Here is a 144,179-nt window from a genome sequence, read left to right as displayed (position 1 = left end):
TTTCCATACCAGAGACAGATGGCAAATGTTAGCCGATAATTCAATTGACAAGTATCGCAGTGTGTGTGATTTGCTTAATTTTCTGTGCCTGGCATATTTCAAACATGAAATCGAAACATGTTGATTGTATTTTTTCCAGTATTCCCAGGGGCAAAACAAAACTATCCTAATTTAGTTGAGGCCACTTTTAACCTTTCTATTTCAGATCACAGCAGGAAATAAGAGCTGAGCTTTTCTACCCTTTTGGCATAATGGAAATCGTGAAACCATTTCAATCTCATTTTTATCAGTTAGATTGGTAACCTCTATTAACTTTTCCAGTTTTCTGTAATCTATGCTTCTAGTCCATCCTACCCACCCTTCATAAAGGGGCTACACAACCTCGGGGCATGTACCTGGAAGCAAATAAAGGTGTTTGCCTGCTCAAAGTGAGTGGTGATGAAGGACTGAAGGGTGTTGCTGAGAAGTCACTTTGCATTCTCTGGGGCCTGAGCTTCCCTACCACCAGATATCCATTTTTTTTTTTTAAATATATGAAACTTATTGTCAAATTGGTTTTCATACAACACCCAGTGCTCATCCCAAAAGATGCCTTCTTCAATACCCATCCCAGATATCCAAATTAATGTGACTGTATTTTAATATGGATGAAGACATGGCTGCCATTAGACAACACAAACTCACCTGAGCCAAAGAGCTTAATCTAATTCCTAAATCTTTCCCCATGCGGGTTTTGGCGGTTTTTGACTCTAGAGTTTGGCAGTGGTTTTGTTTTCCAATCTCTATGCTACGTCCTTGCTACTCAAAGTATGGACCAAGAACTAGAAGCTTTGGCACCACTCAGGAGCTCGTTAAAATGCAGGCAGGATCTGGGGTCTCAATCAAGACTAATAAATCAGAATCTGTGTTTTTAACGTTTATTTATTATTGAGAGACAGAGCGTGAGCATGGGAGGGTCAGACAGAGGAAGAGAAACAGAATCCAAAGCAAGTTCCAGGCTCTGAGCTGTCAGCACAGAGCCCGACGCAGGCCTCAAACTCATAAACCGAGAAATCATGACCTGAGCCGAAGTCGGTCAGTCAACCAACTGAGCCACCCAGGCACCCCAATCAGAACCTGTTTTTAAACAGATCTTCAGGTGATTCTGTGTTCATTATAATCTGAGGACTACTAGGCCAACAAACCTGTGTGCAAAGCTTACAAAGCACTTGTGAATAACACAACATTAGCTGAAAATACAACTGTGGCTGAAACATGAGTTAACATAAGAGCAAACTGTCAAATTAAAGTGACTCACACAGGTAATCCATCCATCAGTCAGTAAAAGACTAAATTTAGCATTTTGGGCTTAGGAACAAATATTCTGTTATAAATTTGAATAATTCTGTTTTGGTCTTTACTTAGCTAAGACTCAATAAGCAACATCTAGTTTCTACCTTCCTTTATACAATGTAGCCTGAGAGATAAGGGTTGGGCTGGTTATAAAACACATTATACCAGGGGCGCCTGGGTGGCTCAGTCGGTTAAGTGTCTGACTTCGGCTCAGGTCATGATCTCACAGTTCGTGAGTTCGAGCCCCGCGTCGGGCTCTGTGCTGACAGCTCAGAGCCTGGAGCCTGCTTCACATTCTGTGTCTCCCTCTCTCTCTTCCCCTTCCCTGCTCATGCTCTGTCTCTGTCTCAAAAATAAATAAACATTAAAAAAAAATAAAGGATGAAACACATTATACCCAATGGAGTACTACGTGGCAATGAGAAAGAATGAAATATGGCCCTTTGTAGCAACGTGGATGGAACTGGAGAGTGTGATGCTAAGTGAAATAAGCCATACAGAAAAAGACAGATGTCATATGTTTTCACTCTTATGTGGATCCTGAGAAACTTAACAGAAAACCATGGGGGAGGGGAAGGAAAAAAAAAAGAGGTTAGAGTGGGAGAGAGAGCCAAAGCATAAGAGACTCTTAAAAACTGAGAACAAACTGAGGGTTGATGGGGGGTGGGAGGGAGGGGAGGGTAGGTGATGGGTATTGAGGAGGGCACCTTTTGGGATGAGCACTGGGTGTTGTATGGAAACCAATTTGACAATAAATTTCATATATTAAAAAAAAACGCATTATACCTATTCCCATCAGCCAAGAACCACTGAGGGCCTACTGTGTTCAAGACATTATGCTTGGCTCTGTGGTACTCCAGCTGCACAAAGCTCCTGAATTGCAAGGGGGGGGGGGGCCTAACCAATACTTGAAATCAGCAGCATCTACCCAACACCAAAGACCTGATCCAAAACTGAAAACTGAATTAAAAAGTATAGTTATCTTGCCTGTCCTTAAGAAATCATCTAGACGGTGGGAAATATTCCAATACTGATTATCTAGATTAAAAATAAATAAAAATAAAAACCAAAATAAAAAAAAAAGACAGCATCCAACTGCTCCAATATGAAGTGTAACCTAGCAAAAACTTAAACAAACAAAAAAAAGAACAGCTATTCTCTATTAAGACATGCTTGAGCACTACTTGAGTAATAAATTTATTTATTCCTTCTCTTTATAAGGGGCATTGTGGATGAACGTACTGAAATTATTGTTGTTCATTATTCAGTAAAATGGAGGAGCAAGAAGTACAACAATTATGTTAAAATGTAAACACTTGCTTATAAATTTGTTACATTTTGTTCATTCTTTTAACAAACAACCATGACATATTAAGTTCCTTCTTTATCAATCACTAGATATATAATTGTGTAAGCCTGGGTTCCCCAAAAGAAAAGTCTGCATCCATAGCTTATATTTCACTCTAGGATTGGGATGTGCACTGCTGAATTGAGGAAGGAGAGAAAAGGGTTTGAAGAGAAGAGAGAAAATAAACAAGGAGCCATTTCTAAGTTGCTCTGTCATCAAGTGCAAGACATTACTTGGTCTGGTGGGACCATCTTCCAAGCTCTCATAAGAAATTCTGCATTGCAGGACTGTCCTCTCAGCCTTTTATCCAATTGCTCCCATCCTCCAATAGTCAAACTTTTGTTCCGTGCACACTAGCCTCCCCATACCTCCAGGTTACACACATGAGGAGAGAGCAACCCCTGACCCCTGCATCTCTTCATTCCACGGCAACATGGGACCCCTAGCAGAAAGACAGGTGCTGTCAGTCTGTGCCTGCTCAAAGCTGGGTAATGCCCACACAGACCGGGTCACTGTGGCTACAGCTATAGCTCAAATGGGAATTCCTTTCCTTATCCTTCCATTCATACTCCAGGCTGTGTTGTCAGCATGGGATACAAAGATTAAAAGGCACAGTTCCTGCCCTAAAAGAACTGCAATGTAATAGGGAAACAAACAGAAAAAAATACTAATGTTACAGGGTGTCTAGTACCAAAGTGGGAAATATATACAAATAAAAGAAATCTCTAAGTCTGTCTGCTGGAATCAAGATATTTACTGCACAAAAATGTAATGGAGTAAAGATTCACCATACACAGTGTCTGGAGTGAAACTCTTTAGTCTGAATTTGTGAGATGGACTGTGGCATGTGCAGGGCAAATGGGAGCTTCATATATGTTAAGGGGAGGGTGGGTGATAAGGCTAGGCAGGTTCACGCAGACCAGATTATCATTGACATTTTATGTCCTATGAAGGTGAAATTTATGCTAAAGGGAGAGCCGTTTAAAAAAAATAATTGAGCAGGAATAGAGTTGATGAAATGTACATGTTAGAAAGATGATTCTTAACTGAAGTGTGAAGCATAGACTAGGAATGAAACCAGAATTTAAGTAGACCAGAAAAAAAAAAGGACTAATAAAAGTCTCGAGCATCTATTCTCTCTGCTTTACATGATTGTTGAAAGGTTTAAATGAGACCAAAGATGTGGATGCCAGAGGTAAGTATAAAACATCAGGGGGCGCCTGGGTGGCTCAGTCGGTTGGGCGGCTGACTTCGGCTCAGGTCATGATCTCGGGGTCCATGAGTTCGAGCCCCGCATCAGGCTCTGTGCTGACAGCTCAGAGCCTGGAGCCTGTTTCAGATTCTGTGTTTCCCTCTCTCTGACCCTCCTCTGTTCATGCTCTGTCTCTCCCTGTCTCAAAAATTAAAAAAAAAAAAAAAAGAAAAAAAATTTAGACAAAAGTGATAGGAAATAACAACATGGTTACAATGTTGCTTTTGTTTCTGTTGTCCTTTTTCCAAAGAGGATCTATACCTGCTGGTCCCTCACTTCCAGAGATTCCGACCAAACACTGAGGTGGGCCATATTTTGAAAGAGCTCCCCCAATGGACTCTGATAAACACAGATGTATTTCTTTGAAGATAAGACATTTATTACAAACCCCGACAGGGCAAACTCAACTTTGGATTTTTCTTCTCAGAATCAACTAATGATTTCTCCTAGCGATCATCTGATGTGCAGTCATCTACTTATTACCGATGTAGGGTGAGATCCTTGAAGTCCAACACGTGAGGTCACCATAAGCCTGGATGCACTCGGCCCAGGGTTCAACAAGAAAAGATGACACAAGGTTCACTTGCAAAACATGCCTCTTTCCTCTGGAGTCCAGTTAGAAGTATTCTGCCCAAGTTTTTCAGCAGTTGTGGCATAAAATCTTTTAGGTCTGCTTAGGGATAATGTCATTTTCCTCAAACCAGATGGATTCTATTCCTGAGAGACATGTATAATTTTATTTTCGTCAAAGGTCTAGAGGAATCAAGAAAATGGCAGGGTAACAGCAATTAGTGTTCCCATTTCCACTCAGGTATGTTCATACATCTAAGAGGAATCAGAGGCACATTGTGCTAGCAGTCCTGATGGACTTCTACCTGACTTGATTTCACTGGACTGTTTTTTTTAATTCAGGGACTCCATTTTGATTTTCCACCCTTCTCTGGATAGGCTCCCATAGGTTTAGAGCTTAAACAAAAAAGCATCAGTTTCCAAATGGAAACTTGGCAATTCAAACTTAAGTGAGGCAAAATGTAGAGATAAACAAGCATTTAAAAATTTTTTTTCTAAAGATTCAAAATAAGGGGTATATTGAAATCTATAGGATCTCGGTCAATTTCAGCAAAGATATGCATAAATGAAACACCAGAAAATGCACATTTCACAAACATAGGATAACATATGGTGCAGCTCCATAATAATTTCAAGTCTTTTGTTTTAATAAATCTTCATCAAATTCTGCATATCTCTTGGGAAGGTAGAGATTTATACAGAGCTCTGGGCTGGGCAGAACCTCTCTAACAAGAAATCAGTAGAAAGGTATTAGCTGAGGGTGATTTACACACCCATTTGATACATAAAAGTAACTTCCACATCTCTGACAATCATGCCCATTTGCAAAAGCCACTATTAGTCAAGAACAAATGAAAATTTTGGTTAAAATGGTTCTGAAATACACCTACCTTTATATTCCTATTTCTTATCTACTTTTACAACAAATTTCAACTAAACAAGAAAACTCGGGAGTAATCAGAAGCTGAAAGAGAGATATTGTTGGGTGACAGGAAAATACTAGCCTGGAAGTTAGACTATCTAGTCTTGGTTGTTCCAGTCTTGGTTGCCTAGAAGACACAAGTTGTGGCTGTACTGGAGAGTTGTCATGTCTAGGCAATCTTCACAGGTAAAAATTTCCACCTATAGGCAGAGAAACATTAAATCTCTCTCTCTCTCTTTTTTTTTTTTTTTACACTTTCTCTACATCAAACTTAATTTTGATCTTAACCTCTTCTCTCATTGGACTGGTGGGAGGCAATCTCAGACAATCCTTAGTTACACCTAAGCTATGCCACAGCTCAGGGATCAGTAACAGCAGTTCCAAGAAATGTGTTATTGGTTGGCTGTCGCGTTCTGAGAAATTATCCCTGTTGTATAAGCCATTCAGTTCTGAGCATCTCATATTGTGACCTACTCCTGAAACACAGTTTTTTTGTTTGTGTTTTGTTGCAAAGTTGCTTGGGTTCTCACCCCCTCCGCAGTCTCCCTGAGGCTCTGGGCTCTCCTTAAGTCCCCACAGCTTCACACACTGTTCTCTTCAGCCTGTGAAAATCTTCTTCAAAGTTGATATGCACAAACTGCAAGTTTAATTTCTTGGAATTGCTTAGATTTTGCTCTTGAATTTCCATGTTGGTAAAAAAGGAAAAATCATGTTAAACTCATTAAGAGTAATTCAGTTTTCTCCATTCTGTATCTATTGACTAAAATGTTCATTCAGGGGTGCCTGGGTGGCTCAGTCAGTTAAGCATCTGACTTCAGCTCAGGTCATGATCTCACAGTCTGTGAGTTTGAGACCCACGTTGGGCTCTGTGCTGACAGCTCCAAGCCTGGAGCCTGCTTCCAATTCTACGTCTCCTTCTCTCTCTGCCTGTCTCCCGCTTGCACTCTGTCTCTGTCTCAGAAATAAGTAAACATTAAAAAAAATTAATTAAAATGTTCATTCAAAGTTCAAATTTCCTGTCAGGGCCATTTTTATTTTCTCAAGGACTGTCTTCTGCCTTTTTCTTCTCAATGTAGCAGTAAGAGATTTATCTATAACCTGGCATTTTGTGGGGAGCTCACTTTCCTATGTGCTGCCCCCCTGAGTTCTTGCCGACCTTCTCTGAGACATTTCAAACCCTGCCTGGTCACTAGGCATCTAATGCTAGTGTCCACTCAGGTGTGGCTGGTCCCATCTCATCATCTGAGCATCTGCTGGCACCAGCTGTTAAAACCCACAGCACCTGCCAAAACCTGCAGAACTGAGGTTCCCAAATTTGGCTTCTCTGTGTCAACTCTAGGCTTCCACCAAGCCACTAATTTCCTGTTAGTTTCCACAACCCCTTGGAGGTTTAGGCATTCTGGCTGTGTTCTTCACATCTTGCTGGAAAGTACAGAGCTCTGTGAAGCTGCTTTCAGGTCCACGCATTTAGGCACCTTCTTGAACCAGAACCAGATTCCCATAAAGGAAAACATTTCTGGAAGGATGTTAAAAATATTCTCCCTGGTAGAGTAATATCTGAAAATATCACCCAGCCATATACTTAACTTATTTGAACCTCAGTCTCCTCCTTTATACGAGGAGAAGCTTGTATACATCTACTCTGAACTCTCTTCCATTTCTAATATCCTCTATTCATAAGTTCTGTGCCCAGGTGGGGCCTAGGAGGAAGTCCAACAAATGGATATGTCAGGAAAAGGCCCACATGGAAACAGACAGCAGGTGGAAACAGAGAATAGCAATTGGTGTTAGGAACAATGAAAACTAACAAAAGTTACCGTAGAAATGTTGGCAGGGAAGGTATCAGGTAAAATACACGTAGATACTACCTTGAAACCTACTAAGATTAACTGCTGGATCAAGAGGGCATGTTAGGTGGTAGCAAGAGCTCAAAAACCAGACCAGCGTTTAGATAAATGATGTAAGTAGCTGGGGAAGCAGGAGAAATGGAGAATAGACAGGCAGGGTGCCCGTCTTACAAAGAATAGTGTAAGTGACAGGTCACAACGTCAGGAGTTAGATATAGTAAACAAGACAGAAGTAAAGCTTTCAAAACCAGGACACATGATCAGAGCTGGAGTAAAACAGCAAGAGTAACCAGAATCTGAATCCCAAAAGGTTAGGTTAAATCTCCTTAAATCCCTCCTGCTTAGGAATTAGTTCAAAAGACTTTGACAGACTGCCATCAGGAAGCAAGGTCAAGTACCACAGCTGTGAGAACAAGCTTACAGAGTCTGGAAAAGAAGCAGAATAAGACTTAATTTGAAATATGTTTAGGGGATTCCATTATGAACTCCAATACAAGAGATTTTAAAGACCTGTGGCCTTTTTAAAACTGAGAAATATCGGCCAAGGCATCTAAGAGACTGTATTGTTTTATATCACAATTATAATCCACATATGTGTAGAATAAACAGTATAAATTTCTGTTTTAAAAATGTACTCCTCTGCATTGCATTTTTACTTTATAATCTTTTAAAATTACAATTTAACACACATACAGAAGAGCGCATAAATCACGAGTGAATTATTGCAACGGGAACACACCTATGTAATCCTTACCCAGATCAAGAACAGCACATGTTCAGCAAATCAGAAGCTCTCCTCATGCATTATCCTAATGATCTTAAATGTGGTTTTGAAAGTGTTTTGGGAAAGACACTTGTTCCCTTTAAGAATCAGAAGGAAATGTGAAAATGCTTGAAGAGTGCAGAAATCAGTGAAGAAACTAACTGAAGGACCATTCCAGATGAACTGTTATATCAAATCCAACTTTCCAAAGGTAAATAGCTGGAGGCAGAGTGATTTGAGGTGGAAGGATGGTAATCTCTTAATAGGAAAGCGCCATGCAGTCATACTTTCTCTGCAGAACAAAGAAACAAGGGTGTTATTGAGAAACGGACTTAGGTTTGTTAAAAATGTCTACTGTAAACTTTAGAACCACCATTAAAAAAATTGTTAAAGAAGTATAACTGACACCCTAAGAGAGAACAGACATAAGATAAAATCATATAAAATGTTTAACTAAAACCAGAGAAGTGGGGGGAGGGGGGCAACAGAAACAAACAATAGATACAATGAAGACAAAACAGTTATGGTAGATATTAATTCAACTGTATCAAAAACCTCTTCAAATGTAAATACTCAAAACACACCAATTAAAAGAGACAGACTGAATTTTTTAAAAAGATCAATATGTTATCAATAAGAAATCTATTCTCTTATAATGACTCACGTACATTAAATGAAAAATGTTGGAGAAAGATTCACCACGCAAACACTACCAAAAGCTGAGTGATTGCTAAGCAGACTTTAGAACAAGGAAAATCATCATAGATTAAAAAAAGGGTATTATATGATAAACAGGTCAATTCTCCAAGCAGACATAACAAACATAAGTGGGCATCTTTGTAACGATAGACTCCCAAAATAAATAATAGAAGTGAAAAATAGAAAAATTCACTAGTATAGTTGGAGACTTCAACACCACTGTATCAATCAGTATTTGATAGGTCAATTAGGCAAGAAATGAGTGTAGTCTGTAAGACCAAGAGGGAAAAAAAAGATCTGTACCTAGTATAAAAGCATTATTCCAGTTGATAAACTTGGTTCCCATGGAGGTATGGATTAGCAATTCTGAAAAAACTATACACATACACTTGAATTCAACAACGAAGCAAATGGATGCCAGATGGAATCCGATTAATCAGTGTTGGAGTTGGGATTACAGATAAACAAGGGGAAAAGGCAAGAATAATCCACATGTTAATGATTTGGAGATTGAGACATCAATACAAACTTATATTTAGTTTCATATAGATACAGATGACTACATATAAAGATATTTATAGATTGTGCCTATATACCAGTTAGTATATATACATATATATTTCCTTTCCCTGTCAACTAAGAGGACCTAAAAACGATGACTCCCTGGTAGCAACAAGAACACCTAGAATTCAGATCTTGATTTCTTTTTTTTTCTTTAAAAGTTTAATTTTTGAGAGACAGAGAGTGTGAGTAGGGCAGACAGAGAGGGAGACAAAAAATCTGAAACAGGCTCCAGGCTCTGTGCTATCAGCACAGAGCCCAATGCGGGGCTTGAACCCATGAACCACAAGATCATGACCTGAGCCGAAGTCAGAAGCTTAACTGACTGAGCCACCCACGCACCCCTCCAGATCTTGCTTTCTAATGCCATCTCCAAAGAAAATAAACCAAGACTCTTTAGAGAAGGACTTGATTCTAGCACTGGAGCAGAAAATATACAAAATGAGCCTGGAGCATCTTGTAGTGCCAAAATGTAAAGTAGTATTGAATTAAACACATGCATGTGAGCATGCACACACGCGTGCAGATACAGTGATAGGAATTATGTCAAAGGGACACAAGAGCCAACAGAAAGAGTGCTCAATTGCTAAAGCAGAATAATTTGAGCATCAAAGTACTAAATAATAAAGCAGTATTGGATTCTGACATAAAATATAAGTACCCATCAACCCATACTGAATGATTGAATATATAAATAAATGGAGGACAACAGACAAATCTTCCATGCCAGAATTATGTCCACATAATTTATGCACATACATATAATTCTTTACAAAGATGAAGCATAGGGGCGCCTGGGTGGCTCAGTTGGTTAAGCATCTGACTTCGGCTCAGGTCATGATCTCACGGTTCGTGAGTTCGAGCCCCACGTCGGGCTCTGTGCTGACCACTCAGAGCCTGGAGCCTGCTTCAGATTCTGTGTCTCCCTCTCTCTGCCCCTCCCCTGCTCACGCTCTGTCTCTGTCTCTCAATAATCAATAAATGTTAAAAAAATTTTTTTAATTAAAAAAAGAAAAAGATGAAGCATAACTTTCCATTACTTCAGTGGGGGCTTTGTACAGTGAGTGCTTCCTAAGAGTACAGTATAGAAAAGGGTGAGGGGAGAACAACTTTACAGTGGAGACACTTGTTACAAAATGGAACCTCATGCAGGATTGATCAAGGTTAACCTCAGCAGGCTAAGCTACATAGATAGTATGTCCCCTTGATATGATGTGATGAGAATGGCACATTACCTCTGTGATTATTCCTCCCCAAAACTCATAATGCCAATCTAATCATGAAAAAAACATCAAATTCCAACTAAGGGACCTTCTAAAAACCATCTGACTACTTCTCAAAACCCAAGGTTATCAAAACTAAGGAAAATTTGAAAAGTATGACAGCCAAGAAGAGCCTGAGGAGAAATGACAATTAAATAGAATATGGTTTTCTGGATGGGTTCCTGGAATAGAAAATTAGGTAAAAACTGAGGAAATCTGAATAAAATATGGATTCCAGATAATAATAATGTATCAACACTGGTTCATTAATTGTAATAAATGTACCATATGAACGTAAGATATAAATATAAAGCAAAGTGGCTGTGGAACATACAGGAACTGTCTATACTATTATCACAATTTTTCTGCAACTCTAGACTATCTGAAAATAAAAAGTTTAAACAACTTTAAGCCTCTTTCTTCAGTGATAAAGAAAAGCATCCTCAGACTTTAAAATGAAAATCCCAACTCCACTCCTTCTACCCATCAAGATTTGAGCAAATCTCACCATTTAATCTTAGCCTGAACACGAGGTTACAGACTTCAAAAGATTGTTGCAAAGTCCATGTCGTGGGTGCTGAGGATGAAGCAAGTTGATGTACCCTGTGTGGCTTATATGACAATAGGACTACATGGTAATTGGGATCCCATGCCTAAATCATTGACTGCCATGGTGTGGGTGCTTCAAACATGTTAGCTAGAGGAAAAACAAATACATGTATTCACAGCATCATTCCAATAACCCAGGGAAAAAAAATAAATTCATTCCTAACAAATAGCAACCAGCCCCTCTGTCATAAACCTAGAAATTAATCTTAATGTGTAATGAAGTAGACTACAGATCTTAAAGGGAAAAAAAAGTGTGTGTGTGTGTGTGTGTGTGTGTGTGTGTGTGTGTGTATTTGTGCTACTTAAAGAGTAAACCTAATAGGTGGTCAACATTAATTAAACTATTAGTTTAGTAGAGAGAGTCAGTTAATGGAGTCAGTTAGTTGCTATAGTATTGTCATTAAAATTAATTGACAAGACTCTGTAGAGGATGTTGTCAGCATCCTGTTTTGGCAGCCATCAGCGTTGGTTCTACTCCTGGACATAGCTGGAGCCCCACCTGTTCTTAACAAATAGGTACAAGAAAGAATTTAAATGCTTCTGACCCATAGGCCAGTATTTTTCTGCACATATTTGGCTAATCATCGGCAAGGAAGCTGGAGGCCCTAAAACTTTCACAGAAAGGAAAATTTAAAATTTCCACTTAAATATGATAAAGAGAAAGCAAGACATGGATTAAAAAAGTATCTCAATTATATCTTCATTCGATTTTTGTTTAATTGTAGCTCTAGGGACACCAAGGTGGCTCAGTCAGTGAAGAGCCTGACTTTGGCTCAGGTTATGATCTCATGGTTCATGGGTTTGAACTCCATATCAGGCTCTGTGCTGATAGCTCAGAGCCTAGAGCCTGCTTCAAATTCTATGTCTCCCTATCTTTACAGTCTCCCTCTCTCTCTGCCCTCCTCCTCTTGTGCTCTCTCTCTTAAAAATAAACAAACATTAAAAACTCTACTGTAGGTGACAGGTAATGATTTGTTAATCAAAAAGACTTAAAGTCCTTACAAGTATTTTCTATTCTTGTAGGTGTTCTAAAAATTGTTCATTTTTAAAAAATGAAACTACGGTGTTTTTATTTTGTTTATTTTGGTTTTTTGTGTTATTTATTTGTTTGTTTGTTTGTTTGTTTAGACCAGCAGCTAATAACTGATTTAATCCAGCTAACCAGCAGACATGACTTACTAACTTATACAAAATTATTACTTTTCTTGGATCAAAAAATTTGAAGTAAAAGCATTATAGAACTTGTAAATATAGATGGCTACCATACACCATAATATATATTTTAAATCCAATGTCTGACACACATAGGAACACAATATTATTGAATTAATTTGTGTCATTTGTAGATTTGCACCTTTTATTAAATTTTACAAGTACATAAACCTCTTGTGAAAAAGAAAAAAGATAAAACCATATCCTGCGTGAGGATATGGTTTTCTCAGTTTGCACGTATCAAGTAATGGCAAATACTACACTATACAGTCTATGTGCTGTCATGCGAATACACTCTCTGAACAGGAGCCACAAACAGGTCTCTAGGGGCTGAGCAGGGAAACGTGTGTCAAGCAGCAAGGATACCAGGCAAAAGGGCACACACACATACATACATCCTCATTGGTGTCATGGGCTATAAATGTAAATTAAACTTCAGTAGAGACAAATGTATAAATAGAGGGCACATAATCATAAATTCCTATTATTCCAAAAGACAGTCTCTTCAGCAAGTGATGCTGCGAAAACTAGACAGCAACATGCAGAAGAATGAACCTGGACCACTTTCTTACACCAGACACAAAAATAAACTCAAAATGGATGAAAGACCTAAATGTAAGACAGGAAGCCATCAAAATCCTCGAGGAGAAAGCTGGCAAAAACCTCTTTGATCTTGGCCGCAGCAACTTCTTATTCAACATGTCTCTGGAGGCAAGGAAAACAAAAGCAAAAATTAACTTTGAGACCTCATCAAAATAAAAAGCTTCCACACAGCAAAGAAAACAATCAGCAAAACTAAAAGGCAACTGACAGAATGGGAGAAGATATTTGCAAATGACATATCAGGTAAAGGGTCAGTATCCAAAATCTATAAAGAACTTATCAAACTCAACACCCAAGAAACAAATAATCCAGTGAAGAAATGGGCAAAAGATATGAATAGACATTTCTCCAAGGAAGACACCCAGATGGCCAAATGACACATGAAAAAATGCTCAACATCACTCATCATCAGGGAAATACAAATCAAAACCACAATGAGATACCACCTTACACCTGTCAGAATGGCTAACATTAACAACTCAGGCAATGACAGATGTTGGCGAGGATGCGGAGAAAGAGGATCTCTTTTGCATTGTTGGTGGCAATGCAAGCTGGTGCAGCCACTCTGGAAAACAGTATGGAGGTTCCTCAAAAAACTAAAAATAGAACTAACTATGACCCAGGAATTGCACTATTAGGCATTTATCCAAGGGATATAGGTGTGCTGTTCCGAAGGGACACATGCACCCCCATGTTTATAGCAGCACTATTAACAATAGCCAAAGTATGGAAAGAGCCCAAATGTCCATCGATAGATGAATGGATAAAGAGATAAAGAAGATGTGGTGTGTGTGTGTGTGTGTGTGTGTGTGTGTGTGTGTGTGTGTGTAATGGAGTATTACTTGGCAATAAAAAAGAATGAAATCTTGCCATTTGCAGCTACGTGCATGGAACTGGAGGGTATCATGCTAAGCGAAATTAGTCAAAGACATCATATGAAAAATCATATTTCACTCATATGAAGACTTTAAGAGACAAAACAGATGAACATAAGGGAAGGGAAACAAAAATAATATAAAAACAGGGAGGGAGACAAAACAGAAGAGACTCATAAATATGGAGAACTGAGGGTTGCTGGAGGGGTTGTGGGAGGGGGGATAGGATAAATGGGTAAGGGGCACTAAGGAATCTACTCCTGAAATCATTGTTGCACTATATGCTAACTAATTTAGATATAAATTTTAAAAAGTAAAAAGTTAATAAAAAAATCTACAAAAATGTTGAAACAGTATAATAAATACCCATAAGCTATTCAAAAATAAATAAATAAATAAATAAATAAATAAATAAATAAATAAAGCTGCTTATATGAGAAGAAAAAAAAAGTTCCTATTACTCCAAAAAGAGGAGAGCTTGAGGTGGCATTGCTGGACTCTATGCACAACGTAAATACTTTGGCGGGGGGGGGGGGGGGGTGCAGGGGCAGGGAGGGAGCTCTGCATTTCTAATGCTCCACATCCGTGGTTTTCAAAATGTGGTCCACCATTGCTCTGTTCCTACCCCTACCATGAACCAGCAACATCATTATCAACTGGAAACTTGTAAGAAATGCAAATTCTTGGACACGTTCCAAATCTATTGATTTGATTTCCCTTGAGACTTCCTATTTGACCCATGGAATATTTAGAACTATGGCTTTTTTAATTTCCAGATGTTTAGGGTTTTCCTGTTATCTTTCTGGTATAGATTTCCAATTTGATTCCATTATTGTAAAAGAGCATTTAAAAAAAAATATTTCACTTCTTTAACTTTATTAAGGCTTTTTTTTAATGGCCCAGGACATGGTCTATCTTGGTAAAATGTTCCATGAGTACTTGAAAAGAATGTGCATTCTGATTTTATTGGATAGCATGTGCTATAAATGCTAATTAGATCCTGTTGTTGAGTGTTGAGCTCTTCTAGATCCCTGATTTTCTGTCAAATGTTTCTACCAGTGATTGACATAGGGATATTGAAGTCCTCAACTATAATTGTAGATTTGTGTATTTTTCCTTTGTTCTGTCATTTTGGCTTCATGAATTTTAAAATTCTGTTGTTTGGTATTCATATTTAAAATTATTGTATCCTCTTATTAAACTGAACTTTTGTTATTACTTGATGTCCCTCTTTATCCCAATAATTTTCTCTGCTCTGAAATCTACTTTGCAGTACATTATATGGTCATTCTAGTTTTCTTTTGACTAGTGTTTGCATTGTGTATCTTTTTCCATTCTTTTATGTTCAACCTGCCTACATCATTGCATTCGAAGTCAGTTTCTTAAAATTATAACTGGGTCATGCTCAAAACAAAAACAAAAACAATTTTACCAATCTCTGCCCTCTCCCGTCTGCTACTGAGTCCATCCAGTGAATTTTTATTTCATGTATTATATTTTCAGTTTTAAAATTCCCACCTTAGAAGTGAACATTTGCCACCCCCCCCGCGCCCCCCCCCCCGCCCCAGTTTCAGCCATGTCTTCAGATAACAATCCCAGGTAGCCTCTGGAGTGAACCTTATGAAATATCATTAATCTAAACCATTCCTGGATTCCTGACTTGGAATCTGTGAGAGAATAAATGTTTATTGTTTTAAGGCACTAAGCTTTGGTGGAACTTGACATGTATAAATAGATAATAAATACACCCTTTATGCTGTCTATGCCAGAGTTTATGGAGACAGATATATTCACACAGGAAGACAACAGGAACTATTTCATTGTACCACTTTCATCAAATGGATTAGTCTTGAGGAATAGTATCCCCAAATTGTACGCAAATAATATCAACATCAACCTAAAGTTTTTGTCTTTTTTTTGACAGAAGTCTACAACCCCAACATATCTGTTAGAAATTAGGTATATGCTAAGAACTTAAATTCCTTTCTGCCATGAACAGATACTTTTATCTGTTTCAGGTCCCTGTCCACTTGGAAAATTACCAAACTATTTCAACAAAGAAACAAATCACAAATAGCCGAAGCTCTTTTCAGACTGAGCTTTTAACCCCAAATCATCAATGGACACCTGAGACTGAAAACAGGAGGACTTAGTTGACTGGACAGTTACAATAACACAGCCATATCACAAATAATTACTGTTGCTCTTCTATCACAGCCCACCTGTCCATGCAGAGAAAATTAATAACAAAATGGCCAAATGTGCAGGCTAAAAAAAAAAAAAAAATCTGTTTTGAGAAACCTCTGAGGAATCTGGAAATCAGGATTTCTAGTTTGAAGTGTCTGAAAGCACCTGTTCCTTGTATAAACCATCCAGATGTAAGATGATGTTATAGTTTATCCTGGGACTAAAAAGATAATATCTGATCATTCTATGTCTATGAAGTCTTGGTTATGCTTCTGTCATTCAAAGTCATACAAAGAAAATATAATTTGTGTGTATCCATGCGCTGCTTAGACAGATGGAAGCACAGCAGGTAGTAAATACTGACATTCTCTTCCATGAATACCTTCAAAAGAAAGGGCAAAGATAAGGTACTAAGAAAAGTGGATGCAGATTAGGCAGAACATCTGTTTAAATAGGATAACAGAGGAAATATTCATTGTTTTTTCATGTAGAATTTTCACTTCTAAGTTATCAATGAGCATCTGGTTAATTCTCCATTCCTTGCAGCCTACCACATTAGCTTTCTGATTAAAATTAATAGCTTGATAAAGTACAATTAGCCACAAGGAATAATTTGTGCCTTCCCTTTTTTTTTTATTAGAAATCGCTAATCTTGTAGGCATAATGGAATCTTGTCTTTAGAGATGGCCTAACTCAGTTTGAGAAACAAAGGCATTTTAAGAAAAGCAATCTTTGAAATATCAAGCTATTCTTATAAATTCTTAATGGCAAATTAAAATTTCCATGGACTGAGTCCTAATTTTTTATAAACTCTACTTCTGGTTTACAAAAGAGGAGACTATTGGGGCATCTGTTAAGCATCCAACTTTGGCTCAGGTCATGATTTTGCGGTTTGTGGGTTTGAGCCCCATGTTGTATTCTGTTCAGACAGCTCGGAGCCTAGAGCCCGCTTCAGCTTCTGTCTTCCTCTCTCTCTAACCCTCCCCCACTCATTCTCTCTCTCTCTTTCTCTCTCTCTCTCTCAAAAATAAAACATTAAAAATTTTTCATTAAAAAAAACAGAAGAGGAGACTATTTTTTTTACGAAATAAAGAAACCAACATGATTTTATCTTAGTTTATACCCTGCTTCATCTCCTATGCAATATTTCTCTTCCTTCCTCATTTCACCTCCCTAGCATTCATGACACAAAACAATCTTGTTTCTTTCACCTTTATTACGTTCCTTCTTTTCTTCACATGCAACCTCCTCCATTTAAGCACTTTCTTGCATATAGCAGTTCCACAGATTCTGAGTTAGCTATTTCATGTGTGGCCCAGACCCAGGCTTACTTTATTCACATATCTTATGATTTTCATTGTATTCTGGACATTGTATATAAAAGCACAGTGATAACAGAACATTTTGTTTTGTTCCTTCTCTATGTCTGAAGGCTATGGCAGAAGGCTGAGCATTCATTCCCATCACTAAACACTTGAGTTTGGGGAAGGGATGCAGTTTTAATCAGTCTGAGCTCACCCCATTAGCCCAACCTCCAACTTCCTGCAACAATATCAAAAATCAATCCTTTTGATCTTGACAGTATTTGAAATGGAAGTGGGATTGGGCCACATTTTTAGATAGTTTTGGTTCATCATTTAATCCAAATCAAAAAGAGTTATAGAATCTAAATAATGTGAGAATGTGCACATTTCTGTAAAAAAAAAAAAAAAATTATCTGCCTTCTAGACTTTCCTCCACACATTCTTGGCAAAAATTGAGGTGGGAGGAGGGTATAGCAAAGGAATCCAATGTTTAGAATGAGTCTGATTATGTACAGATTCCAGTGTATTCCACTACACTATTGTTTAAAGTCTCACCTGGTTTTTCCTCATCCCTGCAAAATTTTATGTAATGTCAGATCATCTGGAGATACCCAAACCAGGCACCTTCTCCACTCATGTCTAAGAGACTGCTTGCTCGCTTGCTCTCTCTCTCACACACACAGGAATTCAGTTCATCAAGCCTTCCTTGTTTACTTCATAGCCTGATTGAAAAGCACAATTTCTGTGTTATTTGTTTTGTTTCTTGTTTCATCTGGTATTGAAAAGCCACTCCTTCCAGAGATGCTCATTCATCAACTCATGGACCTTAATTTGAGAAATCTGCTAGGAAATGGCCTGGCACCATGGGCCACTTCTAGGGAAATCTGCTTTAGAGTCATAACTAGGAGTTTTATAATCCCTATAATAAGCCTGAGGCATGCAGATAAGCCAAGTAACAAAAATGTTCTCATCCCATAAAGATATTAGAATTATCAGCCACTAAAATCTTTTATAAAACATTTCCTCTTTATTTGGGTAGACTTTACCTTCAGTTTTATTATTACTTATCCAGAGCCCAGCCCTCTTTGATTTCAAATATTAAGGGGTGCCTGAGTGGCACAATCAGTTAAGCATCCAACTTCGGCTCAGGTCATGATCTCGCAGTTCTGAGCTCGAGCCCTGCATCAGGCTCACAGCCTGGAGCCTGCTTCAGACTCTGTGTCTCCCTCTCTCTCTTCTCCTTCTCCCACTCACACTCTGTCTCTCTCTCTCTCAAAAATAGTAAAATAACATTTTTTAAAAATTAATAAAAAGGCTTGTCTTCAAAAAGTGCACATTAATGACGTCTATTTTCCCTCTCAAAGTTAAATGGAGACTTTAAAAATTAATAAATTCTGTCTCTAATATATTCAATAAGGAGTAGGCATTGGGGCACTTAGTATTTACTCAGTAAATATTTTTAATGAATGAATGCTTTGTTACTCTGGCTTCTCCCATTTGTCTTTTTTTCTCTTTCCTTACTTACCAGTATCATCTCTCCAAATCCTAGCCAGAATAATCTTCTTATTCATTTCAACTTTCTATTAAAAAAAACCTTTAATAGCTCCCCTCCACACACTGAATTAAGTTGGATTCTCAATTCGACCATTAAGGTTTTCCAGAACAAACTTACTTCTTTGCACATATCTTGCATTCCAATCAAACTAAGAGTAGTCTCTGGGTTTTCTGAACATGTTCTTTGCTTTTCCATCTCTGCTTGATTATGTGTGCTCCAGATGAAATTCTCTTTTTTCTCACTGCACTCTATACCTATCAAAATCCTTCAGTACCCATCCCAAATGCCACCATCACCTTGACATGCAGCCTGATCCATGAAGTTGGACAGGATTCTTTTCTCCTTAATCTTCCCGCAGCATGTGTCTGTACCTCTCTAAAATATTTGCTTACCTCTGTATCATAGTAGTAAATTGTTTCTGAAACTAGTGTAAGATCCTTGAGAGCAGGGGCTATGCTAACTTGTATCTACATCCCACATCACTATATTCCCACCAGTAACAATCACACTGCATCATGCCTACTATGTTTTATACAAATGTTGCTTTAAAATATGAGAATTTTAGGGGCGCCTGGGTGGCTCAGTTGGTTAAGCAGCCGACTTCAGCTCAGGTCATGACCTCACGGTTTGTGAGTTCAAGCCCCGCATCAGGCTCTGTGCTGACAGCTCAGAGCCTGGAGCCTGCTTTGGATTCTGTATCTCCCTCTCTCTCTGTCCCTCCCCTGCTCGTGCTCTGTCTCTCTCTCAAAAATAAAAAAAATAAACATTAAAAAAATTTTTTTAATAAAATAAAATAAAATATGAGAATTTTATACATGGAAAGGTATAGGTCACCATGAACTTCTGTATTCCCACCTAGTTCATTTCACAGACAAAATACATGAGGCTCCAGAAAGTGTAATGAATCAATTAAATTTCATCAAATTTAAACAAAATCAAATATAGACTACTAAAATGATTCTTAAATGATTTCATGTTGGATAAGACTAAGCATGGTGGATAAGACTAAGCATGACTAATATGCCCCACAAATTTTGATTGTTTTCCATGCAATAAATTTACCATAGCAGAATGTTCCACTTTAATTTTACTCTGAATTAAATACTAGTCCTAACAGAGCCAATCAAGACTAATCTTTATTCATTTTAATGGGTCGAGTGGGGTAAAAATGCAGTTTATAGAGCATTGATGTGGCTAAGACAGTTCAGGACATGCATTATTACCCAATGATGCATCCTGCAGTAATAAGAACTTTTATATATTCTTATTCTAGGCCTTTTGAACAGTATTAAAAACACTAATCAATTCATTAAAATTAATGCAAAATTTTAATTCTGAACATATTGTGTAATATTTTGACCTGTGTAACAGCTGCTTCCTTACAAGCAATCAGATGGTATTGTTAATACCATGAAACTTTGCATTAACATGCCTATGTGTGCACGGTTCCTTTAAAAGGCACAGCAGTGCTTCTGTGCTGGGTCCTCAAGAGAAATCCAATGTGTGAAAAGGACTGGAGGAATGGTAAGTAGCCATAAACAAAAGGGTGTGTGTGTGTGTGTGTGTGTGTGTGTGTGTGTGTGTGTGTGTATGACATATGTATATGTCTCACCTGTGACATATGAATCCATATAAGCTTGCTTCAGAAGTAGAAAGCATGGGGTGCCTGGGTAGCTCAGTCGTTTAAGCGTCTGACTTCGGCTCAGGTCATGATGTCATGATGTCATGGTTTGTGGGTTCAAGCCCCACATCAGGCTCTGTGCTGACAGCTCAGAGCCTGGAGCCTGCTTCTCTGATTCTGTGTGTGTCTCTCTCTCTGCCCCTCTCCCGCTTGTGCTCTGTCTCTTTCTCTCTCTCAAATATTAAAAAAAAAAAAGTAGAAAGCCCTATGAACAAACATATAAATGATTCACCTTCCACTCTATTTTGTATTCAGTTTCAGCTGCTCTAAAGCTGTTCTTTAATTTTATAGAGCAGACTGGAATTCATCAGAGACAACGAAGGCCAGCACTGAAAAAAGTCAATACCCCTCTAGGTACCTGTTCCCTTGTCACCTCCAACTTCTCCTGTGTGCCACTACACTGTCCTTCTAACAAGTAGAGTAGCATGTGAGGCATGTGTTTACATGTGTATCTGAGAGCAGATGTTGCCTCGTGGAATCAGAGAAGTTTGGACTAATTTGTTTGCCTATGAAGTCAAAGTAAATCTCTAGCCTCAAACTTACAAGCAGTTACTCATATGGAATCACAATCAACCTTCTGGAGCCTGGGTAGAAACTTCTTTTAAACCAGGGCTCTCAATATAAGGGAAAGCTTGAAATATATATAAATATCTGTATTGTTGTTAGCCTGGCAATTATGGATGGGTACACACATAATTAGTGTTCAGAAAGAATTCTGAGAAAAATAAGAAGTTACATTTAGTCCTGGTAAATAACCAATATTTATTTGTTCCCCAAATAGAAAAAAAAAAATTCAACACTGATTTTTCATGTTCAGGGAAATTTTTAACTATCCATTATTTGACTTTACAAATATTGTTTGGTATGGTGTAAATTAAAAGATCAATAGTTAGAACACACACAGCTCCACGGACATGGCCACACTTAATGATGGGAAGGAGGAGCAGTGAACAATGGACCTGGGCTTGCACATCAAGTAACACTGGAAAAAAGCCAGGGAGTTTGTCCTGGAAGTCAAATAAAGAACATTCTTCAATTTAAATACTGCCAAGGAGAGGCCAATTGTATTATTACAGTTGAAATATATATTGACCATTGGATATAACACTGAAGTCTTCAGAAGCCTTAACATGAGAAATCTGAGTGGAGTGAACTGAGAAACTATAGGAAAGTGAGGCACGGCAAGCAGAGTAGGGGATCAGGGCAGGAGCTGAAGAGATACACAGAATTAAGAAAGGGCCTGGTTAAGAAGCAAGATATTCAAGTATGACTGTGTGGTGTATTAGTCATCTATTGTTGCATAGCAAATTATCTCAAAGTTTAGTAGCTTAAAGCAATACATTTATTCCCACACTGTTTCTATGAGATAGGAAACTGGGAGCAGTTTATCTGGGTAGTTATCTGGGTAGTTCTGGCTCAGAGGTTGCAGTAAAAATGTTGGCTGTGATTACAGTCATCTGAAGGTTTGACTGGTACAGAGGATCTGCTTCCAGCTTACACGCACTGCTGTTGACCAGACGTATGAGTTCCTTACTGGGTGACATATGGTAAGAATGACAGCAAGCTTCCTCCAGAGTGAATGAGGAAAGAGACAGAAAGAAACCTCAGTGTCCTTTATAACCTAATTTTAGAACTAACATATCATCACTTGGGCTACTGATCATACAAACTCTTGTACAATGTAGAAAGAGACTACACTAAGGTCTGAATACCAGGAGACAAGAATCAAAGGGGGATCATCTTAGAGGCTACCTATCACAAAAAATGAATAAGTGCATTTTGGCAGGGGGCGGGGAGGGGGGTGAGGATTCAGGAAAAAAAGGGAATGAATAAGTGCAGGATTAAAGTCCTTGAATGAGAAAGAATGTCATCTAGCACATAAGTGGAAGGATCAGTCTTACATACAGCAGGCAGCCAATGAAAGTGTAGCCATCTTAACAGGGAAGAGAAAAAATACATTAGATGAGGTAGTTCCTTATGACTCCTTTTATCTTATTGGTGACATCAACAAGTTCAAGTTAATAGTGAGAAGAAAAATTTGAGTAATGGTGTGAAATAGCCACTTCAAAAAGCAGGGAAGTTGAAAACAGAATTGACTAGAAAAAAGTAACAGGATTTAAGGAGCAGTATGGGAAGGGAAAAACAATCTAGTAAATGAAACATAATGGAAACACCTATCCCCTCTTCCAACCTCCATGGAACACAAGATACAGAAAGAAAAAAGGAAAGAAAGGAAAGAAAGGAAAGAGAAAGGAAAGAAAGGAAAGAGAAAGGAAAGAAAGGAAAGAAAGGAAAGAAAGGAAAGAAAGGAAAGAAAGGAAAGAAAGGAAAGAGGAAAGAAAGAAAGAAAGAAAGAAAGAAAGAAAGAAAGAAAAGAAAGAAAGAAAGAAAGAAAGAAAGAAAGAAAGAAAGAAACAGCCCCCAAACAGGATAGCAGAGAATCAAGGTCCTTAAGCATAGCAAAGTTTCAATTAGGATAAGAAAACCCATGAAGTATTCATACCACAGACTGAGGGTCTAAAGTATCTTACTGATGGGTTCCAGGTGACTCTGTGGACTAAAGGAAGCGTGGAGGATTAGATCAGACTGGAGATAAACAGAGTAATAGTTCAGATTGGAGTCTTGGACTGCTGAGGTAATAGAAACTACAATGATGAAATCAAACATGATGACCCCTTAAGGTTAGCTAGAAAGTCAAATTATAACCTTTCGTGGGATTAGGCAATTTACAGAAGTGAGGCAGAGAAGTAGACAGCATATCCCAATGAAGAATAAAGTACTGTGGCACTCTTATATCTTACTAAGAATAGTACTGAGCCTGTAAAGTGTAATCAACATGCTCAGTAATTCTGAATGTATATCGGAAACTTGGTTAACAATTTAGTCTCATATATAGACTAAATATGTACCTACATGTTGTTTTTTTTTTTTTAATTCATTGAAACTCTCTGGATTTATCATTGGACCTTCATTTGATGATGGAACTTCCCTACTTTGTAATTTGTGAAGTAGGAGAACTCAGTAGAAACCAACCTGATATGTCTTTGGTCAGATTTCCTCTAAGAAATAGAAAACAAGGAAAAACAAACCTCAATTGTGTTAAAGATCTAAAAGGATGGAAATATGATTAACTTTTCATGCATTAAAATGGAATTTTCAGGGTGCCTAGCTGGCTCAGTCGGTAGAGCAACAGACTCTTGATTTCGGGTCAGGTCATGATCTCACAATTCGTGAATTCCAGCCCCACATCGGGCTCCGTGCTGATAGTGCTTGGGATTCTCTCTCTGCCCCTCCCCCACTTGTGCTCTCACTCTTTCTCTCTCTCAAAATAAATAAAAATAAACTTATTAACAAAATTTATTTATTAAATTTTATTAATTTATTAAAAATTTCAAGAAGTAACATCAGAGCATAAAACCAAGTGTGGAGGCCTTCTAAGTGTGGGTCCCCACATGACTAGACAGGTCACACACCCAGAAGTTGGCCCTATCTGAGCTTCTTGTAAGAGTCAAGGTCTTAAAACTTAAGATTGAGGAACTGCTCCAAATTGAAGGTGAAAGAGACCGACATCTAAGTGCAATGCATTATTCTGCACCATATCCTTTTTCCAGAAAAGACATTATTAAGACTAATGGCAAAATTTGAAAAAAACATTTGAGAATGTGATGGTAGCAATGTATCAATGTTAAATTCCTCATTTTTATGACTGTATTTTAGTTCTATAGAAAAATGTCCTTGTTTGTAGGAAATACACGTTCAAGCATTTGGAAGTGATAGCAATTTGCTCTCAAATGGTTTGGAGAAAAAGGAAGTTCTTTAAACTATACTTGCAACTCTTCTATAAATTTGAGATTATTCCAAAAAGTGATGCGATTTTTGGATAAAGTGCTCTGTGGACCCATCCCTAAGTCTGACTTCCCACTGGACCCACATGAAAAAAAAACAAAAACAAAACAAAACACAACCAATTAGGTCATACATGATCATGAAGTTGCTGCAAACCCTTTTGTAAAATTACCAAAAGTCTTCATATAAGAAAAGCATAGATCCGATGACAAAGAAACACTATAGTCTCATTTCCCAGCTGCTTCAATGTCTAGGTTCAAAAGTCTCTGAAATCATACCACATCCTCACAAAGTGAATGTTTCATTGCAAGGCTGTCATACCTTCCTTCACAACCCATACCTCAAAAACAGCAATTTAGTTAAACCTTCTGGGCTCACTGTAGCAAATGTTATGGGGTTTACTGAGTATCTGACAGAGTCAAGGCCAATAAGACCAAACCATTGTTTGGGACACCATGCCCCTCATTCTTTCGGTTGCTAATTTTCGCTCACTCTCTTTCTCTCATTTTCTCTCTCTCTCACTTTCTCTCTCTCTCTCTCACACACACACACACACACACACACACACACACACCATAAGAGAACAAAATGACAATAAAAGTGAAATCAGAGAGAGTATAATCCAGACATGATGACAGAGACTTCTTTGTTCCCTGTTCTTCCACTATTAAATACCATTATAATCCCTGGAAATAAAGCCAGAGGTGATTAAAGGAGAACTCTGAAAGGTGGTTAGAGGAAGACAAACTTGTTTGCCAGGACTAAAGGAACAACACAGCGAAAGGTATTCTTAAGACACCCTACACCCTACTTACAATCCAGCAGGAAAAAGCAACCAGGCCTGCTGTTTCCCGGTCACAGACCTAGCAACAGAAGGCAGCCCAGGTAGGCTTGTTCCTCTTCTGGGATCAAATGGGAGTCTCTGGACAACACCTGGAGAGCGTGCATCACTGGCGATGAACTTCCTTTTGTCCACAGACCCTTTTCCAACTAAGAGATAGCGAGGTGGCACAGCCTAGGGAAGTTCCTTCTGCCCTCCTCAGGCAACACCAGCAGGAAACAACAGAGTATAAAAACACAGGGTATAGACTCTGAATATTAAACTCTTATTGGAAACACACCCCATAAAAGTTAGCCAAGACATGCATGCTAAACCTTAAACAGGGTGACTGCCTGCTAAAGTAGAAGATTTAAATAAAACCTAGAGTGTCCTAATGTAATAGGCAAAGTGTCCAGGATATAGATTAAAAACTCATCATACCACGAATCAGGAAAATCACAACTTGACACAGAAAAGACAATCAACTGACGCCAAGGCCAAGATAATTCAGATGTCAGAATGATGTGCCCAGAATTATAAAGCAGCTATCATAAAAAATGCTTCAACAATCAATCATAAATTCTCTTGAAGCAAATTTAAAAAACAGCAAATCTCAGTGAAAAAACAAATAGGAAGAAACAAAAGGAAATTATACAACTAAAAAATAAAATAACAAATTTTTTAAAAACACAGGGAATGGACTAAGTAGTAGAGATGACAGAGGGTAGAATCCATAATCTGAAGATACATCAAAAAAATAGACCCAATCATAACAGAGAGAAAATGGGAGGGTGGGGAGGGGGAGTACAGCCTCAGAAACCTGTAGGACAGTAACATTTGGAAATATCCAGTATGTGTATCATTGGAATCCCAGAAGGGGCTACAGGGTAGGGCTGAAAGAACATATGAATAAATAAGCTTTGATACCTCATCCCTCTATTTCCAGGAAATAATTGGCTTAAAAACAATCAAGTCTCCTTAACTCCTATAAACATCCAAGAAACAGAGAGATCTGGGTTGGTTTCGTTTCTTGGTTCTGCACTAGCTCATGGCGTGATTATTAGGTAAGTCACCTTATAACCATGGCTTATGAGATTTCCACTTTTTCATGTTTAAAATGAGAGGGGGGTTAAGGGAGACAATCCCTAGGGTACCATCTAACCCTCCGAATCAATGGTAGTTTTTCATTTTGTCAATAGTTTCCAGAGCCCTGAAGGGTATATGTCCCTGAATCCTTCCTATTCAGTTCTTGGCTTCCCTTTGTCTATAGACTCAGAGCTGATAAAATGTTAGGTCTCTAAGATCTGGGTTACATCTGGACTATTTCAAATCCATACCTATCAACATCTTGACATTTGTAATCAGCAGTTAAGCATTCCCATAACCTCATGAATGTGGGGTAGAGGGGCACAAAAAACTGCCAGATGCCTACTGGGGAGTTTTGTGCATATAATGTCAGGACTCACTTACATTAGATTTGCTAGAAAACTATAGAAAATCACTTAGCCTCTCCCTGCTTCATTTAAACACTGACGAATAGGACAACATTGGGAAGCATTCTAGGTCCTTGGTTAAATGAAAATCCACTTGGCACTGAAGACCATTATTATCCCATTTGTGAAGCCCTTCATCTCTCTGTCTGTAAGAGAGCTTCTGCCTGCACTGGATTTCAGCATGTCTACAAGCTGCCAATGCCCTGCATTAAGTATTTCCTGTCATCTGTGCTTGTTAGAGATTAGTTTGCAGACATTTTGCAAAAAGCATGCATAATACATACTACTGAATACAATATTTATCATAAAACAGCTCCAGTGATTGAAAAGCATTACCCAACAGCATCCTCCATTGTGTGACTTGCCTTTCCATCAATGTACCCTAAGTAGGCAGTATGACCCTAACTGTTGAGTTATATCTAGTCTAACTCCAAAGCCAAGACTGGAATTGGCTCAATTTCACAAGAGCATCATGGTGTTGTCTGAACATATTTGTATGGTATGTGCTAAGGAAAAACTGAGGATGCCATATAATTTATTTTTCCCCATCAAAGAATACCCTGCTGCCCATTTCAATTGAAAGTCAACTCCTTTCTTATGGTCATGAGTTAGAATTAGGGGAAGAGATATACTTAGTTACAAGGAACATTAAGCAGCACCTCATTTTCCTTTTCCTAATATACATGCTCCTGGATAATAAGATTTTGAACAAATTACTCTCTTTATTTCATGAGTGCCATGAATTCTGGCAGGGTTTACTCTGACAGCTATTTTAACAGCACCGTTAACTCTAAACTCTGTCAGACCAAGCTTGTCTCCCCTCTACTAATGACATTCTTGCCAAGAGTCAAAGTAGGTTTTAGCAGGAGGGGAGGAGATGCTGGAACCAAACCAGCCATGGAAGCTGGAGGGACCTCACATAAAAGATGGAGTTATCTGCTGGCCAGTGTTCCTCACCTCTCTCCACTCTCCCACAGGAAAGACATTTCAGGCCTGTGTGTCAACAAGCAAATGCCTCTTTTCTTGTTCTGCTCAACACACAAAATGGCAAGTATATACTAATCCTTTTATGGACTTGGACTTATAGTCATAATTTTTTTGAGTTTTTTAGTGTAGGGCATTCAGTTCTTTCCTGTGTTACCTCTCTGTTGAGGCCAGCAGGTAACAGGAACAGCATCATATTGGAGAAATATTCTGAATCCCAAATGGAAAATAAAACTTCAAGATAGATTAGAAAGAAGGCATGAGGCAGTTAACAGTGGAGAAGCAGGATGAACACCTCAGGAGTGAATGCAAGACAAAACTCTCCTTCCTAAAACATGAGTAGAAAGTGACTCTAAGAAAAAAGGGAGGAAGAGCCTTGGAATGTATCTGTTTTTCCTCAAAAGTGTTTTGTAAACTGCCTGTGCCCCTCCCCAGACTATAAACAACATTTATGAGAATATTTCTACATCAGTTCACAGATACCTACTTCATCTTGTTTGACATTTGGATAACAGTAAGAATTCCTTCCCCCATAACTTATTGAATCACCTGTTTAGGGGCATTTAGGCTATTTTTAGTCTTCACTGTTATAAACAATCCTACACATAATTACTTAGTTCCTCAAAATTAATGTGTAAATAACAGAAGTAAAACTGACCGGTGGAAGGATTTGCACATAGTGCCAAAAACATTGCATACTTACGACTGGTCCTGAAAAAAAAAAAAATGTGTATACAGAGTGTTTACCTCCCAACATCTATGTCAACACTGAGCATTAATAATTTTTAATTTTTAGTCTTAATCTTTAATTTTAAAACATAAGATACTTTTAAAACACTTCATAATTTAATATTTCTTTGATAATAAAGAGTAAACATTTTACCCCATGTTTCTTGGTCAGTAGCATTTTTGTGTGTGGATGTATGAGATACTTTTTTTCTAACCAATTTTTCCATTAAGGTATTAATATTTTTCTTAGTGATTTACAAGCATTTTTACTTACTAAGGATAGTAATGTTACTTATACAGTAATTTTTTCCAATTTGTCAATTATCTTTTTAATCTTGTTATGATGATTTTGCCATGCAGGCTTTAAAAAATTATATAGTAAGATCTTGCAATCTATTCTTTGATGGTTTCTGATTTTTGGCCTTCTCCAACTAAAATTATAGATAGCCCTTAACCTTCCCATGCTTAATTTTCACAAGGTGGGGGTGTCTATATTACAGTGCTCTTCTCAAACTGTCCTACCAATGATGAACACCAACATTCAGACATTCAATGTTTATGACAATTATTTTTCCAAATTAACTAATGTAGGCAATTGTCAAAATCCTTGACCAAAAAGTAACGTATTAATTTGACTGAAATAGAATTAAATTTATATATTAACATAGGGAGAATTGGTATTTTTAAAACATTTTTTACGTTTATTTATTTATATTGAGAGAGAAAGTGCAAGTCAAGGAGAAACAGAGAGAGAGAGAGAAGAGAGACAAAATCCCAAGCAGGCCTGCACTGCCAGTGCAGAGCCTGACGTGGGGCTTGAACCCATGAGCTGTGAGATCATGAACTAAGCCGAAGTCAGACACTTAACTGACTCCTCCACCCAAGCATCCCCCATCTTTTTTTAAACATTTTCCTTTTTTTAAGTTTATTTATTTATTTTGAGAGAGAAAGTGCAAGTCAGGGAGGGGCAGAGAGAGAGAATCCCAAGTAGGCTCCACAGGGAGAATTGGTATTTTTAAAAGTACTGGCCTTCCCATCTGGAAATACAGTACTTTTCTTAATCGGTTCATTTCTTCTTTCAGCACTAGTGGTAGCCAGCCTCCAACATGGTCTCTGGTGATACTTATCTCCTGTTGTTAGTGCAGTCCTCTTCTACATTTTATCTGGGTTGTTCTGAGCGATTCCAGAATTCCAGATTCGAGTAGAAGTCACAGTATAGAATTCCAAAAACTTTGTTCCTACTGTCTCTTGGATTACTCACTCTGGAGGGAGCCAGTCACCATGTTGTGATGACACTCCAGTAGCTCTTAGAAGAGAGGTCCGGTTAATGAGGAACTGTGGCCTCCTGTTGACAGTCAATACCAACTTGCTAGCCATGTAAGTGAGCCATCTTGGAATCCAATCCTTTAACCCCAGTCAAGCCTTTAGAAAACTATGACCCTAGCCAACATCTTAACTGCAACCTCTCAAGAAATCCCAAGCCAGAAACATCCAACTGAGCTTCTCCCAAACCCCTGACCCTCAGAAACTGTGTTAGATAATTAATGATTGTTACAGAATTAGTTGTTAAAATTTGGTGTAATTTTTTATAACAGTTATAGACAGCTAGAATGGTCCTTTAGTTTTATAGTTTCTTCATAATGTCTCCTATCTATTTTAGTAAATTCATCCCTTGGCATTTGACTGTTGTTGTTTACAATATCCTGAAGAGATAAAATGTATCTGTCATGTCATTTACAAAAATCACTCTAATATACATTTCAGATACTATATTTGTTGTAATGCTAATAGAGATTTCAGATAGTCTATTGAGGACAGAGGAGCTGGGTCACCTCAATGTCATGAGGATAAACAGTGAAGACATAGAACACTCTATTATAGATTCTTAGTAGTGTCCACCATTTTAATAAAGGTAGATAATGGAATGAATAAGCTCAAATCAAAAGGAATGAACAAAGTATATTCACTGCAACATCTTTCTCAATCCCCAGTTCACTTTTTTCCTGCCACTATGCCACATTCCATATAAAGCAGCTGGGGCATTTGCTGAAAGAGTTGAGAACTGCAAACCTAGAAAGAGAGGGTTTCCCATGGGGTCTTATCCAGTGTTTTGTTTTAACTTCCTCACAATAGGTTCTTTAAAGTTTTATTTATTTAAATAATCTCTACACCCCACATGGGCCTCAACTGAACTCATGACCCAGAGATCAAGAGTCACATGCTCTTCCAACTGAGCCAGCCAGGTGCCCCAACTTCAAGACAGTTTTCTAATGTCTAAAAAATACATAACACCCGTTCATTAGCATCAAAAGGTCCTGCCACAAGACCAGGCATTCCTGGCATCTTGGTGACAAGGGTAGAATACAGAACTGACTATATGGGCTTTTCCCAATATCCTAAGCAATCCTAAGATCCTTGCTCAGACAAGTCTGTCACAGAAGAAAATTCTAGAAGCACGCTGTATCTGTCAGAGTGTCCAGTCAGGAGACAGAAACTACATGAGCAATTTGCCAAGAAAAAAAAAAAAAAATTAAAGAACTATTATCCAGTGAAAAGAGACTATTAAAGGGGGTAAAGAGAACTCTAAACAATAGCAAATATAGGGAACTACAACCTCTAGGGCTGAGAGAAAATACTCAAGATAGAAACAAACTGGGAAAGAGCCTCCCTCCCCAGGGCTGAGATTCAGATCTCATTGAAGAGGGTAAGGCTGTGGCCCATTGGTTTAGGAAGACTGAGGTGTCAATGGTGGAGGTTAGCAAGGAGGGAAGGGCTGCTGGGGTACTCCCTGGGAAGCCACCCACTGCGGTGGTGGTGGTGGTAGTGACATTCGTTGGGAAGCTGCCACCATTACGGGAGTAATGCCCTGCTATAGGAGTAAGAAAAACACTAGAATCAAGAAAAACTGGGTCCTCTTGCAGTGGTCCTCCAGCGCCCTCTACTGGCAAGGGCTAGCTAGCATTATTCCAGCCGGCAACGGAGAAAGTTTCTACTCCTCAATTATAGAAATATGAAGGACAAAGAAAAGTGGATTTGGTACATACATACAATGGAACATTATTCAGCCATAAAAAGAATGAAATCTTGCCATTTGCAAAAACGTGAAGCTAGAGAATATTATGCTAATTGAAATAAGTTAGAGAAAGACAAATACCGTATGATTTCATTCATATGTGGAATTTAACAAAACAAATGAGCAAAGAGAAAAAAAGAGAGGCAAAACAAGAAACAGACTCTTAACTGTAGAGAATTGATGGTTACCAGAAAAGGGGGGTGGGGGGGAATGGGTGGATGAGTGAAATAAGTGACAGGGATTAAGAAGTGTACTTACTTGCTGTGATGAGTACTAGGTCATGTGTGGAAGTGTTCAATCATTGTATTGTACACCTGAAACTAATATTACACTGTATGTTAATTAAGTTTAACTTAAAAACTTTTTAAAAAGTGGATCTGGAACTGTGAGGCCATAAGTTGATGACTGGTATACACTCTAAAGCACAATAAAATACAGAATGTTAAGGATCATTAAAATTTTTTTTAGAAAAGAAGAGAAATCATAGTGTAGCTGGCTTCAGATTCCACCTTAAAACCGGAAATTCAATACAGCTCATCCAAACTCTCCATCATAATCCTCCTCCAAGAGCCTTCTCTACACTAGTATTTTCTCTTTATGGACAAGGTATCTAGTAAGTCAAAGAATGTTCACAGTATATTTCCTTTTCCAGCCGTCACTCACGTTCTCTGACTGAGAGAGAGGCAATGAAGTTCAGGATTCCTGCGAGACCACAATTCTCTGAAAATAAAGACTCTCCTGAAATACCAAATTATTTTTATCACAATTTCTATTTTCCTTTCATCTCATTTCATTATGTGAAATTAAATACATCAGCATGGATGCAATAAAAAGAGAAATAATAATGAATTTCTGACCCATGGGGAGCAACCATGAGCCCATCACCTTCATTTTGCAGTTATTATCATGCAGGGGGGGAAAAAAAACAGCAATCTCTACTCTTGCTTGGAAAAAGCACTCAAGATATATATTGCACCTGGAGGATATAAGTCTATGATCAGACCTGCTTTGGGCAACAAATTCTTGCTTCTTTCTTACTTCTGTTGGCGTCTTCAGCATAATAAGCAATTTAATCAGCTCAGCTTCATGAGAATGCTTCAGATATTTGCATTTTAGCACTACTTGTCTTCCTTTTTCCTTATTAAAATTGGCATCTACCATGTTATGACACAAACTGCAGAGCCAAGCACCCTGGGCCAATGACAGCACAAATACAGCTGTTTGCTCTACATCCTAAGCTTTGGTCTCTGCCACTTGTCCTTGAGACCTGCATTTTTCCAGATATAGAAAATCGATGCTGCCTCTGCCCTACCCAAAACAAATCTGCAGAGAGATGTATTTTATTATTGTTAATAAAACTGCTTAAATAAGAGTTCTTCAGCAAAAAAAATATCTCTCTTGCATGTTAAAGCACTGACAAGGCAGGGAAAAGGTGAGAACATTACAAATAATTGCAGCAGTGATGTGACACTTGCAGAATTTATGTTACTATGTTTGTACACTGTATTCTACAGACAGTGAGAAAGTGTGCATATCAATAAATTAGATACTAGGTTGGAAGCACCACTAAAAAAAAAAACATCAGGTTGCAGTATATTTGCAAAATGAAATCAAACAATCAAAGGGGCTTAGTTTTCAAGCAGCCATCTCCCTTAGCAACTAGCTTCTAGATATATCAATTCAGAATTACTATTAAAGTGCTAACTTACTGATTTTTTTAAATCTCATATGTAAAGTGTGGGAGAGACCTCCTTGTGTTCATAAAATCCATTTTCCCACACAGTCCACCTTGCGTCAATGGGTGGCCATTGAATAATTCTCATTAAAGGAATGGTGGGGGGGTGATTTATATCACTTTCCTGACAAAGCTTTTTGGAAATGGGTGTGGCTCTTTACCACTCTATTTCTCCTTCCATCAGCCGAATGCAAAAGAGACAATGGTCATAGGACCTGAAGAACCAGAGAACTGGAAGGAGCCTGGGTCCCTGAGTCACAAGAAGGTCAGACTCTCACTGACCAAACCTATTATATTTTCTTCATGAGTCAGACAAACTTTTATTGGGTTTGAGCCATTATAGATTTTGAGGTCTCTGAGTATTATATATTTCTTTATATATTACCAAAAGAGAAGAATCATTTTTAGGTCAATTAAAATGTCTGGGAATCTGATCTCTTCTCAAATGATATTTTATCCTAGTCATCTATTCTTTCTAGCCCTAATTTTATCCACCAAGAGTGTAAATTTATTAGACATGCCCACAGAAACATCTTCAAAAACACTTAACGTGCAGTTTTTAAAGTATGGCCAAAAAGTTGTTTTATCAATCAATATTGCATGTTTTGAGGCAGTCTGGGGATGCACCAGATGACAGAGAATTTTTATTACATTTGGGCTTTTGGCATGTGCCAGCACTTTCCCACTGACATTTATCCAAAGTGACCAGTGACCTACAAAGCCACCAAAATATCCGTCAAAGCAACTGAATCATGTTCCAAATCACAAACACTTTATGGCAACATGAATGATGCTTTTCAAAACTCAGTATTTTCCATATTGTGTTTCATGCTCAATACATATTTATTGAATTTAATTGGTCAGATAGGGAAAGACATCCATTTCTCTCAACTTAGATTCGATTGACTAAAATCATCATTCCAAATATGCTTTGTAGTTTTGATAATGGATTTCACATTCTTTTCTATACCTAAGGCCACTTAACTTGGTTTTCAAGGTATAGGTATAGGTAATTACCTTATAGCTTTCCTAGTGTCAAATCCAATGACTTTTCTCTAACCTCATTCCCTCTTTTTTATTTGCTTTAATTTTGTTTTTGAACCTGCAGAACACCTCTTTCCAAAATTATATTTCCTCCTGGTTGTAGCAATTCTATGTAATAGTAGCACACCTCCCACTACATCTACTTATTTTTCTCTTTTGGTCACTGTTCCTCTTTCTTTTCTTACAGGCTTTTCTGTGAAGCTATTTTTCTCTCTCCCACTCTTTAATCCATGGGCTGATGATGCCCAAATTTTTGTATCTAGTTATGCCAATTTTCCTGAGATCTCAAATGCCTGTTGTCAATCACTTAACGCACATTTTCCTCACCTTCTCTTCCATTTCTACATGCCAACATCTTTTCTTCCTCAATATGGATATCTATTTCATTATATACCTGTTCGTATTAGTCTGTGACATCAAATTCTGCTAGTTTTGAAGCCTTTGAATAATCACTGAATTAGCTGCATTCATTTTCCATTTAATTTTTTGCCAAGTCTTTTCAGTGTTCCCTGCAAAGTACCTATTGAATTCTCCTTTTATTGCTGTGAGCAGCATCTTTACAGATGCTCAATCCTCAAGTGTGGGCTTGATAATCTTATCTGAAGTGACTATAACTCCACAGGTCCTCCAGCCCCAACTCAAAACAGAGGTTACCAGTGGTTCTCAAATCTGGCTACATGTTGAAATCCCTGGGGAGCTCTTAAGAACAGACCAATGTCAGGGCTGAGCACTAGCATTTTTATTTCTCCCAGATGATTATAATATAAAGACAAAACTAAGAACCACTGAAGTATTCCATTTCTAGGCTATGTTAATTCTAGGGGGTTTTAAATTTTCTGTGGATGTAGTATATCAGATTCATTCTTTCATTATATTTGCTAAGTAACTATTGTTGATATATTTAAAAAAAACTATTGATTTCCACATACTGATTTATAGGTACAAATCCTTTTGAATTTTTTTCATCTCTAAGAGACTTTAAGTGATAATTGTGGGCTTTCCAAAGAAATAAATCATATTTATTAGTTCCCTATTGCTCCTATAACAAGCTACAATAAACTTAGTGGCTTATAGTGGCACAAATTTTATTATTCTGGAGATCAGAAGTCTAGCATGGGTCAGCAGGGCTATATTCCTTCCTGAGGCTCTAGAGAAGAACTTGTTTCCATGACTTTTCGTGATTCTAGAGGTCACCTATATTCCTTTGCCCATGGCCCTTCCTCCATCTTCAAATCCAGCAGCTTAGCCTCTTCCTTCTTCTCTGACCTCTGCTTCCATCCTTCCATCTTTTCTCCACTCTAATGTTTCCTTCTCATAAGGACCCTTGTGATTACTTGGGCCTACCTGGGTAACTCAGGATAATCTCTGTATCTCATGATCCTTAACTTAATCCCACCTGCAAAGTCCCTTTGGCCATTTAAGGTAATATATTCACAGGTTCCTGGGATAGGATGTGGATTTCTTGGAGAGAGGGATGTCATTATTCTTCCTACCATATCATCTTAAGACATATTGCCTACTCTGATTATATTTTTATACCCCTCCTTTCTCTTGGCTTTGTCAGTCCTTCCCCCCTTACTGTTGATAGTAATGACAGAGATAGAGATAGAGATAGAGAAAGAGATAGAGATAGAGGAAGGAAAGGAAAGGAAAGGAAAGGAGAAAGATTGATTTATGTATAGGTATATATTCAGCTTTTCCCTCTTTTTACAGTTTATAGTAATGATATAGATTCCCATATTGTTTGTAGGTTATTGTTTATCCATGAACATAGCCATTTTTATCTGGTCCTACTATTTGCTAAAAATATTGTTAGGTTGAGTGGGGAACTTAGAATAGTGTCCTCTCTCTTGGGGGGACACCTTCCTCATTTCCAGAGTTCCCACTTTTGGAGTTAAGATTATTCAAAGATCCCAGGCCCTCTGCATAGGTTAGTATCATCGATCTTTGCCCAGCTGAATCAGAAGAGGAGTTCAAAAGCAGAATGCTGCTTCACCCCAGTCATGTGACTGGGCACCTCAATCTTCTTCCCAGTCCAATAGGCCACAGCCTTACCCTCTCCAATGATATCTGAATCTCAACCTTAGGGAGCGAGGCTGTCTCAGGAAAAGGAAAGATGGCATGCATTACTAATAGTATGAAACTGGGCTTCTAAGGATGGGTTTCTTATTTCTCTCGAGGCAGGCTCACACTCTGATCATCCTCAGTTTTACTAAAGGACTCTTTGTTTAGGACTTTTAGGACAAGTTCACTAATATTTAGAAATTTCTTACCCCTGTTTAGATTTTTAAAAATAGAAGTCTATGAAGGAGTCAAATGATTAACATCTAGATGCTCATACTCCTTCTCAAGCACAAGTTCTCATTTTCTGTACTCTGAGTAAAGTCTGTTTCTTGCTAGACCACTTTCTAGACTTGTACGATGAGCAACTGAGAGAATAGACCAGACAGACTGAAAAGGGGGTAGGAGATGGGGGGAAAAAATGGGAGGAGAGAAATCAGCAGAGGTGATCTTACAAAGTGCCACATAGGATGTGTTATTCATCCATTTATTTGCTTGTCAAATAATCTATTGAGCATCTTCAATATGTTAGGCACTCTTCCAGGTCACGAGGACATAGCAGTAAACAAACCCATCAGGTTTCCTTTCTCTAGCTTACATCCCAGTTGGTGACGAGATAGTCAATAAATAAGCAAACATATAAACAATATTAACTTCAGTGTGGTAAATTCTAACAAGGAAATAAGCAAGATACTAATATGGAAATGATGAGGCACGGGGCAGGTGAGGCAGTCAATGAGGTCCTCTCGGAAAAAAGCAACATTTCAACTGCTGCCTAAAGGATTAAATAGAGCTCCCCTTTGAAAATCCAGGGAAGGGGTATTCTGTCCAGGGGACATGAACCCTAAGACCAGATATAATTTGCCTCATCTGAGGCAAATGGAATGCCTCAGCACAGAAGGATGGGGGGAATATGTAGGAGAATCTAGTAATCCACAGGGTGAGGTTGGAGACAAAGGCAGGAGTCAGATGGTATACAAGCTCAAACTCATGTGGTCCAATCTTGGAGTAGTAGCTCAGTCTAGGAGCCAGAAACAATTAAGAATTAATTCAGTACTGAATGGGTTTTTTTTTTCCCCCTCGGAAAAGTCTAGTTCGTCCATTTGTAATCTGAATCTCTCTAACCCCCTCTATTATCTTATTAGTCTTTAGTCCTACTGTTAACCTTCTCTTTCCGGCATCATGTATCCTGTTCTCTCATGGGATCAATCTAGTTAACATATAAACATATGTTCCAGTGAACTATAAACAAAGAAAAGCCAAGGACTAGGTGGCTTTTCAGTGAATTCTACCAAATACATTAAAAAAGATTTATTGCACTCCTCAAACTCTCCCCCAAAATTAAAGAGGCCAGCATTACTCTAATACTTTAGCCAGATAAGGGCACTAGAAGAGAGGAAAGCTAAAGGCCAATATCACTGATGAATAGAGACACAGAAATTTTCAACAAAATACTAGCAATCCAAATTTAATAGCACATTAAAAGAATCATACACCATGATCAAATGGGATTTATCCCTCCTAGATGAAAGGATGGTTCAATATATGTGAATCCACAAATTTGATATACCACATTCACAGAATAAAAGACAAAAATCGTATGATTACCTCAATAGATTCAGAGAAGCATTTACCAAATTTCAACATACCTTCATGATATAAACTTTCAAGAATTTGGACACAGAAGGAACAAACCTCTACAGAATAAATGTCACATATGACAAGCCCACAGCTAACATCATACTCAACAGTGAAAAGTTGAAAGTTTTCCCCTCTAAGATCAGAAGACAAGATTGTCCACTCTCACTACTCCTATTAAATAGAGTACTAGAAGTCCTAGCCAGAGCAATCAGGAAAGAAAAAGAAATAAAAAGCATTCAAATTAGAAACAAAGATGTAAAACTGTCTGACGACATGATCATTTATATAGAAAATCCCAGTCGCCAACAAAAAACTGTTTAGACATAATAAACTAATTCAGTACAGTTTGAGGACATAAAGTCAATATATAAAAATCAGGTCATTTTCTACACACTAAAAATGAACTGTCTGAAAAGGAAATATGTAAAAACAATCACAATCCCACTTATAAGAATATCAAAAGCAATAAAATTCTCAAATAAATTTAACCAAAGAAAGTCAAAGATCTACACACCAACAACTGTAGGGCATTAATGAAACAAACTGAAGAAAACACAAATCAATGGAAAGATAGCTTTTGTTTATGGATCAGAAAGTTAATATTGTTAAAATGTCTGTACTACTAAAGCCATCTATATTCAATTCAATCCCCATCAAAATTCCAATGGCATTTTTCACAGATTTAGATTACAAAATTCATATGGAATAAAAACAAACATAACCAAAGCAATCTCAAGAAAGAACAAAGCTGGAGGCATCACACTTCCTGATTCAAACTACATTACAAAACTTTAATAATCAAAATAGGATGGTACTGGGGCACCTGGGTGGCGCAGTCGGTTAAGCGTCCGACTTCAGCCAGGTCACGATCTCGCGGTCCGTGAGTTCGAGCCCCGCGTCAGGCTCTGGGCTGATGGCTCAGAGCCTGGAGCCTGCTTCCGATTCTGTGTCTCCCTCTCTCTCTGCCCCTCCCCCGTTCATGCTCTGTCTCTCTCTGTCCCAAAAATAAATAAACGTTGAAAAAAAAAATTCAAAATAGGATGGTACTAGCATAAAAACAGACATGTAAACCAATAGATCAGCATCAAGAGCCCAGAAATAAACCACACACATACAGTCAATTAACATTTGACAGGGGAACCAGGAATATTCAGTGGGGAAAGGATAGTCTCTTCAATAAATGGTGACGAAAAAACTGGATATTCCCATGCAAAAGATGGAAATTGGACCTCTATCTTATACCACTCATAAAAATCAACTGAAAATAGATTAAGGACTTAAATATAAGACCTGAATCCATTGATATTCTTGGGAAAAACAGAAGAGAAAAAGCTACATGACATTGGTCTTGGCAATGATTTTTTGGGTATGACATCAAAAATACAAGCAACAAAAGCAAAAATCAACAAGTGGGACTACATCAAACTAAAACACTTCTGCAAAGCAAAAGAATCAACAAAATGAAAAGGCAACCTATGAAATGGGAAAACATATTTGCAAACTATCTACCTGATAAGGGATTAATATCCAAAATATATGAGAGACTCACATAACTCAATAGCAAGAGAAAAAAATCCAATTAAAAAATGGGCAGACTTGAATAGATATTTCTCCAAAGATGACATACAAATGACCAGCAGGTACATGAAAATATGTTCAACACAAAGTCATCAGGTAAATGCAAATCAAAAAACCAATAAACTATCACCAAACCTGTTAGAATGGCTGTAATCAAAAAAATAAGAGATAGAAAATGCTAGCAAGGCTGTGGAAAAAAGGAAACCCTGGTGCACTATTGGGCAGTAGGGAATGTAAATTGGTATAGTCACACAGAAAAAAAAAAAACAGTAGGGATTTCTTTTCTTTTCTTTTTAATATATGAAATTTATTGTCAAATTGGATTCCATACAACACCCAGTGCTCATCCCAAAAGATGCCCTCTTCAATGCCCATCACCTACCCTCCCCTCCCTCCCACCCCCCATCAACCCTCAGTTTGTTCTCAGATTTTAAGAGTCTCTTATGCTTTGGTTCTCTCCCACTCTAACCTCTTTTTTTTTTTTCCTTTCCCTCCCCCATGGGTTTCTGTTAAGTTTCTCAGGATCCACATAAGAGTGAAAACATATGGTATCTGTCTTTCTCTGTATGGCTTATTTCACTTAACATCACACTCTCCAGTTCCATCCATGTTGCTACAAGGGGATTTTTTTTTTTTTCATTAAAAATAGAACTACCAAATGATCCAGCAATTTCACTTCTGGATACATTTCCAAGGAAAATGAAATCATTATCTTAAAGAGGTATCTGCACCCCAGGTTCACTGCAGCATTGTTTACATTAACCAAAACATGGAAACAAAACTAAGTACCTGTTGATAGATGAATGGACAAAGACGTAAGACATAAATACAGATATATCATGGAACAGTATTCAGTCATGAAAAAAGAAAATCCTGCTATTAGAAACGACATGGATAGACTTTGAGGTCATAATGCTAAGTGGAAATAAGACTGAAAAAAGGCAAATACTGTATGATCTCATTTATATGTGGAATCTAGAAAACCTGAACTCACAGAAGCAGAGAGTAGAATGGTGATTTCCAGATGATAAGAAATGGGGAAAAGGGAGCAATGTTGGTCAAATGGTATAAATTTTTCATTATAAGATGAGTAACTTCTGGGTGCAGCATGGCTACTACAATTAATGACACTTTATTATATACTCGTGAGTTGCCATGAGCATAGAGCTTTAGTGTTGCCACCATAACAACAACAAAATGGTAATTACGTGTGGTGAAGGATAAGCTAACTAACCTTACTGTAGTAAACGTTTCACAATATATACAGATATATCATTGCCTACAGTTTAAACTTGTACAGTGTTCTATGTCAATTATACCTCAGTAAAGCTGAGGTGAGGAGAAGAACTAAAAAAACATTTCTGGGGAAAGACAGTCAAGAAATGAAGTGCAGTTAGAGAGGATTGCGGGATCAAGGGCATGTTATGATGTTGGCACTAACTTGTTCATATGCTCACTGACTTGATCCCATTACAGAGGGGGATGCATAAAGCAGGAAAGAGGGGCTGAGTTAACTATAGGACGGAATTCTTCTAAGAAGATAGAGAGGATTGGAGAAATTCAGATTACAAATGGAGAAGCTAGGCTTTCCAGAGAAAGTGTAGCACTGACTTCTTAATTGTTTCTGACTGCTAGATTGAGATACTACTCCAAGGCTGGACCAAATCACTTTGAGTTTACATTTGAATCACATACTGGTTTTTAGTTGCTACATCCATTATTGGCAAATGCCCTTCAGAGTTAGTGAATTTGTAGCTATTTCTTAATTTTATTGTGGAGAGAGATTACAGTTTTATTCTTTACTGTTTCAGGCTGAAGATAGGAGAAAAGAAAAAAACGCCACCCGTTCTCAATAATATTTACACAGAAATTCTTTACAATTTTAAAGTAAGACCAATGGCACTATTATTTAGTTTTATGGTTTTCTCCAGAAACTCAGTTTTAAGCATCTATATCATACTGGCATCATGGATTATGAATTTTAAAACTAAAAATTCTCTCTCTCCCTCTCTTCATCTCCTTCTCCCTGCCCTGACTTCCCCACCCCAACACCACCACCAACCCCCCCCCCCGCCCCCTGACACCTCTCTGTCTCCCTTCCTCAAAGACAACACAGTTTAAATACTATTGGCTTGAAAACCAGAGAGCATTTTCCTCCTCTCAGTGTTTTCTCTAAGGGTATCCTAGGAAGATGCTTAATTAGAAAATATAGCGATTTAAATGTTTAATTCTTTTAACTAGGTCCAAAACAACATGACTATATTGCTGTAATTTATTTTTTACCAACATTTTCAAGCTAATTTTCTAATTAGTAGGACTGAGTTGAGATATTATCGACTAATTAATGAAATTAACTTATTATTTTCATAATAATATCATATAATCATCAATCACACTTGAATATGGGTTAAGAATTTTATGCTGGTTTATTAACAGGCAGTGTAGGATGCTTTGTTGTACCATATAAAAGCCCAAAGAACAAAGATGGCTTCTGTGCATGTGTATTAAAAAGCCTGACTTTTTAATCCAGACAAATGGACTCCATCTTCTTCTCAGAACTGTTCCTTAAAATTCAAGGGATAATTCATACCTCTCTCATATCATTTATCCAAATTCAACCTCAGAATATAGGAGAAATAACAAAGTGTAAAATTAATAAACCCAGGTTTATATCCTAGCTCTGCTTCCTAAGAGATTGGAACCATGGATAAATCAATTCTCAATTATCCCTAAGAATACCTGCCCCACCAAATTATTGTAAGAACTAAATGTGAAAATGTTTGTAAAAGCATTTTAAACCATCAAGTCATACAAAAATATATTGTCTATTTATCATGTCTTTATCATCGTCATCATTTGGACACATCCCAGAACTTGAGCCCTCATGTAAAATCATTAAAAATAATGCCTTATATAATGATTATTTATGTATATATTTATACAACTCCAGATAGCAAGCAGCTTGATATTAAGTTAAAACCAGGTCTTATTTTTATTCTCTCCCATACACACATTCCCATAAATGTGTGTTGAAATGTTTATTAAGTGTTTTATAAGCTTGTTCCCACATTTTTAAAATGTTTCCTATCCACACAGCCCTCAATTTTAAAGTAACTCACACTTACAGAGCTCTTACTTCCAGCTAGAAACTGTCCTGAGCATTTTAGATGCAAAACCTCACTTAATCATCCTAACAGCTCTACAAGGTATGGTACTGTGGTAATCTCTTCCTTTAAAATGAGACTTTGCTATGGTAGACAATTTCAAATTCTGTAAACATTGTGCTTACCTTAAGACACTAGAAAGACAAATGGATCAGCTGGTGGTCCCAGTCTTGGGGAATGTGTCAGGAGAAGAGATCTGTATCACATCTTTGACATCAATTACAGTTAACACAGGAAACTTCAACTTCCTTGCCTAGCAGATTTTGGGTGTTTTCACTAAGAAAAAGCTGAGCCATTGGTTTGTCAATTTAGATAATTTTAAAGACGAGAGGATAATTCGTGTCAACTTCACTCCAAAAGCAGCATGATAGGGATACAGGTTTCCACCAACACAAGCTTTGGAAAACATGCCCCATAGGGGCATAGTTTGTACCTCTCACAGGGCCTAAGACAGTGTAAACAACATGGGCTCTCAATGCCTAATGAATGTAAATGAATCAAGATTGCTAAGTTAGATGTAATAACAGCAGAAAAGTCAAAGCAAAAAATGACAAGCAGGTTATTGGAGAAATAAAGAAGATAGAAGGCAAATTGCCTTTCATTTCAGAAGTAACAAGTGTGGTAAGTTGACATGGGGTACACTCTGGGAATGTGCTTAATGACAGATAATTTGAGTTATTTCAAAACTTGCCAAGACAAGAGAAAGATGAGACAGCACTCAGAATAAATGTGAACAAAAAAATGTGAACAAAAAAGTCTCTATTTGATCAAACCACGAGCTTTGTTAAATGGGAAAACTGGGTGAAAATACCTCTCAGTTTTAAAATATTCATCAAATGTAAAACATTAATAGTTTACAGCATTTGGCCTCTCACCTTTGCTAAATCATTCCTTCTGTGAGAAGGTGGGACTACCATAAGTGGGGGGAGAAAAACATGGGATTTTAAGTCAGACCAAGTTCACATGGGATCACTCCTACTCTGACCTTGAATAATTTACTAATCCTCTCTCGTGGTGCTTCTCAAATTGTAGCGGAGTTATAAGAACCATGTAGGATGCTTGTTAACATAATGGATTCCCAGGTACAACTCACAGAGATTAGTGATTAATAAGTATACGGTAAGGTCCTGGAACCTGATTTTTAGTAGGCACCCCAAGATATTCTAATAATGATGGTGGCTGGTGATTCTCACTTAAATAGTGCTCTAGGCATCAATAATTTCTTATCTCCGTGGAAGAAATGATAATACCCACTGGACCAGGGGTTTTATTGTTTTTTTTTGGGGGGGGGGGTGGACAGATTACCGAGATAACCAATGTGAAATCCTATAGTTCAGTGTTGGCACTTTGGAGGTGCCACATAAATGTTATCAGGAGTACCCCAAAGGTACATAGGTGTCATCTAACAAATCCATCCTCACTGCTTCTGCTGCCCCCAAGCATTAAAGCTTTCCTGACAGTCCATACCGTTGCTGCCATCAGCAGGAAACGCATCAGAAAATTATCTAAATGAGTGAACCAAATTTCAATGTCTTAAACATATCTGAAGAGGCAATTCATGAAGAAAAATGTACAGAATTGCACCTAAAACCTGCTGTCCTAAACCCAGTTACATACAAATGCTCAAACTCACCTACACCTCAGTGTCTAGTCAAAATAACAGTTATTTTGGCTTCAGTTATTTTAAGTAGGGAGAATTTAATACTGTTTCTCCAAAGTGTTGGAATGACTGCAGGAAAAATTAAGAGAATAGTTTTTTCAGTTATCAATAATGACAGAAGCCTCTCTTTTCTAATAGGATTGGAGGAGTGAACGGGAAAATTATGTTACTCAAAGCCCGTAATTGCTGTGTCATTGATGTTGGAAGCATCCACTGTTGTTGTTGGAACAACAGTTCTGCTACTTGGTAGAACGCTAAGATACCACCCCTCTACCGATACTGCTGAAGTCCACAGACACACTCCACCGTTGCCCACCATCACCGATTCTGCCGCAGCCTGAGCCCATAAGAGCTATGCTGCTGAAGCACTGAGGTGTCTGCTCCTGCTGCCATATTGCCCTACCACAGCCACAGCAGGCAGACACGATGCTGCTGACATTGCTGGACTGTCTGCTGCCACTGCACTTCACGGAACCCTCTACCCAAGCAGGACCTCAGGAGCTCATTCTTCTTCCGAGGAATCACCAACACAGGAGTATCTGCTTCTTTTTTCCTGTATCTTCCTTTTTCCTACTTTCCAATATCCCTTTAGTGTCCCCCACTGGAAGAACCTAACCAGAAGTCAGCTGGCCAGGAATTCTGAGAACTGTGGTTTGTAGGCTTTTAACCTCTCCTGATAAAGAGGAAAGCACAGAAGGGACAGAATGTTGCTGAGATCCAACAAGACATCAGAACAACCTGCCATGTATCTCTTACCGGATAGGAAATAAGTCCATTTGTGAGAACTGTCCAGGTATCAAATGATCACAAGACTCTCTTTTTCTTTCTTTAGCTGACCAGAGGAAGAATAATAGAAAATCTTAGGAATAAGGCCAATACATTTGGGATTTTGCAGTGTGAGTTCATCAGAATTTAGGTTTTAGAGATTTTACCATGACGGTGAATATTTTTTAGTTAGAGTTTTCCAGCATAGCACATGGTGGTTACTTCCTTGAGAACTCACTATCTGCAACCTATCAAATTAGTTCAGCCCAGGAAATTTCCTTCTCCCCTGAACTCTTACCATACCTATTTAGCATCTAAAATACACTATTTGGGAAATATGTGCTATGCAAATATATGCCTTCTGGAAAACTAGATCCCATGTTTTATGACTTTTTAAGATCTAATACCCAACAAAGGTCCTTAAACATGGTAGTCATGTGATAAATGTTTGAAAGAATGATATTACAAAACAAATACAACTTAACTAAGGAATTTAAATAAAGAAAAAATTGGAATATTTGCTTTTCTGCTACATTTTCCTATTCCCCTCTCCTTTCTGAACTATGTGCAGTATATAAAAGATATAATATTTCACCCCTAAATACCTGAGCATGTATCTCCCATGAACAAGTACATTCTCCTAGATAACCACGAGGTCATTACAAAGTCAAAAAATTTAATATGGACTCAATAACATTATATAAAAATTCCATACTCAGGGCTCCTGGGTGGCTCAGTCGGTTAAGTGTCCAACTTCGGCTCAAGTCATGATTTCCTGGTTCGTGGGTTTGAGCCCTGCATTGGGCTCTGTGATGACAGCTCAGAGCCTGGAGCCTGCTTTAGATTCTGTGTCTCCCTCTCTCTCTCTGCTCATCTCCTGCTCATGCTCTCTCTCTCAAAAATTAACATTAAAAAAATTTTAAATCCTGTTCAATTTTTCCCAAATGTCCTTTATATCTGTTTTTCCCTCATCCAATGCAGAATCTCATCAAAGTTCATACATTTCATTGGTTATATATTTCCAGTTCCCCATAAACCAAAAGAATCTCTTTTAATCTAAAACTAGCTTTCATGATATTGACATTTTTAATAGTTTAGGTCACTGGACTATTGGGCTGTCCCATATTTTGGATTTGTCTCATTACTTCCTCATGATTAAACACAGATTAAACATTTTTGGCAAAAATACTGCATAGGTAATGTGTAATTTCTTCTGAATCACATATGAAGGCACATATTGTCAATTTGTTCTACTAACGGGCTAAGCTCGACGATTTGATTAAGGTGGTATCTGCCAGATCATTTCATTAGAAAGTATCCTTTCCCTGTCATTTAATAAGCAATCAGTTGGGGGATAATTTGAGACCATGAAATATCCTGTTCCTTAACAATCTCTTATCAAGTAATTTTAGCATCCTTGATGATTCTTACCTGAATTACCACATAGGTAGTACCAAATTGCTTATTATTCTAATACTATCATTTCTTCTATATATATTAACTGGCATTCTTCTATAAAGGAAAGTATTTCAGGATGCCTGGGTAGCTCAGTCAGTTAAGCGTCTGACTCTTGATTTCGGCTCAGGTGATCTCACTCAGTTTGTGAGTTTGAGCCCTGCGTTGGGCTCTGTGCTGACACCACCGAGCCTGCTTGGGATTCTCTCTCCCCTTCTTTCTCTGTCTCTCTCCGGCTCAGGTGCGCTCACACTCACTCTCTCAAAATAAATAAACTTTAAAAAAAAAAAAAAGTATTTCAATTCTCCTCCCTCATTTTTTGTTATCATTGTAGGTTCATATATTTTTAATCATATCATATTCCATAACCATCATTTTTCATGCTCAAAGCGTCCCAAATTTAGCCAGTGGGAGACTCAAAATTTTGCTTTGCATCCATTTCACATGTTCTCAATACTTTCTGAACACTTCCCTATCTTCAGGCACCATAATATTCCTAGATTTACCTTATACTTTCTCTGCCTCCATTCTGGAATTATCCATTCTCAAAACAGACCTGCTCCCTTTGAGTATTTAGGGGCCCAATTTTCTTAATGAAGCCCTTTAATTCAAGCTTTCAAACCCAATTTTGAGAAAGAATTTCTCATTAGCCACTTCATTGTCTTCACATAATTTCAAGATAGTATTGATTTGAAACTCAAACACTGACTGAAATGGTTCAAGAATGGTGGATGTTCTCAAATTTTCCCAGTCTGTGCTCTAAAAGGTCAGCAATCCAAATACAGGATAGAAAAGCAGAATTCCACTGTTACCTGAGAAGATATTATTAATTGTATCTACCTAAATTATGCCATGTGCGTTCCATAAATAACAGTGTTTTATGGGTTCCTCCCCCCCAATACCTCTAGTATGTCTTCAAATTGTGCTCAGATTCAGTTGGGTATACTATTCTAAGTACACTATTCTTCAGTATACTATTCTAAAGCAGGGATCAACAAAGTTTTTCTATAAAAATCCAGTCAATAAGTGTATCACGTTTTCAATCTCTGTTACAACCACTCAACTCTTCAGTTGTAGCCAAATCAGCCAGACAATATGAAATGAATTGGCGTGGCTGTGACCAGTAAAACTTTTTTTTTTTTTTTTTTGGCAAAAACAGATTTGTTTGCCAACCCTAGTTCTAAACAAAAGTAACAATAATTATAACATAAGATATAATAATAATATATAATTATATCTTATTTCTATTACTACAATTATAAATAAAATGTGATAGTCCTAAAACCCAAGATATTCACTTCTAATGTTTTGCTCTGCTTCCTTCCAATCTTTGATGACTGTTTGTTTTTTTTACATAATGGTGATTGTCTCCATACATAGTTTTTCTCAGTATTTTCCACTGAATTTTATTATGAAGACATTTCTCCTTCATAGCAAATACTGATTTTCCTCTGCCCCATTTCACTTCCACCCTCTGACTCCACCTGCAGTGTCATGGACAGCTTCCCATCTTGATTAGTATTTCTCTGCTTTTCCGAAGACTCTCTCCAAGCTCACAGGAGCTTGCAGAGACACCTCAAAGTCCCATGATTCAACCCTCCTAAGGGCAAACTTCAGTCAGTGAAAGACTAGAACTTGTGCGTAAGTGATCCTCCAGTTTCCCTGTTCTTTAATGTCGATTTTTACAATGTATCACATTATATTCTTGGCATATTTTCTCCAGTTTGTTAATATATCTCAATTTTTTTCATTAATGTTTTATATGTATTTAAGTATTTTATTGATATTGATGGATCTTCACTGCTTTGTTGGCTTTAAGTTGATAAAATCCTCCCCCAGTGATTTTATATATATTCATTTTAACTTTGGGATCATTTAGTCAAGTTAACCAAAAACTATATATATGAATGCATTTATCTTTGCTACATTAGAAAAAGTTGAACTTTTATATAAATGAGAATTTAAATATATATGATGCTACAACTTTATCATACTGAAACTTCCTATCAAATTTAGGTGGACTTCCCAATGTTTAGTCCTTTTTTTTTTTGGTCTTTCTTTAATGTCTCTCAGAAACATTTATAGATCTTCTTGATATAGAGGCCATGTGGTCTGGGTTAAGGTTACTGCTGGGTTTTTAATCTTCTTTATTGCAATTGTGAAATAAGGATTTTTTTCTCATCCATTATATTCTGTAAATTGTTTTGTTCACAATTATTACCAACTTTGTAGGTTTACCTTGTATCTAGCTAAATTTCTACATTCATTCTGATACTATATAGAAGTACATGCACATAATTGTGTTTTGTTGAGATGCTATCAACTATACACAAGTACTATATAGGGACAAGCTTTCTGAAAATCATTATTATAATGATTTAAATATTTTAAGAAGGCCATTCATGATCCATTTACAACAATATAATATTTTTTTGGTCTGCATTTGTTTTTTAATTTCTGGTTTCATTTAATATGCTTAGACTCTATGTTAGCTTTCTGTATTTTATATCCTCTTATAAGTCACCCTAAGTAATTTCTAGAGGTTGATTTATTTTCTAACTATGAAAAAGAAACAGAAATTGGTATCTTTTTCAATATAAACCAAACATTAAAATGTACTTTTCTCCTTTACAAAATATATTCCCAAACAGTGCAGTGGCTTTTTTTCACTAGTTTGTTGATATTCCAATTTTGTTTATAATTTTTGATGACTACAGGCTTTAAGTGTTTATGTATTTATATCAGCTTATTTTTACTGCCTTATCAGCTTCAGACTTATAAGACCCTTTCTTAGGTAATAAAGATTCGACTCTTAGAACAAATGCCAGCTCTACAACTTGGATAAGTTACCAAGCTTCTTTGTGCCTCAGTTCCCTGATCTGTAAAATGGGGTCATGAGGTTATTAAGATGGCATATTCTAATGTGCATGCTACACATTCACATTATTTCTGATTTTTAGGCTCTTCTTTATTTTATATTGAGTACTTAAAATACAAATACTACCTATCCTATGTAAAAGAAAAAATTTAAGTGATGACAAGGTTTACAAACATTTACTATGGGAATCAAGAGGAACCACCATATTTTATTAAAGCTAACATATGCAATTATTTTATGTACCATTATGAATAAAGACAAAATGTAAACTATTCATCTATGATATCCTCTCAAGTAACAGATATATGCCAAGTTCAAAGGTGTAAAAATGGAGGAGGCTGCATCTTAAAATGAATGATAAGCAGTAAGTTCAAATGTGTTTTCCTGCTGGCCAAGCACCATGTTAGCATTTTACATGTGTTAGTTATTCTGCTACATCTCTCAGCATTGGCATCACTTCACAGTTGAAGAAACTCAAGTTTCTCTAAGGTTAAGCCCTTCATTAAAAATTTTTAATTGAAAAATCTATCACATATGATCTACTATGCTAGATGCTGAAGATACAGTGATGAAAAAAGAACAAAATCTTTTCCCTCATTTACGAATGATGCGTGTTACTAAAGGGTGCTATGGGAGGCCTTCCCTATGGGAGTGGGAAGATTTAAGCCAGACCAGGGGCTCAGGGAAGGGATCTCAGAAGAAGTGGTGTTTAAGCTGAGATCCAATGGTTGAGTAGCCATCATCTAGAAAAATGTAGCAAGAGTGTTCCTGGCACTGAAAAATAAAAAAAAGTAAGTAGCCCAAGGAAGCAAAGAGTGGAGCTAGGATTTAAATCCAAATCTGAATGACACTAAATCATGTTGCAAGTTCACTTACTATCTATAAAAGCAAATCACACTCTGCCCCTGCACACCCCTACCTGCCCCTTGCCCAACATTTTCATACAGATTAATTAATGTCTAAGACAGCTTTCAAGGGGAAAGGTATAGGGCAGTCTAAGAGTTGGATTAGCTTCCTTTTTTTTTTTTTTTTTAAAGGAAGGAACCAGGGGAGTTACCTATCTCCTCCCCTGCCACCACCTCTTCTACATCCTTAATAATGCTACCAAACTATTCAAGGAGGCCCAAAATGCAGCACCAAAAGCAATCAGCCCAACTAACTGGCTAAGAGAAGACTCTGGCAAGGGCACCTATCTGGTTGGTATCCCTACAGGATTCAAAAGAGACTCCTTGATCCTCATATAAAGCCCTAAAAGAGACAGCAATTTGAGAGGACTCAGAGCTGCTGAAAGAATGCAGAAGACCAAGACTGCTCTCCAAGGAGCTATTCTTCCAGAAGAATGGGTGCTCACCTCAGAGAGCAAGAAGAAAGAGGGATGCAGGAACTCAGAGAACTAAGCCTGCACTTTAAACATGTGCCTTTGGCTGTGACACACAGATTAAAAAATCTTGTGTTTACCTAGTTAGGAGAACAGATGAATCAAAGACAATAGGCAGACACATTTACACATGCATTAGTACTTTTTTGTATTAAAAAAGTGAAATGTTGACATTCATAGCTTGATAAAATTTTAAATACCTTCCCACATCTTCCCTATTTGTCTCCACCTTTCCCTTTCTCTATTGAATTTGCCATTTCCTACACAGGTGCATTACAAAGGATGCCAAGCATAAGCCAACAGATGTTGCAGAAAAAAAAAAAAAAAGAAGAAGAAAAAATAAAAGCGTACCGCTTCTCAAAAACAAAGATATGCTTTTTAAGTGGACTGGGTCATGTGTATTAGACTCCACATTGATAATTGAATTTATTTGTACATCACCACCTCTCAATGGGGGATGAGTTTGTTGCTTTTGCCAACAATGAAGGGAAAGTTCATATATTTGATTAGATGTATCACTGGAGGTGATTAAAGGCATCAATGGTAGCAGAGAAAGCCCTGGACATGTGTAGTCCAATCCATCTTGGAGAAGGCAGTTATGCCAAACAGTGGAGCCCAGGTGTGATGGGCAGGCTTTCCTATGATCTCAAATATCTTCAAGACAACAGAACTACAGGGACTTGGATGACTCATATCACCCACATAAGACAGAGAATTTTGACTCACCTTTCTATGTTTATCTGATTCCATTCTTCAATTTCGAATACGTGAGATCTTTTGTGCCCGTGTTTGTCACTGTGCACTATATGGTTGGAAACTCCAGAAATAGATTTCTTTGAAGCAACTTCTCAGTTACTTTGAAGTTTACAAAATAGAAGTATATGATTGTTTCCATTCTCACTGACTTGCTGTCCTATGACAAAACTGACCAGTGGGCAACATTCCCTGATCATTGTATACTGAAGTTAGATTGATCCCACCACGTTTTCTTCATGTTTCACTGCAATATGCTTTGAATTCATTGTTTAAAATACCCTGACAGACCTGTGTGTCATTTTAGACTAAGTGAAATCATACATATCATTTATCCTAAAGAGTACATAACACTAAGATCTAAGGAAAAAAGCAAATACCTGTAGAACTATATAAGGACTCACTACTGTGTGATAAAAGCTTCTTAGGTTGAAAGAATAAAAGTTATAGGTGGAATATAAGGGGAATCCCAGTAGCTGATCCTGCTGACATGGCCAGTTCTACTGCTACAGATGGAGATGCATTTCCCCTCAAATAAATGACTAACTGAATTTATGCCAAACAACAGATTTCATTCTAAGCAATTGTGAAACAAATGCGTTTTGATTCTTTTCATTAGTTCAATACAATCTTTTCCCTGGTTGCAGAGAGAAATAACAATTAATTTCTTTGGGCAGAAGCTGAGAGCTAAGGGTTTCTTTCTCCCACTAATCCCTTCATAATAATTACAGATGCATAGAAATATAAGTGAGGTAGAACTGCTTGCTTGGAACATCTGGATAATGTGAAGAAGTCATGGAAATTCTTTTCCTAAAGATGTTTAAAAGCAGAAATACCCATGTGACCTGTATGTTATAACTCATAATAAAAGGCACTGTAATCTATTCATCCTGAAATGCCTCTGCAATTACCAGGGTCTGATATACGATAAAACCTTATTAAGGTTTTTGTTTTGTTTTGAGTGTAGAACATGATGTTCTGGACAGGGGACTAGATTAAATGGTCCCCCAAATTCACTCCTATTTCTACAATTTTAAAACAGTGGTAAGGAAAATAAATTGTCATGTTCATTAGGACCAAAAAAAAAAAAAAACAAAACAAAAACAGTAAAAATGGATTTGTGACCTAATTTAGATTGTCTGATTAGATTCATCCAGTTTATCACACAGTCACATGTGAGGTCCATTTTGTCTGGGTAAACTTTCTCACCAATGAGAATTTTAATTTTCTTTCAGACACCTTACAGTCTCAGCATCCTTGAATTATTTGAAGATGCACATATACCAACAGATCCTGGAACTAAATGGAAGTGTTTTCCTTTGCATTGTTAAGAAAACAATGGACGTTTTTCTAATGCCAGCATTCACTATTGCAGTAAGGTATTTGCTGGAAAGAAAACATTAAGCAACCGCTTTGATCAAAACTGGTATTTGTTGCAGGAATCACGGAACAAAATCAACAACAGTTCATTTGATTTATTTATTGCAGATGTGCAGAGCATTAAACTTCTTATTCCAAACGGCAATTTTACTGCTCAGGGCACTGTCGTTATTCGCAGTATAATAGTGCACTCTGCAGGATTTCGTTTCTAAATGCAAGATGTGTTAATTATGCCTTTGAGAGAGACAAAGATGGAAAAAGGAGAAAGAGAGAGAGTAAATGCTAAGAGTGTTAGAGAGGCTGAGGAAAAGAAGGCACAGTCAAAAAAAGGACATTTGAGATAATGGTTGAGAAGCCCTGAATATTACCTAGCCCAGTTTACCAGGATAGGAAATAACTTAATTTGAGAGAGAAGAGTTCTTTTGACTGCAAAGTACCCTGTGCCATACATTTTAAGAGGCTGAGTTTGGCAGAGTACAGTTCTATCCTCTAGGAAGAAAATGACCAATGACCTGTACACTAAGTTATCTGGGAAAAAAAGTAGATATAATTCAGTGCAAGGACTTCAAATTGGTATCTTCTTTCTTTCCAGCTTTACTGAGGTTTAATGGACAAATAAAATTACAGGACATTTAAAGTGCATATTGTGATGATTTGATATATGTATATCATGAAAGGACTCCTCCTATCTAGTTAATTAACACATCCCATCACCCTCATATATATGTTTTGGTGACAACATTTCAAAATCTACTCACTTGGCAAATTTCAATTATGCAACTATAGTCACCATGTTGTACATCAGATGCTCTGAATTGATTCGTCTTACAGCTGAGGCTTATAATCTTTTACCAACTTCTCCCTATTTCCCCTACACCCCAGTCCCTGGCAATGAGTTTTCTACTCTCTAATTTTCTGAGGTGTTGTTTTTGTTGTTGTTGTTGTTGTTGTTGTTGTTTTGGTTCCACATATAAGTGATACCGTGCAATATTAGTCTTTTTCTATCTGGATTATTTCACTTAGCATAATGCACTCAGAGTTCACCCATGTGACCACAAATAGCAGCATTTCCTTCTTTCTCATGGCTAATATTCCTGTGTCTGTGTGTGTCTGTGGTACATCACATCTTCTATATCCATTCATCCATCAATAAGCATAGAGGTTGTTTCCATGTCTTGGCTTCTGTGAATAATGCTGCAGTGAACATGGTAGTGCAGACATCTCTTTGAGAGAGTGATTTCATTTCCTTTGGATATATTCCTAAGAAGTGGAATTGCTGGATCATAGGGTAGTTCTATTTTTAACTTTTTGAGCGACCTCCCTACTGTTTCCCATAGTGGCTGTGCCAATTTAGATTTCCAACGGTGATGCACCAAGGTCCTCTTTTCTCCACAGCCTCACCAACACGTGTTATTTATCTTTACGATGACACACATTCTAACGTGTGAGGTGATATTTCATTGCACTTCTGATTTGCATTTCCCTGATGATTACTGTTGTTGACCACCTTTCCATGGACCTGTTGGCCATTTGTAAGTTTTCTTTGGAAAAAAAAAAAAGTCTGTTGAAGTCCTCTGCCCATTTTTTAAAGGGATTGTTTGTTTTTGCTATTGAGCTGTGAGGGTTGTATTAACTCCTGATCAGGTAGATGCTTTGCAAATAATTTCTCCCATTCAATAGGTTGCCTTTTCACTGTGTTGATAATTTCTTTTGCTGTGCAGAAGCTTTCTAGTTTGTTATCATCATGCTTATTTTTGCTTTTGTTGCTTTTGCTTTTGGTGTCAAATCCAAAAGATCGTTTCCAAGACCAACGTCAGGACGCTTACTCTGTATGTTTTCTTCTAGAATTGTTGTGGCTTCAGATCTTACCTTCAAGTCCTTAATCCATTTCCAGCTAATTGTTATGAGTGGTGTAACATACAAGTCCAATTTTCTTTTTTGCGTGTGAATATCCAGTTTTCCCAACACCATTTATTGAAGAGACTATCCTTTCCCTATTGTGTATTTTAAACAGGTTTCATCTTAAGTGTTAACTTTGATCAATTAGTGTTATCTGCCAGGGACACTGGGGGAAATGGAGTGGCATCCCATGTGCTATGCATTTGTCATCCCTTGATAGGTAAAAAGAGTAATGAACTGGCAGTCAGAGGTTCCATATTCAAGTTTCAATCCTATTATTTTGTTATAACTCCATGCCCTGGAAAAGTGTTCTACACTTAATAAATATATGCTAGAATAAAAAACTCACTTAATACTGAGAGGGCTTCAACTTAGAACGGCAGTCAAGTCTGCAGAGTACCTTGCCAAGCACTGGTCTCATCAAATTCTACCACCACCTCTGTGGAGAAAGAGGTACTACAGCATGGCAGCGTGGAAAGAAAAGCAGGGAGAAGATAATATAGATATGGATATTAATTCTGGCTTTTCCATTTAGCTTCCTCATTTTTAAAATGAAGTTTATAATAATAACGACCTCCCAATGAATGTAAGAACGTCCACTTTGGAATGTGGCACTGCTGCTCCCTTTATCAGAGCTGGCCTTGTGACTTACCTTGGCCAACAGAGAGAAATAATAGTTATGAATACGAAGCCTAAGCATTAAGACAACTTGCAATTTCCATCTTCACTGTCTTGGACTCCTGAGACCATTATGCTATGAAAGTCCATCTAGCCTAGTAAAGGTTAAAAAATCACAGAGAGGAGAAATGAAGTGTCATAATTGGCTTCAGCTGACAAATACATGATTGATGTCCTCTTGGAATCACCTGTTCCACTGGAGCCACCAGATGACAGTAACTGCATGAATGATTCCCAGTGAGACCAGGCAAAGAACCACTGAGATTGTACATCTACAGAATCATAAGAAATAATAAACTGGTATTGTTTTATACCACTAAGTTTTGCATAGCAATAGGTAACTGATACAAGCACAATGCCTACCTTCTAAAATTGTAAGAAGGACTAAATAAGATAATTATGTAAAATGACAAAAACACAAGAAACTGACTAAAGGGTGGGGAGCATTATTAGCCTCCTGCTTCATAGGTGAAATATCAGGCTTACCACAACTAAGCAGATTATTCAAGGTCACACTGCCTTTAACTGTGAAGCAATGCCATACACAAATTAAAATCCAGAGAAAACTCAGAGGTCATACTTTGTGGCTCACCACTCATTAGTGTGACATCTCTGTTAGGCTGTTTTCTGTAAAATGGGGCAGTAATCACACTTGCCTGATAGGATTTATGTGAGGGTTGATAGAGGTAATGAATGTGTATCAATTAGCCCAGTGCCTGGAACATAAGAAGCATTTAAAAATTAATATACAATTATTTTAGTGAAGGTTTCCATTTTAGAACATCAATGAAGTTTTTAATTGCTCCTTTTAACAAATATTACCACTGAGTAGAAATTTTATGGGCCCTGAGGGCAACGTAGGGTTTCATCCCAGTCAAGGACACAAACAAGATTAAGAGCATGTGACAGCTTGCAGTTAGGAAGTTCACACCACAGAGTGGTGAGTTTAGGGTATCATATACAGAGTCAGTGTACAGATGACCCAATAGACAGACCTGAGTAGACATGGTTTTCTAGAGTATAGCTATGGCTCAGAGTTAGAATTTAAAGGGGTGAAAAGCAATAGATTAAAAAATCATCTTAAACTAAGAAAGTGGGGCTTATCACTGTGAGTTGCCAACAGTTTATCTGAGGTAGGACAAAGGCTGTTGGCTTGATGCCTTCTTTTCAAGCATAGCTGTGAGCATGTGCTGTTAAGAGTTAGGTTCTGTGTTAGTTCAGAATATCAAAGAACCAGACACCAAGATGCGATTAAATTTGCAAGGAATTATTAGGGAAGTACTTTCAGAGAGAAAATATGGAGAGATATAGGGAATGCTGGGAAAGCCATCAGACCATGATACAAGTCTGACCCCAAGAGATGGAGAGAAAAGGTTTGGTAGTAGAAGCATTCTAGACTACCATGCTCTCTAATTAAAGTTTGACAAGATCTTCAGAGAGTCCTTGGGCCAAGGTTGTCCATCAGAGAAGTTCCAGGTCTCCCAGGAACAGGTTTGCCTTAGAATCCCTGCCAAGCTCAGTCATTGGCTGGAAGGAACCATGGGAAACATGACATCTGTACAATGTAGCAAGAGATTTCAGAACACAGCATCTGGGGCTCTGTTCAATTACATCTTTCATAATTGGAAGCCCGCAAGGAGTATTCCAATGGCTGCCACAGCCCACTAGGGAAAAACTGGGTTAAACAGGTGCTGTGTCCACCAGGAAGTCACTGACATTGCAGCACGAGAATGTGCTTTGATTGCAAATATAAGGATGATAAACAAGTGACAAACCTACTCAGAGACCTGTTCTTAGTTTCACTAAAGAAGAGAAGGTGTCAGGGACTAAAAGCAGTTTGTCTCTAAGATATTGGTTTTACTTCAAGTGACCTGTCTTTTTGCAAAATTGATAGACAGAGATCTTTCCAGAGTTGGTTGAATAGAGTGTTATAAAGGTATCAGTAAAATTCAAATGGATCCTCTGACATCTCTGCTAATAAGAATAACTGCTGCTCCACAGAGAAAAGTGAAAAGAAGCTGAATAGGTGTTTGAAATCAAAGAATCTTTATCATCACCCATACTTCAAAGAATGCTATTATGATATGCAGGGGATTTGGATCTCTGAAAGCAATCAAAGAGTTACTGTGTTCTCCAAATGAAATTATATAGTATTTTAATATTGACAACACAAATCCATTTATAATTTAATTCATCAAGTAAGTATACTTGTTCCTTCTTCCCCACCTCTCTCATTCTCTATTTTTTATATTCCCCTTTCAGCCCAAGTGAAAAGCTCCTCAACAACCAGATAAAAGCTGGCGAAAACCACGTGCTAATTTCAAGAGTATACTATCCTGTTATTTCTACCAATTTGGATGTTTCATTTCTCTAAGTACTTACCAAGAACTTACTATGTGTTCAAGCCCTTCCTCTAGATATAGGTGGGAATAAAGATCAAACCACAGTCCATCGCCTCAGAATATTTTCAATAGGTACTGAACATCCTCGAGTGCAAAAGGAAATGCTTTTTATCTCTAGAACTGTCATATAATGTGGTACAGGTTGTTCACTGCTCAAAGGTGCCCAGCAAGTGGAGTGAGTGGAGGTCTGAAATTACCCATGTTCAGTTCATCAAGCTATGCAACCTTACACACAGCTAGGTCTTACAAGAGAAAGTGCGCATTTGTCTAATTAGCACAAAGTTGCCATTTGACTAATGATACCCTGAAAATAGTTCTGAATCTTAAATGAGCTCAGTCTGCTGCATTTAATAGGAACACAATATCGAATGAGTGAAACGATTATGCATCAGAAATTCAGTGTATATTCTAGTACCCAAATTCATGGTATAGAAAATAGTTTCTTAGATACCAAAATATGGAGAAACTGCCATAAGATATATTATTCTTGCAAGACTATCTTCCTAGCAGAATCAATTCTCAAAAAATATACATGGATGATTCACAATACAGATCACTGAAAAGGTCAGAACAAAAGACACTGAGTTTTGAATGGAAATTGGATGACTTCTGGGATTTGGCAAAATTACCATCATAGTACACTTTGCTCTTTCTCATATTCAAACAGATATGTACACTCTAATAGTCACTGATTGGTAGCCAGAAAAGCAAGTCCTAGATTAGGAAGATGAAGTCTAACCAGGGAGAAATGCTTGTCAAAAATCAATCTACCAAAGAAATAGATCACTGACTAATAATCACATGTAGTAAAATGGGAAAGAAAAATGTATTCCCACAGAACTCCAGGGAAAGGGTGACTGGCTACATTGAACGCTCTCCAAATAGAAGCAGGTAGAGCTGGAGACTGAGTGGGATGAGTCCCCAGGTGAGAGAGATCAATGACAGCAAAGCATGAGATACGGAGCCCAACAATGGTAGATGTACAATAACAACATCCCATGTAGGGAAACCCTAATCAAGAATCTCTCAAATGAAACCAAATACAATGTAGGTGGTCATCACATTACCACATTTATTTGTTATATATACAATCTAGATGAAAGTAAACATGAAGGGTTCTGTAAGGACTGTGGCTTTTATTGTGAATGAAGATCGGAAGCCATCAGAGGATTTTAAGCAGAAAAATATTGTAAAGTGGACTTACAATGTAAAAAGTCCTCTGGCCGCAAAGTGAACATTTAACTGTAATAGGGCAAGAGAAGATGTATTATATGAAGGCTGCTGCTTCAGTAATCCAGGTGTGACATGGTGGCTTGGACCAGGATAGTGACCGTAGAGGTAGACATACTACATATAAATGTGGTATGTTAGGTATAATGCCAACATAGATGCATTGAGTTAACAAAACCATATTTTAAATGAATTTATATGAAACTGTAGTTCTGAAACCACCCATCTCTATTCTATCAATGCCTTTTCCCTCCACCCCTTATAACTGGAGAGGATTATTATCCTTTCCTGAGAATTTACTTGAGCCCTTAAAAAGTGATAGTTTCAAGCCTTATCCAGATTTTTCACACTTGAAAAATAGACAATGTAAAGCCACTGGTTTTTTTCTCAACAAGTCAGAAGAGGCATAATTTGGACAGGGTAAGGTGAGAGAACAAATGGAAATAAACCAGCACAGTTTTGCATTATGATTTATTGTCCAAACCAGGATACTCTTGAGGGATAATTTAAAGTTATATTATTTTTTAAGTGATTTACTGTAAAATTGGTTTCATTATATTGTTGGACCTTTAAAATATTTTTATTCAAAATTACTTTCAAAATATAATTCTTAAAATTAAAGTACCAACTTGGGGCACCTGGGTGGCTCAGTCAGTGAAGGATCTAGCTCTTGATTTCTGCTCAGGTCATGATCCCAGGGTTCATGAGATCAAGCCCCACATTGGGCTCTATGCTGACAGCACACACCCTGCTTGGGATTCCTTCTCTCCCTCTCTCAAAATAAATCAATAAACATTTAAAAATAAAGAAAGTTAAAATATCTACTCATGTAAATGCAGATAAAACAGTATTTATTATAAAACTTCACTGATTGATGTTGTAATCAAAAGAAGATAACATGAGTAAAATAATTATTTTGACGTAGATTAATTTAATCAGTTTCTTAGCCATAACAATCCCTAATTGTCTTGTCACTGGTATTTGTCTCAAAGTTGTTTTTTCAAGATGCTCTTATTTTTTAACTGTTTAAATTCAATTTCACACACCATCTTCAATATTGGATTTTATATGTATGATATTTAAAGTGTTGACACTTTCACTTGACTCTTCCCTGTAGACCATAATTTTTTTAATTGAGAAAATCACTCTCTGCAGACATTGAGGTATCTGTTAAGCCGAAAACAACTTCTCATAAGTGGATGTTATTCCCCATTCTAACTTATTATCTTATTGATCTGTAAATATCTCACAACAAATACTTTTATAAATACTGTACTTTTGCTTCCATTTAGATACTCGTCTTCAATCATCTTTTTTAGTTATTCATTCAATCATTCAATCATGATGATTGATTCAATCTTTTTTTTTTAGTTATTTTGTATACTTTGCCAAATTTAGATATTGCAACTTTGTAGGCCTTTTCAATTTCATATCATCAGCATCCTAGTGGAGAATGTAGATTTTTCCAATAAAAAAGTGTCAAAGTATTCTTACCCTCTGTCAAAATATTACACATGTAATTATCAAATTTCCAAATGAAATATTTTACACCAGTACTTCTCAAATTTTAATGTAAATACAAATACCCCAGGAATCTTATTAAAACAAAGACTATGATTCAGGGTGTGTTGGAGCTACAGTTCTAACAAGCTCACAGGTGAGGCCAATGTTGCCTAGGACCACACTCTGAATAGCAAAACTGCAATTTGGGTTTTTACTGTTTTTTGTTTTTAACATTTATTTATTTTTGAGACAGAGAGAGACAGAGCATGAATGGGGGGAGGGTCAGAGAGAGAGGGAGAGACAGAATCGGAAGCAGGCTCCAGGCTCCGAGCTGTCAGCACAGAGCCCCACGCGAGGCTCGAACTCGTGAACCACGAGATCATGACCTGAACCGAAGTCGGACACTTAACCGACTGAGCCACCCAGGTGCCCCTGGGCTTTTATTGTTTTATCCATTCAGTTTTTCCTTTCCTTTTTTCAAAAAGTTTTTAAATGTTTTTTTTTTAAATTTTTTTTTTAACGTTTATTTATTTTTGAGACACAGAGAGACAGAGCATGAACAGGGGAGGGGCAGAGAGAGAGGGAGACACAGAATCTGAAACAGGCTCCAGGCTCTGAGCAGTCAGCACAGAGCCCGACACGGGGCTCGAACTTACGGACTGTGAGATCATGACCTGAGCCGAAGTCGGATGCTTAACCGACCGAGCCACCCAGGCGCCCCTTAAATGTTTATTTTTATTTTTGAGAGAGAGCACGAGTTGGGGAGGGGCAGGGTGAGACGGAGACAGAGAATCTGAAGCAGACTCCGAGCTGTCAGCACAGAGCCCAACTCAAGGCTGGAACTCACAGACCAGGAGATCATGGCCTGAGCCGAAGTCAGACGCTCAACCCACTGAGCCACCAAGGCGGCCTTCCTTTCCTTTTTGAGAGATCAATTTCACAACGTCTTCTTCTCTGAAACTTGCCAAATACATAAAAAGCTGCAGTTTTTTGGGGGCATTCATGTGTTAAATGTTCTGATTAAAGATTTTCAATTAATTTTGAACAAAATGCAATCAAAAATTTATTTTTTTAAAGCAGTTTAATACCATCACCATCATAAAACATTTAGTTTTCTAATGCTATTCATTGAAAATTCAAACATCTCTGACTGATAGTGAGTAACTAAGAGGTAAGCATGCTGAAGAGTTTTTAAAAATTTAATACCATCTTCATTACAAAATAAAGTTGTAATTTATTTATTCTAAGTGGATACATATGACATTATTTTGATATCTACAACTTCCATTTTGATTGGTTAAATAACACGTTTTGTTTAGATGCGGTTATAAACTATGCATGCCCCACAACCAATTTCAAGTACATTTCTGCTCCAGGGCCTCTTATTTTAATAACATTATTTTTACCACCACACTGTGTGCCAGTGAAATCTGTGTGTTTGTTCCTATTTTCTCCACAAAATATTCTAAATGATGACATGTTTAACTTTATACTAGTATTCACAATACTGTCAGATGTCGTAATTTAGAATGATTTTGATCCCATTAATGGGAATTTAAAAATAAGCTATTATTGAATTTATCTACACTTGATCTTAGCCAAAAGGCCGAGAAGTGATATTATTGAATTTATCTAAGTTCGTGTTCTACTTGAAACATTTGTTGACACTGAGGGGAAAAAAACATTGTTTAATTCTTTGCAAAGTTTTTCTGCTAATGAAGCTATCCTATTAACAACTATCAATTTACTTTTAGTGTATTCACAGGAAAAGCTGGAATCAATGACAGAAGAAACTAATTTAGAACTGTCATTTGATCTAAATGAAAAGTCATGCTTCACAGAATAAAATGTAAGTGCTCTTTCTAAAGCTGTAGGTTTCCAATCATTGTTAACAGGGTAGTCTTCTTAAAGTAACTATTAAATTTTGAAGGAGAGGCTGATGCTTCTTTACCATACTTCTGACTCTTGGTTTTCACATGCTCATTAATATTATGACAACCCCCATAAATAATTTTCAACAAAGTCTCATGGAAGTTTCCCATTCATCAATATCTTAAGAAACAGAAATTCATATTTAATCTCTTTTAAATATACTTTTTTTGCTTTGGCACATTGCAGCCAACAATTAGAAAAAAATGTTTAAAGCATAATGAAAAAAATAAATTGTTGTAGACTTCTCATGGAGTAAATGACAAAAATCACTGTAGCAACATATTCCAACAATTATTTTCCATACATATTTCACATATATCTAACTTTTAATTTTTGCAGGTTTCCCAGTGTGTGCAACTAGTGGCCAGATGCTTTGTGTATCCAACATCCCAAAGCAGGACCACAGCAATTCACCAAACAGCCAGAAGAAACAGCAGCAATAAGCAGTTCTTCCATCGCTACCTAAAAGTAGGTGTTGGCGGTCTCTAGCTTCTCCTAATAAAGTGCAGTCTTGCTCACCAGCAAGCACTCTTAATGCTATCTTTCAAAGGAAGGAGATAGGGTGTTAGTTACTGGCCATGTGGAAACGGCCATAAAAGAGAAATGTGAATATGAAAAATGGACCAGTGATGACTTATGTGTTTAAGTAAGAACTCTGTTCACTACATATGCATTGCCCACTTAACATGACAGAAGCTGGAAGTAAACATGAAATCAACCAAATGCAGAGTGCTTATTTTAATGCAGTGATCAATAACACTATGCTTAAAAAAATAAAAACTCTAGGACAAACGCTAAATGAAACTGGATACCATGATTAGAGCCATAAACCATGACTGCCATAGGCAAAACATGAGGTACGGCCATTCTAATTATAATGTGAAGTACTATCCCTACAGGAAGAAAAACCGATCTCTCAACTTACTAGGGCAGTTAGGAAAATGTTTTTCTGGTATCTTAAGGATTTAGATGGTATGCAGTATCTTTGTTTATAAGACAAATTTGGCCTGCAGACATTTTGTTGGCTTACACAGACTTGTTTTTCATTTGAGTTACTTGCAAAAAATTAAATTGGAAGATTTCACGTAGAATTGCAGTTGAGAGAAGAGAGAAATAAAGATCTGACAACTCTGAGCTTGTATTTTCACATACTCAAAATGAGATATACTGTCACAGAGCCAGGTTATCTTATAAACTCAAAGAGCACCACTTAGCTTGTATCCAAAGTGAAATTAATACAAAATAATTGTATATGAAGTGCCTGGGTGGCTCAGTCAGTTAAGCATCCAACTCTTCATCTCAGCTCAGGTCATGATCTTGCTGTTTGTGAGATCGAGCCCTACATCGGTCTCTGCACTGACAATGCGGAGCCTGCTTGGGATTGATTCTCATATTCTCTCTCTCTCTTTCTCTCTCTCACCACTCCCTCAAAATAAACTTAAAAAAAAAATACAAATGAATTGTACATGTAATACAAATATGCCACCCCTGGAATTGAGCAACTCCTAAAGTCCCAATATATACAAAAGACACCTTTAGAAGAAATAGATAGCCTTCAGTTTGCCATAACCCCTACCCAATTCAACCAATCAACTTCATTACTTGGACATATGAACAACAGAGCTGGTTACCTCTGGTTTGGAGTATATTCTTCCTAAGAGTTCTTTCTGAAAAGTATTTGTCTGATTTTATAGTTAGCTACTGTACAACCAAAATAATGGAGAGATGAATCTGCAACTCTTAGTGGTGGAAAATACCTGCACTATCTTATGTGTTTTCAGTAATAAAACAACCAACACCCCATTGCTCTTCACCACACTATTTAGTAGGATTGAAGAGATGAGGGCCATTGATTCTGTCCTGATGGAGACTCTAGAGCCATTATTCCAAATATTACTTTAAGCCAAATAATTTAAGTGTTGGTATATGTGCTCCTTGTTGGTAGAGAATAGCATGGATGACCCGAAGCCCAGCAGTTATTACAAGAAAGTGGTGGTCCCAGAAAGACGCATACGTAATACACAGGGACTCAGACAGGAAGAGGAAACATTCCAAAGAAACCGCCCCCCCCATTCAAAAATCAACCCTTATCCCTCAAAAGTTGTATTTCCTAGATGTTTCCCACTATGGGAATAGCTGTATTTCACATTGACTGTGGTGTTTGTTTGTTTGTTTTTTTATCTCTTATATTGTAATTTCCTTTAGTTATCCCAGGTTTTCAGTAAAGTTCATTATACCCATAAAGACTTGTATAACAATGTTATGGACAACAAAGCAGGAATAAACGCTAATGTGATTTTCTGGTGCCTCGGAAGAGGGCCAAGCATACTACTGTTAATGGTGTATGGCAGATCCAGTGTGCTCAGCAGGGTGACACACAGAACACATGCCTTTAAAGAGCTGCAATCTCATGAATAACTCATGACTCAAGAGGAATATAAGCTAACCCTTCACTACTGAAAGTCAGAGGAGATGCAAAATTAGAACAGATAGCTGAAATACACAAATATTAACATACATACATATATACATACATGTTAAATATATAGGTAGAAATAGTTTGTGTGCAAGTGATTCCTTTTGAAAGAAAAAACTGGTTTAAAAAAATGTTGGGGTCTTTACCTTTTCCTTGCGAAGTTTCTGGAGACTAAAAAGTTGCATCTTCCCAACACCTACAGAGCCAATGAGTGACAGTGTATGCTCAAACTTTGACACCATAAGCACTGTAATAGTCCCTCTCATTGCCAGTTAAAAAGTACACCCTTGTTTAAATGGCTGGAATGCATCTTGGCAGATAATGTATATTGAATAATGTCAATACACAGCTTGTTAAAGCTGACAATGGATGCTCAGAAGATGTCAAACAGGAACAGAACTCAGCCTTTATCCCAATCCAGGTTGCTTAAAGCTGAAGTGTGGTAAATTGGGCATGTCTAAAAGGGAGCTGTCAAGCTTAAAAGGTTTAATATTAAATCTTTCCCTACAGATCTGAAACAGACTAATATAGCTAGGCACTTACACTTCTCTTGGGTTATAAAGCACTTGAAAAATAATACATATTAAGCTACTAAAAATGCCCTGTGAGGTTAGGGGGCAAGTGGAATTATTACATGATCCATTATTTCCTTCTACAAATACCCATGTGATTCTATACAGGGTTTCCTTCCATGGTTTTATCCTAAGGATGAAAGTAAGTTTCCCTCTGAAGATTAGCTTCCCCTGCTTAGTAACAGGCAGTCTCAAGCACTGTGTTGAAAAGGAGTCTGAGGCCACTCCTAGGCTAAAACTAGAGTATCACAATCCAAGCAGGTCAGGGAGGTATGGGTTGAAAATGCGGACACAGATTCCAGGTGTTGGCTGCACACTGAACTGAGTATGGCACAGATATGTTGTATCTCTCAGTTCAGGATCATGTTTAATATAGTTAATAAGCTGGTGGGCTGAGCACCAGGGCACCAAAGGATGCTCCAAATGAGAGAGAGCTGCCCATCCAACATGCAAAGCAGAAACCTTATCTGTACATGGAAAGGGGTGTGAGGATTTTGTAATCTGAAAAAAAAGAATAGCATTTCTGAGGTCTACACGGCAAGATATTTCCATCTCAGAGAGTTTGTATGAATTTTTCCTGTATTTCTTATGCTTATTTTTTTTCCAACCTGGAAACCCTTTTTGTTCTAGACTTTGCAACCTACTTATCTTGTGTGCTTAGAAAAATCTCTTCATTCTGAGATAGTAGTTTGGATGTCAGTTCCAATTTTCCTGTGAATGGAAAGATTTTTTGGAGTTGAGTTACAAAGTACAGAGGTTGGTGAATACTAATCTGAACAACTAAGCAAGCAGTGAATTGTGCTTCCACAAATGATGGGTTGAGCCCTGGATCAAAGAAAAACTGTGCCTTCGTGTATATAATAGGAGAAGCTGGGTAAGGAGAGAACCAAATGGGAAAAAAAAAAATCAATCTCTTTTAATAGGCTCTGTATGTTTTTCTTAACAGAGACTATATTTATTCAAGAAACTGCATGGTTCTGGAAAGCATACCACCTCAATATGCACTGAAGCCTGATCTTCTGACTGCAGTCAGCCTAGCACTAAATGCACACAAAAACAGACAAAATGTGTGAATCCCCACTATCCCACACAGCCTTGATGGTATATCTGGTTTTCTCTTTGCATACTCTAAAATGCTAGCTGCCTTGCCAGCAGGCAGTAGACTTGTTGCAGAATTCAAGTCTATTTCTGGAGATTACAGATTGCTGGGATTAATATCAGTGTAGTCAGTACACAGCACCCAAATTTCCATGCTCTGATGGTATTTCAGAACTGGCACCCTACCTCTCTCCCATTATATTGCCAGGGGACAGTGATGAGACAACTCTGAGGGATGAAGGAGAGGAGGGACTAAAATAATGTTTCACAAAGTCAGTAATTGCCCAGCCTCTATCATGATTTGTACCAAAGACCTATACCAATAGCATTATCCTTTAAATACACTCACTTTGTTTACTTTATCCTAAGAACTACCACAACAGCATAGATTGAAGGGATAAATAACATTTTTAATGCTAATTCAAATCCGTAACTGATGCAACAACAACAAAAAGAACGTGTCCACCCAAAGTCCCTAAATCATCTTAAGGTGCCTCATAAAGTCACACTCTGGGAAATTGGCAACTGAAAGGAATCCCAGCTGAGGGCTGCTAGAATTTCAGACTAAGCCCAAAATACCCACACTAGAGCTGGATGAAAAAGGCTGGAGTGGAGAACTCTCATTGCAGACTTACTCTTCTCATCTAAATAGACAATCATTTCTACTTTTCCACATCCTTATCACCACCAGATACCATTCAAGTACTGGCAGCTGTTGGAAGAAATGTAAGAAGGGAAGAAACAGAAAGAAAAAAAAGAAAACGGATCTGACAAGTAAAAAGGAATCTGCTTGGTTTTCTGCTGTTGCTGCATTTTGTGGGTTGAAAGGCTAATATCAAAATATTGTGGTTATAAAAACATCATAATTATAGGATTCTGAATCATGTTTGTCATCACTCCATGCCTTTGTCTTTGTCTTTCTTTTAATCTCTTTAATGTACCATAATTATGTCTTCAGTATGGGTCAATTATCTCTGAACTAAAAAACAAATTACCATCATTACCTCTGATTATTCTTCCCTTTTCTTTGATCCTATTTTGTTCAACAACCAAAATTTTGTGTTCATTCAGCCCTTCTCTTCCCTAGTTGCATCACTGGCAGGGCTGAGATACAGTAGAAAATCATTCCCCTGCCATTTCCAATATTATCCTTTCCCTTCATCCCCTTCTTCAAACATTTCTGGTGCCTGCACATCATCAAAATATGTTCAAATGATCTTATTACAAACATAGCTCCTGGCTGACACCACCTTTTAGGCCCAGCACCCCTTTAATCTTTTACTTCCCCATCCTAACTACATTTACTAAATCCAAATTAGTACACGAAGGCCCATTCAGACTGCATTAATGTCTTAAAAAGTGACTGCATCCTACTGTCAATAATCCTAAGACTAATGGGTCCCTGGACTTAGGTGACACAGAAAATTAGCAAGGCTGGACTGGAGCAAAGATCCATGAATTACAAAGGACCTCTCTACTGTGGTTACAGAAACTAATGAAAAATTAGCATTTCTTTTGGTTGGAAAAGGAAGAAAGCAAGAAGGAGGATGAAAGAAATGAACTTAAGAATAGTACTTAGAGGGGCGCCTAGATGGCGCAGTCGGTTAAGCGTCCGACTTCAGCCAGGTCACGATCTCGCGGTCCGTGAGTTCGAGCCCCACGTCAGGCTCTGGGCTGATGGCTCAGAGCCTGGAGCCTGTTTCCGATTCTGTGTCTCCCTCTCTCTCTGACCCTCCCCTGTTCATGCTCTGTCTCTCTCTGTCCCAAAAATAAATAAACGTTGAAAAAAAAATTAAAAAAAAAAAAAAAAAAAAGAATAGTACTTAGAAATAATACTTGAGAAATAAAAACATCCAAGTTGTCTTGATGATGCTTTTCTAGACAGGTGTCCAGAAGATTAAGAAGCAAGATGAAAGCAAAATTCGCTTTCTCTTTGTGTAAGTAGGATGGAAATAAGGGATGGAGGAGCCACAGTGATTATTCTTTCGGGCAGTCTTACTGGTTATGGAGCACCAGGCATCATGATGGTTTTCTTGCCCCGTATTGATAAGCTGATTTCCCAGAAATCCCTATAGTGAACTGGAAGAACATTCTTAACACCAACACATAGACTCTGTGCACCAAAGTATAAGTGGGAAATTCAGCAACAATTTCCTCTAACTCATGCTAGCTGGACCCTGTATGTAATCAAAATCTTCACTTCTACCACATCTTTGTTTCCTGTCTGCATTTTTAGGAGGTGTTTCTCCTATGCTGATTATTCCCTTCCATTCCTGAATTCACTGAATCTAAAAGCGGGGGGCGGGGGGGGCGCGGAGCAGGGCCTAAAAATATAGCCCACTGGGGCACCTACTCTGCAAATAAGTACAGCTTGATGTGTTACAGACACCAGGATAGACAGAATCCTCTAAGTCTTTGTTTAATAGAACCATTAGATTTGAGACAGGGCATGGAAAAACTATGGTACTGGAACAAAGCTAAAATACTTCACCTTTTAGAAGAACAGCATTATTTTCAAATAGAATCACTTGTTAATAAATTGAGGCCATGATGATAAAAACAGATCAGAAGCCCAAGCTAGGATTCTCATATGCCTTGCTCCAGCCAAATGACTTTGAGATCACATAAACTATTAAGGTTCCTACTCTAGCTATGTCAGAGGGTTTCTATGAGGATGCTCTGAGTAATATACATGAAAATGCTCAACATTCATGCCATTTGCAGCAAAGTGGATGGAACTGGAAGGTACTATGCTGAGTGAACTAAGTCGGTCAGAGAAGGACAGATATCATGTTTTCACTCATATGTGTATCTTGAGAAACTTAACAAAAGACCAAGGGGAAGGGAAGAGGAAAAAAAATAGTTACAAACAGAGAGGCAAGGAGGTAAACCACAAGAGACTCTTAAATACAGAAAACAAACTGAGGGTGGACTGGGGGTGGGGGAGAGGGGAAAATGGGTGATGGGCACTGAGGAGGACACTGTTGGGATGAGCACTGGGTGTTGTATGTAAGCCAATTTGACAATAAATTATATTTTTAAAAAACATTGTATAAATACAAGATACTTGCTATAGACTGTTTCATATATTGAAACCTTAATGCCCAATATGATGCTATTGGTAGTTTTTGAAAGGTAATTGGGTCATGAGGGTGGAGCCTCATGATGGGATTAGTGCCCTTTTAAGAGACACCAAAGAGTTTGCTTCCTCTGTTTTCTGCCACTTGAAAGAAGATGGTGGTCTAGAAATCAGGAAGAGGTACCCTGCCAAAAATCCAACCATGCTGGCACCCTTATCTCAGATGTCCAGTCTCCAGAACCGGGAGATATATATTTGTTGTTTAAGCCACATCCATGTAATTTGTTATAGCAGCCCAAATGGACTAGGACCCTTTATAGAAAGAATTTGCTGACCACTATTCTAGGGGGTTGAGATACAGCAGTGATAAAAGTAGCAACACAAAAACAAAGATCTCTGCCCTCCTGGTGCTTACATTCTAATGGAGGAAGACAATTTACTTAATAAAAAAGTTAATCCCATAGTTAGAAAGTTGAATGTCATGGGAGAAATTAATCAGGGTAAGAGGAACTGGATGTGTGCAAGGGGAGGGGTTGCAAGTTTTAAGAGAACATTCTAGGTAGTTCTCACAGAAGATTAAGAGTAAAGAATGTGACTTGGGGTTTTACAGGCCACTGCTACTAATCTTGGGTTTTACTCTGAGTAAAATGGAAAACCACAGGCAGTATTTAAGTGGAGAAATGTCAGGATCTAATTTGGTTTTTATTAATTTTTTTTAAGATTTATTCATTTTTTAGAGACAGAGACAGAGCATCAGTGGGGGAGGGGGAGGGAGAAAGGGAGACACAGAATCCGAAGCAGGCTCCAGGCTCTGAGCTGTCAGCACATAGCTCCATGCAGGGCTCTAACCCACAAACTGTGAGATCATGACCTGAGCTGAAGCCGGATGCTCAACCAACTGAGCCACCCAGGTGCCCCATCTAATTTGGTTTTTAAAGGACCACTCTTGCTATTCTGTTGAAAATAAAATGTAGTAAGACATGATCAAAGAAAGAAGATATGTTATAGGAGACTTTTCTAATATGGTAGGCAGGAGATAACGGTAGCTTGAATGATGACGATAGTAATGTGAACAATGAGAACTGACTCCTTGGAATATTTTGAAAATAGAGCAACAGGATTTGCTGATAAGTTAGATTAGAGGTATGGAAGAAGGAAAGAAGTCAAGAATAATCCCTAAGGTTTTTGGCATGAGCTAGAAGACTAGAGTTGCCATTATTTGAAGACTGGGACTGAAGCAGATTTAAGAGGTACATTAGTTTCCTAGGACTGCTGCACTAAATTACCACAAACTCGGTGGCTTAGAACAGAAATTTAGTCTCTCACAGTTCTAGAGGACAAAAGTCCGAAACCAGAGTGTCAAGCAGGACCACGCTTTCTCCAAAGGATCTAGGGGAGCATCCTCCCTTGCCTCTTGGGTTTCTGTGGCTCCAAGCATTCCTTGACTGAGAGCTGCATAACTGTAATCTCTGCCTCTGTCTGCTTTCTCCTCTTCTGTGTGCCTTCTTTGATAAGAACACTTATCATTTGATTTAAGGCTCACCCACATAATCCAGAATAATCTCAAGATCCGTTTTTTTTTTTTAATATGAAATTACAACACCCAGTGCTCATCCCAACAGGTGCCCTCCTCAAGATCCATTTCTTAGTTACATCTGCAAAGACCCTTTTTCCATATAAAGTCACATTCATAGATTCCAGAATAACATATCTTTTTGGGAAGGGCACTGTTCAACCCTCTACAAGGGGAAGATTGAAGTTCTATTTTAGACATTAAGTTTGAGACTTCTCTTAATTGAGTGGAGACATTGATTGGGTAGTTTAATACACAGACCTAGAATTCAATGACATGATGGTAGAAGCCAAGAGTTCAAACAAGCTCTTTACCCATGCTTGTTCAGATGTCACAGGGGTCTCTCATATACAACAGGAGTGACTGGTAAAAATGGTCCTTGATATAAAGTAATATTCCCTGCCTATGCCATATCCAATGCTGATGCCCTTGGCTATAACACAAAGAGCCCCTGCTTTCTCCTTTGAAAGGTGGTGTGGATTTGACTAATCAAGACGAGATTCTTAGGGTTCAAGGAAAGCAACATTGTTTTCCTAAATTTAGTGAAGAGATCAAACTTACCAAAGTACAGAAAGCACTAGGAATGCCATGGTCCAACTGTCCCTGGCTCCTGCTTTGTGAAACACCGTAAACATACCATGGAGTTAAGGATCCAACCAATAGTTCAGAACAGCAACTTTCTCTACAGTACAGAAAATAAATGGCTTTGCTAGCAGCATTTTCTAACCCATGAAGCTAACTAGCTGAGAAGAAATTTCAGCATTAGGCCACTTAATATTGACTCAACACAGATATTCTGGCAAATCAGAAACTTCAAAGCTCAACATATTAATGAGTTCCTAGAGGCTCTGGAGACTGCTTGCTGGTCAGAGAAAAGATCTATACAAGAATCTTCTCTTTAATTTAAAGTGAAAATTGATGCTATCTGGGTTTCAAGTGTAATCACACTAATTTATTAGGAAATATATAGGGGATTTCCAAAAGTAGAAATGATCCAATTATAGGTTTAAATGAATTGGTTTCCCTTGTTGTTGTCAGTCTGATTCATGAAGTACTTTCGCTTTCAAACAATCAGAAGTTATTTATATAGGTGTGGCCTTATTAATGTAGGTAAAAAGGCTCAAAGGTAGAATTACAGTTCTTTTCTGAAAAACAGTGAATTGATAAGAGAGTGAATCATTTAGGACAGGGTAACTCAGAAGAACACTGCTCAAATGTGGCTTCTTCCTCCAAAAGGTTTTTGGCTCCATGTTTTCAAAATCTGCTAGGACAGAAAATATCCTTATCTCATGGTTTGTTCACGGACATAAATAAGTTGGTGGCTTCCCTAAGCTCCTACCAGGAAGGGAACATTTGAGAGACTGGTTCATTGTCTGGAACTGAGCACCAAAAGTGCATTGAAACTGCTATGCTTCCTTATTCTTCCAGGACATAAATGAATATAATTAGGAGAGGACTCACAAGAGTTGGGCTCTTTCTCTTACAGAAAAAGGAAAAAGTAACATGTTCTGCCTCATAGTCACTACCCCTTGTTCTAAGGGAGATAACACTGTTAAGTTTTCAAAAGAATATTCTTTGGCATTAGGAGAACATCTGAACATCCTTTCTGCAGTATGTCTCTTCTGTCACTCTAGGCAAATCTAAAGAAGAGATCAGAATAGTCCATATTTCATATGGCTATCATGAGGGTTGAATGTAAAGAATACACACATTGTCTCGCACAAAGAAGAGTTAATTGTAGCTATATAGCAGGGCTATAGTTAAGTGCTACAAATTGCACACCTTTCTGTGTCAGGCAAATATTCTTTGATTAAATCTCAAACCCAATAACCCCAAACAAGAGACTGTGATAAAATGCCAACTCTTCTGAAAGTGTGATGAGAAGTTTGTTTTCCTATTGGTGAAAGTGGAAAAGTTGTTTTTATTCATTTTTGTGATCTGGCTGAGGATCCAAAGGCCCTAGAGCACCTGGCACAGAGAACTAAAAGTTATTATTGAAAACTAAAGTTTTTTATGAACCTAATACCCAAAGGCAGATCACATCCACATAGCACGAAGGCTAAAAGTAGGGCAATGAGAAAAGCAAGACTGAGATAATATTGAAGCCCCAACCCTGTGGCAATAAATAATGGAATGGGTCAGAGTGAGAGAGAAACAAACCAAGCCAGCAAAAATGCTGATGTGGGCCCCTTTTAAGAAGAAAATATCTATCAATAACCATTGATTTTGAAGTCATTCCTGTTACTGGAAAGTTCAAGGCCAATTATACCTGATTTAAGACCCCAGCTAGATAGGCAGCTTTGCCAGATTCCACTCATTGTCAATGTCTTACTCTATCGTTTCTTATAGAAGATACTTGGTCTTCAAAAACACTAATTCAACGTTCAATCCTATGTTTACTGCAGCATTATTTACAATAGCCAATGTACGGAAGAAGCCCAAGTGTCCAATGACAGATGAATGGATAAAGAAAATGTGGTTATATATATATATATATATATATATATATATATATATATATATACACATACATACATACATACATACATTGGAATATTATTCAGCCACAAAAAAAGAATGAAGTCTTGCCATTTGCAACAACACAAATAGAGCCAGAGAGTATAACTGTAAGTGAAATAAGTTAGTCAGAAAATAGAAATACCATATGATCTCACTCATATGTGGAATTTAAGAAACAGAATAAAAAGTAAAGAAAAAAAAAAAAGAGACAAACCAAGAAACAGACTCTTAACTATAGAGCACTGATGGTTACCAGAGGAGAAGTGGGTGGGGAGAAGGGTGGAATAGGTGATGGGGATTAAAGAGCACACTTACCAAGACCAAAAAAAAATAATAGAGAATATTGGTCTTCAAAAAAAAAAAAAAAATTGCTCTCACCTCTATCCCCTTGGAATGTCTTAACCAGCTTACCCCATACCTTCTTCTAAGGTAGAGCCCACCTTCCTCCACCTGAAGGGGTATTTACTGCCTTACTAGAGTAACCTCACCAGGAATTAAAAGGCAGTCTTTAGCAGCACCTGGGTGGCTCAGTCAGTTAAGCATCTGACTTCGGCTCAGGTCACGATTGGTTCATCAGTGCAGAGCCTGCTTGGGATTCTCTCTCTCCCTCACTCTCTGTCCCTGACCACTTTTGCATGCTCATGCATGCTCTCTCTCAAAATAGACAGGCTTAAAAAAAAAAATAAGTAGTATTTAAAGCCTATGAATGGTGCATGCATTGATCTGTGAGGGAGACTCAAAGCTTTTTTTTTTTTTAATTTATTTATTCTCAGGGGAGAGAGAGAGAGAGAGACAGAGAGACGGTGAGGATGTACAAGAAGGGGAGGGGCAGAGAGAGAGAATCCCAGGCAGGCTGCATGCTCAGCAGTGAGCCAGACACGGGGCTCAAATCATGAACTGTGAGATCACGACCTGAGCTGAAACCAGAGTCAGATGCTCAACCAACGGAGTCACCCAGGCACCCTGAGACTTACAGCTATCCTAAATCCTGAGGATGCACCTGGGTGAGATCACCTCCACACAGCCACCACAATAACAGAAAATCATATATTTATTCCTTTAGCAAAAATTTGAATTCCAATTGAATATGAATTCAGTTAATTCACATTATTTGAATGGCTACTCTTCTTGCCGGGTGAGGGAGTGACAGGGGAACTTAGGTTATTATAATAACCCAAGTGAGCAAAAATATCATTTTAGGTAAAACAGGTAGCACTGGAAAAGTGACTAGATTCAAGATATATTTTAAAGGTACCACTGAAAGAATTTTCTAGTACAGTGATGTAGAAAATGAGAGGGAACTCAAGATGATTCCAAGATTCTTGGCCCAAGCAACTGGTGGGATGGAGTTGCCAATTATCAAGATAACCCTGTGGGAGGAGCAGATTGGGAGCTTCGAAATCTAGAGTTGTGTTTTAGCCATATTAAGTCTGAGATAGCAACTTTATATGAAGGGGATGTGTTGAGTAGGCAGATGGATATATGAGAATACTTTCAGGAGACTGGTGTGGGTTGTAGATATAAATTTAGGCACTGTCAGAGTTCAGATGGCTTTTAAACCCCTGAAACCAGGAGAGCAGATAACCTAGGAAGTGAGTATAGAACCAGAGGAGAGCAGGTCTGAAGACTGGGCTTCAGGAAGATGAGAAAGAATGAACAGAGGAGACTCAGAAAGAGTGACAAGTAAAGTAGAAGGCAAACAGAGGATAGTTCCTGGAAGCAAAGTGAAAGGTGTTTTAAGAAGAGAATGATCAACTCTTCCTAATGTTGCTAGACCTAACTGGATGAGGAATAATTACCACCTTTGGATTTGATATTATGGCAATCATCCAGGACTATGGAAACACTCTTTCAATGGAGGTAGGAACAAAACACCAATTAATGTGGGTTCAAAAGAGAATGAGAATAAAAGAAATGGAAACAGCAAATATAGACATCTCTTTCTAAGAAATTTTCCTATAAGAGGGAGGGAAAAAAAGGTGGGGAGGATTAAACCACTGGCTAGTTTCCCTAGAAAGTACAAATGATTCAAGATCCCATTAGGTTCCAGAGAAAAATCCAAGTTGACAACACTTTAAAGATATGTTCAACCCCACCAGGATGGTGGAACAGGGAAGAAATAAGTAAGTACCCATCCTTAGAAAGATTTTAGTCAAGCAAGGGAAATATTCATGATTTCAGGGTCAGATAAAAAAAAAAAATGTAACTGCATTTAATTCTTGAAATAATCCTATTACCTCCATCTAGCAGATCCTAGGCATGTGCATAATTAACACTGGGGGACTTTTGAATATTCATAAAAGTCACTTTGAAGGTTCCAGATGTGTGGGCATCTGAGTTTTGTAGAGAAGACTGGAATGTGTGTACTGCCTGCTGTGGTAAAAGGAGCTCTTACCTCTGCCACCCAGCATCTGCATCTTGCTCCGGTTTGTGGTTACCGACTGTCATGTGAATGAACATGTATGTCAGGAGTCTCAGGTAGGTCCCTTAAGATTCTCTTTCATACTTCATGGTAAAGAAAATAATAGAGTATTTTTTATTATTTCCTGGTAGAGTAAAACAGTATGTTGAATGGAACATATGCTATTATCTCAGGATTTGGGCTAAAGCCCTAATGTTGAAAACAATAAAATATACCCCTAGATTCTTTATTCTCTCTGCACAGATAACTATCCAAGCATCATCATGAATGACACAGTAATTATCTGGGCTAAGAAATTAATGATGAACTAAATTCTCCTGAATTAGGAGAAACCAGTGGTAACAGATACCATTCAACCTCAGAAGGCAACATACCTAACCTATAAATACAGAAAAATATAGCCAAAATACATATAACCATACAAGTTACTATATTTTCTTTTTCACAATTAGAACCACTTTGTTGATAGCAAAATAACAGATCTTCATGACATATATCTCTTGGGTTATGCAAAAGAAAATTAAATCCAAACACAGACTTATAAGACATGGTTTGTAAGAAAAGTGAAAGGGTCCAAGCACATAGCAAAACATAAAAACACTCAAGAATATGAATATAATGAAGAAAGGGGAACTGCAAAGATGAATTTTGTATGGGATTTTAAAATTTAAAATAAGTCTCTGAAATGGCTTGACCTATGGCAACTGCACAAAATTCTCATCAGAGAATTATTGTATATAAAATGAATCCATGCTGCACTAAAAGATAAAAGAGCCAAAGCAGTAACAATAAAATATTCCATTGCTTTCTACTTCTGGTCTACATACAGCTAGGAATTCAAATGGTTATTGACTAGGACTGTTAAGAGAATTTTCATACAAGTGAAGAATTCTTTTTTTTCCTCCTCCAACCACCTTTGGAAGAGATTTGTAAGGGTGGTGCCTTCAATCTATCACACCAAGAGAATGAGAGTTCAAAGATTGTGTTAATCTTTAATTTAAAGCTCACAGAGCAAGAAAAACTCACAGGCCTGCCCTGTGCTACGGAGATAGATATTTGAGGTGTCCATGTATCTCCAGGAGGTTGAAGATACAACCTATTAGTTACTGAAGAAGTCTGAAGGTAGTAGGCTGACTGGATCAGCCCTTGCCTACACATTTAACAGACAGCTATTAGAATCTGGACAAACTGCTCTTCCATGATTTGGGTAAGGATATATGAGTGTCTTAAGGACCAAGAAACCGTATTTGAGCTGTCTTGATTAGCTTCTGCCAAAAAGGATGCCCTGCTGGGATAGGACAATCAATCAGTAAAAAGCTGCAGGGGTTCTGCTATAGGCAAAAGCTGACTGGGGTGTTAGGAGGTTAGCCATAGACTGCATCCATACCAGGGACCTATGCATAAGAGATGTCCCCACATCATTAGAAAACTCACTGGAACATGCATAAAAGAGTCAGTATTTGGATGCCTGCCATGATACAGTGCATGTATAACCACAGAAGAAAACACAAGGAATTAAAAAGATTTTTTTTTTCCTGCCATCCAGAACCCTCCTTTTCTCCAGACCTCAGAGGAACCAGAAGAAGGAGGTGATGTGAAAGTTCCAGAGGAACAATGACAGAAATACTTCATGCTGTTTTTTTCCCTGTACAGCTCTGGCTTTCTAGGATACTGCCTCCTTATTATAGGAGAACAAGAATTGCATGTCATGAGAGATGCTAAAACAAGACTCCAAGAATACAGAGGATAGATGCCAAGTTAGTTGCCTTTTACGAGAGTCCCCTTTGTGATTTTAACACAAGTACTGAGGAACAAATGCTGAAGCAACAGGACACTGTGTTCAACATCCCGTCCCCATGAGATTACATGGAATCTAATTGGAACAGCAGGGTCTAACACACTGGAGCAGTGGAGGAAAGCTTAGTCAACCTAAGCAAATTCTCCTAAATCTGGATATTGATTTTGAATTACGAAATCATTGATAAATCGCATCACACAGCCAGCTTTAGTGTTTCCAAAAGAGTCTGAAGAAATGGGAAATCAGTGACAACAATCACAGTATTCCAAAGAGGCCAACCACACTGTTATTAACTGCTATGGCAGCATCTATTATTTTACAAACCCATCTATGCCCAGATTATTGATATTCAGTGAGGTGACATTTAGCAAGGGACCAGTTCACTTTTTTGGAACGTTAAATTTATAAGAAGACCTATTTGTAATTCCCAGTTAATACTAATGGTAATTATTGTATATCCAACACCAAATCAGATATTCATCTATTTTTTAAATGCATGCCATCCACAGATATCCAGTCACCACGCATTTGTCAAGAGCTCACACTGTTCTTCAATTCTACCAGCGATCAGGGACTGTGGGCAGGATGTAATCCCTGTGTGACTTGGAAGGATTCCCAGCCTAATTAAAGAATCTAACAAGTAAATTGTAAGTATGATACATTGTGTTAAATGATATATAAAGATATACAAATGGTACCCAATGTTTTTAATTACTTCCCATGTACCTGTGTGGAAGTGACATGTTTTCTATCAAAGATTCATGATCCTTTTCTGTAGGAAAAAGTCATTGCTGGAAAGAAGCTGTCCATGCAGGTACTCCATTTCTCACCCATAATCACTTAAGTAGGACCAAGTGATCTGGCCAAAGGAATTTGGGCAGAGTGAAGTACACCATGTCCAGGTCTGGACTGTAAATATATTTCTAATATTCTCCATTAACCCTTCCCCAACTCCCCCATGCATATATCCCACCACTACCACCTGAGATGGATGGATGGATGGATGGATGGATGGATAACAGATCAATCAAGTTACATGTTGATGATGATGGCAGAGCTTCCATCAGCCTGGGCCCCTGAATTACTGTGGGAAACAGAGCCCACCCACTCTCAATTATGGAGTGAAAAATAAACTTCTAGATTGTTAAAACAACTGAGATTTGGGGATTTATCAGTTAAAGCAGCTACTATTGCCATTACTAACATACTCAGAGCACTAGTTCTAAATTAATCTTTAGAAAAAAAGAATTTTTTAATGTTTATTTATTTTTAAGAGAGAGAGAGAGATATTGAGTGCCGGTGAAGGGCAGAGAGAGAGAAGGAGACACAGAATCCAAAGCAGGCTCCAGGCTCTGAGCTGTCAGCACAGAGCCTGATGCAGGGCTCAAACCCATGAACCATGAAATCATGACCTGAGCTAAAGTCTGATGCTTAACCGACTGAGCCACACAGGTGCCTCTGTAATTAATCTTTTAAATCAATAACAACTTTATGAAATGGATATAGTAATTATCCACGTTTTACAGGGGAGGTAACTGAAGCTCAGAGAGAAGATGTCATTTGCTCAAGGTCACAGAGGTAATAAGTTATGAAGATACTTTATTAGTGAGTAATAATAAAGAATAAAGTCAGTATGGGCCCTGACCTTGAAGAGGTTTCATTCTCAAAGTACAGATGATATAGATGTACAAATTCCTAAATATAAAAACCTAAATACAAAAGATAAAATCTCATCTGCATATTTCCAGAATGAACCTCCCCAAGTAATTCGAAAATGCAATGATAATACAACAATAAAAAGTTAAAACGATTTAAAAAAAATTTTATGTTGTATTTTATATTTGAGAAAGAAACAGAGAGAGTGCGGGCAGGGGAGGGGCACAGAGACGGACACAGATTCTGAAGCAGGCTCCAGATTCCAAGCTGTCAGCACAGAGCCCAACGCAGGACTTGAACTCACCAGGAGTGAGATCATGACCTGAGCCGAAGTTGGACACTTAACCGACTGAGCCATCCAGGCATCCCTGAAACAATTTGAAAATACCATGGATTGGAAAAAAATTCAGAAGCATTTAAATAGTAGAAAAATATGTAAGTTTAAATTAACAGAACATACATTTTAAAAATAATTTTAATGCTAAGAGTTTAACAAAGCTTTATAATCTATTAATTTCAATGTTATTCCAATAAAAGTATTTTAAACTAATTGAACTATTAAATGTAAAATTTATTGAATTACATATTCACTTTTTATATTTATCTCATTCAAACAAAAGGAGGAATTTGAGGAAGCTTATGGAAAACAAGTGACTATCATAAAACCTTGAAGTAAGTGAGATAATGAGTGTGAAAAGGCAATGAAGATAAAAAGTCAAAGATAACTTTGGTACAAAGATTTATATCCTAACGTCTAATACATTTTCACAAAAGAAGGTACACACTTACATCTGATTTTCAAATAAAAATAGTATTATTACTAGATTTACAGTATTACCAAGGGATTGGGACATGATGGGAATTTATTCTGTATCATCACATAGAAAAAACTATGTAATAATAGACTAAAAGCCTCAATACCATGCCTACACGATATACAGTTGTAAGATCTTTATGGCTGTTTTCTGTATAAAATTCCTCAGTACTAACCTTGGTGTCATTTCAAAATCTAGCTCAATAAAGACAGTCATATAAAAAATCAAAAATGATGCAGTCCATATATACAGTCCTCTAATGACCTGAATCTGACCTTCACATACTCCATTCCATCTTCTTTTTGGTAGATGGTTTAGCCCAGTGAAAGCATGGACAGAAGCACACAGGTAAGAAGTTATTGATGATGGGCTATACACAGGCAAGAGGTGTAATAGGAGAACAAACAGAGATTACAACCCCTGAAAAGAGAAATTAGGAGGGTGGAGAATTAAGAAAGAATTATGAAGAACCAGAAGATACTGTGAACCCTAAGGCTGGAAAGCAGTTATTTAAAGAAGACCAGGGCATTGCCTCTGGATTGAGTAAGGAGATGTGACTTCAAGTTGCCATCCCACTGAGAAAGTGATGAGCATGTTGTCACTGTACACAAGACAGACAGTTGTAGAGCTAGGAAAGTGCATCCTCAGAGCTGTATAACAATGAAGGGATCTGCAGGACTGGAAAGTGGAATACACCGGACAAGAAAGCTCAAAAAAAAAAAATCATGCTAAGAAATGAATACTCAGGAAGTACTCTGTAGCAGGTGAAATCACGTGCTTCAAGCGAAAACAGTGTTGCTATCATTGTCACAATTGTCTGGGTTAGGAAAATTTCCCAATTTATGAACACCCAGGAAGAATGGTCCACTTTGGATGGTAGCTAATCAACCCAACTTACCTGGGGAGAATAAAGGTGAAAGGCAGAAAAGAAAGCAGACACTCCTGAAGGGACATCATAAGCCATTAACAAAAGAGCTAAGCATCAAACAGAGATGATGTTATATCCTCATGTTGCCCAGAATCAGTTATACAACTCTCATAAACTACAGAAGCAAACTAACACAGTGGTATTTGAAAGGCAGGTGTTTTGAAGCCTCTTATCTACAGAACATATTAGGTGGTATAATAGTGTAAGCTCTGGATTTGGTGTCAGAAAACAGGTTGGAGAACTAGTTAAATCATTTACTAAATTTGTGATACATTCCACGTAAATATCCTGCTCATTTTATTTATTAGGAAAACACCATCTCCCATTTCTTTCAAGACTCAACACCATGTTAATTTTGATGTAATACTGTAAATTCTGAAAGATAAAAAATTAGCAATGCCATGTACAAGCAAGAATAAACATTGCAATGTTGTTTTAAATGAGCATACAAAGTTCAGGATGATTACCACTGTGGAAAATGGAAATATGTGGAAAACAGAAAATACTCAAAAGTGGACATTATGATAGAGTGATGGAATTTTATACAATATTTCCCCTTACTGGCTTATATTTTTGTATCAAAATTAGACTCCAACAGTGGGTGTGATAGTGAGGTTCTCCTACAGAAAAAAAAGTTAGGTGGTTAAATGCAAAATCCCTGTACAGCAGTGAACATGAGAGTATAATACTATAAACAGGGAACTTGAAGAGAGTCAACAAATTCTTGAAGGAAGCTGTTTTCAAGATGTATGTAACCTGAAACCTTTACTTTTCATCCCCGCCTACTGCTTTAGCCCAGATGAGAGAAAATCAGAGAAATGAAGACAGCACAAAACAAGAGACCTTGGAGACATGTTCAGTACGGCCTCTGTCAGTCACTGTACTTGGACCTACAAATATATACAGTAGCAAATCAATATTCTGATTCACATTGACCTTCTAGAAGTTGTGTGTGTGTGCACACAAACGCACTACATATATGAGAACAAGAAAACCTCCTTAACATCTTTATAAATAGGAATAGAGATGGCAACATCCAAGGATACAATCAGTGACAATTCTCTGAAGTCTGAACTTTGAGCAATTATGGACAGAACACTGAAAATTAGCTTTATACTAAGAACTCTAAAAATTATTAAAGGGAAGTCGGTATAATGTATACATAGCACAGAATGCAGAAAACAATCAATAGAAATTGTAGAATGAGAATAATCAAAAAGAGTTTTCCAAAATACCAAGAAAGAGACATTAGCCTTTGCTGTTTCCTGCTTTTGGTTTAACCAATGCCTCTGTAAGAATGAAATAATTTATTCCGGAACCAAACTTTATATTATTTGCCATTTGTTTGTTATATAATTGTGCATAGGTTAACTCTTTAATTAACTTCATATATTTTTCATCCTGTTCAGCAATTTTCAGTTAAGCCTTTGTTGTATTTTAAAATACTGAGTAAAGTACTATTTAGATTTCATAAAGGAATATGCACCTGTATACTTTTTGTAGGAAATACTATATATATAATTGTTTTACCAAAAATTAAAACTGACAAAACCAAAACACAACAGACTTCATAGAACTTTACCTGAACAGAACTGCAAAATAATACCATTTGAGCAACAAAAGAAATTTGCATAATTTAAAAAAGCAGTTCACTGAGAAGATCTGACCTAGTTCAGAAGACCTAGGATCAAATCCAAGTCCTATCATTTATAAGCCTCACAATGTATAATCTTTAACTTGACTTTAAATGTCTATTTATGAAAAATAACAAAAATGATTACTTATTCAAAAAATATTTGTTGATGGTTAATTATGTACCAGCCTCCTAACTCTTAAGTGTTTGTCTTCAGAAAACCCTGATATCCTTGGCCAATCAGAACTAAGAACAACTCTTTTGATTAAAGCTTATCGACCTCATTAGCATCAGAGAAACTATTCAAAAATATAAAAGTTCTCCTCAGTGTCCCGATGCACATTTCAATAATTAAGACAAACCTAGCAAATACGAAAAGAATAAGGAATATGCCTCTAACTTTAACTAGAATCCTCTGTTTAATATAAAAAACATTCTAACTAGGAATTTACCCAAGGGATACAAGAGTGCTCATATACAGGGACACATGTACCCCCATGTTTATAGCAGCACTTTCAACAATAGCCAAATTATGGAAAGAGCCTAAATGTCCATCAATTGATTAATGGATAAAGAAGATGTGGTTTATATATACAATGGAATACTACTTGGCAATGAGAAAGAATGAAATCCTGCCATTTGCAGCAATGTGGATGGAACTGGAGGGTATTATGCTAAGTGAAATAAGGCAGAGAAAGATATATACCATATATTTTCACTCATATGTGGATCTTGAGAAACTTAACACAAGACCATGGGGGAAGGAAAGGGGGAAAAGTTACAAACAGAAAGGGAGGGAGGCAAACCATAAGACACTCTCAAATACAGAGAGCAAACTGAGGGTTGATGGGGGTGGGGGAGAGGGGAAAATGGGTGATGGGCATTCAGGAGGGCACTTGTTGGGATGAGCACTGGGTATTGTATGGAAGACAATTTAACAATAAATTATATTTAAAAAAAGAATATATGAACAGCAAAAATAAATAAATAACATTCTAAGATCAAGAGAATTCAGGATATAATGAAAAATGCAGAATACTAAGGCATGTACAAGGAAACAAAAAGAGATGTCAAGGCAATTCTGATGTCTCAGTTAAGACATTTGACCCTTAACCCTGTGTCTAATACAGCCCAACCCAGTTTATTTTGTGAACCCTTCCCCTTAATGCTCTCAACTGCAGTGTGGACCACGAATTGCATGGGATCAACAGTGGGAACAGAGACACAAGCTAGAACAATGTATAGCAATCTCTATACCCTACAACTACAAACAACATTCTTTCAAATTTTCTTATAACACTTATTAAAATTAACACATACTAAATCAAAATAAACTTCAAAACATTTCAAACCAAAAAAACCCCACAAAAATCAAGTGATTTTAATAATGCATTAAATATGAAAAAACTGACAACCAAAAAAAAAAAAAAAACAACAAAACTATTTAAGAAAAGACTTTTTAACATAACTTTTGGGCAAAAGAAGAAATTGAAGATTTTATAAGATGTATATAACAATAACAATGGGAAACGTTTATGTCAAAACTTATGAGATATGGACCAATTTATTGTGATGAAATTTTATACTATAATTGATGTTATCATTAAATAAGCAATAAAAATAAATTAAGCATTCAGCATAGTAATTTATAAAGACATCAAATTAGAAATGCAGGAAGACTAATAAAAATATAATCTGAAGAGAATATAAACCCCCAAAGTAGGAATACAGGAAGGAATATAAACATAATACAGAGATATTTTAGATAGTTGAATAAAATCTGTAATTCTGTGCTTATATATTTGAACATTACAAGAAAATGGACAATTTTTTAAGAAAATAAAAGCTACCAAAATTGTCCCCAAAAACTTAATAAAACTTACTGAATAATGAATACGGAATGAATTGAAAAGTATAGTCAAAACCCAATCCCCGTTTCAAAAATTTTAAGTGATTCCTTACAAATGTTTAATTATGATAAAATCCAAATGCCATTAAACTATTAAAGTACAAATAAAAAACTTGCAACTTTGCAACCCATTATACACAGCCAGCATAAACTTGACAGCAAAAATGTAAGAAGACACAGAGAACTAAGACCATTATCTAAAAGCACAAGAAAATTCCAAATAGTAAACTGAATCCATAAACAACATTAAAAGTGTAATATAATATGACCAATAGGCTTTAGTATATAATGCAAAAGCAATTTAATAGGAAAATTTGTTAATTTATCATTATCAGTAGGTCAAAGTAGAGAAGTCATGTGACTATCTTGATATTCATCTTAGTACCTTAATCATGTAAAGAATGAGACATGGTGAAACTAGTAAATACCATTCCTAATTTTAAAATTCTAAAGTCATTCTCTTTATAGTGGCAAGGTAATGTTACATGTGATTATTACTACTATTTAAAACTACTCCATTGGTCTATGTGTCTGCTTTTGTGCCAATAGCATGCTGTCTTGATAATTACAGCTTCGTAGTAGAAGCTAAAGTCTGGGATTGTGATGCCTTCTGCTTTGGTCTTCTTCAATATTACTTTGGCTATTCGGGGTCTTTAGTGGTTCCATACAAATTTTAGGATTGCTTGTTCTAGCTTCGAGAAGAATGCAACATCACTCCTCATCAGGGAAATACAAATCAAAATCACACTGAGATATCACCTCACACCAGTCAGAGTGGCTAAAATGAACAAATCAGGAGACTATAGATGCTGGCGAGGATGTGGAGAAACGGGAACCCTCTTGTACTGTTGGTGGGAATGCAAACTGGTGCAGCCGCTCTGGAAAACAGTGTGAAGGTTCCTCAAAAAATTAAAAATAGACCTACCCTATGACCCAGCAGTAGCACTGCTAGGAATTTACCCAAGGGATACAAGAGCGCTGATGCATAGGGGCACTTGTACCCCAATGTTTATAGCAGCACTTTCAACAATAGCCAAATTATGGAAAGAGCCTAAATGTCCATCAACTGATGAATGGATAAAGAAATTGTGGTTTATATACACAATGGAATACTACGTGGCAATGAGAAAGAATGAAATATGGCCTTTTATAGCAACGTGGATGGAACTGGAGAGTGTTATGCTAAGTGAAATAAGTCATACAGAGAAAGACAGATACCATATGTTTTCACTCTTACATGGATCCTGAGAAACTTAACAGAAGACCATGGGGGAGGGGAAGGAAAAAAAAAAAAAAGAGAGAGAAGGAGGGAGCCAAACCATGAGAGACTTAAAAACCGAGAATAGCTGTTCTCCCAGATCAGCACACAGGTCCTCTGTCTTCAGCTCTCGTCCACTCTCCACTTTTTCACTCTCCGTGACCAGGCCCCAGGCAGTACCTCTCTCCCAAGTTTTGTCTCAGATGTGGCTGTTTTCCCCGGCCCCTTACTTCTGAATGACTGAGGCTTTGACCCCTTCTGCCCCTCTGGGGGAGGGTCTCACCAAGTAATGGCCGAATGAGCAATGGCCGAATATTGGCTGCACCCAGGAATGCCCCGCTGAACCCTGCTGCTCCAGGTGCCCCAAGACTGCGGCCAGGTGCCAGCCCGCCCCAGAGAAAGTTTGCGAGACAGTGTAGCAGCAGCGTTTCAGGGATTATGGAAAATCACAACACACATCTGGCACTGGGCTTCACCTTTAATGACCTTGCCCCAGCACCAGTGAATGTGGCCGCCTTCTGGGGTCTGCTGGGACCAGGTGGCTTCAACAGTCTCTAGCAGATGTCCTTCCAGCAGTGGAACCGCTTTTCCCCGTGTGGCTCGAGAACCTCCTGGACCCCACTCTGTTCCTGGGCATTCGCCCTTCCCACCAGAGCACCGCCAGTATCACCCTCCAGGCCACCAGAAAGCAAAAGGAGAACAAGGCGTTTTTTATGACGGTCTGTGAACAAAACACTAGAAAAAACAAGAAAAACAAGAAAAACAAAAAAAAGGGTAACTGTGGGAATTGAGTATAGGTATTCCCTAAGCTTGCACCAATGGGTTAACAAAGCTAAAGATGAAAGCATCCAAGATTAGGTAAGCAGGGCAAAAACACCTGGAGCAAAGAACAAAGACATAGGAATAGGAAGCCACAGGATGAAAGCATCCAAGATTAAGTAAACAGGGAGAAAGAGCCCCCAGCATAGTACAAAAGCAGAAATAGTGGCCCATGCAAATTGGTCATTGTACAAGGAGGCCCAAGTTATGTTAATAATGCTTTCACAGGATGGAAGGTCCAGAATAGGTATACAGGTAAACAGGGCTATAGACCCCCTCAGCAGGGTGAAGTTACCTGGAGCGGAGGTAATTAACAAAAGAAACCTGCCTCGTTAATCCTGAGGTAGCATTCTCTGTCTTATCCCCTAGGCAAGTTGAGATGTAAACAGACAGCGCATCTCTAGCCTGCAGTAAACAGCCATCTGCTGGGTGCTGGGATTTTGTTTTGTATTGAACCAAACTCCTAACACTGCATACCATTGAACTCCCTTTCTCTCACATACATGAGTTAATAATCACTCTTTCACTGCCTCTTTCTACTCGTCCATCATGTTTGTAAGCCTTCTGATCCTAATAAATACAGAGCGAGGACCCTTACTCAGGGTTCTTTTCTCCTCCTGGAAAAAAAAAAAGACACAACTGAGAATAAACTGAGGATTGATGGGGGTGGGAGGGAGGGGAAAGTGAGTGATGGGCATTGAGGAGGGCACCTGTTGGGATGAGCACTGGGTGTTGTATGGAAACCAATTTCACAATAAATTTCATATTTAAAAAAAAACACAAAAAAAAACACAAAAAAATAAAACTATTATTTTCCTGTGTAAATAACATTTCTTTATAAGTTATTATATACAATTTATATAATTATATATAATTTATAATATAATATACGACATAATTATATATATTGTATACATAAAATCAGAACTCTGAAAGTAAAAAATATTGTCTTCAATATAATCTTCCTGGAAAATCTAAAAGAAGTCACTAAAAACTATTCAAACTAAAAAGTACTCTTAACATTGTCAGGTATAAAACAATATCTTGTTTCTTATAATAGAAACAAAAATATAAAGTGTAGAAGTATTGACTTAAGACCAGAGACATGTACATCAAATATGCTAAAGCTAGAGATAATCCTAATATTCAAAATTTTGAATATTTGGAGACAGAAATGATGATGCTCATGATTAGGAAGGCTTAATATTGGAAACTGTCAGTTCTCCTCTCCCTCCCTAACACCAATAACTCTAAATTGCATGGCAATGTTAATTAAAATTACACTGATATTTGAAGAGAGAACTCAAAATAATGTTAAAATTCATTAGGAAGAATAAATGTACACATAGACTTTTAAATCTTTTTGTGACAACAATGTCTAATGATCATCCACAAGTGGATCTTCTTTCCTTGTGGGTATGTGGGAGAATTACATTTCCCCAACCCTTGCAGTTAAGTTGAAGTCATGTGACCAGTTCTGGCCAATGAGTTGTGAGAAAAGATAACTTGTGTCACTTTTGGACATAAGAACTTAATTTCCAATGCAAGATTTTCCAGCGCTGTCTACCACAGGAATTACTGAGAAGGATTTGTACTGAAAAGTGACAGCAACCTAGACTGCTGAGTGGTTGTATGGAGGAAAGCTTTCCTGAAGAGCCATCTGAACTCACAACAGACCCTCTATGGAAAAAAATAAATCTTTATTGCATTAAGCCATTGAGATTTGGAGGTTTTTAATACAGCATAACCTGGTTTATGCTAACTGATGAACTTCTGTGCATGAAAAATAGAACTGCCATAAACAAACAAACAAAAAAAAGAGGCTGACACAGGATCATAAAATTGAGCAAAGAATGTTATAACAGCAATTTACAAAGAAAAAACATAAGTGGCTAATAAATGTAAGAAATATATCCCACTACCAACTGAGAAAATAAGAATTTACAATGTGATACAATTCCACACATTCAATTAATTGAACAAAATTAACAAGATTCATGAAATTAAGTTTGGATAGGATATTGGAAACAGAAATATATTGCTTATACATTCCTACAATTTAATTTTGATACATCCCATACAGTTGAAAATTAATATAACCTCAACCCAGATATTCCACTTTCAGCTTTCTACAGATTTTTTTCTTTTTTACACATTCAAGGAAGCATACATACATATGTTCATTGCAATGCTGTTGATAATGAGTACAAAGGGGGAACAATCTATCCTCTGGAAGGAGTATATAAATACGGGGTTGATTCCTTACATTGATCTATATATGCATAGGCCATTACAAAAAAGTTCACAAATATGATACTAAGTGGAAGAAAAGTACACAAATATGCACACACACACACACACACACACACACACACACACACACACAGAACCCAGCTTCCTATTATTAAAAACAAAGCTATGAACTAATACAGACAGATTTGTTAACTCTAGCAAGAGCAACTCCACACGCTTTGAACTAAAAAAAAAAAAAAAAAATCCTTGAAATTTCTTCATCATCTTCATTGAAAGCATTCCTGAGCTCTGAGGAATCATGAATAGTACTATCTGATTGCTATAGGGTTACAGAGTATATAGAAAGCAATTTGGTTTTGTCCTTTCAAGGTTATGATTTAAACAGCAAAGTCAAGACAGATGAGGGATAACAATGGGGCTGATTTATGCCAATACATCAAATAAATGAGCAAATTACCAAGGAAATGGTGGTATATAGATTAAGACATTAGAGACATAGATACTAACCATAGAGAGATTTGTGGACATGTACACAAATGCAAATATAGATGTATATGTACACAGGGGTGGGTATTTCTGTAGTTTATAGAAGATAAGGTTTGGAACACTATTCACACTTTGCTCAAACAAATAAACAAAAAAGTATGTAAACATAGTATGCTTATAGTCCAGAATTTGAGAGATAGAAAAGACATACCTCAAGAGATAATCTAGTCTAGTTTTTCTCAAAGTAAAATACATGTAATGTTACAAGATACAATTTTAGTTGATTCATGAACACTTTAATACTTATTTTTATAAATTCTATGTATGGCAAATTTATATTATACCACCTACCATCTTATAAAGTTAATTTTTTTAAGTTTATTTAAATTTAAAAATGGATTGATCTGAACTGCCTGCTCAATTTTTCTATAAATATAAAACTGTACAAAATAAAGAATATTAATTAAAAATGGTTTGGTTAAAAGAAAGATATTAAGTAAAAGTATAGTGACCCAAAGTTATGACAAACATCTTAAGGCAAAACACAAGGTAATTAGATTGGAAAATTACTATAGATTCTGTAGTTGGGAGCTTTATCATATTGCCTTCACTTGTCACTGTGGTTAATATTTGTAACTTTGTATCTTCAGGTAAATGTAAACAATACCCTTCCTTACTGCTGCACAGAAGACTGTATTATCTGCTATATTTCTTCCAGAAATCTCACAACTGTGCTTGCATATCATATAGGGTCAAGTCAGGAGACAGGAACCACACAAGGAATTGAACACGGTAAATATAATATAAAAATTATTAATGAGTAACAGACTGGCTAACTGCTAAACGGAGTAAAAAGATTCTAAAGCATAGTAGCAATTGAAGAGACAACTGCAGGATGCAGATGCTATTTGTAGGACTGAGGAAGAACACACATGAAAGGAATTTAGAAACTTATAGAAGCCCATTCCACTGGCTGAGATTCAGACCTTTGAGGAAAAGATCTGGCTACATTCATGGAAACTCAACTACTAAAGGTCAACCACTGTAGCTGCTGAATGGAGGAAAAACTTGCTGGAGGTACAAGGCTTCAGTTGAGCCACGAGAGGTGCAGAGGTGAGCATACCTCCCACTTCTAGCTGGGCGCACACGCGTGCGCGCGTGCACACACACACACACATATACAAGCCAATATGCTGGATGCCACAGCACACTGGAGGAAGGAAAATAAATCCCTTCTTCCCACTCTTGAATTACAAAAAAATCACTCAGGCAAGAAAAAAATGTCTACAGGGTCCAGCTCATGTCACAAAGCAAAGTAAAGAAGGGTAAATTTTGGGCCAAGAGGCAATAAATTAGTAACAACCAATTTAAAGATGTGATTCATGAAGACATACTTAGAAAGAGAGAGAACAAAATGTGAGAAAATTATCCTTGTGCAATGAAAATGTAGCCTAAGACTTTTAAGTCTGAACGAGTTCTCCAAGATAAGAGAAAGTGTAAGAACTTGCACCTAAAATCTTCTATTTAAAATATCCACCCTTTTAGAAGTTTTCTTAAGGAAAGCAGGAAACCTAGAAGCCTTTTTATAAAATTATTCAATTCCATAAAATTTTTTATGGCAAAAGATACTATATGGCAAAAGATAAATTTGGGAAAATATAAACTATTTGCAATAAACATGAAAGACCAAAAATTGTCATTAATTTACAAAGAGCTCCTTCAAACTGATTAGAAGAGATAAACCAATAAAAAGGGGCAAAGTATTTCAAGAAGCAATCACAGAAAATAAAATGCAAAATTCCAATAAATATATTAAAATATACTGGCACAGAAGAGTTAATACAAAATACAGAATGTTTACAAGTGAAATTTTTCCCCTCAACTGAAAAATTTTAGCATCTCATGAAGCAATTAAAAATAAATCAACTCACACATTGTTTTTTTTGTTTTTTTTTTTAATATATGAAATTTATTGTCAAATTGGTTTCCATACAACACCCAGTGCTCATCCCAAAAGATGCCCTCTTCAATACCCATCACCTACCCTCCCCTCCCTCCCACCCCCCATCAACCCTCAGCTTGTTCTCAGTTTTTAAGAGTCTCTTATGCTTTGGCTCTCTCCCACTCTAACCTCTTTTTTTTTCCTTCCCCTCCCCTATAGGTTTCTGTTAAGTTTCTCAGGATCCACATAAGAGTGAAAACATATGGTATCTGTCTTTCTCTGTATGGCTTATTTCACTTAGCATCACACTCTCCAGTTCCTTCCACTTTGCTACAAAGGGCCATATTTCATTCTTACTCATTGCCACGTAGTACTCCATTGAACACACACATTGTTGAAAGGTTTAGTTTTCAAAGGTTTTTGAATAGCCTTCTAGTAGCATGGATTAAACTGTATAATGCAGGGGCACCTGGGTGGCTCAGTCAGTTAAGCATACCACAGTTCGTGAGTTTAAGCCCCACGTTGGGCTCCGTGCTAACAGCTCCGAGCCTGGAGCCTGCTTTGAATTCTGTGTCTCCCTCTCTCTGCCCTTCCCCCACTCACACTCTCTCTCAAAAATAAGTAAACATTAAGAAAAAAAATGTAATTGTATAATGCAGATATCCTTGATCAAGCAATACAATCCAGGGAATTTTTAAAACAAAAATAATATATAGACATATAGACATGAATTTTTATGAAAGCATTATTCTGTTAGCAAAAAAATGGAATAATCAGAACAGTTCTCAATATGGAAATGGTTGACTATGGTACATTCTTAATATGAAATATAATACGTTCACTTTTAAAACTGAGCTATTAATTTTTTTTGTAATCTTTATTTCTTTTTGAGAGACAGAGTACGAGTAGGAGAGAAAAGAGAGAGAGGGAGACACAGAATCCGAAACAGGCTCCAGGTTCTGAGCTGTCAGCACAAAGCCTAATGTGGGGCTCAAACCCACGAACAGTGAGATCATGACCTGACCCAAAGTTGGATGCTTAACTGACTGAGCTACCCAGGCACCCCAAAATTGAGATACTTTTAAGTGTTCACTTGAAACTATTCATGAAATAGAAGTGAAAAAATTTTCAGAATAACATATTGTGATCTTGTTTTTACAATAAAATTACATATGCATATAACTGGTATAATCTTGTCTAAGTTAAAATTACATATATATGTAATTTAATGATATTTATGGATTCAATTAACTATTTAGAATTTTCCTGTGCTTTTAGATAATGGTCTAAACTTTAGACCAAAATTACATATATATGCTTACACAGAAAAAGAGAGAAAGAGAAAGAGAGAGAGAATGATAAGCATTACATTTTTTTGACAGTGGATACACTCGAGGCCAGAATTGGAGCTTGAGAGAAAAAACTATTAATTTTAATCATGTATTACTTTAATGGCCCATATTTACATATAATACTTGCTCTAATACTAGTCTATGAACCCTTAATCCCTTTTCCTCACAGCTGAGGAAAATTGAGCCAATTTAATCTGGAAAATAATTTAAAAAATTAGACTTGATAAGAACCCTTCTTCCCCAGTATTATGTAAGGTGTGTGGGAGATGTGCAGTCAGATGGAAGGAGGGAGTATGGCTGCCTTAGAGAGGAAGAGAGTGGGTTGTAAAGGTTTAAAGGATGGATACAGATGAGCAAAGCTGAAGGGGGCTTTTCTAAGCAGAAGTGGAGTAGGCAGTGAGTTCTATTTTCATGTTCTCCATTCACAAGAAATAGTATCATCAAAAAAGAAAAAATATGCAAACAACCTTCACCCTTCAGAGTATAGCAGAAGGATCAGAGGATGCCATCTGCCTCATGCACTGTCACAGGAAATTAGTTTCCTAAGGTGTGAGCAAATCCAGATTTCAACTTCAAACTATCCAATTGAAAAACAGAGGAAATTCTAGAAGTAACTGGTCAAGGTAACTATAAACAGTACAAGTGAAGCCCGACTAAGTTATCAAATCAGTGGCGGAGTTAGTTAGCCTGAAGAAGAGATGATGCTTCTGGACATAGGCAATCAAAACATGGTCAACTGGTTTTAGCAATGTGTAAGATGCGAGCATTCCTTTGGAAATAGCAAGGTGGAGAGTGGAATGTTAGGAGAGTAAGGATGTTAGTCAACTGTAGGCTTCAAATTCAACATATTGATTGCATGCCAGCTGTGCATCTAGAAGAATCCCCTTTGCCATGGAGAATCAGAAAAATGTGACAAGGAGGTTGTCTTCAGAAAATTTATTATGTTTTGGGGTTTTAAACTCATATAGGTGATTGGCTTCCAGCAATGTAGCATACAAATGCCTACAGAATCCAGACAGCTAATATAAATAACAAGTAAGCCCAGTAGGGACTGTGTAATTAATAAGGCCCAATGTAAATTACAACTCATCACTCATCAGCTTTCAAAGATTGACACCATTATACAAGGTCTTTTTAAATAAGGGATGATTATCCCCCAGTGCTTTTCCACTCATCAGCTCAGTTTGACCTATTTTTTTTAAGTAATCTCTATCCCCAGCATAAAGCTCAAACTCACAACCCCAAGATCACGAGTCATATGCTCTACTGACTGAGCCAGCAAGGTGTTCCCAATCTGGACTATTCTTAAACTTGGTAGGAATGAATGGCACCTCATGAAAGATTACTTCAAATTTAACGTCATGTTCCACCATTAAGGCATATTATTGAAATTATGGATTCCACCTAGTTGGGAGCTGGTTAAGTATTCACCATTATAGATTTGGCTCTATTCTGTTCAGTGCTTTTCAATATAGTCTCTCAATAGCAGTTTGTCATGACTTCTGAAGGGACAGGAAACCTAAATGTAGCTACCTGTGGAGTACTTCAGTAGTTTCTAATTACACATAATCTTTGTAAGCAACATGTTAACTGCATTCAACTTTCTCCTGGAGCCTTACATTGATATGACATTACATTGAGGACATCCTCCTCTAAGCTCCATACAACTTCCCCAGGCAACATTTCAAGAAGGCAAGTATTAGGTCACTTCATAACCAGAATGAAGCACTGAACTGAATTGAAATGAATTCAAGGATCATTTGAGAATCACTGAATACACATGATCCTTTGCTAAGCCTTGGGAGGAACACAAGAAATCCAAATTAATTTTGTCTGTCCTCAGGGACCTTACAATCTATTCATCCATCCCAAAAACTTCCATTTTAAAATATTTTCATTACAATGTGTTAGGCTATAACTAGCTGGGGAGGCAGGCCACACAAATGGAAACTTTCTCTACCAGAAACAAATATATATATACATACACACACACACACACACACATATATAGTATTGTAATATTAATATTAGCATTTTATTATTAATATTAAAGGAGCACAAATTTAAGTGTCAAATGAGTGATAAAGGTCATAAGAACTATGGGAGTTCAGAGGCAAGAAAGGTCACAAGAAACTATATGGGTCAGAAAAGGACTCCTTGTGAAGATATTTCAGCTGGCATATTAAAAGGAGTTTATGGGGCTCCTAGGTGGCTCAGTCGATTAAGCATCTGACTTCAGCTCAGATGTTGATCTCGCAGTTCTTGAATTCAAGCCCTACATCAAGCTCTGTACCGACAGTGCAGAGCCTGCTTGGGATTCTCTACCTCCCTCTCTCTCTGTCCCACTTGCACACACACACTCTCTCTCTCAAAATAAATAACTTTAAAAAAAAAAAAGGAGTTTATAAGCATTCCTCAGAGATACCACAGGTACAGTTCCAAACCACTGCAACATAGCAAATATTTATTACAATAAAGTGAGTCAAATGATTTGTTTTCCCAGTACATATGAAAGTTATGTTTATACTATACTGAAGTCTATTAAGTGTATGATGTCTACAAAAATAATGTACGTGCCTTGATTTTATAATACTTTATTGCTACAAAAATGCTAACCATCATCTGAGCTTTCAGTGCATCCTAATCTTTCTCCTGGTGGAAAGCCTTGTCTCTATGTTGACAGTTGCTGACTGAAGGTTGGGGTAGTTGTGCAAATTTCTTAAAATAAGACAATGAAGTTTGCTGCATTGATTGACTCATCCTTTCACAAAGGATTTCTCTGTAGCATGTAATGCTGCTTGAGAGCATTCTACCCACAGAACTTCTTTCAAAATAGGGAGTCAATCTTCTCAAATCCTGCTGCTGCTTTACCAACTTTATGCAAAGTTGGTAAGTTTATGCAATATTCCAAATCCTTTGTTGTCATTTCAACAATCTTTACAGCAGCATCTGCACCAGGAATAGAGTCCATCTCAAGAAACCACTTTCTTGGGGCACCTGGGTGGCTCAGTTGGTTAAGTGTCTGACTCTTGGTTTCAGCTCAGGTCATGATCTCACTGTTCATGAGTTCAAATCCCGCATCAGTGCAGAGCCTGCTTGGGATTCTTTCTTTCCCTCCTTCTTTCTGCCCCTCTCCTGCTCGTGCTCACTTTCTCTCTTTCTTTCTCTCTCCCTCAAATGAAGAAATGAATGAATGCATAAGTGAATTTTTTTAAAGAAACCACTTTCTTTGCTCTTCCAGAAGAAGCATCTTCTTACCCATTCAAGTTTTTTCCTGAGCTTGCAGGGATTCAGTCACACCTTCAGACTCCACTTCTAATTCTAGTTTTCTTGCTATTCCCACCACATCTGCAGTTACTTCTTAAGTCCCTCCAAGTCATCCATGAGGGTGGGAATCAATTTCTTCCAATTTCCTGTTAATATTGATATTTTGACCTCTTCTTGTGAATCATGAATATTCTCAATGGCATCTAGAATGATAAATCCTTTTCAGAAGGTTTTCAAGTTTGCTTAGATCCATCAGAGGATGATTTTTAAATAACAGGACTTGAAAGTCTAAATTACTCCTTGGTCAGTGGGCTGCTGAATGGATGTGTTAGCAGGCATGGAAACAACATTAATCTTACTGTACATCTCCATCGGAGCTCTTGGGTGACCAGGTACATTGCCAATGAGCAGTTATATGTTGAAAAGATTTTTTTTTTAGCAGGTCTCAACAGTGGGCTTAAAATATTCAGTAAACCATGTTGTAAAAATAGATATGATGTCCTCCAGATGTTGTTCCATTTACAGAGCACAGGCAGAGTAGATTTAGCACAATTCTTAAGGCCCCAGGATTTTAGAAATGATAAAGGAGCACTGGCTTCAATTTAAATTCACCAGCTGCCTTAGCCCCTAACAGGAGAAGCCAGTCTTTTGAAGCCAGGCATTGACTACTGTTCTCTACTTATAAAGTCCTAGATGGCATCTTCTTCCAATAGAAGGCTGTTTCCTCTACACTGAAAGTCTGTTGCTTACTGTAGTCACCTTAGTTACTTATCTTAGCTAGATCTTCTTGATAACTTGCTGATTCACCTATCATCTTTATGTTATGGAGATGGCTTCTCTCTTTAATCCTCAGGAACCAGCCTCTGCTAGCTTCAAACTTTCTTCTGCAGCTTCCTTACCTCTCTCAGGCTTCACAGAACTGAAGAGAGTTAGGGCCTTCCTGGAATTAGGCTTTGGTTGAAGGGAATGTTGTGACTGGTTTGATCATCTATCCAGACCACTAAAAACTGTCTCCATCAGCAAGAAGGCTGTTTCGCTTTTTTACCATTTGTGCATCCACTGGAGTAGCACTTGTAATTTCTTTTAAGAACAGTTTCTTTGCATTCACAACTTTGGCTAACTGTTTGGCACAAGAGGCCTGGCTTTCAGCCTACCTTGGCTTTCAACATGCATTCCTCACTAGGCTTAATCATTTCTAGCTTTTGATTTAAAGTGAGATGTGTGACTCCTCCCTTCACTTGAACACTTAAAGGCCATTGTAAGGTCATTAAAGCCTAACTGTGATACTGCTGTGTCTCAGGGAATAGGGAGACCCAAGGAGAGGGAGAGAGACAAGGGAATGAACAGTGGAGCAGTCAGAACACAGACAACATTTGTCAATTAACTTCACTGTCTTATATTGGTGCAATTTATGGTGCTTTGAAACAATTACAAAGTTAAATCAAAGATCACTTAGTATTCCATTGTGTATATAAACCACAATTTCTTTATCCATTCATCAGTTGATGGACATTTAGGCTCTTTCCATAATTTGGCTATTGTTGAGAGTGCTGCTATAAACATTGGGGTACAAGTGCCCCTATGCATCAGTACTCCTGTATCCCTTGGGTAAATTCCTAGCAATGCTATTGCTGGGTCATAGGGTAGGTCTATTTTTAATTTTCTGAGGAACCTCCACACTGCTTTCCAGAGCGGCTACACCAATTTGCATTCCCACCAACAGTGCAAAAGGGTTCCCGTTTCTCCACATCCTCTCCAGCATCTATAGTCTCCTGATTTGTTCATTTGGTTTATATACACAATGGAATACTACGTGGCAATGAGAAAAAATGAAATATGGCCTTTTGTAGCAACATGGATGGAACTGGAGAGTGTGATGCTAAGTGAAATAAGCCATACAGAGAAAGACAGATACCATATGGTTTCACTCTTATGTGGATCCTGAGAAACTTAACAGAAACCCATGGGGGAGGGGAAGGAAAAAAAAAAAAAAAAAAGAGGTTAGAGTGGGAGAGAGCCAAAGCATAAGAGACTCTTAAAAACAGAACAAACTGAGGGTTGATGGGGGGTGGGAGGGAGGGGAGGGTGGTTGATGGGTATTGAGGAGGGCACCTTTTGGGATGAGCACTGGGTGTTGTATGGAAACCAATTTGACAATAAATTTCATATATTTAAAAAAAAAAAAAAAGATCACTGATCACAGAGCACCATAATAAACAATAATGTAAAAGTTTGGATATTGTGAGAACTACCAAAATGTGACCCAGAGACACAAAGTGAGCAAATGCTGTCGGAAAAATGGTGTTGATCGCCTTGCCCAATGCAGGGTTACCACAAACCTTCAATCTATAAAAAGCACGCGCGCGCGCACACACACACACACACACACTAAAGTGAAGCACGACAAAACAAGATATGCTTATAATGTGTCATTATAAATTTTTTTTGGCCTCAACCCCTTTCTAGTGTAAATCTTTAAGTAAACTTCTCTCATCCTGGAAATTCACAGCACTATATATTTATTTCCCCTCCCTCCCATTCCCAGCTACAAGCCCTGATTGCAAAGAATACTATTCATAGAATTTTAGACTATGAAGAGATTTTTTTAATTTTTTTTTAACGTTTATTTTACTTTTGAGACAGAGACAGAGCATGAACAGGGGAGGGGCAGAGAGAGAGGGAGACACAGAATCAGAAGCAGGCTCCAGGCTCTGAGCCATCAGCCCAGAGCCCGACGCGGGGCTCGAACTCACGAACCGTGAGATCGTGACCTGGGCTGAAGTCGGACGCTTAACCGACTGAGCCACCCAGGTGCCCCAGAAGAGATCTTTTGAACACAGAAAAGAAAAAAGACCCACTGTTTACACTGAAAGTAGGAACGGGGGTCCAGAGGCTGGTCCATTCAGCTTCTCCCTCGTTTTCCCCACAGCAAAACTATGACATCTCAAAAACAACATATCACCTACTTTTAAGCAAATGATTTAGACAAGAGTTTACCAGAAAGGATAAATGTTCAACCGCCAGTGGTTAAATTACTATTTTGTGATGCCTGAAAGTGAGATTTTCCAGTCCAGTGCATCTGTTAACCACTCCCACTTTACCATCAAAATAAACATTACTTCTAATGTAGCCTCAGGAGGAACTACACACTTCACAAACAAAATGAAAACAAAAAAAAATTGTTAAGTATTTAAGAAGAGGGAGGAAGATCTCTCTCAAAAATAAACAAATTAAAAGAAAAAAGGCACCTGGGTGACTCAGTCGGTTAAGCATCTGACTTCTGCTCAGGTCATGATCTCACAGTTCGGGAGTTCAAGCCCCACGTCAGTCTCTGTGCTGACTGCTCAGAGCCTGGAGCCTGCTTCAGAATCTGTGTCTCCCACTCTCTCTCTCTGCCCCTCCCTGCTTGTGCTCTCTCTCTCTCTCAAAAATAAGTGAAACATTTAAAAAAAATTTTTAAAAGGACAGAAGAACATTACACAAGAGACCCGTCACAAGAGGACTCTGATGGCTCACCAAGTCAGCTTAACCCCCTCCCCTTATTTTAATCCTAAAGATAAAGACAACAGATGGATACCTAGATAAACAATCAATCTCTTGTGAAAGTCACTTTTATCATTTTCCATGTTTTCCATCTAGGAAATATGGGTGAGTCATTCAGACAGTGTATCTTTGGGGAGGAGTCTGATGGTGATAGTCTCATTGTAGCAAATTTCAAATCATAGTTCCTAAGACTTGAATTTTATCCTCTACAAAAACAAAACAAAAAGCCACAAAAACTCACAACTGCCCATCAGTGACTCATTTTGCCTCTTTTGCTTTAAGCTTTTCTGTTACAGATACTGTTTTTGACTTCTTTATGAGAAATTCTGAAGTTGGGAGGCAAGGTAAAACATTACAGTGGCCAAGGGAGGTTAGCCTGATTTTTTAGATGAAACGGATGGGCAATCAAGGGATTTGAGAGTTTTCTCTCTCACCGCATATCTGGAAGTTTTCCACTAAGTGCAGTGAGTAAACTAAGCCTTAGAAAACCAGTTTGATGCAGGTTGACAAAACTCTTCCCTTTTACCAGCTTTTCCTACCCTTCCACCCTCACCAGGCTCAGAGTTACCAAACCAACAAAAATTCTTCAGCACCTTCAAACAGCAGAAGCACTGCTAAAGAAATGCAGCTGTGAAGGGAGACACCTTATAGTGGGCTTATTTTATTGTGTCATGCCTGGCCAGAATCTAGAAGACTGTCACTCTAAAGAGAAAGTAATCAACGCGAGAAAGAAAAAAAAAAAAAAAAAGCTTATTTTTTCCCCCATCCACTCCCCCACCAAAGAATCATTGGGATTTTATGTTTTAAAATAGTTGGGAGGGTGGGGGAGAGAAATAAACATGTTGGGTTGGCCTAAATAATCATTAAAAGGCCAAATTCATAAACTCAGAAATTAGCATTTTGCAAGAGTTAATTCCTGGTCCTCTGAGGCTATTTAAATTATTTCTGACCTCATTTGTCTAAAAACTAGAAGGTCTCAGTGTCCCTTCAAGGCAGCTAACTGTGCATTCTCTCACCCTAAAAAAAAGTGTAAAGGAGACCATAACGCAAAGCAGAGAAGAATCAAAACTGTGCCAGGCTTTAGGATATACCATTTTTTTAGGGGTATATTTTCCTAATTATATTGGCAGAAGTAAATATACATACGATAGGCTGCCTCATGAGAAAAGCTACAGCATCCCAAAACTTTCTGAGGAGAAAGGGGTTATCAATTGGGATTTTAAAAGGTAGCTAATTAATTTATGAATATAATTATTTAAAAATTCTCAGGATCAAATGACTGTTATGAATATGTTTTAATACTTTAAAAACCAAGAGATCCCTTCTTGAATTCCATTTTTGGAGATCAGAAGATGACTACAGACATGCCCAGAGGTGCATATATTTGGGTAAGGAGCATATGGTTTTCATCATTTTTTTTTTAAAGGAACCAGGACCTAATATAGCATTGCTCTTTTTAATATCGACAGCACTGACACAGCCTTATTCAATCTTACCGACACTTTTAAATGTTCTCTGGCTAACAAGCTTGGAAATGGACTTTCCTGATTTTTTTAAGCACAGAGCCCAACACAGGGCTTGAACTCACGACCCTGAGATCAAGAGTCAGATGCTTAATCGACTGAGCCACTCAGGTGCTCTAAGTTTCCTGATTTTCTAGCTAATGAATAGATATTTACTTGTGAAACACAGGAAATGTTAAAAATGTACAACTATTTTGAAAAACTAAAACCACAAGGCTGATGGTCTACTTATACTCTGACTTATCAAATGAAATCCTGTTGGAACAAAGCAAAAAACAAAAAAACAAAAAACAAACAAACAAAAACATGGTCTCCTAGACCCCACCATCACCCCCAACTCAGACATCTGGGGTCACTACCCACCAGAAACTGAACATCCACCTCACTCCTCATCAGGTACTATATTTGAAGAAGACATCTTTTCGTACCCAAATTGGGGCTGATACCCTTTGGTGGAAATGGAGAAGGCAACAGAGCAAGAATTTGGAAGTTGAAAGGCAGTGGCCTTCTGATCACATTACATTCCCACAAGCACAACATCAGAGGCAGCAAGCGGTGGGGAAAACATTCAAGACTTTGAAGGCTAACGCCAGAGGATAAAGCTTTTTGTTTTTCATTGGATTCATTTCTGTTATTGTTATTATGTTCTCTATTAGTTCAGAGTATCATGAACAGCCACTGGGGAGTAAGGTAAGATCCCAGCTCAGTACAGGAAGACCAAACTAAATAAATCTCTGTGGGAAACGGGAAGCTGTGCACATCAAACTCTCCTTGAGCTGTAAATCGGAGAAAAAGATTCAATCACTATTCAAAGAGACAGCAGAACTAAAGAGATTTCCCACAAGGTCTCTGGATAGATTATCAGAATAGCAGCTACCCCATTCAAGAACAAGTGTTCTTGATTCTATAACTCTTTGAAAATATTATTATGAAGTATTAGAAAGGTCCAATACATAACAGGCCGGGTGGAAATTAAATATATGTAACAATTGTAACCTCCACTTCTTATTGCCACTTACCGGGCAGTAAGATCTAGTACAATTTTTTTTTTTTTTTTTTTTTTTTACTTGATGCTGAAATGTGTTTCTCTCCCAAAATTATCAAAGCAGTGGGAAACCACTTGTCTTCCTCTTTTGCCCAGCCGATTTATATTAAGAATAAATTTCCCCACATATGGTACTTCTAATATGTCTCACCATGGAGCACTTCAATTTCTAATTTTATCCAAACTTAAAATTAAAAGAAGATGGATATAAATACTTGTAAATTCATCTCTTCGATCTTTGCAAGTAATGTAATAAAAGCTGATTCTAATTCTTTGGAGGTCGTGTACATCAGCCCTTTCCTTGCTTCCTTTGATGCTGTCTTATCCAGAATCTTTTGGTTGAATCTGTTAAAGAATCCCATCCAGGGGCGCCTGGGTGGCGCAGTCGGTTAAGCGTCCGACTTCAGCCAGGTCACGATCTCGCGGTCCGGGAGTTCGAGCCCGGGAGTTCGAGCCCCGCATCAGGCTCTGGGCTGATGGCTCAGAGCCTGGAGCCTGTTTCCGATTCTGTGTCTCCCTCTCTCTCTGCACCCCCCCGCCCCGTTCATGCTCTGTCTCTCTCTGTCCCAAAAATAAATAAACGTTGAAAAAAAAAATTAAAAAAAAAAAAGAATCCCATCCACAGGGACTAACCTGTCAATCACAGTAGGTGTAAGATGTAAAATAATTTGTGTTTAGTATCTACAGCCTGTGCCATCACCACCACTGCCACCACCCCTCAACCCCCTCCCACCACCACCACTACTTACCACCCTTTCTCCCCTCCACCACCCCCACCATCTCTCCTAATCTCCCTCACCATCATCACCACCTCTTCTCTGCCCCACCTCCCCACCAATTCCCTCACAATTTCTCACCAACACCACTTCCAGGTCCTATTCCATACTTGACCAATACTCGCCATCTCCCTCCTCCATCCAGGCCTTTTGGAGCTTGGAGATAAGGCACGAGCTGAAAATGAGGATCTGGAAGCCCTTCCCTCCCAGGTTCTCTTTTCCATGCCGAGTTTCTAGAGCTGCCAATAACTTTGCAAACTTGGGCTCTCTCACCCTAGACCTATAAGAAAGAGCCCATTGTAGAAAAGATGGTCTTCCTGAAATCTATACATGTGCCACTTCTTTTCTAAATTAACTTCTGCTATTAATTCAGGTAACTAACCTCTGCTTGCTTGGATACTTGGCCACTATCTCTTTCATTCCTCTCTTCAAAGGACTATCAAAGAATCTCTCCATTTCCCTCCCAGATCCAGTCTTCAGATCCAAGTACATTATTCAGCCTTCATCCTTGCCATTCATTGTTCATCCCTCTCTCAAATTTTTTGTGTCTAGACCCTACACACTATACCAAAGACATACAGAATTACAGTAAGTCATGCTCCTTTGTTTCTGACTTTCTTAGATTCTATTTCCCTCTAGGGTCATCTTACCTTGAAATGTACATCTTGTTTATAGCAATGGATACCCCAAATTTAAACACATAAAATATTAGGAGAACTAGCTTTTTGTGTTCAATTGTTATAAAGCATGGAACAGACACAGACAAGATTTGTTGAGAATCAACCCAAAGTATTTTTTCACATTTCTTCTTGAGTGCTAGAAACCTGAATATCCCTAATATGACCCCCAAAAAGGAAGTATTGCTTAAAGTCTATAAGATTTCCGGAATTTGAGGTAAGATTCATGTGCCCTGTGTTCTTGCTGAAGAAGAAATAGCATGAACTGCATTCTTAATAAGGAAGTTCCATTATTCTCAAAAATGTGACTTAGGACAAGCTGACTGCCAAAGAGGAAACATGCTGAATCAGGTCATATGACAAAGAGCTAGTTCCATTTCAAAGAGTGTAAAAAACAAGAATTTGGATCTAGCTCAAGGTTGCTGCCACCAGTTTGCTACCAAATCAACAATCGGTGTAAAAGGATACATAAAATTAAAATGCAAGGAGGAGAGGCAGCTTAGTAAGAATTTCTTCTTCGTCAGGGAGACCTCAAAGCTTCTTACCTAGAAACACATAAAGGTTGAAGGACGAGCAGTTATAAATTTAGGGAAAGGTCAAAGCAGAATTAGAGGGTCTACCAACTACCCTATCAAGAAATTCCTTGCTATGCCACAATGACTTATCTCCCTGTTTCATTTGTTTATGTATCAAAATTAGGAAAATGCTTTCAGTGTCCAAAAATACATATTCAAAAACAGACTACAAAATAGACTTGATTATAAACAACAGCAATTGGCATTTCTGCACACTTAGAGAACATGATTATTAGAAAGATTTTGGATATCTAACATAATCAATGGAACAGCTGAAGAACTAGGCTCTGTGAACTAGGCTCTGGGGATCAGGACCACAGTAAGACATCTGACCTAAGTGTTCACACTAGAATGAAGAAGATCTAAAACTTTTCCATGTTGTCACAGTACCACCAATATCAGAAGAAACTCAGTCAACATTATCATATGTTCTAATATGCCTACTCCTTGCAGAGGGAAGAGAAGACTACACTGAATCATAGTGCCACCTGGATAACATGTAATCACAAAGAAGTTGTTACTCAAAAGTTAACTGGAATGCTATTACAAAAACAGGGACACCTAAGTAGTTCAGTCAGTTTGCATCCAACTTCAGCTCAGGTTATAATCTCGTAGTTTGTGAGTTCGAGCCCCACATCAGACTCCCTGCTGTAAACCTGTCAGCACAGAGACGGCTTCAGATCCTCTGTCCCCTTCTCTCTCTGCCCCTCCCCCACTCATGGTCACTCTCTGAATGAAGAAAGAAAGAAAGAAAGAAAGAAAGAAAGAAAGAAAGAAAGAAAGAAAGAAAGAAAGAAAGAAGTAGGCTGGGTACTGGATATTTACTTGCTGAATAAGAAATATCATCTACCTAGCCCAATATATTTATTTAGTTTCTTCCTCATTATTTTTCTGTTCAAATGCTCCTGGGATGGTCATTCAGCCCATTTGGAGCGGTCATCCTGTCTACACAGGTAATCCATGGCATTCTTGCAACTGAGTATTCAGTACATGAGATGTGCTAATGTAGCCAGTATGTTATGCCCTCACCGACCATGACTCTGAAAGAAAACTGACTGGGTGACTGCTGTCCCTGGTAACAAATTCAGTGCTTGTCAAATTTTATAAATATTTTAGCTGAAGAGTTTGAAGAATCATTCTCCACCTCACAAGAGTCCTCCAGGAAAAGAAAGTCTTTAACCTCAACTACAAATACCTCCACTGGCTGCACCAAATTCTCCCTAGGCAGTCTCCTGGAATTCAAGTCAACATTTTAAAATCTGTCTTGAGAGTATAAAGGATGAAAAAGAGAGATGGGGGAGGGACAAGAAACAATGAAGGAGAAAATACACATATATTATCCATTGGGTTCAATTATTTCACCTGCGCTAAGACAACCACAACAAAGTAAAAACAACAGTTCTTTTGTCCCACATAGTATGACACGTGACCAACATGACTGATTCCTTTAAATGAAATTAATGAACTAATTACTGTTCTATTGACCAGTTTGAGGATTTATGCTGGAAAATGATAGCAATATTATGGAATTTAGAGAAAATCAGACTGAGATTTACATCCCTGTTCCTCTATTAACTAGACAAAGGAACATAACCCTCTGAACCTTATCTGATATCTATAAAGTGACTTTATTTTTGTCCCTATTCAGTGAGATATTTGTAAAGTGACTCATGCTTTATAGGTGCTCAGCAATTATCATTCTCTTCTCTGTGGTATAATTAGAGGGATAAAATCTGGAACACACACAAATGTCTACTCTTCTACATTTCTTCACACATTAAATGAGCATTTATCTATCACAAATCTTCACTGTACCAGATACTTTTCTAGAGACTGGGCATGTAGTGGCAAGCAAGACAAATGAAGTTACTTCCTAATGAAGCTTACAGGCTGGAGGAAAAGAGTAGCAAGTAAATAATTAAACACAAAATATAGTAGAGAAAAATAGTGGTGAGTGCTCTGAAGAAGATGGCAATTTAAATATAATTTAAATAGGTATTAAATTGACTATATAGAGCAAAGATGGGTGCTCTGAAGATGTAACATTTGGATACTATGATTTTTTTTAAAAGCTGACCTTGGATAGATATGGAGAAAGATCATCCAGATAGAGGAAATAGCAAGGAATAAGGCTCTAAGGTAGCAGTGAGCCTACTATTTTTGAAGAACAAGAAGGCTAGCATGAGTGAAGTTTAGAGAAACTGGGGTGAGCCGTTAGGAGAGATTACAAAGCTGGCTCTGCCAGATCACACAGGGCCTTGTAGGCTCTTATGCAGAGTTTAGATTTTATTCTATTATAATGAAAAACCATGGCAGGGAGGGAGTCTTAAAAAAGTTAGTGAAATGATTCGATTCCTGATTTAAAAGAATCACACTGACTGCTTTGTGGAGAATAAATTATTGAAGACCATTATCATCCTCCACATTTAAGATATTTCCATTCTAATGACATTCTTCTGGCTACAGTCTAGGTTATCTGTGAATTTCTTCAAATGTGTATAAACATAAAATTTTGAATGTTGCCTAACCAGTCCCAAGTATTATATAACTATTTACCTCAGTTTCTCTGTACACTGTACATCTACCAACAAAATCTAAGGTCATATTCACTTTTTAAAATATAACTACATGTCAAGATGAAGAGCTACGGATTGCCCCCACTGGAAATAATTTTAAAAGTAGGCAAAATATATAAGAAACAAAGATTTTCAGACACTGTATGTTAGGTAACACAGGAAAATGATCTCTAAGAGAAGGAAGAAAACAACGTGCTCCAGCTTACTACCTGCAGAGTTTCCACACCTCCTTGAGTCAAGGAGCTCAATTTGGGAGTTCAGTAAAGTCAAGGAAGCAAGAGTTCTCAGAGCAAAGTAATTGAGAAGTGAGAGAAGTTGCAGAGCAAGGACCCTGGAGATCCGTTGAGAGTTCCCCACGCAGTTTCAACTGAGAACTTAGTCCATGTAAGCAAGGAAACAGCGTAGGCTCAGAAGAGAACTATTTAAGAGAACTAGAGGGAATAGTCCCCAGAGTTCACATGGGACCAAGGACTGTTTGTTTTCCCACCACGCAGAGTGGAAGAACCACATGTAATTTATTAGACATTGGGTGGAGCACTCAGAAGGGTACTGGTCAGTGGTGGAGAAAGATTACCCCATAGACTAAAGGTTGCTCTCATTCCTCCTTAAAATTTTTAAAAAGCAAACCTAGAAAGGATTCAATAATTTCTATGTAATTTACCTGCATTTCAGATTAAAGTTAAAAGAAGAAATCAAAAGGGAATTTAGAAAGTATTTAGAATGCAACGAAAATTTTTAAATATCAAAATTGGTGAGATGCAGCTAACAGTGCTTAGAGAAAAATTTATACACTTAGCATTTACACACAGAGGAAGGGCCCAAAATCAATAACCATAGCTTGACTCTAAAAAGTAAAAGTCAAAATAAATAAATAAATAAATAAATAAATAAATAAATAAATAAATAAAATAAAAATAAAAAATAAAAAGTAAAAGTCGAAGACAAAATTAAACCCAAAGTGAACAGGAAAAAGAAAATAAAGATCAAGCAGTAATCAATGAAATATAAAATAGAAAAGCAATAGTGAGAATCAGTAAAACCAAGATCTGGTTCTTTGAATAGATAAGTAATAAGAGTGACAAATGTCTAGCCAGATCAATCGGGGCGGGGGGGGGGGGGGGGCGGGGGGCACGGAAGGCAGGGAGTCACAACCTGGAAGACAGAGAAGAATAATTACAGATCCTACAAATAGTAAAAGAATAAGAAAATGGTATGAATTTTATGCCTATAAATTTAAGGAACTAGATGAAATGGACAAATTTCTTGAAAGACACAGTTAAAACTTATTCAAGAATTACATAATCTGTACAGCCCTATACCTATTAAAGACATTGAATTTGCAGTTTAAAAACATTTCCATAAAGGGAATTCAACGATTTCATGGTTTCACCAGTAAATGCTACAGACCATTTACAAAGAAAATAGTTCTACACAAACTCTTTCAGAAAACTGAATACATGGAAAAACTTCATACTTTATCAAGCCAGAATTATCTTTATACCAAAATTTTTAAAAAAGACACTAAAATAAAGCTGCAAATATCCCTCATGAAAGATGTAAAAAAAATCTTAAAGTGTTAGTAAATCAAATCTAATAACATTTAACGGAAAATGCACAATGACCAAGAGGGTTTATCTTGGAAATGTAACGCTGTTTTAATATTTATATAGTTAATGTAGTTAACCATATTGACAAATTAAAAACAAAGACCATGATCATCTAAATAAATGCATAAAAAGCACCTGACAAAATCTAACAGACATTCTATTAAAAACTCTCAGTAAACTAAGAACAAATGATATTTCTTCAACTTAGTAAAGGGAATCTACAAAAAAAAAAAAAAAAAAAAAAAAAAAAAAAAAAACACATAGCTATCAACACACTTCCTGCTGAATACAGAATGTTTTCCCCATAAGATAAGCAACAGAGCAAATGGTATTTATACTCAGCCCTTTTACCATTTTATACCGAAGGTTCCAGTTGGTGCAGTAAGTCAAGAAAAGAAATAAAGGGCATCTAGACTGGAAGGGTAGAACAGTCTTTATTTGTAGATGCCATGCTTACCTCAGTTGAAAATCATACAGAATCCACACAAACTATCAGACCTAATGAGGATAGCAAAATTTCAGGAAAAAGCCAAATAAAAATAATTCAGTTGTATCTGTATATGCTAACAAACAACCAGAAATTGAAAAATATCATTTTATTTTTTTTTTCAACGTTTATTTATTTTTGGGACAGAGAGAGACAGAGCATGAACAGGGGAGGGGCAGAGAGAGAGGGAGACACAGAATCGGAAACAGGCTCCAGGCTCTGAGCCATCAGCCCAGAGCCCGACACGGGGCTCGAACTCACGGACCGCAAGATCGTGACCTGGCTGAAGTCGGACGCTTAACCGACTGCGCCACCCAGGCGCCCCGAAAAATATCATTTTAAATAGCATAGAATATGGAATACAAAATATGTATAAGACCTGAAAACTAAAAAACATTGCTGAGAAAAATTAAAGACCTAGAGAGATGGATGTATATTTCGTGTTCATAGATCATATCACTCAGTATTAGTAACACGTCCCTTCCCCCAAATTGATCAATTGATCTATCAACTCAATGCCAATCAATATCCCAGCAGGTTTTTGGTTGAAATTGACAAAATTATTCTAAAACTTACATGGAAATGAAAAAGGCATAGAATGGCCCAAACTTTGGAAGAAAAAAAAAACTGAAGGATGTACACTACCTGATTTCAAATCTTATCATGAAACTATAGCAGTCAAGATTGTGTGTGCATTTGTGTGTTTGTAGCCACTGGAATTTTGACAAAGGTACAAAAGCAATTCAATGCAGAGAGAATAGTCTTTACAAAAAATGGTACTGGAACAACTGAACAGTCATAAGCAAAATATAAGCCTTTACCCTTACCTCCTACTTAACTAGAAATGAAACACACAACTAACTTTGAAAGCTAAAGCTTTAAAACTTCTAGGAGAAAATCTTAACACCTGCATGGAAAAGATATCTTAAAGGGCACAGAAAACACAAACTATAAAAGAAAAAATAAACTGCATTTCATCAGAATTCAAAAGTTCTGATCTTCCAAAGACTTTGCCATAAAAATGAAAAAGCAAGCCACGGTGGGGGCGCAAATAAACCTACAAGTAAGAAATATGTCCAACAATGACTTGTATTTAGAACATATAATGAACTCCTACCACTCAATAATGAACAACCCAATAAAAAATGGGCAAAGATTTAAACAGATGCTTTACTAAAAAATATTTAGAAATGAGCACATAAGATGCACATCATCATTAGTCACCAGGGAAATGCAAATTCAAAGCACAATGAAATACCACTACTAGAATGGCTAATATTAAAATATTCAGTGAAAATATAGAGCACCAGAAAGTCTCTACCTTGCTCATAAGTAAAAGGATACAATCACTTTTTTTTTTAATTTATTTTTTTTTTACTTTAGAGAGAGCATGCACATGGGGCGGGGGAAGGGCCGAGGGAGAGAAACAATCCCAAGCAGGCTCTACAGTTGGCGAGGAGCCCAATGCGGGGCTCAGTCCCACAACCCTGGGATCATGACCTGAGCCAAAATAAAAAGTTAGACACTCAACCAACTGAGCCACCCAGGCACCCTGATAAAACTACTTTATGAAAAACAGTTTGGCAGTTTTTTAAAAAGTTAAACATACCTCTACCATATGTCTCAGCCATTCCACTCCTAAATATTTATCCAATAGAAATGAGCATATATTCACATAAAAATTTGTACCTGAAACCTCATAGCAGCTTCACTTAGAAAAAGCAAAAATTGGAAAAACCCAATGTCCATTAACTGCTGAATAAAGAAATTATGGCATACTTAATGGGCAATAAAACTGAATGAAGTACTGATACATGCATCAATATGGATGAATCTCTAAATAATTATACTGAATGAGGAAAGCCACCCCTCCAAAAAAAATGTATTCTGTGATTTCACTTGCATAAAATTCTAGGAAATGCAAACGAATTGCTAGAGACAAAGAGCAGGTAAGTCACTGCTTTGTGGCCTAGCATATTTTTTTGTAAATGTGCTTTAAGAGAACATGTACCCTCCACTTGTTGAATATATAATTCATTTATTTCCAATGAATTGTTAATTTGGTTATTCAATATCCATTTTTTTTTCTTCTCACTCACCAATTACAAAAAGACATTTGTTAAAATGCCCTTCCTTGTATGTTTGTCAATTTGTTAACTTTTCCCTGTAATTCTGTTGATTTCTGTTTTATACGTTTTAGGTTATATTATTAATTGCGAATAAGTTTATAACTGCTACATCTTCCTAGTGAATTTTTTCTCCTTTCATTAAGTCAGAAAACATTATTAGGGATCATAAAGCCTATTTTAATATTAGTACAGCTACACCAGCTTTCTTTCTGTTAATATGTTCTCTACATTTTCCCTTTTACTTCCAATTCTTTATATCCTTAAGTTTAAGTGGGTCCCTTGTAAACATGTATCTATATTCTCTTTTATTTCAATACGACAGGCTCTGTGCTTGCTATTAAACTCAGTTCATATACACTTATTGTGATAATTTGCACATTTTATTTACCGCTATCACTTTATCTTGTACTTTCTAGTTACTCTGATTTTTCTGTTCTTTCCCTATGTTTATTTTCTCTCCTTTTCAAATTTCCAATTTATTGATCAGGTTTCCTTTATTCTTTTATCCCCACTACTGGCTGAAAATTTAAACAGCTTACTTTTACTCATGTAGAGGTCATCCTCAAAATTTCACTTAAAGTCAAGAGTTAATACATTTCTGCACATTTTCTGAACAAGAACTGTGGAACACTTAAACTTTAATCATATATCTCCCAACTTAGTGTTACTTTTGTCCAGTATTTTAGTTCCACATTGTTCAGTAAACTCCTTCCCCATTAGAGATTATTTAGATGTATCTGTATCTTTACAAATTTCTTTGATCAGCATTTATTCTCAAAACTCCCTGTTTGTGGGTACAATTTTCTTTTTCCTAAAGTACATCTTACAGAAACCTTTTCAGTGAGAGGGAGTGGTAAAAATCTCTTAGCTTTGGTTTCCTGTGGATAGCAACATCTTCATCATAGATATGATGCTTCACAGTACATTCTCATAGTAACTCTATGAATAAGTATAATCTTTCTCTCTTTCTTTAGGTTACAGATGAGGACATATTACTCAAAAGGTTAGCTTACTTCTCCACCAGTGACTAACTAATGTAAGCAAGACTAAGTAGAGCAATTTGACTCCACAGCTCAAAATCCTAATTTCCCAATGCACTAGGAAGGGAAGTCAGAGCTGGGGTAGGGATGGGAGGGTTGGATGCGTAAGTCAAGTAGTTGTGATGCTCTAGGAGGGGGAGTGCTAAACAACAGCTGTAGCCCCTAGAGGAGATTTACATTTCCTGTGCCTTGGTTCAAGTTTTTATTTATTTTTTTTAAGAGAGAAAAAAAGAAAAACTGAATGGCTATGCATTTTAAACTTGCACTTTCTAAGAGTTGGCTGGGTCTCAGACAATTCTCTAAAACTCCCATTAGAACACAGAGCTCTAGCTTCCAAATGAACCCTCAGGGCAGGTGATAATTCCATAAACCTTTTTGGTAATTAAACAGCCTCCAAGCACTACCTTTCTTTCACCTTATCTGATTTTTCCTTTCTTTGGGCAGGAGGAACTTTTAACTTGCTTTGCTTCAATACCTCCTCTCTGGTTTTCCCAAGACACTGGCATTCCATTACATGCCTCTTAAGTGTCCTGATGAATTCTACTAACTATACTATAATCTGAGAAGAGATCAGACAAGAGGTATGGAAAGTGAAAGGAGCTCAGATACTGAAGTCACATATTCTAGGTTCTCTATTAACTCTGCTGACAGTGACATCTGGAGTATGTCCCTAATATTCATCCTTTCTAACAGTTGATATGAGCCACTTGTAGTCCCAGGCTCCAAACTTTTGTTCATGCAATTCTACCCATCCAGAATTCTTTGATGCTTCTTCCCCAGCTGGGTAAATGCCACCCACGTTCTCAAAGTGGCCCAATACCTACCTCCAACTTAGCTTTCCTTTTTGAACGCACACTGCTCCCTCTCAAAGCTGCACAAATACAGTTCAAAGTACTGTCCATTGTTCCTACTATCTATCATCTCATCCCCAATAGATTATGAGCTCTCCATGGGCAGTGAATTATCTCTTTGTAAGACCTTATGGTAACTGCACAAAAATGACAGCATAGAGGAGGCTCAACCAAATTTATTTATGCTGATTAAGTGACTATGTCCTTGTATAAAAGCTATAGCTAATACTGGTTACCTTCACAAGATATGTAAATATGTGGAACAGAGAAGGTAGGATTTTTGAATTTTGGATAAAACTCCTATTGAACCAATTTCATTATAATCAAGATTCTGGTACACCAAGTATACAAAACCTCTTCTTACAGAATTCTATTTTAAAAGCGATTATCTCTTCCTGGTTATGCTACATTTTACAAAAATATGCCTTATGTATCTTACATAAATGTACAGGCTATCACACTATTAAAGCATTTGAGGAAATAAATAGCCAAATGTTAGAAATATTCTAAATGTGTATCAGTAAAGGGATTGTTTATTGGTAGTCACATGATGAAATTCAATAATGTGAATTCACTAGATTATGCATCTATCAACATGGATCACTCTCTAAAACATTGTTAAATGAAACAAGTTTCTGAACATTCACATAAATCTTTCAAAATACAATAGAGTATTACATATTGGTTTTATGTTTGTATATAGTGAAAATAACACATTGACTAGAAGGATTCATGCAAAATTTACAGTAAGGATTGACTCTAGGTAAGGAGAAAAAATGGAATTAATGAGGTACACAGACGTCCATTTAAAAGAATGATCTAAAATAGAAATTTGTCGATTTCACATGTATTAATTTTCTATCATGTCTACATGGGTGTTAGTAATATTTTCCATGTTTGTTTTCTATTTAGGTTTTTTTTTTCCAAATTAGAAAAAATATAGTTATTTGAAGTTTTATGTCTCAAAACATTATGAGGGAAATAAAACAGCTATAAAGCAACAAGTGACAGATAATATAGCAACATAAAACAGCAGAAGAAAAAATATGAGTCAGCTGTGATTTCTGTAATTACACTGATTGAATTTTGTGGTTATTTGGTGGGGAAAGGAGGTTCCATTCCCACATGTAATAGGGTTGCAAAACAGCAGCCTGACATTTCAGGGGCACCTTGTTTTTGATAGGCATGTCTTTTAAAGGGCTTTTGGGAACCACCTTTCCAAGACTCATCCCAGCTCCTAAAACGTTCAAATTACATACAAGCAGAGCCACCTGAACTTTACAATTACCCTGTCCAGCACCTTCTGGATAAAGTAATCCTCATCGAGGTCTAGCGCTTCGTAAACTAGGAGACAGCATTATCTTAAGAGATGTAACAATGAGCTCCTGTGATGTGCCATTTAGGGCACTGAGCATATTACATACATTATTTTAGTTCTCACTGCAGTAGTATTAGGTACAGGTTACCATACCCATGTTACAGAAGAAAAAACGGATACTTGTGAGATGAAGACCCACAGCCAAAATGGGGTAGCTGCCAAGTGTAGTGTGCCTCTGAGTCCCCCAAAGAAAACATCTCTTCTTTTTCCTGCTAAGAGGGAAAGTGGGCAGGGTTAGGCAAGAGCAAAATAAATTATGTTTGAGGCAGAAGGGCAATTATTTCTGTCTTAAGTGGTGGGAATGTGGTTATTACCAAAACGTAGAAAGCAGATGGCCTTTGGATGGCTAATGGTAGAATTTCTATTGTTCTTAATTACTATTCAATTACATTCAAAATGTCTGCAGCAACAATAACAATGACTGGAAGCTAAGCAGAGGGTTCTGTCTTGATTGATTTTGCCTTCTTATCTGGGAGCCCTCAGCCCTAGACCTCACCTCCAGCTGGGCTCCAGGCAAAAGCTCACTGGGGTTCCTAATGGCCCCAGCCATGCATCTGCCATTTCTGCTCCTCATCTTTGGTAACCAGCCCCATAACCAGTGAGAGACAGAGAGGGGATCTGTACTCTCATCTTTCAACATTCCAAAGCCCATAGTCTCTTCTGCATACCAGCTGATTTTCCTTGTTCAAACAGTGGCAAATAGAAGAGAATCTTAATTAACATTTGTAGTGAGAAACTTTATGAAATAATCTTCTGGGATTAATCATAAACCTACTTCCTTTTATCTCATTCTGAATTCTCTATGGGATACTTAGAATGCAAGGGACTTCTGAAACCTTAGATAGGAAACAAACAGCCCACCTCGGTTTTCCCAATCTCCGCATTTGCCCATGCATGACTGTCTCACTTCACAGGAGGCAGCTGAATGGATGCTCATTTCCTAATAAATTCTTAGAGATATAAAGACATGGAGAAACTCTGACACAGGAGCTTGAGGTAATCAGCTATGAAGGCTGCATTCTGTTAGCCCTTTAAGACTTTAACAGAGAGAAAGGCATTAACTCAAATTGGAGTCTTTAAATGGTTCTGGTCATGCTGCCTAAGTTTGGGATTCCAAATACTACAAGGAAGCTTTGCCACTAAGTTTTGTCAATTAATTCCTCAAGCCCAAAGGGGATTTGAAAGAAGATTAAGCCATATGCTACTGATTCATTTACACTTAACTCAGCAATATGTTGTTTAGAAAGTAAGATTTGGTGGGGAGGGGAAGCAGAAAGAAACCTTGAAGTGCCTTTTTAATACCATTAAAGATTTATTTGCTTCATAATAGCAAAGTAGAGATTATTTTCCCAAACGTAATTCAAGTCTAATCTCAACACCTTCAAAGCAAGGTGAGGTTGGACACAGCTGGATTTCAGCTGACTCCTTGCTCCACACAGGCTTGGGAGAATCAGGTTTCTGAGTTGAGGAAAGGTAATCTATAGGATAAGGACTTAAAGGAAGGGCTGGTGGCATTATATTTCCTGCTCATTTCTCTCCAGGGTCCTCCCTCCCCCCCCACCCCCCAGTTCTTGGGGAGTGTTAATCCATTTCTGATTTTTCCAGTTGTTATGGTCTAAGTATTAGGCAGAAGTCAACATGGAGGAGAAACTTTTCATTATATTCTCTTATTAAAAAAAAGTCATGTGACTCAAGAACACGGTGCTGCCACAATACCCACCACTTTACTTTGCTTCACTTCAGCTACCCCATCTCCCTCCACATTCCAAATGGTTCTCAAGCTTCTAAAGGCCTGCGGGGAACTGTTGACAAAGTGTGCCATGGCTGGAAGAAATTGTGCCATGAGAAGAAACCCTGCATTTCTTCACATTATGAAGCCTAATAGATTTCCAAGATATGATGAATTTTTATGTATAGGGCACTATAATGGGTAACATCTGGAAAGATTACAGCTCCATTGACCACCATCTTCCTGGAGGTTCGCTGTTAAGAAGGCAGAGGTAGCACATCACAACTCTTATTTATGTCTTTTCTCTATAGATAAGGGCTCTGAGGTGGCTCAGAAACACATACAAAAGATAGATTACAACGCACAGATGCCATGCTGGAATGACAGTGATGATGGTAACCATATAGTGTGATTCTCCCTGAATTCCCCCCATTAAAAGAAAGCAACAGGGATGCCTAGATGGCTCAGTTGGTTAAGCATCTGACTCTTGATTTTGGCTCAGGTCATGATGTCATGGTTCGTGGGATTGAGCCCTGCATTGGGCTCTGTGCTGATAGTGTGGAGCCTGCTTGGGATTGATATTCTCTCTCTCTCTCTCTCTCTCTCTCTCTCTCTCTCTCTCTCCCCCTCTCTCTCTGCCCTTCCCCAACTTGTGCGCACACTCTCTCAAAATAAATAAAACCTTAAAGAAAAAAGTAAGCAAATAAAATAGCAAAAAAAAAAAAAACACACAAAATCACCCAAATAACATCTACAACCAAACTATGTAACAGAGGGATCTCTATGAACCCCAAAATATAAACAGGTGGGGTATGATCACATAGAATCCAAAGACCCTTGTGATATCAGCATCTATACAGGATAAAGAAGAAAAAAGCCACCAGGCACCATATGCACCTGAGAAAGATGGTCAACAGGAAGCCTCTGGAGAACACACATCACAGGCAAGTTGAGGACAGCAGCAAACCCCAGGAGGAGTTAGCATACCTCTTTACAGTCATCTGGGTAACAAGGGATCTGTGGAGAAGTCTGAAAGTACTGAAAAAAACATGACCCTATGAACTCTGGAAACTAATCAACCCTTTTTCCAGGACAAAGCCCCACACTGAGGAGAAACTGCCAGAAGGAGATGCCCAATTGAACAGGGGAGGGACTAAAGGTGTACAGGAGAAATTAGGCCCTGACAAAGGTAGGGGAACACCAGAGGAGGCAGCTATCAGAATAGACATAACTTCACTTTGAGAAAAAGGAACCAAAGAAGCAGCTCTAGACACCTGAAACTAGAATAGCTACTTCAACCCAACACATCTGCCAGAATGTTCAGGAAAACCAGTTTCCTATAAAAGTGAGCAGTCAAAAGGAATGGAGGTAAAGCACTGTACAAAGCTCTCATAAACAAATATAGAGGGGAATGGACAAAGTATCATCCTACAAATAATGAAAATACACCATAACAAGTCTACAACACAGATCAAAACTGTGACCTAGACTGTCAAATAAGTTAAAAGACATATAGCTCTAAGATATGGAAAAACAACATAAAAATAGGTGAAATAAGATGGCAGAACTCAAGAAAACTTTAAATGTAACTGCTAAAAATCACTGCAGAAATGAAAACTAAATTAGGAGGAACACAGAACTGAATAAAACACAAAAATTAAAAAAGAAAAAAGAAAAGAGGTATAGAAAAAAATTTTCAAGAATCAATACCCCAGTGTTACCTTTCCATTGCTGTGTATCAATTCACAAAACCTAGGGATTTAAACATTAACAATGATGTATGATCTCTCATGGTTTCTGAGCATCATATAACACATAAATGGGAAGTTTATTTTTTGCCCCATCAGTTCTACAGCCTCAGATAGGGATATTTGAAGTCTGGGGGCTGGAATCATCTAAAAACTATTCTCTCAAATGCCGTCAATGCTGGTTATTTTCTGAGCGCCTGGCTGGATCTACTGGTTGAAATACCTGCATATGGCCTTTCCAGGTGACGTGCAAAGTGTTTCCTTGACACTCAAAGGCAGGATTTCAAGTGCAAGCCTCCCAAGACAGGACCAGGAAGAAGCTGCATTATTCCTATGACCTAGCCTCAGAAGTCCTGGAGTGCCACTTGTCATCCATTGGTCAGTGCAGTCACAAGACATGACCCTGATTCAAGGAAAAGAAATAGATTCCACTCCCTCCACTTCCTGAAAACTGTGTCAATCACACTATGAGGAAAACATATGGGATGGAATAAATATGCAGGCATGACCATCTTTAGAAAAATAAAATCAGACACAAACCTTCTAACAGAATTTCTGAAGTTTTAAACCAACGTGACAGGATGAAACAAACATCACAAACTTTAACTGAAGAAAACTTTCTTAAAAGTTTTGGGGCACCTGGGTGGCGCAGTCGGTTAAGCGTCCGACTTCAGCCAGGTCACGATCTCGCGGTCCGTGAGTTCGAGCCCCGCGTCAGGCTCTGGGCTGATGGCTCAGAGCCTGGAGCCTGTTTCCGGTTCTGTGTCTCCCTCTCTCTCTGCCCCTCCCCCGTTCATGCTCTGTCTCTCTCTGTCCCAAAAATAAATAAACGTTGAAAAAAAAAAATTAAAAAAAAAAAAAAGTTTTACCACAGGGGCAGGCGCCTGGGTGGCTCAGTTGGTTGAGTGTCCGACTTCAGCTCAGGTCATGATCTCACATCTCGCAAGCCCCACATCAGGCTCTGTGCTGACAGCTCAGAGCCTGGAGCCTGCTTCGGATTCTGTGTCTCCCTCTCTCTCTGCCCCAACCCATTCGCATTCTGTCTCTGTCTCTCTCAAAAATAAATAAACATTACAAAAAAAAAAAAAAGTTTTACCACAAAGGGGAAAAAAATAGTAATGACATTATGTTCTGTGAAGGTACACAACTAGCTGGGAAAATCAACCCAGAAGAACCCAAAGTGAGACATAATCTAATTAATCTACTGAACTGTAAAGAAAATAAAATCCTTTGGACATCTATGCAAAACACCAACTCACTTATAAAGGAAATGAAATTATAAAGTGTCGTATTTTTAGACTAGTACGTTATTCCAGATAACAATGGAATAATAGGTTATGTTACTAAAGGAAAGAAAACTTGAGACAAGAATTTCACACACAAATGGACTTTTAATTTTAAATCCCACAGATCAACTATTATGAAAATGTAAGGATTTGGACAATACAGTTCCTTTGTGCCTTTTCTGAGGAATTAGTAGACAGTAAGACATTCTAAAGGAGCCAAGAGGCTCTGACATAAAGACTGCTGTAAGATACAATCTTTAAAACACACATCATGGCTGTGACTTTGTCAGTCTATCACGGAATTAACTGTTGTGTTAATTGGCATAAATATAACTTTAGAATATCAACTTCTATGCTTCCCAATAGGAGATGAAGAATCAGAATATGCCCTTGAACTTTGTGGCCTGAAAAGAATTATGAAAAATCCTGTAATGAAAGCAAAGTTTCTTCATTATAATTATGACTGATCTGTACTGTGTGATTAAGATTCTAAAGCCAATATTTACCTAATTTATTAGGCTTTCTAATTAAAATGAGTGGTGCTTTCATAGGCATCCTGAGGATTTCAAATTGCATAGGTCATAATGTGACTACTTAATGTGGTGCTAAGGTCTTGTCAATAGACTCAAATTGACAAGAGCAGCTAATTAATGTTACTAAAAGACAGTAACACAACAGTGTTGGACTATTTTTTAGTTGATTCTCAAAAAAACTTTTCTCTTACTATCCTTAGTTGAAATACATAAAAATATTACCCATTTCTTCAAATTATGCCAATATTATATTAAAAGGTATAATTGTGCCTATTTTTATATAGCCTGTAAACATATGAAGATCTTTTAAGAAAAATTATGAGATGTTTATAACCAAATGTCCGATTCTATAAGCAACAAGATCAACAACAATGTCTAATTAAGTTCATAAACTTTTCAAATTTTGAGTAAGAAAAAGGAAACAGCCAGGACAAACCTGTTTCCTCTGTCCTGGAAACTCTTCCCTCAGGTATCCACCTGGCTCACTTCTTCAAGTAGGCTCCTTCTAAGTGGGAACATCTAGCAGAACCTCACTTAAAAGTGAATTCTCCATCCCTGCTGTTTGTCTCCATGCTGTCATTCTAATATAACATACATTTGTTTTGTTCATTACTGTATCCTCAGTGCCTAAAAAAGCAACTGGCACATAAAAAGCATTCAGTAATTTCAACATATTTGATATATATTCAATTCAATATATTTGAATGAAAGAAAAAATAGCCAGTAGGTCAGGGAAGGTTCTAGATGAACCTTGTGATCAAAAGGTTAAGAGTCATATGGCAATTTTTACCTTCTACGTCCTAGAACCTGACACCAAAACTAAAAACAAACTCCCTTATACTTCTTAGGTACATGAGAATATTCAAAGGTGTTCCGTTACTGAAGATCATACACACTGTAAGTGGGACACTTACTATGCGGCTAAGTGTTCAAGTACCAAATCCAGTGCTCTTGCCACATTAACAGTTCATTCTTAGCAATCTAAGAGTCGGCAGATGCTACAATGAACTTTATAATCTCAACTTAAGGTAAATGGTGAAAATAAAGTAACAATGAGGAAAAGAAAAGAAAAAAAAAACACAATAAATGTATAATGGACCCAGTAGTTCCCAACTGGGGCAGTTTTGACTCCCATAGGACATTTGTCAATGACTAGAGACATTTTGTTGTCACAAAAGGGAAAGTACTACCGCCTTCTAACAGGACAAAGATGCTGCTAAACATCTTACAATGCATTGTACAGCCCCCACAACAAAGAATTATGAGGCTCCAGAGGTCAGTAGTGCTGAGGTGGAGAAGCTCTGATAACCTGAGACTTGTGTACACCCAAGCAAGACTAAGGTACTATGAAAATCAGTATAGGGATAAAATGATTCTTATCACATTACCTTAAACATTTAGTTCAGTGTTTTCGTTTTAAACGTTATTATTTAACCAATGTACTTTGCTCACATATAAAACCCTTTAATTGGCATTTAATTACCATTCAATTCTTTTTCTTCTAATTAACTCATTAAATGTCTTACTAAGTAAAAACAACACTAAGCAAATGAGCTAATTAGTGTCTAATTATCGGTTACTAAAGATTACTACAAATGACTTACAAATGGCTAGCTTCTTGACTACTACTGGGGATTTCAGTTGCTAACCTTAAGTAATTGACTGCAATTTATATAGCAGGGTGTATACATAAACTGCATGACTGTTAAAGCTGAAGCAGGAAACTTTCATCACTTCCTGGGGAAAGAAGAACATTAGCAAAAGGCATTTTTGGATTCATGACTACATGCCTCCATCCTGCGGCAGAGCATAGAATGAGGAGTGGCATATTGGAGTCAGAAAAAAAAAAAAAAAAGGCAGACAGCAGCAGCACTAAACTAAGCATGGAGATTCTGGCTTATCCAGCAATGGAACACTGATAAGGAAGCTCTAATTTAAATCAGAGATCAAGAGTCTAACAACCCCAGAAGATAGGTTTTATTATTACAAACTGTTTCACTTATTATCACTTGTTTTTCAGGTGTAGAAACTGGATACAGAGTTCAGTCACTTGCGCAAGGACACATAACAAGCAAACAGGGATTCAAACTAGCAATCTAGCATCAGAGTTCTCTTTATCATTAGTAAATGATGCCTTCTTTCTACCACACTGAAATCCAATAAACAAGACCTGCTATTGCACAATGAAGTGGACAGGTTTCACTGTTGAATTTACTTGAATTTGTAATCCCAAAGAATAATCAATTACACGGACATGCCCCCCCCCCCCCCCCAGGCCTCAAGACACCATGCCATTGGACAGGCTTTAAATCATATATCCAGGCTTTGGAATCAGGCAGATCTAGGTTTGAGTTTCCGCTCTGCATGTTACTCTTTGTGTGACATTCAGCAAGATACTGATTCACCTCAGTTTTTTTCATCTGTAAAATGGGGATAATAATGCTTATCCAAAAGATCATTATGATGAGTAAATAAAATCATATAAAATGTTTACACTAGAACCTGGCATACAGTAGGTTTCCCATTTATTTTTTATTGCTATAGCAAATAGCAATCGAGAAAATTTTTGTTGTAATTTTTTTCATTGTTGTGCTAAAATTAAGAAGTGTGCTATACCCTGTAAGTCAAAGGCTACACAAGACAAATTTCTTGTTTTGTGTAAGAGAAGATTTCTTTACAGTTCATAATTGTATGGGATACAATTTGTAATTAAAGGAGTGGCAAAAAATGAAAAGAAATATAGCTGCCATTTTAATGGAAGCTAATCTACTCCTATTTCCTATTAGAACCAAGAGCACATAAACTCATTTTCTCTTTCATCACTCAACATTTACTACTGTCTACTAGGGCTAGTAGAATACCTACTGTCTACTAGGGCTAAGATACTCACTAGAAATATAGAAATTTTGGGGGCGCCTGGGTGGCGCAGTCAGTTAAGCGTCCGACTTCAGCCAGGTCACGATCTCGCAGTCCGTGAGTTCGAGCCCCGCGTCGGGCTCTGGGCTGATGGCTCAGAGCCTGGAGCCTGTTTCCGATTCTGTGTCTCCCTCTCTCTCTCTGTCCCTCCCCCGTTCATGCTCTGTCTCTCTCTGTCCCAAAAATAAATAAACGTTGAAAAAAAAAATATATAGAAATTTTGGGGGCGCCTGGGTGTCTCAGTCCGTTGAGCGTCCGACTTTGGCTCAGGTCATGATCTCATGCCTCGTGAGTTCGAGCCCCGCGCTGGGTTCTGTGCTGACAGCTCGGAGCCTGGAGCCTGCTTCTGATTCTGTGTCTCCCTCTCTCTCTGCCCCTAACCCACTCACATTCTGTCTCTGTCTCTCTCAAAAATAAACATAAAAAAAAAATTAAAAAAAGAAATATAGAAATTTTTTAAACAAAGGAAATCATTTACAGTAGGAGACAACAAGTTTTTCTCCATTCCACAAATGTTTACAAAGCCCTAGGAATAAAAAGGCAGGAGAGATTGTCGAGATCCCGGTCTCTTCTGGAACTTAGCATGGGCAATGTTATGTGATATGTTATAAAAGCAGGGCAGGATACAAAGACTACCTTCCTCAGATCTGGAGTACCATAGGAGTTTCTCAGTGAAATACTCTCTAAATTTAATGTTGAAGGATAAGCAAATGCTTCCTGAGCCCAGAGGCATTGTAGCACTACGGTGTTGAGCGTGTGGCTTGGAATCCGATCAGATCCTTATTTCTTGGGTAACTTCAGGCAAGTTACTTCACTGAGAATAAGAGCACCTACTTCATGCTATCGATGAAAGTACTGAATATAACAATAAATGTAAAACCCTCGGAATTGTATCTGACTCATAATTAAGTGCCCAATAAATTTTAGCTATCACTTTTCATCTTCCCAGGTTCAGCTCAAATGAGAAGTGAATGGCACATACAAGGATCAGAGACGTAAGAACATGGAACCATTTGGAAAACTGCACATACATCGATCTGACTGGAGTAGAGCATTCCTCTAGGGGTGCTGATAGGGCCCATATTCTGAGGTAGAAGCCTGAGTACTACTCTGACTAACCTGAATTTTATCATGATGGTTACAGGTTGTGGGAGACACAGAAGGATTTTTAAGCATGGCAGGCATTTCTAATTTCTATTACAGTAAGATCACTCTGTGAACAATGTGGAAAGTAGGCAGGTCAGGGGCAAAACCCACTGCAAGCAGTTACAGTGCCACTGCAATCAGCTTCCCAGGTGAAAACTTTAAGGGTTTTGACCTATGGCAGTGCAGTACGGATAGAGGACCTTCTTGTAGGTGAGACAAGTTGGGTTAAAGGTCTTGTTTTGACCTCCTATAAGACTGGTCATAAATCTCTTACTAATATACTGGGGTTCAAGGTGTAAGAAGAAAGGTGTTTCTGTTTTTCCTAGGGCTTGGATCATGCGGCTTTTCTTTCACTTCCTGTTCTTCAATAGACATGTCTTTTCTGAATAGTCCCAAGAATGATGCATTCTAAATGCCTGTAGACTTAGAAAGAATAAAGAATCATTAGTCTCCATGAGCAGGCCAACACTCTACTTCTACATAGGACTCCTGAATGGAATGCCAGGGTAAAAAGACATGCACCGATTTATATCCCCAAGCATGCTATATTACCAAGTCTACTTCCCCTGTGTTATAATATTTCCATGTAGTATATTTCATGACAAGAGGTAGGAGCAAATTTAATCTCATCCATTGCACTGAATTAAATCATGCACTTTTGAAATATGCATCTTAAATTACTAACAATTTGGGTTAGTGCTGTTTCCATAAAATGTGCTAATAATGAATTATGTTTCAGAGAAAGAGCTAATTCATCAAGGCTAACCGAGCTGTTTTAGGACCTCCTAAAAAGTGCAGATGAATGTGATTTCAGAATCATTTATTGTTAATGTAAAGACCTAAATTTGTTGGCAAAATTCCGCTGGTATTCTTGGTGAATGACTCCAGGTGCAGTTATTAAGGTCAAATATTATGGTGTCACTGTCAAGATTTTTTTTCTCCTATAAAAACTGAGGAAGGATTATGGATGTCTTAATGTAGAGGTCCCTAATGAACTATGCCCCACCTGCAGCTGTTAAGTCAAGATTCATCTCAATAAAAATGTGTGCTTATCAAAGTTCCAATTGTAGTCTTAACAAAATCAGGGCCTTATCGCTTATAAAATCATAAAATTATAGGCTTAGGAAGGAAGTTACATAGTTTATCCTCTATCCCCTTGGCTCCAGATGAGATAATATGTAAAATGCACCACTGCCTCTGGTTTGTGAAGGCCATCTGTTTGTAACACATCTCTTCTGAGTGTCAGGGTTGTTTCAGAAGATCTGGTGGGAAAGACAGCTACCCACCCCCATTTTTTTCACCATTCTACCTGACACATTCTACCTTCAGGCACCTGCCAAAGATGCACGTTTGGTCAAGAAGCACAACCTTCCAAACAGAAGGGCCATTTATCTTATCAAGGGCATTCAAGGATTTGTACTTTCCTGGTGCAAGTTCTAAATAGGTTTATTTAGGGCCAGCAGGAAGATGACATAAGACAGTAAATTTTCCAAGACTGCCTTTCTCAAAAAGCCTGTTCAAGAGATTGACAGCCCTCACAGTTCAGAATTTGAGTACAATCTGAATGTGTACTAATCTTTCTCCTTTTTTACAATTAACAAACCCCGTGATAGGAAATGACTCCCTCAGGGCACATGACTAGATAAAGGCCAACCAGGGATTAAGAACTCAATTATTACACATTGTCCAAATAACGTGGCTTGTGTAATGGAATATACTCCTGCTTCTAGCTCTCATTTGGTGATTTTTATTTTCCCTTTCAATATTAGGGGGAAGGGGATATTTGGAGAATTTAACCTCTGGTTGCAGAATTATGGAGATTTGAGGTGACAGATGCTTACAAGTTGCAAGTGACTTCTGAAATTGTTTTATCACCTCAGAGGATATGGCCAAATGCCCCAAAGATAGTCATTTCTTGTTTAAAAAAGAAAATCTCAGCAATACAAAAGACAACTGCACTGAATTCCCCCATGCTTTCTGGGTAAGTACAGTGGGCACCTGGGGTCAGAAAGGAGGACAAGACTGAACATGCACAGCCAGGAAAGCATGGGCTCAGAACTTCTTACAACTCCTTAGGAATCTAGAGGGGCAACAAGGGAGAAGCAGCAATTACAGTTTCAAACCCCTGTGCCACCCTCTCTCCCCCAACCTTATAAAATAATCAAACATACCAACCAGTCCTTTCCTAGCTCTGCTTGATATTTAATTTAGTAGGGACCTGTGCTAAGGGCTGCATGCTTAAAAGAATTTATGAGCAGCCTGTTCGAAAGAAACAGTTTCAGGATTTCAACTCAAACCCACTAAAAAGAATGTTAGTTCCTTGCTGGAATCTCGGTTCCTGCAACCTGGAAAACTCCTGTGGAAATCAGAACTACTTTACCTAAAAGGGTCCTTTGTGTCCTCTGCATATTTCTGTCAGGACCACACATCATGACCACTAGAAATGTGGTTTAAAGTGCAGGTGGGAGAATGCAAGGTGAGCAGCAGCAGCTCAGTGGTTTAAAGTCACTGAGAAAAATCACTTGGAGATTTCTGCTGGGGTTGGCAGGTAGTGAGAAGCCTTATAAAGCTAACCAAGTAGCCAAGAAACATCTTTTTTACCTTTCTATTGAAAGTATTCTGGGGTGCCTGGGTGGCTCAATCAGTTATGCATCCAACTTCAGCTCAGGTCGTGATCTCACCATTTGTGAGTGTTCAAGCCCTACCTGTGTTGACAACTCAGAGCCTGGAGCCTGCTTCAGATTCTCTGTCTCCCTCTCTCTCTGCCCCTCCCCTGCTCACACTCTTATCAAAAATAAACATTAAAAAAATAATTTAAAAAAAAAAAAGCATTCTAAAATGGGGGCCCCTAAGTGCCTCAGTCAGTTAAGCATCCAACTCTTGATTTCTGCTCAGGTCATGGTCTCACAGTTCATGGCTTCAAGCCCTGCATCCGTGTCTGCACTGACAGCAAAGAGCCTGCCTGGGATTCTCTCTCTCCCCTCTCTCTCTGCACCTCTCTCCTTCCCCCATTCTCTCTCTCAAAATAATTTTTTTAAAAAAGTATTTAAAATGAGAAAAATGGGGAAACTGCAGACTGAGAAATGTCTGTCAGGTCTAATGGCCTTTTAAATATGAAGAATGGAATCGGGGCTACAGCCTAATCAGATGAACTTTCAAATACTAGATATTTAATTGAAAAAAGAAAAAATTTTTCTATAAATGAAAGAATCAGGAGGGGGAAAAATCTTTTGCAGCCTTCAAACACAAGTCTGAATGGGGTTAGACCAGGGGTAAGCAAACTACTTATGTACAGGGCCAGATGGTAAATATTTTAGGGTTTTCAGGCTCAAACCATTCCAACTACTCAACTCTGCCACTGTGCTGTGAAAGCAGCCATAGACAACCTATAAGCAAATGGGCTTGGCTGTGTTCCAATAAAACTTTAGGAGTGCCTGGGTGGCTTAGTCAGTTGAGTATCTGACTTGCGATTTCACCTCAGGTCATGATCCCAGGGTTGTGGGATTGAGCCCTACGTTGGACTCCGTGCTGAGCATGGAGCCTGCTTAAGATTCTCTCTCTCCCTCTGCCCCTCTCCCCCACTTGCATGCAAACATGCTCTCTGAAGAAATCAGAAATTAAAATTAAAAAAAAAACACTTTATTCATAAAATCAGACAGTAGGCTAAAGTTGGCCTGCTGGCTAGCTGTCATTTACTAACCTCTGGACTAGACCTTGATGCCAGGTTGGCTACTTAATCCTAAAGGCATCAACATCAAGGGCCTGCTAGGCCATGTGTGCACCCAAGAGCAAAGAATAGGAACCAGCTGCCCAGAGTGAGGCTGCTCAAAGTGATTGGTCTCAAAGAGGAGAAAGTGACTAATGATTTTCAATCTCACTATCCAAATATGGGAACTATATATTAGCCCCTGAGTGTTTTGTTTACATTAGCTTAACTGCTTACTCAAACAGCTCCAACATTTCAATGGTTCAATACAATTTATTAAAGGGTGCCTGGGTGGCTCAGTTACTTAAGTGTCTGACTCTTGATCATGGCTCAAGTCACGATCTCATGTTTCGTGAGTTTGAGCCCCTCATGAGGCTCTGCACTGACAGTGTAGAGCCTGCTTGGAATTCTCTCTCTGCCCCTTCCCCAAATGTGCTCTTTCTCAAAATAAAATCAATAAACTTAAAAAAAAATACAATTTATTTTAAAAAAGGATCCTAAGGGCAAATTTCAAATTAAAATTTCAAATTGACAAATTTCCAAAGAAAAGGAAGATACGGTTGTGAAATGGAGATAACTGGGTTTCTATAGATGCCTTGCTGACAGATGTGAAATAAAACTTTGAATATTCCTTGATTTTCTCTTAACTTGATCTTCTAGGTTTTCACCCATAAAATTCAAGTATTTATGGATTAAGGGTCTACTTCTGATGTGGTCTCCTTTAAAGCATCCTTATTTGTCAACAATAAAAATTGGATATCATATGATGGCAGAGAGAGATAAGCTAGTGCTAAATCCAACCCACCTTAGTCTCCTAAAGGAAAAAAAAAAAAAATCACAATGCATTTTATAAACGTGAAGCATGGAAATGGTGAAGGAAGACTGGCATTGAAATAAGACACTAATAGACTTCACTAACTTTTCTCACTTCTCTTCCATGAATCGCCTTGTAAATTTGAAATGGAGGAATCACTAGCACATGCTCTAGAGTTTTTATTGGTGCAATTATGTCTTTAAAATTCACACACCATTTATCACTTTGTTTTATGCAGGGGAAAGGAACTGCCTAACGTCCATATGTGTTGCTGTTTGTTAAAGGCTTTCCTTAGATATGATGATAAATCAGTCTCCAGCTGTGTGTCAGCAACACTGTCAGGCCAAGAAAGGGAGCCCTGGCTGCTTCTCGTATTTTAGGCTTCTCTGAAAGTGAACAGATTTCATATTCATAGAATCAAAAACCTTAAAGGGAGAAGAAGTTTTAGCAAGTTTCCTCCTCTATCACCTCAACTATGGCCCCTTCCACAAATTGGCCTTCTTTTCAATGCTATAAAAGTAACTTCTGACTGCTGCAGTAGTTTCTCTTAAGAAAACTCCTCCAACTTTTTTGTTTTGCTTTGCTAATCATAACCTCTGATTTAAAGAACTTCACGACTTTTCCTACAGACAGAATATTTAAATGATTTTTATTTTAATGTTTATTTGGAGAGAGAGAGATGGGGGGAGGGGTTAAGACAGGGAGCCTGAGCAGGGGAGAGGCAGAAAGAGGGAGAAAGGGGGGGCAGAGACAGAGAGAGAATCCCAAGCAGACTCCATGCTGTTAGCACAGAGCCTGGCTCGGGGCTCAATCTCACGGTTTCTGAGATCATGATCTGAGCCTAAATCAAGAGTCGATGCCCAACCAACTGAGCCATCTAGACATCCCTAATTATAGATTTTCAAAATTTCAAATGAATAGAATATTTTCATGGAAAGGAATGCAGTTTGTTTTCCTCTATTTGTTAGGAATTCACCTAACTTGTGCCTTCTCTAAGTTACAGAAAAAAAACAGCCACTCTTTGTCCCATTGCTGGTCATTTGTTCTTCATCTGCAGCTTATTCTTGATCATTCATCTACAACAAGTGTCCTTGTATTTGACCTATACATAGATCCCCTTCTTATGTCTGGTCCCTCTTTAAGAGAATCATTTAACAGACCTGAACCCTATTATACTCACACAAAAGCCAATGTAGGGTGTTTCTATGTTAAGAAGGCACAAAAACTATACCCTTTTCTAGTGCAGCTAGGAGACATCAGGGCTAGAGATGGGATTCAGAGCTAGAAGATCTTAAATCAGATACAACTCTAGTTATGAATATTTAAATCTGGGCTTCATCTGGGAAGCGACATCATTACACCATGTTCCTCAGAGTCATGAGGATTAAAGGAAATAATGGATGTAGAAATGCTTTGTAGGCTCTAAGTGCTAATCTGTTATTTGTTGGCCTGACAACTTTCCTTTTCTGTAGTGGAGTCATCTCATGAACATAGCCTTACTCTCCTTTGAGCCAGATTGCCTTGGATAGGATCAGACATTAGTACTATGTATCATCCTCCACATTTTCTGACAAGTTTCTTGCCTTCCATAGCACTGTCTGCAGATCAGGTCCATGTAAGCTTCCTAGCCTACACTGATGTTGACCTGAAATTCTTGGAGTAATAACACTCTACTTAGCCACACAGCCAGGGAGGAGGAAGAGGAAGGAGACAGGAGCAAAGTAAGGGGACCAAGAGGTTAGAGAACAAAGGGAGTATTAGATAATGCTATACCAGAGTCAAATTATCTCTGCAGAAGGGAAGCTTTTCTCAAGCTATCCCACACTTAGAAATGGTTTTATTCAGTCCTATAGATCAGAGACCAGGCAGGAAACTGAAACACTGCACCAGGGAAAGGCATGCTAAAGCTAATGGCGGAAGGAAGTTCCTAAACTGGGGAGACAGTGATGAGGACTCCATGCTTCAACAGTGAAAGCTGAACAATGGTCAGTTCGGAGATGAACCTTGTGATTTTAATATTCTCTAACAGTAAGAAGTAACTAGCCGAGCATAAACTGTGTGGGTAGATCTGCCTAAGATCAGAAGAAACTTTTCCATAAGAATAGTGAAAGAAGGCCAAACAGGGACACCATAAGCACAATAATTTCACCTCAGTGAAGAGGATTAAAACTTAACCTCAGAATCACCTTATAAAAAATAAACACACAAAACGGTGTATAGAATTTATGTAGAGATGCTTCTAAACTGAGTTTTTCTGCCTGCAGATATATTTTTATAACTTCCAAAAAAGTATTTTAGAAGATCACTTGATCTGCACCAATAGCATTCAATTGCCAATTCCAGACACCAGATTTTTGACTAAGGAAGGAGCCCTATCACTCTTAACTCAATTTGCCATCACCTATATTTCTATCTGGTTTAGCCAGATTTTAATGTTTACCATGAAATAGTCTTCCACTCTTCCTTCCACATATGGTGAGCAAAAACTGTTACAGTTTGGAATTTTCAAATTCCAAACATTCATGGATTGGGGCAAGGTGGTGTGATCAAAGAACAATTTCTCAATAACCTAAACTCAAAAATCCTACAAACGAGAAGAGCTCTCAGAAAGAATTATTGAGAGGGAGAACAATTGTCCAAGGGGGTAGAGCCTCTCTGATGAGCACATCCCACTTTCAATCCTGATGTCAACCATATGCAATCCCCAAAGACACTGCTTTTGTTGGCACAGACTTGATTAAAACTAAAAAAAATTAACAAATCACAAATGAAGGCACACAAATGTAAAAGCAAAATCAGCTTAGAATCCAGTGAGTTTAACAGGCCCAGTACTACAGACAGAACAACAATAAAAAACTATTTAATTAGAACTGTATTAAAATACTGGCTCTGCTATTATTAGCCATATAATATTGAAACATTCATTTCCATGAACATAATTACCTCAACTTTAAAAAGCGGTGATAGTATCTTTTTCATGTTGTATCACATGGCTCAGTCTCCCAGCAACAGCTAAATCATCTGGAGGTTTACATTTGACCTAGGATAGGCTAATAAAATGCACTTTTCTAACAATTGGGAAATTTTTCATTGAGAGACAAAGGTTGAAAGTCTTTGGAGTGGAGTAACATTGATACCATTGAAAAGACCATAAACTACTACTTCTGAGATACTAGGGGCTGTTTTTCCCTTGCTCCTCTATAGGCATGCTTACTTCCTTTGATCTGTGAGATACCCAAGGACCCTTCCAGTAACTGTCTACAGATTTTCTGTGCGTGTATGTGCCCTTAGTAGCCATAACTTGCTTTCTGATTCCTTTGATTCTTGTAATAAGAAAATTTTTGAATAAAAAATAGGTATTAGGAAGGAGAATACTACAAGTAAAAATTTCTGAAGTGAGGAATTGCAGTAATCCTCCCGTGATCCTGAGCTGGAAAGCCTACTGTGCAACACCATAGCAGTTGATTCAACAATTTTCTTGGTTATCCCCATCCATGTGGCTTGGGTGGCATATGATCTAGGCTGGCCAACTGAATCATCAAATCTTAGAGATGCACTGAAGTAATTAATTCAGGATGGGCTCATGACCTAAGCTGATTCCATAATTCAACCCCAGGACCTTTCAATTTGGGGGAAGAAAGAATCTCTCTATCGGTTAACGAGGGGATGGAATGTAACACTTGGAGTTACTAGTGGCAGCCCTGACACCTTAAATAGAGAACCTGTCTAAGAAGGAATCAACACAGAGAAAAGCATAACCAAGAATTAAGGGGAATGATCCTTTGCTTGAGAACTTGGATCCAACTGAGCCTTAAACATTATCTTGATACAAGTCCCTGGGGTCTTCCAAATTCTTTGTAAAAAGAATTTCTTCCTTTGATAGCCTAGATAATCCTATGGCCTAGATGATTCTATGACCTATTAAAAGCTTCTGGCCACTGATGCAATGCTGGCTGAAGAAACTTAACATTACTATAGCAGTTTAAATTTATGTACAACTGCTATATTTGAAAAGATAATGTCTAGGGGGTTTTTAATTATATAGAGGATTTTTCCTTTTTTTTTTTTTTTTTTTTTTTTTTTTGCCTTCAGTCCCATTGCCTAAATTCCTTGGTAAAACTTGACGTACTTGACTTACCCAACTCTTACATAGGTGATTCCATAAAAAAGAAGGTCCATCTCTTCTGGACAACCCTAAGGTAAGAGGACATACACCAGCCTGTCTTTCTGCTAATATACTTGCTGGGAGTCACTCACTAGACAAGTGTTCTCTCACCTGGTCAGAACACTGACCTAACTTTTTTGAGGAACGAGGATCACAGACTGTCAGGACATCTTTACCATTTACTTGGTCATATTGGTGAGAATCTATTGACTTAATTGCCCTCTTGCTGGAATGCTTTATTTTGTTCCCTGTTTCTAACAAAGGCAAGGGGTTACCTTAAAGCTTGCTTATATTTTATCTGTATTAAGTGGTTCTATTTCTATTCTCCACTTATCTAGGAGAAAAATAATCTGTTCCATTTCCCACCTCTGAAATTAGAAAATTTGTTTCTAATTCTACTAATACAGACTTATGGCCTAGATTTTTCAGGCATAGAAGCCAATAAATTCCCTTCGGCTCAAACCAATTTGAACTGAATTTTCTATAACTTACTACCAAAAATGTCTCAACTGGGGCACCTGGGTGGCTTAGTCAGTTAAGCATCTGACTTCGGCTAAGGTCATGATCTCACATTTCGTGGGTTCAAGCCCTGCATGGGGCTCTGTGCTGACACCTTGGAGCCTGGAGCCTGCTTCAGATTCTGTCTCCGTCTCTCTGCCCTTCCCCCACTCATGCTCTGTATCTCTCTCTCAAAAATAAATGAACTTAAAAAAAATTTTCAAAAAAAAAAAAAGTCTCAGGGTGCCTGGGTGGCTCAGTCAGTTAAGCACCAACTTCAGCTCAGGTCATAATGTCACAGTTCATGAGTTCAAGCCCCGCCATCAGGCTTTGTGCTGACAGCTCAAAGCCTGGATCCTGCTTCAGATTCTGTGTCTCCCTATCTCTTTCTCTAAAAAAAATAAATAAACAAACATTTAAAAAAAATTTTTTTAAAGTCTCAACACAGCATCTGACCCACACCATTAGCCTACTTTTTTTTCTTTAAATAAAATTTTGTCAGGTGCAGGTCTTTTTTTTTTTTTTTTTTTAATTTATTGTCAAATTGGCTAACATATAGTGTGTAAAGTGTGCTCTTGGTTTTTGGAGTAGATTCCCGTGGTTCATCGCTTACATACAACACCCAGTTCTCATCCCAACAAATGCCCTCCTCAATGCCCATCATGCCATTTCCAACAACATCGATGGAACTGGAAGGTATTATTGCTGAGTGAAACAGGTAATTCTTTTTTAATTCCAGTATCTTTTATCTCATGACTTTATCCAACTCTAAGTTCAAGAAGCCCTCTCCTTTCTACCAGCAGATGAAGAAATAGGGAAAGAACACCTGAGAAAACTTTATGGGCAGATATACATTTCTGCTCACATTCTACTATAAGAACTCAATCACACTGTCATACCCAACTACAAAAGGATCTGGAAATGGTAAGTATGTTGGTACCTAAGAGGAAAAGTAAAACATGGATTATTGTGAGCACGGACACTCAGCCAAGGTATTAATGAACTTTTAAGACATCATCCACCTTAGGGACGCCTGAGTGGCTTGGTTGGTTAAGTGTCTGACTTTGGTTCAGGTCACGATCTCAGGGTTTGTAGGTTCGAGCCCCGTGTTGGGCTCTGTGCTGACAGCTTACAGCCTGGAGCCTGCTTTGGATTCTGTGTCTCCCTCTCTCTTTGCCCCTCCCCTGCTCACACACTGTCTCTGTCTCAAAAATAAACAAACATTAAAAAACATTTTTAAGAAGAAAAAGAAATTCTCCATCTTCTGTTACATGAAAAGATCCTTCCCATCTATTCCCACAGCTTCAGGTTTAGAGACAAACTATAAATCCTAATTAAATACACTATAATCTACTTAAGTGCAGAAACTTTTTATAACTTTATTCTCATAATGTTTAAATATAGAGAGTACACGAAATATTCTAGTGAAATCACTGAACTAGTCAAGTCTCTAGTTCCACCTATCTTTAATTATTCAAGTCTAAAATTATCAGTGGTTTCTTAAACACCTCCCACAATGCCAAGTTGCTGGCAAGAAATGGTTACCTAGCCAGAAAAGTTATTCTAAAACTTAGGGCTTTCTCTTTTCCTCTTTCAAAACCAGAGGCTTTCATGACTAATACAGAGCTTAGTACATAGTAAGCACTAATTATAAATATGGTGAGTAAGCGAGTGAGTAATTGAGTGAACTAACGGGCTACAGACTCAGGAGTTTTATAAATCAAGCAAGTTTGCTATTCAATCATTCAAGCATTTGGAAATCAGAAACTTCAGGTGTTTTTTTGTTTGTTTTTGTTTTGCTTTGTTTTGTTTAACCTCTAATTCTCTTGTAGGTTTCTCGCCCTGATCCAAATGAGTCTAACTGACTCATATTGACCTATTTCATCTAACAGCTAGTGTTTCCTGGTAACCTGGTAGATGATAAAGATTCCAGTTTTAGTCCTTGACAGAACACTAACTTACTCTATGCTTTTGAGCAATTCAGTAGTTCCCAGGACTGCGACCTCCCCTTCCTTTGACCCACAGCCCTTATGTGTCACTCAGCTGAGACTTTCCTAAACACTAGCTATACCAGCTCACTGTCTTGTGTTGGTGTCATCTTTCAAATGGTTACATAACCTCTTCCTCTGGGAAGGGCTTCTCTTCTCAAATTGGTTGAGAACAGTGTGAGAGTCCATATGTTCTTTGCTATTTCTAACTGTCACTTTTGCCATACACAAAGGAGAAGCAGATAAATATTCCTGAGATTCACCAATGAATCTGTTCCACATGCAGCAGACACTAGTTCTAACCATGTTTCAGGTAGAACGCTGAGCTACATTAAGTCATAGCCCCTGACATCAGAGAGCATCATCTAGTGGGGAAAGAATGATATTAAATATCTATTATGCAATGTAATAAGTGTTATAGAAGAATATAAAAAAATAAGGGAGTATATAAAAGAAATGAAAAAAAATAATAAACTGCATAGGTTTAACAAACCCAACTCCACCATTTATTGGCTGTGTGGCTTTGGCAGACTGCTTAATCTCTCCTACCCTCAGCATCCTCATCTGTGAAATTTTAATAGTAACAATATTACCTCATAAGGTTGTAAAGAGGATTAAATGTATTAACATACATAAATTGCTTAGAACTGTGCCTGATCTCAGTAAATACCTAGTAAATGTCATCTATTACACTCATTAGTTATTATGACTGCTTCTCGTAAAGTACAATGAAGATATGGTAAGTGATGTATAAATTGAGGCATATTTGAAATGAATACATATTTTTAGATTCCAAAAGTGAAATGGCTCTGGGGATCCTGGGTGGCTCAGTTGGCTGAGCATCTGACTCTTGATCTTGGCTAAGGTCATGATCTCAGTTTTGTGGGTTCAAGCCCCATATTGGGCTCTGCACTGTCAGTACAGAGCCTGCTTGAGATCCTCTCTCTCTCTCTGCCCCTCCCCTCCCTGCTTACACCATCTCTCTCAAAAAAAAACTTAAAAAAAAAAAAAGTGAGACACTTCTAGAAGTATTTTAAAAGGCCATTTGTATATCTCCAAGTATTATTATTTACTGAATTAGAATTCTGTTGCTCTATTCTTAGAACTCAAATGAATCCAGCATACACTATGAAAACTCAGTTTGTACTGACCAAGTACACTGCACTTATCTGTTTTTAAATGGATCTGGTAAGAAACAGAATTACTACTTTCTGAACTATTACTGCAGCATACTAACTCATGAAGCCTTCCAGTTACCAAGAGAGTGGACTGCTCTCTTTGCTGTTTCTTTGAGTTTCAGAGATTCAAAAGTGAGATTCAGAGCTGAGTTGTCTGTAGAACTGGCAGACTGGTGACACTGCTGCGTATCTATTCATATGATTTTATGGTATAAGGTTGCAGTTAGGGGAAGAATTTAGTGCAGGGAGGCTTGAGTCAAATGGCAGAGGAGAGAATTAGATATGGAGGGAATTGCTTAGCATTTGTCTCCCTGCCAGCCAAAGGGACCAGTGTTAAAATCCTGTAGAGAGAAACGGAGTTCAGAAGCCAGAAGATCTGATAAAGTATAGGTGATACTCTGGGAACAAAATGTGCTTCTTCAGATGTTAGGAAGCAAGGCAGAATTGGAGTGTGTGCCATCTTCATCCCACCAAGCCCAGTGCCAAACCCAGGTTCCATTGCCACACTCCCAGTGTACTTGGGAGTTCTCTCCTAGCACAGATAGCATCTAACCCCCTGAGCCACACTGTAATGAGAATCAGGGTGGGACAACTGCAGAGCCAGTCCGAACCACAGCTAGAAAGCAGAGAAGGTCATGAGCATGTGTCTATGTGCTCAAACCCTGGGGACTCCCAGAGGAAACTAGGGGAAGCTTTAGAAGGGACTATAAATCTGTAAAATGGGAATAATCTACATTTACTGGGGGAGAAAACAACTTTAGTAGAAGTAGGCCATTTTTACTAGCTAGTAAGCAGCAAGAGTAGGATTCAAATTCACTTCTCAGTCCAAGAACCCATTCCCTTTCAGAATATCGTACTGCCAAATTACTTTATATTGTGGCCATGGCGCCATTATAGCTACTTCTGGGGAAGGCAACAGAAAAAATAAAGTTGTAGACCTTCAAGTTAATTACTACAATGTCCACTATCTCTGCTATCTTCAGGAGCACACAAACACATACCCAACACCCACCGACAGCACTTCGTCTTTTTATACCAGAGGAAGTGTGCCTTAATCAGGTAATATTCAGTAAAAACCCAAGATAGAGGATCATTTCCAAACTACCCATTTAGCCAAGAGGAAGGCTAAGGAGTAAGCCACATTAAGACGAAAGTGGCTACGGTAGTGAAAAGACAGAAGTTACATCTTACGTGTGCTTCTCCAAATCTGAATCCCTCCATCCCCAAATGGTAGGAATGCTTAATTAAATCCATATTTTTTTAAGCACTCCAATCTTTTTTAATGTCATTATTTTTCATCTTTTGCATCTGGGTAAATACTCCTATTTTGGCACAAGAAAGAAAAGGCGGGTTCCAGAAACCATTCTGCTGCTAGGAGACCTAACGGCCTGAAAATGAATTTTTGACAAATTGAAAAAGCCACCTTCTTGCCCTGCACCTAGACAATAAGGCATTTCATAAAGTGGCTTTATCCCTTCCACCACCACCCCCACCCCCCGCCTGCTCCCCAGCCCAGCCCAGACCACATTGTTCAGTGCTCTCTCTGGAACATGTGATGCCCAGAACACTGCTATTTCAACGTGCCTTGGAATCATCCAGGACGGTTATTGTGACTAAAACAGATTTTTAAATAGAAGGACTTCAGTTATTTAGATTTATATCCCCCAATGATCGGTGCTGCTTTGCTACTGAAAGCTATTTCTCTGCTTTATTCAGCATCATTCTTTTATGCTGACTATACACACTGTGACTGAAAAGACTCCTTCCAAATATGGCTCCAAACAGTTGATTAAAAAGATTTAGCTATGGTCTTGCAAGGTTAAGTATTTCTATACACTCAGTTTTAATTTGGAATTATATCTTCATTTGACTCAAGAGATTCTCTTTAACTTCATGATTATAAAAGGCCTCCGCTCTCCCATATGTGCCCAAATTAAGCCAGGAAGGCTTGAAATTCACCACCATATGGAATTAGTTTGTCCTTCCTCTGGGTTCCGACAACACTTCAAACTTGTCTTTGCTTTTATATTTACTAGGTATCATAACTATTTATAGCTTTCTTTCCCTGTAGCAATAAATACCTGAAATATATTTTAGGCATCTTTTTATCCCCAGAGCCTAAACAGTATTCGGCAATTACCTAACAGGTATCCAGTATAGAGACTGTTGAATTGGAATTGTCCATGTCCATGATAACCAGGCACTGGTCATACTACCAGATCCTATTTCTTGTCCATTTATACCTCATGCCCACCCCTTCTCTTTACTCCATGAACTACTACCTGAAACCACGAGAATCAGTTCTAAGAAGTACGACAGTGAGAAATGTTTACAAAGCTAATGGACATGTATTGAGATGTCCCTGCTTCTTTATATATCCCATCTTTCCCCATGTTTATTCAAACTCAAGCTCTCCGTTACCTATACTAATAAAGGGAAGCTAAAGTACACATAATTTAAAACAGCATATCATCTAAATAATCCCCTTGACCTTTTGGGAAAAGTGTCATACACAAGCAAGAGCTCTGACTTTAGAGACCTAAGGCTAACATCACATTCCTTATTTATAACATGACCCTGGATAAGTCACTGAACCTTTCTGAAACTCAGCTTCTTCACCCACAATGCTTACTTTTCCTAGCCACAGGACTAGCATCTATATTATACAAGTTTTTTCTATATTCTTCAAATCCTAAAATGCAAAATACACATCTAAGATTGCGTGAATATTACACTTGAAAGATTATCTGATGGCAAGGAGTGATGAGTAAACTGGCATCAGATTAATAATTGGTGTCTGCCAAGTAAATGTTCAAATAAGTTTACAGTTCCCAAGACTAAACTAAGAGACAACGTGAAAAGGCAGTCCAGCTACTTATTAGGTACAGGGATAGCTGGTTAAGGTTATAAAAAAGCCATGATTGATCCACTATGTGGCTGGTTCCTCTGCAGATAATCAAGAGTTGACTAACTCACAGCAAGGGCACAAGATAGCACCTTGCACCACCGTTACCCATATGGTGGAAAACGAAGGTTGCTTGTGCCAAATGCAAATCCAATTAAAACTTGGAAAGGTTGCTCCGTTATCACATTTGCAGCCATAATTAAATTTGCGAACTGGGAAGAGCTGCCAAGCTTGCTTCTCTGTTTTGGAAGGTGGGACATCTGTTAACATTAGTACGGACATGGAGCATGGGGAGTAAGTCACAAAAATCCTGCTTCAAAATGAACATTCAAAATAAACTATTTTAAGATTCTGAATACTAAGTCTTCTATTGTTTTATGTGCCTCGGTTTCCCGGTTACCTCTTCTGTGATTTTTTTTTATATACAAATGACTCTCCCCCACCATTGCTCCTTTCCAAAGTCAAAAATTTTAAGGATTAGAATTCATATCTGACCACAATTTCAACAAGGAAGTTTATCTATGATCAGAATTAGGCATTTTTAAGAAGGACCCATGATACTCCAATGGAGCCACTAGACACTGCTGTAATTACATGTGACTTGATTCAACCACCTATAGGAGGCAGCAAAACTGGAGGGCTCTGGAGCATGCAGTTAAGTAATATTAATGTATTTGCATAGTTTGTTATAGATGACATAAATGTTCATATTCACAAATTATCTTACCCTGGACAGTAATTTTATATAGTAGTTGTACTCTCATTTTGCAGAAAAGATTCTGAAGCATTAAGAGAAATGCTGATAATCTCACAAATGGTAAGGAGGGACAGTATGGTTTAATAATCCTACTCTACATATATGTATTTCCTTTATAAGCTACATAAACATGTCAAGGAGCCATTCACCTCACCCCCCATAAAGAGCTAAATGTTTTCTTCCAAACAACTTTTCCAGGATTATGACACTCAAGTCCACTTTATACCTATCAGGATGAAACCCTAACCTGAATGAGAACCAAAGCAACCCTCTCAAAATCGCATCGACAAATTCTGGACTATGAAGAAAACCAGAAAGCACTTGGGCCCTGACATGTATCGTACCAAAAAGGGGAAGGAGGAGAGTGTGGGAAAACGAGCTCTAAGCTGGGAGGCTTGAGTTCTCATCCTAATGGCTAACATACTTCATTTCAGTATTGTTTCCACAAGAGAAGGAAGACATGTAGCTGGAGGAGATTCCCCGTAAGCTCTTTTCCAGGCTTGAAAACTTCAGGACTCCTGTGAAGGACATGGAGCTGGAGTTGCTGCCTTCTGTCTTCCTGATGTACTGACAGATCTGAGTTTGAATGATGCTAACCTCATGTACGTTTCACACACCAACATCTCCCCTATGGGAATTCAGCCCCTAGACTCTCTCACAAATCACAATGCATCTTAAGTGATCATCAACCTAGGTAAAGGAGCAAACAAATTGCCTTTGCAGTTAATAACATGACAGCAAGAGACCTCAGAGCAGCAATTTATATAGAAGGATTTTCGAAAGAGAATGCTGTGTACTAGGGCTGTGCAGGGGATTTTAGTGGTCATTTTGATGCAGGCAGGCCAGCCGGGTCTGAGGACCCCAAAGGACCCTGGCTTTGTACTGCACAGATATCAAACATGAGCCAGCAGGAGATGAAAGCAGAGTTTAATTAAGGTGTAGAGAGAGCACAGATACAGATGGTATCTGGGAGACTCAGAAAGGAGAGAAGAGTCCCATCTTTGTTTCGGGTCCAGAATTTTTACTGAGGATTGTGGTCTGGTGTACGTGTCCTCTCAGGCATCCAGGAACCTGTTAGAACAAGGACAGGACCCAGGTGTCCTTCATAAGTCAATTATTCCTTGGACTCAGTGGCTGTTGGCATTGAGGTGTCTAGAGTCATTGGTCTAGAATGTGCATATGAGGTCATTCTCACCTGGTCCTTCCTGAGATGTTATCTCTTCTAAAAAGGTCATTAACTCCTTGCCCCTTACCAGAAGGACATATAGTATATGCATTCTGAGGCAGGTGTAAAGTGGGGGTGCAGGTCCTTGCAAGAATGGAATCAGGAAAAGGAGCAAAAAGCAGGTTTTTATGGAGTTCTTCAGTTTCCCTGTCTCAATTGAATTTTATATGAAAGGTGGCTTAAATATAGAAAAAAAAATTCTGAGAATTTATAACTAAAATCTAGCCCTCCTGTATGTTTATAGACTGAATTCACTATATAAGATTAGTGAATTCTAGAATTTTGTATTTACATGAATTTGTGTGTGTGTGTGTGTGTGTGTAATGTAGGAAGATGGAAACTAGATACCAATAACACTGTGGGATAGTTTGAAAAGCCAGAATTTTCCAGAGAGCTTAGTGTTTTGAACCTAAAAGTAGAATACTGTAAGAGTTTGTAGTCTGTGAAAGATCTTCACACATGGCTTTGTTTGATCCTGACTGCAACTCTCTGAAGAAGAAAGGGTATTTTCCCCATTTGATAGACAATGCTAGGGGAGGGTATTAAGGGTTGTGCCCAAAGTAACAATTAAAAAGTCTATTATGCATTTGAAGCCACCAGAGCACATGTCAAAAGCCCACAAAATATATAACTTCTTTTCATATGGCTGTTTCAGATAACCACCAAAACTTAGTCAAACAGCCCCATTACTCAAAAGGCAACCAGATAAACTAACTAAACATTCAAGAACATAAGTATCAGTAGAGGTAGCATTCAGTTTTTCTGACTCTCTTGCAAGTGATCAGGACAATGTAATATGGTAGCATTTAGGTCAGAGTTTAGCTTATTAAAGGAAAAATTATTTCAAATATATGTGAAATAATCAAACTGCATGATTAAATCATTTTTCCTTTTGAGTATTTTCTTCTTTCAGTTTATTATATATGTGTCAGTAACATTTATATAGAAATTATAGTCAAGTGCAATTTACCAAGAATAATTATTCCAATATTATATGAACTTAACCTTCTAAAAGCCTCATGATACATAATCTGTTGTCCTTTCAACATTTTACCTAGCTAACCTTACAAGGCATCAAAACTCACCTCAGTCCTGGAATCCTTTTCTGACCTCTGTTGTTTCCATCACAAATTTATTTGGTAATTTTCTGTCTACCCCCCTGGATTCCAAACTCCTTGAGGTAGGGGCCTATCGGTCTTTGTATCCTAGTCTCTTATTACTTTTAGGTGCACAATAAGTGAGAATGACAAATGAAAGCAGGAAATGAGAGATACGATCCAGGTAACATACTGGAGAATGTGCAATACCACATTATTATTTGAGCTTTTTGGCCGATATTGTAGAATGTCCAACAGAATGTCTACTTCACATTTAAATTAAACACAAACTGCTTTCTTGGGAGAGACCCTCAAAACCAGGGGCTGGACAGGGCCTCCAGGAACCAGCCGGTCCAACCCATGCACATAGACAAGTGAATATCTAAATAATCTAGGGGGTTTGCTGTTTCATTTAAAGCCTCATATGTTTTTCTCTTGAAACAGGAAAATAAAGAGGGCAAAATATGGATGTAGAACTGTTTCCCATCCAAAAGAATCCTGCTTCCTTGCCCTGATCCTTGAGAGTCCTTGGAAAACTGCCACTTACAGAAATTTGTTCCTGTTCATATTTTCTTCTCCAGTCTTCCATTAACATAATCTCTTCCTCCCTCACACACACTTTCAACTACAGAACAGAATGTCCATTTCACACTGTTCAAAATCTCTGTCTCATTTTTCAGTGCTAAAACGATACAGTACCCTGCAGCTTTTCAGACACTCATTCTTTTAAAGGCATTGGCTGAACCAAGTTCATTGGCTGTGGGTTTAATAAACTCTCCCGGGTGCTGATATCTTTCAGCCTGTCAATTTAAAAACCCTTTCTTGAGCACTATAGATCACTGCAGAGAGAGAAGTGCACTCACAAAGAGAGACAGCAGGAAAACACCAGAATGCAAAGAAAGCAAATGAATGGCTCAAAGGTTGCCACTGATGAAGATAATTAATAGCCCAGCTGTAAATAAAATCACTTTAAGAATGCAAAATGAGATATCACCATTAGAAAGAGGTTGTTTACTTTCTGGCACCTTCAGGGATAATGAATACAATATACATTAAGAATTACCCAAGATGTCCATTTAAAAATTCTTAGATATCCTCCTAAGCACTCAAACCCCTGCCTAAAAGACAAAAGATACCAACAGCTAGCTCTATTAGTGCTCTTGTTCCTTATTTCATTTTAGGCTCACATAATATCCAGACCAGTTAAGTCCAATCATCCTTAAAGATAACACGTTTCCTTCTCTTTTAAATTTGATCACATTCTCTATATAACATACTTGGCAAACTGCCCACATATGGTCTTGCATTGCCTTTTAGTTGTGTATGTTTAAGTGTCTTGTCTCACCCAACAAAATCAAACTACTTGAGGATAGAAATAATGACTTATATTTCTCTTGTCTAACCCACAACAGCTGGCATAGTAAAAAAGCACAACACAGGTGCTCTACATAAACTCTTTGATAGGAATAAAAAGAGAAACTTGGGAGATTGAGAAAGTTTGATTCTTTCATTCCTTCTGGACTTAACAGAAATGCTATCTCAGAGCTTTCTCAACTCATGCATTATTGATTTTTACAGGTGCCACCTTTTTCAAAGGAGATATGGGGCAATAACAGCCAAACACAGTGTGTTACTCTAATCAGCAACAATTTCGGCCCTATCCTAATCAGAAACCATTGTGCAGTTAGGATGGGTCCCATAAATGACAATCATCTCACCATTGTTAAATGGTGAATGCACCATAATATCATCAAAGCAGAAA

At 37.8% G+C, this 144,179-nt stretch overlaps 2 long non-coding RNA genes and 1 pseudogene across 3 annotated transcripts; 2 read left to right on the top strand and 1 right to left on the bottom strand.

Annotated features, from left to right (window-relative positions):
* The first annotated feature begins 29,429 nt into the window (after positions 1 to 29,429).
* LOC123603435 lies at positions 29,430 to 45,692 on the top strand. The gene is made up of 2 exons (XR_006714881.1): positions 29,430 to 29,831; positions 44,549 to 45,692. It is a non-coding gene; the product is annotated as an uncharacterized LOC123603435 (long non-coding RNA).
* A 16,567-nt stretch (positions 45,693 to 62,259) lies between these two features.
* On the bottom strand, positions 62,260 to 62,349 carry LOC123604782 (annotated as a pseudogene).
* A 12,982-nt stretch (positions 62,350 to 75,331) lies between these two features.
* LOC123603434 lies at positions 75,332 to 125,224 on the top strand. Of its 2 annotated transcripts, none has more exons than XR_006714880.1 (4): positions 75,332 to 75,841; positions 76,296 to 76,459; positions 78,711 to 78,848; positions 123,888 to 125,224. It is a non-coding gene; the product is annotated as an uncharacterized LOC123603434 (long non-coding RNA). The 2 variants fall into 2 exon arrangements; XR_006714879.1 differs by lacking the exon at positions 123,888 to 125,224 and adding an exon at positions 82,395 to 83,726.
* The last annotated feature ends 18,955 nt before the right edge of the window (positions 125,225 to 144,179 follow it).

The sequence above is a fragment of the Leopardus geoffroyi genome, chromosome E1 (genome assembly GCF_018350155.1).
Source record: "Leopardus geoffroyi isolate Oge1 chromosome E1, O.geoffroyi_Oge1_pat1.0, whole genome shotgun sequence".
NCBI lineage: Eukaryota > Metazoa > Chordata > Mammalia > Carnivora > Felidae > Leopardus > Leopardus geoffroyi.
The sequence above is the reverse complement of the archived record's forward strand: the minus strand, read 5'-3'. Positions and strand labels throughout refer to the sequence as shown.